General features: G+C 47.7%; 3 protein-coding genes and 4 non-coding genes across 7 annotated transcripts; 1 reads left to right on the plus strand and 6 right to left on the minus strand.

The window, feature by feature from the left end:
• Window positions 1–1814: 1814 nt before the first annotated feature.
• On the minus strand, window positions 1815–23479 carry LOC144175324 (kelch repeat and BTB domain-containing protein 8-like). Its single transcript, XM_077704404.1, has 12 exons — window positions 23378–23479; window positions 20978–21183; window positions 20400–20600; window positions 19100–19196; window positions 15529–15663; window positions 13808–14012; window positions 12397–12513; window positions 11630–11813; window positions 7692–7889; window positions 3925–4133; window positions 2797–3061; window positions 1815–2225 (listed from the first exon to the last, which is right to left on the minus strand). The coding sequence occupies exons 1-12, from the start codon at window positions 23477–23479 to the stop codon at window positions 1970–1972; spliced, it is 2175 nt and encodes a 724-aa protein (XP_077560530.1). The 3' UTR covers window positions 1815–1969.
• Window positions 23480–25781: 2302 nt separating this feature from the next.
• LOC144175325 (uncharacterized) lies at window positions 25782–28878 on the minus strand. Its single transcript, XM_077704405.1, has 5 exons — window positions 28402–28878; window positions 27679–27844; window positions 27018–27186; window positions 26123–26265; window positions 25782–25789 (listed from the first exon to the last, which is right to left on the minus strand). Exons 1-5 carry the CDS (start codon window positions 28657–28659, stop codon window positions 25782–25784), a joined length of 744 nt encoding a protein of 247 aa, XP_077560531.1. The 5' UTR covers window positions 28660–28878.
• A 7670-nt stretch (window positions 28879–36548) lies between these two features.
• On the minus strand, window positions 36549–36620 carry Trnaq-cug (transfer RNA glutamine (anticodon CUG)). Its single transcript has one exon. It is a non-coding gene; the product is annotated as a tRNA-Gln (tRNA).
• A 7-nt stretch (window positions 36621–36627) lies between these two features.
• Trnae-uuc (transfer RNA glutamic acid (anticodon UUC)) lies at window positions 36628–36699 on the minus strand. The gene has a single exon. It is a non-coding gene; the product is annotated as a tRNA-Glu (tRNA).
• Window positions 36700–57296: 20597 nt separating this feature from the next.
• LOC144175326 (uncharacterized) lies at window positions 57297–91772 on the plus strand. Its single transcript, XM_077704406.1, has 4 exons — window positions 57297–57324; window positions 57748–57936; window positions 88758–88968; window positions 91642–91772. The coding sequence occupies exons 1-4, from the start codon at window positions 57297–57299 to the stop codon at window positions 91685–91687; spliced, it is 474 nt and encodes a 157-aa protein (XP_077560532.1). The 3' UTR covers window positions 91688–91772.
• Window positions 78651–78722, minus strand: Trnaq-cug (transfer RNA glutamine (anticodon CUG)). Its single transcript has one exon. It is a non-coding gene; the product is annotated as a tRNA-Gln (tRNA).
• On the minus strand, window positions 78730–78801 carry Trnae-uuc (transfer RNA glutamic acid (anticodon UUC)). The gene has a single exon. It is a non-coding gene; the product is annotated as a tRNA-Glu (tRNA).
• Window positions 91773–143712: the final 51940 nt, after the last annotated feature.

Genomic DNA, 143712 nt, shown 5'->3' on the forward strand with positions numbered 1-143712 from the left:
CTGAGGACGCCTCCTTCAAGCTTCAACACAATCCCCCCTGTTGATTTAAATAAACGTTTATTCTCTCCCTCTCTTTGGTGAGCGCGGTTAACGAGAAGTAGGCAGCCACTACCAGCAAGCCGTGGCCCAACTTTGCGGCACACGGCTCGCCAACTTAATCAGACGTATCAAAGATTTCGATTAGCATTGCTGACAAGCGCATACGCAAGTAGATATCCCCTCCCGCCGCTCTGTTGCGGTCTCTACAAGGCGCATATGCTGCTTCAGCGGCGCGCACCTCTGGATTCTGCCATCGGCGGTGCTGAGCTTCTGCTCGGGCTAGAGTTCCTGTATATCGCGTAGCTCCTGTAGGGGAGTTATAAACATGAACTCTAGCTCGGGCGGCTCGTTTAGCTGCAGCGGCAGACGCAGCATTTCCTTAGTCTCAGGAAGCGATCGCATCATCGTCGCACGCACAACGGCAGGCACTGTTCTGGCGTTACCTCGCAGCGCGTCGCCACCGCCGAGCATGTCTCGCGCGGCCTCGGCACCCTCCCCCTCACACTTTTGCCGTACTTTTAGATGCAAAGCATCTCTTGCTCTCAGCTCCGTCGTCCGTCGTTCGTCGTCCATCCATCCGCCGGCCCAGGAAGACACCGGCAACACTGCCGCTTCAGGAGCCCTTTAAGGGGAAGCGTGCTCGTCTCGTGCCGGCCCAGGAAGACACCGGCAACACTGTCGCTCCAGCATCTCATGGTCGGGGCTATGTCTCTCCCTTGTTGTGGCACCGTCCACACCCCCACTGCACATGCTCGGCTCATCTCGGGCCGGCCCAGGAAGACACCGGTAATACTGTCGCTCCAGGAGCCATTAAAGGGTAACACACCACCAGGCGTTCAGCAAGCCGAGCATGCGCAGTACGACGAACTGAAAACTAACGGGCACTTGAATCAACCCCATGGCTGCTTTGCATACTACTCAGGGTTCCCCTACGGGAAGATGGTGTAATTTTCTTTCCTCCGTTTTTGTGCTCGCTCTATTTCGCCTGTCTTCGGTAGCCTCTTCGCTCGCTCGGTAACTACGGGGCCGACGGCGAAGCCAAACCGCAGGAGCGGGCGCCTAAGTGCGGCGCTTCAAAGTCAACCCAGTTTCCCATGCTTTACTTGAGTTTCTAGACTTCTGGTTTTAGAGAGAGAGAGAGAGAGAGAGAGAGAGAGAGAGAGAGAGAGAGAGAGAGAGAGAGAGAGAGAGAGAGAGAGAGAGAGAGAGAGAGAGAGAGAGAGAGAGAAAAAAACTAGCAGTCAAGAATGACAAAAAAGACACCGCGAAAGTTATTTTTTCGCGTTGAAATAAATTTATTTTCCGCAATGTTTGAAACTGGGGAGAACACGCTCCGTGGGCGGGACCCGAACGCACGACATTCCGAATACGGGTCCGATGCCGTACCAACTAGGCTACGAAGGAGGGTGTGCTCCCTTCACTTTCTCAGCTATTTATGTGAATGTAATTGTATCCTACGTTTGGGTGTGGTAGCCAGCGCCGCTCTGACAACTAGGGTTGAAGAAGACAGCAGGGAAAGTGAAAATTAAGAACGCCATGGAGGGCATAAATAAGGTAGTAACCTTTTTTTTGTGGGAAAATATAAGTTAGTGGAATTTTCGCAAAACGGTGGGAACAACCACGCGCCGAAGGTGAGGACTGAACTCACAACCTTACACTTCCGGCCTGGACTGCCGACGCTGGACACCGCATTTTCGCGTAATGGAGCATTTAACGCCGTCGCATAATACTGTCTCATTACAAAGAAGTAGCGAGCGCGTGTGGCAGTACTTTCATTTTATTCACTTAAAACCTCACGGGCATGCGTTGCGACAGAGACGCTCACTACAAGTCATGCAGCAGTTCTTCCATGTTCTTCGTTGTTTGGAAGATATGGCAAACCAGGCGCCAGGACGACTTCGCGCAGAGGAGTTACACGGCATCTCTGAGCCTATTTCCCGTCAAGCTGCAACGGAGACCTCTTGAAGGCCGGACGGGGCCCCGGATGCTCCTGCCGCTCCGCACCCCTCTGAGACAGCGTGGAGGGCCGGCTGAGAAGCGACGGCGGGTGCTCGCTGCTGAGACGGCGCACAGCGAGCCAGGGTCCCCCATGGCCGGGGGGCAGCGGAGGGGGCGGAGGGGGCAGGGAACTGGCCGATGAGCCACGCCCAGAGTCCGTGGCCGCCGGTGGCCTCCTTTGGCTGCTGCTGCGAGGAATATGGGAGCCAAACAACTTGGGAGAATACAAATGCGAAAACATTAGATGACCCATTGAACGAACAAGATGGCGTCCGGGGTAAAGCAGCGAAACGGGTCCTACGCCTCCAATTGGCTCTGCCAGGGGCTGCACGTGCCCGCAAAGGTGTATTTGCATGCCAAAGTCCCATAACTCCCATAGTGTTCCATACTGTGCTCGCTCCTGATACGCGTGTGGTGGATTCGCTGTCGTATGTTTGTTCCGGGAGCACTACACAGTCTTCCTTGTTGCCGGGCACGATGACGCTGTCGCGTCCCACGCCAAAAGGCGAGCTCTGCGTCATACAATTTTTTATACAATTTTCTATACAATTTTTTATACATATACAATTTTTTTATACAATAAAACATTCCACGCTTCAAAATCTTTTGGTTTTTGAAAAAATTTTCATCTTCGAATTCTTGCTTCAAATAACAAAATCGAGATATATACCCAATGCAAGCGCCAGTTTGAAGTACGAAGACATAGCTATAGTGGTCCCTAAGTACGTAAACTAGTTGGTCTCCGCTGGTGATGATTACCTCGGAACCAGATTTCTGGTGCAGGTGGGCTCGGTCTCGACGTCAGAGCCTCCTTCACGGGACGCCGGCCACTTCCCGTCCCCTCCGTTGGCCCCCTCCTTAGCGCACAGCGGCGGAAGAACCACGACCGCCGCTCCGCACAGAGCCTTGGGCAGCGGTGCCAGGTTGGGCTGAAAGGTGTTGGTGCTGGTGCGGTAGCAGGAAACAGCGCGGATTCCAGCCTTGGTGTCCGAGGACAGGCCGCCTATCATGTACACGTTCTCGCCTGCGTCCGCCCAAGTCGTGCTTTTATTTCGGGAAAAAATAGTTGGCTCACTTCGACTGAATTTTACGCCTTCGATCCGCGGACACAGAGCGACAGAAGAGCAGAGAATGGCACGGCGCGTGCGGAGAGAGGCGGCGTAAAGCCGAGCCATCAGTGGCGGCGCTGCCGTCGTGCAGCTTCCGGCCTGCTGCGCAGGGAACGACGGCTCTGACAAGTCTTTGCCGCCAGTGTGAAGCGAGCGTGAAGTGGAGTGTGAACCGAGTGCAGGGCCGAATAGGCACAGGAAAGGAGGGAATGGTGGTAACAGCGACAAAGTGCGACACTAGTAAACAACGAACGTGTGATATGCAGCCACTGCAGCTGCTTAATTTAAGCCAGCAAGCGGGACCACTAAGACGGTCACAATGCAAAGCACGATTGATATGGTGTGCGGGGTGCGTGCTAGAAACATCGTGTTGTGGGCTTATGAAGCTGGATCAAGGCGTGCACATTGGTCCGAGCCTCACGTTCGTGAGTGAGATGGAGTGAATGGTCACTCAGTCTTGGATGTTCCACTAATTTTTTTTAGATTAGAGGTTACAGTTGTATGCGTTGTAAGCCTGGCGGAGACAGACAAACATCTGCAAGATCCTTCCTATAACGCGAGGAACGAAAGCTACGGGGATCGGGATCAGGCTCCTGTTGCACACCCTGCGTACGAGCGCCAGTGGAGAGGTTGTTGACGCTTCGCCTTCAAAAATCCCCAAGATGGGGTTCCAAGCCTACGTGTTGTGGACTGGATTAAAAGGTCGACGCGTGTACGCGCACTAACGGGCCGCGCGACGCGAACGCTGGGCGTGCGGTGGTCGACAGCCTCCCCTCACCGTAGGCCACCGTGCTGACGTCGTGGTATCCCTGGTCGAAGGTGCCCTTCCTCTCCCAGCAGTAGTCCTGGCAGGCCCACACGTCGCCCAGGCTGCCCAGCCCGTTCTCCTGCACCGAGCAGCCGCCCAGGGCGAACAGCTTGTCGCCCACCGACACGAGCGAGAAGAAGCACCGGGGCGTCGGCAGGAAGCTCACGTGGAAGTTGAACCTGCACGTTGCGCGTGCGCGACGGACACTTCCGCTACAATCAGGTAGCTTACGCTGCAGTTGCAGCAAGAAGTTTAGTGCAATAAAAGTAAGCGCCTTATCAATTCAGATCACGTCTGTCGGTTTGTCGTGGTACGCGACGCCTGTCATGCCAGGTCACACAGGGCAAGAATGCAGCGCGATCGAGAAAGAGCGTTGTTAGGCGACGCCCAGGGGCGTCGGGCATGGTATACGCGCAGAGACAGCTGTGTGCGCCAATGGCGAGCCCGGTAGCTTGACGGGATACACAGAGGGTGACAGTGTGAAGACAAGGTTAGCGTATATATACAGCCATGTTTTAAAAAATCAAATTCAAGTTTAGGGGGTTTAACGCGACGACGCTGCACCTGGGCTAGGAGGTGCGCCGTGGTGGAGGGCTCCGGACTAATTTTTACCACCCTAGGATCCTCAGCGGGCGCTGAAGACTCGACACACGGGGGCGTTGTCGTTCATATACTCCGTCTGAAAAGCGGCAACCGGCCGGGATCACACCGGCGTCCTTGAGCTGGCGATGTTTCGGGTTACGTGGGCTGATCGCCTCGTGTTTTTCGCAGCGTATCGCCTTGATCACTTTTAACGTCGCTTAATAGTTTTAGAGAATGGACGGTGCAAGTACTTGGACCGGTATCGATGCTCAGCATCGCGCTCGTCGAGCTGAACAACGCCATAAACGATGCCAAGCTCGACCTAATTAGAATACCTTTTTGAGAAGTCAGAGACTACCCAGCGGGAACTGTCCTCCTTTCCAGTCGCTCTTTTGAGGGAAGCGTTCTTTCCAATCGCTCCGCTATTGATACGGAGCCCATTTGAAGTCAGCTTCACTACTGTTCGCAAAGGCATTCGGGAAGACTTTTTTTAGGGGAAATACAAACATTATAAAATCAACGTATGAAGGCTCTCGGCCTTTTTAATAAAGGGGCCCTGCAAATTTTCGATAAACGCTTTCGCTCTTTCCTTCACGTCTGGAAGCACTACGAAAGCTACAGTTATCGCCAGCACGCCGCGGCACTGCGTGATTTGCTCGTCGTACGAGATATGCCTTCCCTTTCTGCTTTGTTTTGTGGCTTTATTTTTAAAGTTGCTGTCGGAAAGCGTTCATTGCTGCAACTGAAGGAAAACCGGCCAACAGCCACTACATGGCCTCAGTGACGTAATTCGGGCCATCGAAGAACATCAAGACTGGGAAAGAGAAAAATTTTTTGAGCGAGTTTCCAAGTTATCTGATGAGCATAGAGCAGCAATTTTTGGCTGAGGTACTCTGCGACCCCATAATCTAAGTATTGAGTGTGTTTGGTGACTACGTTCTGCAAACATTTAAGATTTCAAAAAAAGTTGAAAAAAGTGTTGCAGGGTCCCTTTAAATGCCCTCACAAGAACCCGTCTCCATATATCCTACCCTATAAATTAAGCCCCTTAAAGTAGGCCTCACTAGTGTACACAAATGTACTGCTGGAAAGACACCGTTAGGGTAACTAAATCGGTTAAAGGGACACTGAAGTGATTTGTAAACAATGCGGGATTACGAGCGCAAATTGTAGTCCGGAGCCCCTAGGCAACGTTTCGACCACTCTGAGCGCGTTTACGCAAATTTGTTTGGTAGAAAAATCAATTAGAAAATGCTGTCCTCCTCTCTGCACTCTCGCCCATTTTCTGTGGCGTTTTTGTGTGACGTCAGCAGGAGAGGAGCTGACAATTGGCTGCGCTACTGCACGGCTCGCCGACCTTCCGCGACCGAGTCAGTCGGCCCAGCGTTTAGTCCGCCGGCCACCGACGGGTCGTCGCAATTCGCTCGATCAGTTGAAACTAAGCCACAACACGTTTGGGAAGGGAATAATGTGCCTTTCTTTACTCCGTTAGTTCGTGCACTGTATCTAGTTCCAGGTCAAGGTCGCTTCACACAAGCGCTGCACAAGCGCACATGCGACGCTTCGCTGACTGGTACGCCAGTAGGAAAATATAAGGCCTCTTGAAGGGGGAGAAGAGTCAGCGAAGTCAATATAGGTACTAAGGAAATAAAATCAACTGATATTTTTTACCGCACAGCGTAAACCTAGAGTGCGGGAAGCACTTTTTTGCGCTGGGCGAACAAGCAGAGCGGTCAGCAGCACGACTACGCATCTGCGAACGCTTTTCCGTCTACGAAATGCAATTGCTAGACGTGAGCTATTGTGGAAACTCGGGGGACGCTTACTGCACGAGCGCAATACAACAAATAGTCACCTAAGCTGCTAAAACTAAATAAAAGTGTAAACTGGTTATACAATATATACCTTATATTTTACGTTGTCAACACCGCCCGCCCGTAGCCTAGTGTCTGGAGCGCTAGGTATGCCTTTGGAAGTCTTGTGCCAGTCACAAGTTCGAATCCCCGCGGGTGCGTTGTTTTTTTTTTTTTTATAAGCTAACTTTTTCGTTTTTCGCCGATGTTTTCTATACTGAGTTCACCTTTTTTTGGGCCGCAACGTTCATTGCTCCACGAACTAGTTCACAGAACTCGCGCAGGCTGGCACTGGCGCGCTAGCGAGTTCTCGTTGGCGTGCTGTTGCCATAAGCACCGACTGCTTGGGGGCAGTGGGCACAGGCCAGAATCAACAGTCCCTTGGCCTAGTGCGAACACGCTTTTTACGATACAGGCATGAGTAAGGCAAGCTCCAAATATGGGGGAAAAGCGCATGCATTTGAACGTCTGCGGGGACGCGGAGGGCGTTCATGCACTGCGTAGGCCTCAGCTAGTGAATGCTACGATTCCAAGCCGTCCTGCTAGGCTTATCTTATGCATTTTACAGCCGACAACATGGCAGAAGCGCGGTACTACGATTACTGTGATATTGAGAATGCCCATGCAACGACGCCATCGGATGTCAAGCATGTTGTTTTACAGAACCGAAACCGAAACCGAAACTTGTTTGATTGCTAACCTTGGGTATCGTCCAATCACGGTGCCCCATCCTCCCAACGTCACAGCCTTAGTTGGTGCGGCCGCCGCAAACCGCGCATTGTAGTTTTTTTTCTTTCGCGCTTTGTAAAATAATTACCGATTTGCCAACCGAATAAACGATGAAAAGTGTTCTAATTTGAGCCAGTCTACGCAGTGCAAGCAAAAACGGGAGCTTGACAAATTCACTTCAGTGTCCCTTTAACTATGAAGGCCATGGGGCATAATGACCGTGAATAATGACCGTGAGACTTGTGTGACAGGCGTATTTTCATGTGGTGTTGCCAGACAATGCTTACGCATTAAAAAGAAAACACAACATAACCAAACATAATCAAGCGGTGCTCCCTGCGCTGGAGTGCCTCTACTCACATTCGCCGTAGTGAAACGACTTTCAATTTCTTTGTCTATAGTACGTCCAAGATGCTGAACAGGGATCATGTAGAAGAGGCGAAACGGCTCGTGCGCAAGTAGATACATTATTAACCCTACGATGGCGTATGTGCACATGTGTTATGGAGAGCCAGAGAAAACGCGCGAACACACGCACACACACCCAGACGCACACACACATGTCGCGCTTACTCGTAAGTCCGTGGGTCAAAGCAGTCGACGTCCGATATGACCACAAGTCCTGCTCGCGAGTCAGTGAGGCCTCCGGCTATCCAGAGACGTCCACCCATCACAGCGCTCCCAGCCGCCATGCGTGGTCGGCATAGCCGGCAGGGAAGTTCCTGCCAACGGCGCTCTTCCAGGCACATCGCTTCCACTGACGCCAGGATCCTGGAAGGGGTTTGTTCAGCCAGCGATACTGGTAGGCTAGTTTTGGGACAGCGAAGCCTAGACGCGCGATTTCGGTGCTCTACAAAGGAATGTCCGTTCAGCTTCTTTACACAACACGTAGATTCCTTAGTATATCGCTGACTTGGTATGTAATATGTATGCAGTTCCTTTAAGGGAGTGAATAGTGCGGCGTATGACGACGGACAGGAAGACGCACGCATGTAGTACGTAGCGCGTATGTAGCGCAAGTAGCGTCCTTTTTAACAGCGGAGCTGTCGTTACTGACCATAAGATCGCCGTTGCAGGAAAAAATACCAAGAAAACGCCGAGTGCTCGGGAGCGCGTGCCTCGCGGTGACCGCTGAGTCTTCGGCATGGCTTTAACAAACAAACAAACAAACAAACAAACAAACAAACAAACAAACAAACAAACAAACAAACAAACAAACAAACAAACAAACAAACAAACAAACAAACAAACAAACAAACAAACAAACAAAAAACAAACAAACAAACACAAACAAGCTCCAGCGCTGTCGTCAAGCGCTACCGCGCATGCAAAAAAAAAAAAAGAGCAAAAACTCCACCGCTAATGCTAAAGCTAAAAAGACACCCTGCTTGGGAGAGGTCACCGCGGCCGCTGCATTTTCTAGTAGCATAATAGATACAGTCAAACCCGGCTATAACAAACCCGGATAGAGCGAATTATGCTATATATCGAACAAAAATATTTCAGTTACGGAAATACATGGTAAACATATTCCTTATAACGAAGTTCACATCCGATATATCGAACTCTGGGCGCCTAGAATGGCCGCCGAAATGCATGATCTCGGAGCGGCGATTGAGATGTGGATTGGCCGCGACCACGGAGCAAAGGCCACTGAGAAATTGCGCCTCGCACGGAGCGACGTGACGCCCAATACTTTCCGGAACTGTGACTCGCGACGGAACCCGCCCAGTCAGTGAGTGCGGACCAAGACAGCAGCATCGGTGAACTGTGGGAAGAGCTCGCCAACGTTGCCGATGATGTCGCCAGTGAAATGTGTCCGACGCTTATAATGAAGCGCTTTCGGCAGTCGATGTGCTCCGCCAATGCTTCTTAGATTTTTGAGGACACGGACTCGAACTGGTGCAAAGAATGTTTCGTGTAGAGAATGCTATGCTAGTTGAAGCCGCCAAAACGAAAGTGAAAACAAAAATCACCGTTTTTTTTGCAACGTGGGCAGTTAAGGCGGAAAGTAGCAGTGATACTTGCAATTAATGGATTATTTTGGTCTGGTAATGACTACTGTACTGTGTTCGTTTCTGCATACTCGGATGGCGGAGTTGGGGAGGGGGCGGTGGGCTCCCGCGGATTACGAACTCGTAACAATAAGCTCTTATAGGCGGGTTCAGCTATATCGAACTATTGGATATATAGAACTAATCGCGGTGCATATTGCAGTTCGCTATAAACGGGTTTGACTGTAATTGGAGACATGGCTACGAGTGTGCCACTCCTTCCCGAGACGACCTGCAGATGCCGCCACCACTGCCTCGAGTCGACGACGAAGAGCTGGTGGCAGTCTACAATGCTGAGGATGACTTTGCATCCACCACTCGCCGCGAAGAAGACGACGATTTCTTCGATGCATATGACGATGATTACCAGCGCCGCAAATATGCAAATAGACAATGATACTGAAACTTTACTATATATGTGTCCGGCAATGCTCACCTACAGCGGCTCCACCACTCAAGTCTTGCGCGTGAGTGCAAGCTTTCCTGAATTTTTTTACTTGCACTGGATGCACTTGTGCAAGCCTTAGTGCAGCATATGTTTATTTTTTACTATAGCTGATAGCACTGGTCTGCACGACACTGCTCTAATCTGCACCAGTTCAGGTAAAAAAAGATACCTCAAACACACCACCGTACAGGGCTGCTTACTGGCACAAATCGAAATTTGCCTTGCTCTTTTTGATATCCTGCACCTTAGTCGTACGAATAGCGTCAAAGCCTTCAAGCAACGCCATTTGCGTTATGTGTAATGCTTCAGTAGTTTACAGGAGCTTGAGGTGTCATACAGAGTGGTGGAAAGCGTGTATGACGATGTGTAATAGGTACGGGAATGGAAAGAGGCAGCGAAAGTGGTAAAACATGGTGTGCAGCAAACGCCCGTTCTAAGCCATTAATATCCTTTGAATGCTTTACCTATACCTGCATATTTTAGCTTTTTTGTAGACAGTAGTCAACCACCGTCGCTCTCACGGACCGCAGCTAACGAACATAATACGGTTTTCTCCTCGGAGCTTTTGCATTTTTCCGCGAAGGTAATCAGTCTACTCACTAGCATCGTCTTGCTAGAAATGGCGCCTTTTCCGGCTCCTTTTCAAACATTAACTTTAAGGTTGCGACTTTTTTGGCTACTTTCGGCAATTTCCTGGCGACCTTTCTTTCCGAGGACCTGGCAACAATGCTGGGGGCATAGAAGATCACGCCGAGTGCGATATTCACCCGGGCGGAAGCATGCGTTGCCATTGCGTAGTTGCCCGTTGAGCTCCAGGTAAGAAATACTGGTGTATTTCTTGGCTCGATCTTCATCGGGAGTGCTGACGGCGATGAAGGTTGCTCTCGGGTGGATGCGTACTTGATCCTTATTGTTGGGGTTCAGGGTCGCAAACTTCATAACCAGGTCTAACGTTGATGCTTCTAACGGTGCCATACCGACGTAATATAAATAGCGATGTTCAAGTTCATATGGATGCGCAATAAAAGCTCCTGTGAAGGCACATTTCACTTTCGTGTTTTACCGATCATGGAACAGGCATCAACCACATTTTTTTCAAGGAATTGATGGAACAACGATGGCTTCGTGATGGAGTCGTGCAGATCGGCGCATTCAATCGCTGTTGCTTGCATGACTGCGCATTCCGGGCTTAAATTATATGGTTTCAGGGCCCACGCACAGTGAAACTGTGGCATGCAGTGTGCAGGAACCGGGTGCAATTGTAGTTACTTCACTACCACTTTCACAGCTTAACAACCTACCCTTTAAAAAAATAAGAAGAGCCGCAACGCCAGTTGAGCGCAATATGCAATGCAAATGGTTGGGCATTTAAATGACACTATGAGTCATGGATCAGGTAGGCATCCGAAGGGAACCATGAGCCCGTTGCAGACGCTAGCAAGGAGATGTCGAATGGAAGTGCCTCTCAAAGTGGCGGTCCGGCACAGTGTATAAGCATACAGGCGCTCGGGGTGTGGCCACTCAGTCCTATCGACGCTGCTCAAGAACGGCATCCTGTTCTTGAAGCATTCGGGCAAATTTTAATCGGGCCGCTATGTGTATATATATATATATATATATATATATATATATATATATATATATATATATATATATATATATATATATATACAGGCGAGCCCGCTTATAACGAACACAACGGGAAACCGAAATAACTTCGTTATATCCGCTTTTCGCTATATCTGGACAGAAAATCTATGTATACCAATGGTAACGGGAAACGAAGATTTGTTCGTTATAGCCGCTATATCGTTAAAACCGGGTTCGCTATAAGTGGGCTATACTGTATATATATATATATATATATATATATATATATATATATATATATATATATATATATATATATATGCTTTTCGCTAGCGTTTTATTTCTGCCTAGCGCGTGTGAGAAGAGCACGATACAGTGTACAGTGGACAAAAGAACGGACGGACGCGGCGGTCACTCACTCTCCGTTGGTGCTGCGGCCGCCAATGACGATAAGCGTGCCATCGATGCAGGCCGCGGCGTGGTAGGCGCGGCTGCGAGTCATGTTGGGCAGTGGCTGCCACAGCCTCTTGGCCAGGTCGTACGAGAAGCACATGCTGGTCGGCTCGAGCGTCGAGCGTGCCGACTGGTAGTTGTCGTAGCCGCCTGCGAAAAATGGCCGCGCCAGCAGCAGTGGCACACGCACCGTTGGATTTTTTCCGCTTGAAATGTGAAGATATGACACTTTGATCAGTTTTACAGCACTAGCTGTACCCCAGGTTTAAGAGCCACCAAGAGAGCAGCTGCATACAGTTTGTTACATAGAAATAGAGGTCAGAAAGCTGATTTGAGCATGATTACGAGTTTCAGCGATCGCATTCAGTATCTTTATACCGACTGAGATTTGCACTTCAAAAGGCCCGTCAGCATAAGTTTGTAGTTTGTAGTAAGCTGGGTTAGCAGTCAACAGTGAAAGTCGGATTCCACGTCATGTTAAAGCAAAGATTTCTTTGATGATTACTGGGACTGACGCCGCTTTGACGCTAATTTTGACTTCGCCCCGAAATTTGGTGTCAGTCAGCGCTTGATGCAATTGGTTTTGTTGTGTTTCTATATATACACCTAGCTTCTCCGCTCTCCATGCTATCAATGCCCTTTCGCTTTCTTTGCCAGGCGGGTAATTTTCAGATTTTATGCAGTCGACGGCGTTTTTTTAAAACAAAATAATGCTGTCATTTTTTGAGGTTACCTGTGATGTAAAGTTTGTCTCCGTGTAGGACGGCGCAGTGGTGGTGCCGAGGCATCGGGAAGGTGTCGAACTTCTCCCACGTGTTTTTCTCAATGTGGTACCGGAGAATCTTGGTGCCTGGAAGGGAATAGTTGGGCAAGTAGGCGCTGCGATACGGAAAACAGGCATGCGCTAAAAATGTAACGTGAAGGAAAAGTGTCACATAAATGGTAGTTATTTGGCGCTGAACTTTCCCGTTTCCTAGTGTTGAAAGGAAAGCGCAATTGTAGGCATTGACCATTTTCACGTATTCCCTCTTATGCCGGTGTGCCTGTATACTAATTTACTGCACATGATTCGCCGCAGACGGTGTTCTTGTAATTCGAGTAAAATTGGCAAACAGATGTTAAATTTATTAAACGCGTGTTAAAAAGCGTCAGTATCAAAGCAACCCTCGCAGTGTTGGGATTCGTAGTGACAAAGGCAATAACCTTCAACGCGAGAAAATAAAATTCAGTAACACTGACCTCGGACCAAATATCTGGCCAGAGGAGCGGTTAAAATAGCAATAAAAATGGTTGAGAAACGAGTGAGAAATGCACTGTGAATTGCAAGTTACACGATTGCTATACTTCCGAATTACACTTCGTTTACGGGTGTTTTGACTGGGGCGAAGTACAAACGAGTGCGTGAAAGAAAACACGGCTGCTTCTAATTTGCGGATTGGTATATTTCTCAGTCAATTAGCTTATCGAAGGCTGAAAAAAAAACAAAAAAACTACAGTTTTATTCCAGCAGAAGAACACGGGGCTGTTCGTTCCACGGCGGCTTTGTGCATGGCGCTGCACTATTCACTCGGGAGCGTCGGCTTAATTTGTGTTTAATTAATACTGCGACTGATCCATTATATATGCTGACATAAAACTTCCCACTGTTATGTAGTCGTGGGAGCAGTCACATGCCACATAATTTGTTTCTATTTAGTTCCGGTAGAACACGAGCTCCAGACGTTTTCTGTAACCATACGCCCACCATGCAAGCGCACGATTGACAGCAGAGGGGAATTTCGAATTGCTTACACCTTTACGGCGAGCTGACTAATTATGATAAGTAAACGAAACTCGGTACAATGACGTAGTCGTTTCAGAGGTAATTGACACCATGAAATTTTTCCAAAATATCTTTACCAGGTTAAAAAATATAGAGCTTTGGCGAGAAATTCGGCTTTGCCGCAAAGCGTATTGCTGAGGGTAACAACACTTACGACACTAGAAGTTTGCACCTAGGTAACACGGCGAAAGAAAGCGCGGAGCATGCCAAGGAAGCATCGTTTTTCACTGTACAGTTAAGCATGCGTCGTTATTTAAATGCCTAGAATGAACACTTGATTTCATGTTTGGGAAGCGGTATGGTAAACAATAAGAAGGCACACCGACGGCCGTCTCGCCGGGTGCGTCCGGGTTGAATCCGCCGACGGCGAGCAGCACGGGCGAGCGCACGTCTCGGGCGTGGCCGGCCGCCAAGGAGCCGAGGCTCTCGTACGGCTCCTCGCTCCACACCGACAGCGGGATCTCGGCGCGGTTGCGCAGCAGATAGTCCGCCAGCGGGTCGCCGTGCAGCATCGGCGGCCGCTGGGCCTGGAACTGAAGTTGCAGTAGTGCCCGTCAAGCGTGTAGCTTTGTTCTTTCAATCAAGAATTAACCTTTTTGGTTTGAGTTAAAGTTTTTTTAGAAAATACTTAAAAGACGTGACAGCGCATCACACTCCCGCTGTATATGGACGCACTACCAGCGATAAGAGCCTGTGGGACGCGGTTTTTATGTGGTTACTGCAAGGTCAAGCATTTGGAAGGCGCCTAGACGGGGCCCTTTAAGGGTGGCGGGTCATGGATCACGAACAAGTTATTGTGACACGAAGGAGCGAAAATCGCGGAAGCTAGAGGTAAGGTCCACGAGCGGTGTGGTGAAGACAAGAGCAACACCTATTGACTGTAGGAGTTTGGAGGCGGGTTATATTAGGGGGAGTTTAATTAAGGAGGTGCGTATAGGTCTGCCAGAAGTTGGTGCGCAAAAGTTGCATAACCCCGCGAAGTAAACAAGATTGAACAAAAAAAAATTAATAGACTTATGGGAATTTTTGTTACAGAATGTGATGCAAGCCTGGCTACACCGCGAATGTGTTCGCACGGAAGTCTAACTTCTTTTCAACTGTATGCTGGTGCCTGTATGCAACAAAACCTGTATGCAGTGTGCCTTTAACGGTATAAATTGCCGGTTATTAAATCTGAAAAGCTTCGAAGCTGAGAAATGATGGTTTTTTCCGCTTCAAACAAGGTTACGGCGTGCTGTGGAGGCTCCAATTCTGACAAATTTCGCTTATCCGCATCGCGACTTCGGAATACAACGATTCTTCTGGCAACTATACCCCACCATCTGCTTCGGGAAATTTTATATTTTACGCTGTGAGTAGGATTGTGGGTTTGGGGGTGATGTAAGAACGGATTTTAGAAGGGACTTTAAAATACAAGGGTATAAAAAGGGCCGTTAAGAACTTTTACAAAAGTTTTAACGCAACCTCACGCGCACGCACACACGCACACACGCAAGCGAAAAGTAATCACGCTCGAAGAATCCTGCTTCTAAATTTGTCCAGTTAGGAGCAGTGGTATCTAAACTGGGTAATAATGAGATTGCGCAAATATTTAGCTTCGGAGACTAATTGGAATCTCGTTCCCTTTGTGTGTGGCTGTCACCAGGAGCAACGGAACCGCACGGACAAGTCCGACTGAGCTGTAGACCCGTCTCTTGTAATTACCTGGAGCTCAAAGGTACACTTGGAACGCCTCGGCGCCGTCAAATTAAAATGAGAAATACGAGTGCTTTTAGAGCACGAAGCGAATGAAAAGAAAATCGGACGGCCCCGCACCGTCAACGTGACACGCCCATGGAATTGAGCCCTGTACGGTTGGGTGCGGCCCTCTATTTATACAGCTTCATTACAGTGTCCGCGAAAGTAGTAAGAAAAATGAAAATGAAAGGAAGGGGGGGGGGGGGGGGGGGGGGGGGGGGAAGGGTTCGAGACAGCCCGTTTATCAGCTTTCAGGAGTCGAGAGACGTGACAGAGGTTTGCGACCGTGTTAGCCCACCAGGGTGCGCTTGCCTGTTTCGGGAGCGTCGGGGCTTTGCGAAGTATGTTGGAACTGACGTCGTTCATGTACTTGAGGTGGTGGTTGCTGGACGGTGGCAGTGCCCCGCTCGGCGTCCTAGTACCACTGAACATGCTCATGTCCTGCGGTGCGAAAACAAAACAAAACAAAACGAAACAAAACAAAACGAAACAAAACAAAACGAAACAAAACAAAACAAAAACTGATGAGAACTTGCTCTCAGCTGGAAATCTTTTCGGCAGCCCGATGGGACAATGAAGCAAAATTTTCGGTACCCTAATTACGGTCGCAGCACGCAGTTAAGCTTATGCAGCGTTTTGTTTGGAGGACATGTAAAGACTTTGCTAGTTTGTAAAACTCAAATAAAGATAACACCGAGCGCCCTCTCTGGACGCTTCGGGAACTACCCCGATAACGTCACAATGGTTTGGGCCAAGTCTTGTCCGCCATTTGATAATTACTGTTAGCAGTTTCTCAGTTCAGTAACTGCTACATTAGAAAAAAAAAAACGTGCTTGAAATGCATTGTACGTCAGCCGTTTGACAACCGATCGTGCTGCAACAACCGACGCTGCTAAATCAGCGACGAGGGTGGCTTCTCTCGTGAAAAATGGCAGAAATTTGCCGAACAAACTCACAACTTGGACCACGCGCATGAAACACGAACCGGAAAAAAATGATTAGATAGGGCTTCGAAGTATTTTGGATCTTGTCACTTCTACAAAGTTCACCTGAGTCGTGTACAAATTGTTTGTTCAGTAACAATTAATATTAAGAGGCATATAACTACGACTATATTAAGGAATGTTTTATTTGTACTGCCACCCAAGATTTTAATGATATGCCCCGAAACGCCAGATGTCAGGGCCATTGCCATTCGGTGGCCGGCAAAACGTCTAAATGGAGGTTACGTCTTAGCATAGGGTTGTATAATAAAATATTTCTGACTGCTATAATGGCGTCTATGGTGGAACCGATCTTGCTCCTGAACTTCCGGCTTTTTATCCTTTTGTACGCTCTTGTTGACAAAACACAGACTGAATTTGAAACAGAGAAGGCAAGAACAACAAGTGGTTATGACGGTGGGCCCAGGTTTACGCTCGGTTTCGTTCGATGCCTTGATTTACAAAGAGCCAAAGACGTGCCGATTATGTGCACTGGCTGGAAATTCACAAATTCGTGACATAAGGATTTGCACGGCTTAAAATTTTATTATTTATGCTTGCCTGGGATTTAAAGGCTCAACCTTACAGAAAGGTACATTTAGAAAAAAAATTCGCGCCGTCTTTTTTAACGCTGGGATCGTGGTTTGGAAGCAAAGCAAGAAAGATATCCCTTCTCAGTAAAGGAATACATCGTTGCAAAGGCCACCATTACTAAGCAGAAAAGAATAAATATGAGTCCTTAACTGACAAGACACGAAAGGAAAGAGAACAAGAGTAAATCACTTTCTCGCCCCACGCCCCCGTCTTGCAACCTCAGACTAGTTCTCAGCCACGGTAGGTCCTGCCTTGCAATTTCCGTTGCATTGCCTTACGAGCTGTTGCATCATGTCCCATTGCCGTCGAGCACGCGCGCCACGTCGCACAGGCGCTCGCACAGCTACAGCCCCAAAAATGTCGCGGCTCTGCTTCGCCGCAGTGCACCTTAATCGGTCACTTGTGAGATGTGTTTCGGCGCGGCTGCATTCGTTACAAGCAAGCCGTTTTTCATACGTCCAAACGGGTATCCTGTTTTGCAATTAAACTATATTTTGGACAACGTGAACGGCTTACCTCGCACTTTTTATCGCAACTATTGGTCACTGAGGCGCGTTGCGGTGAAGCAGCCCACGAGATGCAGAGTACACTGAATTTGCGCTTCGGGCCTCTCTCACAATTTTAAGTGCAGAGCACTTTAAGGGTCCGCCTTGTCGTAGTTCGTTCGCTGTCACAATTTCTAGCCACTGCCGGAATCAGGCGGTGCAGTGAGATAACGGACCCAAGTAGAACCCCGCGGCGTTACGGCGTTACAGTCCCAAACAGAGGCTTCGAAGAACAACCGGTTTATATAGTCATAACCGTTTGAAACTCCTGAACCGCTGGCGCTTGTCATACTCCTCCACGTTTTCTAGAGAAAAAAAAAACTGTAGACACATTTGAGGCAAAATTTGTGTATATGACCGGTCTAGCCCCCGCGTCCACTTAGTTAGGAATGCCCGTTGGGATGGCTTTTACGATAGTAAGCGAAAAAAGTGGCTGCCAAAAACGACGCGTTCCAAACTCCGCAGTAAGGAGCCGGCACGTGCGGGATGAAAAGCAAGCACAAAAAGAACAGAACTCCCGCAAGACAAACTGGCGCTCCCGTTGCTCCATGCGGGGGGTGCGCGAACACTGCGAAGGCGGGAAATTTGAATTGCATTGGACAAACTTCCGTTCAGTTCATCAAGAGAGGAGTGAGACAAAATGGCGAAGAGCGTGATGGGTGATAGCAGTGAGCGGATAGCGGCGCCACAGCCCATTGTGGAGGATCACTGCTCTGCACTTCCGACAGCTTTCCTGTCTGTCTGTCTGTCTGTTAGTTTTCAGATTGCTCGAAGAAAAAAAATGATTTCCGTACGTTCGTTGACTACGGGAAAATAAAATGTCTGTTCGTCGCCGAAAGAAAGAAATTAGATGTTTGTGTTGAAGTTTATCCCGACGTAATAATAAAAAAAACTTCTCAAAGTGATGACTGCCAAGCAGGTCGGAGGTGTGCTTTAGCCACGCATTATTTTCGCTCATATCTTAAGAATAAAAATCGAGCTGAGTGCCGAAGCTGGCGAAGTCGCGTTTATGAGTTTTGAAAGATTAGTAGAAGCAGGAAGCAAGCATTCGCAAGAACAAGCCGCAGAAGGTAGGACGTGCGGAGTGAACGGAACTGTGCCCACTTCGTCCATGCAACTGCTTCTTCTGTCTTAGCTTAGCGTTTTAGGGGCACTTGGTGCACGTCAGAACATTGCGCAGCACCACCAAGTTGTCCTTTGTCCCGGTCGCGCACATTATGGATCAGAAACATATTTTGTCGGACATGTCATCACTTAATTATCTGCCTTGAGGATCCCAGATTTATGCCAGGAGCAAGGCCATGGGTGGTTTGCACGTTAAGACATCGCGGATTCAAAGCTAAAAGGAAGGCAAGGAGGAGTCGGCGAGGCCAGTGCCCTACCCATGCCCTGCCAACCAACAGCTCTCACACAAAACCCTTCCTCATTCCCTGGTCATACACTCCCGATCCCCCTACATTGTATCTGCTTTTCGTGAGACTAGCCTTGCATGTGGCCTCAATATCATCGCTGATGAAGAGCCGGTCTATACCGTGCACCAATCTGGCGCATACGTTTGCGAATATTTAACATCAAAACTTGAGCGAAACTCTAGAGACATTTTAGAAGTGCTGCGCGGCGAAACGGGGACGATGTCGAGTAGAACACAAACAAATAACGTGCTATTTGTTGCGTGCAACCTTTCCCAAAGCGGTCCTCGTCTGTGCATGCTGTACACGTTTCTCGTTTCCACCTTGTCAACAAGAGGCCGCTTACCCACAGGGTGACTGGTCCGTCGAGCTTGAAGTAGCGGGGCTTGACTTGAGGCATCGGGAACAAGTGTTGCTGGTTGTACATGGCCGCGACTTTGTAGCTGGACGTTAATGCAAGCCGCCACTTAGGTCTGAGAAAGCTGGCCATTAGTAACTGCGCAGGTGCTTGCGGGCTATAAAATTTTGTGCACAAACGTAGCAGATGTTGGCATGCCTGTAACACGTCTTTAGAAGGATGTGGTGGTATGAAATGCATTACCGGTGGAGTACTCCACTGTTTTTGGATCACATATTAGAAAAAGTTAATCGCTTCATAGAGAACGTAATATTTGTATTCATTGTTGTGTCTGTAAACATGTTTATGTAACCAATAATAACATATTTACTTGGAAGTGATGCTCAGAAATTAAAAAAATATATAAAAATTACGTCCTGACCAAAAAAGCGGACGTTTGGATGTGTTTTTTCTTGTTACCAAGATAAGACCTAAGCGACTACCCAGCTCAAGTAAATTGTTCCTGTTTAACCACAGTATTATTAATTAAATATTCAAACATTAATTTCTGTCTTATAAAACTTGCTATAGGCCTTCTAATCTCCCGATGAAAGTATCGACCAACTTTAATTAAGACCGCCTTTTCTGATTAGGCGGCACCTTAATATGGATCCCTACAACGCAGCCACAATAAAACAACCAATCGCACATTTTTCTTTATATTTTGATAGCCCACGCTGTTCTCGCGCCCACACACCAAATTACATTTATCCGCGTTTTTTTACTCAGTCATTGATTAAACGTTCCTAGCAAATCTGCTGCGTTTACTAAACTGAGTCTAGCCGGCAACTAAATACTGTGAGTGCTAAGCGCGTGCGGTTTGGTTTTCACCTGTTAGCGAAAGCGAAGATACATGCTGTGTTGACAGGCAAGCCTAGCCTTGCAACGCCGATGGCTTGTGTATATACTGGCGCTTCACAAGTTGCATCGCTTTTCGATCAAGTCTTGAAGCTTATGTGGCTGCGCATCGAGCGGGGAACCCAGAAAGGAAAGTCACGGGTAAATGACGGGTGCCTTTAGGCTCTATTTTTATAAGTACGGCAAACCCGCCACTGTAAGGAAATCGCTTTATTCGAAGCGCTTCGGGGTACATACTGCAGCGCATCGGGGGCAAACTATCTCCGCTTACATCGAAGTACCGCTTAGAACGAAGTCAGATTTCCGTACTGGGGACTTCGATATAACGGGGGTTTACTGTACACGCATTAATAACGACGTCCTACTCAGTCCCCCATTGCTCTCTACTCACCAGAGCGCGGAGAGGACGTGGGAGCGCACCTCGTGCACCTCCATGATTCCGGGCAGCAGCGGCGGGTGCAGGCAGCAGAGCAGCTCCTCGATGCCCATGGTGGAGAAGCGCACGCACTGCAGCACCTTCAGCACGTACGGCTCGTTCTCCAGGTAGTTGTGGTTCAGCCAGTGCAGCGCCGCAAGGAAGATCACCATCTCGCTGAAGGAAGCAGATGATGCGTCAACGTTAGTTGAGGTGTCCGGTCAGACAACATTGTGCTTGGATCGAAATATCTTGCTTGCTTTTTTCCGCAACAGAAGTGGTAATACAAATTGACTCTTGGTTCCAAGGAAAGCTTCTTTTACTATATATAGTCGCCGCTCTAATTGATCTTGCACACTCAGCGTGAAAATACATTTTTCAATGAAAATTCAGTAGTCTACGCGATAAAAAGGCCCTTCAATAAAACGGTGCTCGCAAACTTCACTCAGATGGGCCTCAACGTACTCTCGCCTGCCGCGCATTCCCATGAGGTTCATAACATAATCAGAGGAAACTTCAGCGCCAGCTAGACTTCCGCAGTGGACCAGACTCACCTTCTGGCGCCGACGGAGTTTCCCGAGAGCACCTCGCAGACCTGGTTGACGTCCAGGTCCAGGAACGGCTTGCAGGTGACGGTCTCTTCGAGCCGGTGGTGGAGCAGCTTCAGCGCCCTCTTGCAGACCGAAATGAGGCCGTACTTGCGCGCTGTCACGTACACGTACACGGCGTGCTTGGGGTCGTACGGCGACTTCGTCAGCACCTGCGTGGGAAAGGCGAAGGCTATAGGCAAGCAAGGGGACGACAATCACGCGGTTGGCGTGCTCCATGTAACACGGAGACGCGGCAACTTGGAGCAATATGTTGCAATATGGCTGCAACACGGAGACGCCGTTGGTTTCTTTTGTCTAAAAAAAAATGAGCTTGGGAAATATTCGTTAGGTGTGAACTTAGAGTTTGATGAGCAAATTTAGCAAATGAAAGCACGACAAATGCTGTAATGGCAATTACCTTTGCGGAGTGCACGTCAAGTCTATTTAACGAGTCAGCGCCAAACGGCTTGACCCTAAACCAACCAGGTTGGCAGAGCCCGATATTCAAGCTCCCTTCAATGTAAGAATAGAATGAGAAATCAATGTTGACTGTTGTTGACATTTGTATCCAAGGCACCCTGGTCTACAGAGCTTCCTTTGCGTTTTAATCTACGTTAGTTTTTCGCCACAATACACCAGAGGATTGCGTTGGCTTTCTTAAATGCAAATTCGCGCAAATATTGCAGATTACATATTCAACGCTACCTTTTTTGCGCTAATGCATTAAATATTCAGGCCATGATAAAAATGATTTCTCGAACTAAAAAAATTGTTGCTTACATTTTGCGTTCGGCTTGTGTATGTTGTTTTGCTTCCAACATTTCTGTCAAGCAAAGTACTCTTTGTGCAACGCATGCCTTACCGTAAGAATCGGTTGATAAGCGCTTGTTCGCGGTCACTAGACAACATATTCTTTAAGCTGATGATAATGACTGCTGCCCAGACACAACTAATACTGGATAAATTCTAATAGGGTATAAAAATAAGTGGATTGTGAAGACGTGGTTGGGGAAATGTGGCCACTCGACTACACGCACGCTGCGTGCAGGTGCAGTGGCGTGCAATTGAGTGACCAGTTCGCTGCCTTCGTAGGTGAAAAAAGACGCAAAAGTGCGACATGCACTATCGCTTGCTCGGGATTGCAAGAGTAAGCGTCTCGCAGGTTTGAAAAAGTCCTGTATATGGTGCAAATTTGGTATAGATTCGGCGCACAAACCGTGTACTAAAATATAGACTAACGGTTACAGCGGCTATGCTATTTAAAACGTGTACACTTTTCGCCGAGGCCTTGGAACACGTAAAACAAAAACAAGAGCAAGCATACTAGCAGTTCTCGCATTGTAACGACGGGTTCAGACTGTTGCCGCAACTGTCGTAATATATTTAAATAATGACGTCATTTGTCGTCTCAGCCAACCGAGCTGTGTGAGACGCAGCTCGGTCCATACGCACGATATGGCCATACGTCCATAGCGCACGATATGGCTGTTACGTCGGTAGTCTGAACATAACATTAGCATAATTTTACGCTTTATAGATGAGATCATTCGACAGCATCTCACGTCAGAATATAAACACGCTAATTTTAACTCAAACTTCAATCAATTAAGCTAATAAGGAAAACAGACAAAAGAGCGGCGAGTCACTAGACACTTTGCCGCACTACCCCTATGACGTCACAGGCACTATGATTTGTGTTATATTTTGCGTGATTGGAGTGCGCTGACAAAAGCTACAGCCACTAAACATGATTGCGCGGTTGTAGCGGTACCTCTGGTTCTGTTTGGTCATGCTGCTTTCACGGAGTTCACGCACTGGTTATGATTTTCGTTACTCTCTCATAATTTCCCTTCTGACTCTGTGTAGTGAGAAATCGGAATCTGTCAATAGTAGTGACCCTCTTTAGGTGAAAACTCTCCCTTCGAGACGTGAACGCGGTTTAGCGAGTCACAGACGGCTACTTCTTTCAAATGGAACATGTACAGTAAACTGTTGTACAGTAAACAAAATCGCCTTATTCGAGCGCTCGGTTTAATCGAAACTTTTCACGCTCACAACTGCAGTGCAAAGAAAGCAAATCGTCTCAGCCTTTAACGAATTACCGCCTATAACCAAGTCAGCTTCACGTGCCGAGGACATCGTTATTACGAGGGTTTGCTGTATGTATGCTGTCTTTATAATTTATTCGCGGTCGATTTTAGGCTCCACTTTTTTTTTGTTGTTGTTCTGCGAAGATCGAAGCAAAGCACAGCGCGAAGAGATAGATGTGAGAGATTTGATAAGAAAGCTACCAGAAACAAAAAGATCATGCCGTGTTATAAATCAGGAGGGTGAGCCGAAGTTATATCTTGCCACCGAGCTTACCTTAGCGCATTTCTTCTTGATCCTGGCTATCTTGAGAATGCTGGCTGTAACGTAGAGCTTCCCAATATTCTGGCACGTCAGGTGGAGTTTTCCGGAGTACATGTAGTCGAGCAGGGTGTGGAACGCGTCGCCTGAAACCCCTTGTAGCTCGAGCTGCAATGTAACGTCGTCGTCATAAGATAGCAGCGTGATGACTTGCAAGACTCCGGGAATTACTTTATTTTGACGTGGACAATATGTGCTAACGAACCATACTTAAAAGGGGATTGACTCTGTAAAACAGTCGGTGTGAAAATATTATTGATTTAAAGTTCGTACATTCATGTCCGAACAAAATATGTGAATAATCTATACACAAATACAAATTCACGTGCTTTTAAAAAGCTTTGTTCGTAATACGGAAACGAGACAGCGCCTGCGTGACTCTAAATAATGAAAATATGCAACATATATTAGCAAGTTTAGGTTATAGAGAGCACACCTACGCGAGCGAAAGTAAATTATTAAGGAAATAGAAAACTATTTGACATTATTGCATGCAACGAGCAGTGGTGCAGATTCACCGTACAGCAAGTCTTTTTAGCCGTACAGCAAGCCATTTACAGCAATTTCTTTAGAAAGGTCGATTACAACAATTGTCAAAGCTGTTTTCCGCGATCACAAGCTTCCAATATAAGTTGATGGGTTAGGAATGGCATTCATGAATTTAGTCCCTAAAATGGGATAGGCTAATTACCTGTCAAACAAAGCGCAATGCCACTTTGCGGGCCAGAATATTAGGCATAATTGACTCATACTCGGATGAATTGCCACAAAAACGCTTAAGAACGCTGCGACGAAAGTAGAGAGTGGGGCTGTTTTCAATTCTTCGCTCAAGAACCGGTTTCATGGACATCCCCCGGTGGGACCGAGCGAGATCGGCAAAATATGCGTTTACATAAACGACAATATAAACGAGTTGTTAAGCGCAGCGGTTAGAGATTCGGAGCTTGCACATTCATATGCAACAGAGCAGAAAAAGAACAACTGCACTCAGATTCAATTTTCCATTCGTGACTTCCCAATGACCCTTCAATCTCTTCGGTCCCCTCTTTGAAAAGGGGCTTTGTAAGTGACAGAAAATTTCGCGTCGTCCTGCACACCACTATCCCTCCAGAAACAAAGCATTCCCTTCAAGAGCTTTGCAAGCCGATTTCGATTTGTACAGTGCGTCACCCACCCTCTGATCCTGGTTTTCCGTTCTCTTCCGTTTGTACCGCCAATACACTCCCCTCTAACTTGTCTGAGAGGAGGGAGGATGCGCTCTCGCGTGTCGCAACGAAAGGAAAATGCAGATTAGGGATTAAGCCAAAGTGGCTTAAATCCTGTCTAGTCCGCGCCCTTATTCTCTTGATACTTCGCAAAGAGAGTGCGAGGAGGACAGGACATTACGGGAAACCAAAGACAGAATCAACAACCCTTTTCTCCCGAGAACGGGATAAGGAGGGGCGCATTGTTCGAGACGCTCGGAGACGCACAGCGGTCCTCGTTGCAGCAGCAGCCGAGCCCCCGGGCAGCAGCGTCTCGCCTTCGTCACTCGCCGTTCCTCCTCTATCGACCGGAAATCGGTAATTTGATAGCGGCCGGCTGAGAGGAAAACCGGCCGGGCTCGTTGATGGTATCGCGGTCGGATCCTTCCCTTTTCGCGCCGCTCCAGGAGGAAGGGGATATTTGCCTCCCCGCGAAAGTATTTTACGCGTCGACAACAGGACATGCTCGTATGCACTATACGCTGGCTTTTAGGAATGACACTGGCGCGCCCGCTAATAAGGTTGGCTCCAGTGGCCGCGTTGTCCGCGCTGTCCCCCCGGGAGAGCGCGTGTGTGCACACCCCAGCGCCAGCGTCTTCCTCCATCTCTGCTATATTAGAGGCCTGAAAGAGGCTGTTGTTGCTCCCTCGCCCCCTCTTTTCTCTGCCCATAGATTACGCCCGTTGCCTCAGAGGATCTTTAGGAATTCCCTCCCCTCTCGGGCTGTCGCTAGAACCAGAGGCTCGATACGCCGAGGGTATACAGAGAGATTAGGTTACGGGGAACAGGAGAAACGAGAAAGTTGTTTTCCTCTGGAGTTCTTAAACTTGGGAGTAAATAACGCGCGGGGAAACAGCCGCGGTTCTTTGTCCGGCGCTCTAAAAGGCCGGCTCTCTCTGCAGGAAAAGCGCCTCGCGATGCTGGCAACCAGATTCTTCTCCCAGCGGGAAGTCCTGTGCGGCGCGTGCAGGGTTTACTGTGGTATCAGTTCCTGGCGGCGCCGACTCTGAGTGAGTGAAGAGATTTTTTTATAATTTAGACAGGGAACAAAATGTGGTTCCACAAAAGGAGAAGGGTGTGGGGAGAAGGGCCAGCTTTGATACGGAACGCTTGTTTCAGTGTACTGCGAGAAAGCGAAAAATTACGAGGGTGGGCAGAAGAGTGGGAGACAGTACACACAGCGTTCGCGTGTCTTTGTCGTAATTTTACTCTTTCTTGTAAAAGTATGCGGTACCAACTTGCCAAAGCTACCACCCTTGCCTGTTCTAGTGATGCGCTTTTCGAATATACACAAACGCTGGCTGTGGCACTTAAGGATTCAGGACACTGACGACGGTTACAAAAACGAGGGCTGTTTCTACGCTCACATCCGCGCCTGCTGTTTCTTCTCCGGGCTTTGCATGCAACTCCCGAGACAAAGTACACAGACAAGGGGATCTATGGCGAGAAAAGGAACTTTCCTTCTGGATGTGGGGATTAGCAGCGAGGATTTCGTGGAAGTACTGCGAATGCACCGAAAGCAGGGCTCGGTGGCACGGGAACCTCGTTCCACCCAGGAGCACCACGATGTCGGGATTCTCGTTGCGCCGACACTGGAGCCTGCGCAGACGCCGAGCCGCTGTTAATTCGGGGCTTTCTTTGCAAGTCCCTGCCGGGAAGACTCGATGCGAAGAAGCCTGGAGCGCCTAATCTCATCGCAGCTACACGCCGCCTACGGAGCTGAGCATGTAGTATCAGGTGGAACGGCGCAACCTCTTCGCACACGGATCCGGTTTACTGGCGTCTTGTTCGGATCGACCGAATCTTGTTCTCCACGCGTTCGTCTTACTTAAGCTACGAATTAAGTGCGGCCTTTGAGGTATTCGTTGCCTGGCGACACTTTGCGAGAAAAGCAAGGCGTAGGTGCTGGCGTTCTCTTGAAAGGTTACGTTTACGTGGTATAAACTGGTAGGCGGTTTTTACTTCAGTTCTATAAGGTCGCCAACTCCGCAGCGAACAGAACCTAAACAAACTTTCTTGCTATTCACAACGGGAGAACTCTTGTGTTGCGGTACACACAGCACACACAAGAAATGGGAAAAAGAGTAAACAAAGCTACACACATGCCAACTTTTGTATTTAAAACATATTCCTCTGTTCTTCAGCAATGACAGTGTTCCTCTTTTCGCAATGTATTAGTGCCAGAACGACTATACGAGAAGTCACGCCAGGGGCAAGTTCTGAAGTAAAGTAGCCGGGCTTTTGGATGTTTAAAGGTAAGGTAAACGATTTAACTGAGGCCACAAAGCAAATACAGGACATCTCTGAGTTTCTCCGGAACGCGCGTGCGTGCAAAGCAAAGCGTCGCTCACCCAGCCGCTCTGTCCATGCGGCGTTGGCTGTGCCGGGTCTTCTTGTCCTGCTGCGACGCAGTGCCCCTGAAACTATCCTCGTCAGCGGACAGCGACAGAGTCGAGCTGGAGCCCGTGAACGAAGATGGGAACAGGCTGCTGCGGCTTTCATCGGCACACGAGGCCTGATCTGGGACGGTTCAGTCGATAATCGGTTAGCAATGTCATCCGCGCACCACACGTATCTGCACTCATGAAATTTACCTTTGCTCAAAATTCCGCTGAATACAACTTTTATTGACATATAAACAGCGGATGGCTCAAGCGTGACAGCCTGGCCTATTCTTTTGCTGCGGCCATAGGTGAGAGTGGTGAACGCGTCGGGGTGAAAGAGCAAATGGCAGAACTAGCGAGTAGGGTAGGTTAGGTTAGGTTAGGCGAGAACGATCCGCACGATTGTTGTTGAATGGCTGGGGGTTATAAGGGTCAATTAAAATAGCGTTATATAGCCGTTTTGATTAGCGATATGACAGGGGGTGCTGTAGGATGTTTTTTAAATGCCGTTGCCTTTCGTTTTGTCAAACGCGTCTGTTCATCTTTGTCCCCATTCCCTCCCTCCCTGTTTCCACGCCTGCCGGGTCACATGGCCGCAGGCCAGCATGCAGAGCGGGGATGAACCCACCGGTGAAGGCGGCGAATGTGGAACTGGTGAGGTAGGACGAGTTCCGCGCGCTCGGGTACACGATGTCCTCGATGCAGCAGGCCTTGACAGACCAGTCCTCGAGCGATATCTTCTCGGGAATGTCCGGGAGCACCATAGGGCACACAGTCTTGCGACGATTGGCGACCTGCCGCACCTTCCCCGCTGCGAGACAGGCCCGGAAGAAAATTTTACGTATTGCCAATTAACGACGGATGCAAGGTAAAGTTCTTCGTTACCTTGAGCCCGCCAGCGTGGACTACGGCAACAGACAACAGCTCAGACTGTCTCCGTCTTTGTCTTCTTTGCGTCTTTTGCCCGAAGACTAAAACTCAATTTGGCAGTGTTAACACCTCTCAACAAAGAAGAAATATCTTCATCAATGACATTCCCGCTGAAGCAAACGTGTCTTTGCTCTGGTAGTGCTCCAGAGATACATTGTGCCCTGTTATGCAACTGTACGAACGACCACAGCTCTGTGAGACCCAAAAGTACCGCCGCGCTGCTGTCTACTCTGTCTTGTCTACACGCTTCTGTGTAAATCGGCAATGGGGTAACAATACGATGAAATTTTACACGTTTTCGCGTCCTAAGGGGAAGCTTTAGTGAACTGCCTTAGTAACCAAAAACTGCCCCAGACGTGACGTGAGTTGCTTTGCGTTTGCAGATAGATTCCAACAGAAAATGCGTTCCGGCTCTCGTAACAAGCGTCGGCTGCCTTGTCTTACCAGGGCCACTGATGGACGAGAAGGTCTGCAGGAGGGAAGCGATATGGCTGAAGTCTTCGCTGCCGTCCTCGATGGACTGGTCTTCGAACTCCTGCAGCGTCGTCGACTGGCTGAGCTGAGCTGAGTCGGTGGCATCCGGCGCCTTCAGCTGGCGAGGCGAGTCCTGTGCTCGCGGACCCTCCTCGCTGCCACGGGCCTTGGACGTGACGCGGTGCAAGGACAGCTTGCGCAGCATTGCGGCCACCCCGACAGCGTGGGCTGCTGTCGCCGAGTGCGGAGAGGTCGACCGATCTGTGCCTGCGCCGGAATAATTTAGGGCTAAGAAGTAGGCTTGCGACAGTTACCTTTTGTTGTAAAAATCCGAAGTGCGCTTCATATCACGCGCGCATCATTAAGAAATACGTTTATGATGGGGGTATGCGTCGATGATAACTGTAAGGCCCTATCTCGATACCTCGCCTACACGGGCTAGAAGTAAATAATTCATAGATCTCTTTATCTGAGCAGCTTAGACTTCAGATGCCAAAGGTTGCAGATGATGTCTCCATCAGAATCCTAACCGCGAAAACAAAAACGCTTTTCCATTTCAATTTATTTCACGCTATTAAAATCCTGCGCACAACGGTTTTTCAATTAAGGCATATGTTGACAATTTAAACGTGCGCGTAAGCACAACGAAGCAGCTTTTCTAGCCGTACGTCCCGATCGAGCGAACCACTTTCAGGCCCATTTCAGCAATCGTTCGGGGTTACTCGAAATGTTGTAAGAACAACACTAACGCTTCCGGAATAAAACAGGATGCTTACCGTCTGCCTCTAACCTGTCACCAATGGCGGACAGGCTCCATTAAGCAGCGACACGCTCAGATGGTGCGGGCTGTCATCACTTCACTGGCATCGGTACAGTGAGGCCTTAGAATTATTAGCGATCGGGGTGCCCACTCGAAAAAAAAAGAAGTCTGTGGGGGAGGTTAAAAAAATTGGAGAAACGTTTGGTAGTTTCTTATTTGCACTGCTTCAATTTTTCCAATTTTTGTAATTCCCTCTAAGCTTTCCCTCCAGTTGCGTACATTTCTCCTTTGTTTCTTTTCAAGCGTTATTATACATCAGAATTTACTGGCTGCCCAACTCCTTGGTCAATCCACCGCAGCATATGCGCTATTTTGAGAAGCAACTATCCTCGCCATCGTCCCAAGCAATACTGCCGCCGGCACCACGACCACCCCATCACCACCATGATCGTCTCGTCTTCGCCATCACTGTATAAAGCTTTTGTAGAGCTTTTTCCCTCTAGTGAGCCGCATCTATGGTTCGGCAAGCACAAACCTAGTGTCTTCACACCCCATCCTGAACAACACCCTTACTGCGAGCGCCATCCACCAGACCTGCCTCCCCATCTAAACTTTCGCATCGCTTCCTAAAGGAGGGGCTGAACCCTGTCATGGCGTTGACATCAGGTCGACGTAAGAACTTCTGGCGGCCCACTGCCTTCATGTTAGTGAGGGACTCTTGAAGAGATACAGGCCGGCCGTCTTCCAACGGAGAGGTTGCGTCGCAATGGCCCGAACTAGGGCTGTCTAAATGATAAATTTCCCTCCTTTTCTTCCTCCCTCCCTACCTCCCTTCCTCCACCCCTTTCGTCCCGATACACAGCAGTGACCAATCGCTGCGTTCAAAGTAAGAAACTATTACGAAGAACGTGACCCGACACGTGATTTAAACCAAAATTTTGTTCTGCGATGTACCGTAATTCCATTACGTAACGCCAGACGGGATGTATGCCATAGCCCAGGATGCAGTTTCCGTGCTGGGCCTTATCATTACTTTTATTCCCATTTTGATCACAATGATTGATACCATTGTGATCAAAGTTGGGGCAGCGCGCGTCTTGTGCCTTCTTACCTTCGTCCTTCATCTGTTTGCACAAGATGAACACCTACCGACTCGCCCAACTCTCCACATCGTTGCAATACAGATGCACTGCGGGAAGGCAGTCGGCAGTCCATGCCGTTCTTAAGAGTAGATGCGCCGTTGTTGTAGCGCAAGGATCCTCAAAAAACAAAATTCACTCGTCAAATAAGTTTCGCCAGCTAATTGTTTTAGTTAGCAAGAGAAAACAATTGGATGGAGAGGGGAAATATAGGTTAATGTGTCAGTGGATGCCACCAGGAAAGGGTCGAGCGTACAGCCCACAGGAGGGCCGCGTTGCCACCCTTCGCCACCGCTAATTTGCTCTTCTGGCCGAGAAGGACGGAACTACGCTGCAGGCCGAAAACCGCGCGTTCTCGGATGGCTGTTAAGAGAGGAGGAGTGCAGTGGGTTAAACTCGTCTCCTTAAACGTGGTAGCGGAAACAAACGGCGTTGTCGCTGAAAGCCGTTACCGAAACGGCCAACGCGCCACCAGAGAAGTGAGACAGAGTGCTTGGATGCGCGTTAAGGAAGTGCGGAAGGGGAACTGCAACCGACCAGCGTGGTCCTCGGGGCATCGGCCAGTAGGTCGTATAATAGTGCTCAGCAGGGAACTCTAGCGGCCTTGTGGGGAGGTCTTGAAAACGAATGGCTGCCCGGTAACGAATGGTAATCGCAGGCTCTCGGCGCCCCTCTCGACAAGCGGCAGTTCTTCTGACTTGCCGGCCTTCTTCCTGAAGATGCCCATACGTAGGCTTCGCTGGCTCCCGGCGGGCTCTAGCCCTCTGTTTTGTTTACCATGAACCCTCTTTTTTCACCTCTCTCAAGCACGTTTTCCTTACCGCCTAACTGTTCACTTATTTTTTCTCTTCTTCGACTCGACCCCTCGATACGCCAGCGACGTGTATTAGGGGGCCTTTATGTCGATGGATGCAGTCTTGACTTGGTAATTCGAGCGTTCCTTCACCCTCAATCGCTCCTACGAGCCATCGGTCAGCTGCGGATCGATGTCGATGTTAAGAATTTATAACAGCATGCCCAATTCATCTTCGAACTTGCGTGCGTGAGTGTGTTTGTGAACCTTTTTATCGGAGTTGAGAAAATCGAAGACACTTGTAGGACTGCTTACGCGTGGGAGTGCGAAAGCATGCCATTTTATTTCAAGCTATGCGATCCTCCTCGTCCAAGGGTAATAACGTCTTCAGTTGCAACAACGTCTTCGTCTTGAGAGGGATATATGTCTAGCGTGTAACCTTCCCGCCCTATAACGGTTGCGGTGTGTGTCGGCTGGTGGTGGTTTTAGCTGCAGCGAGCACCTGCCTTGTTCTTCACCGTACGGCATAATAATGTCCCCTTGTACACCTTCCTCTGAAGCTTACTTCCGTGACCGGCCACGTTTTACAGCTGCCACCGAGAGAGAGAGAGAGAGAGAGAGAGAGAGAGAGAGAGAGAGAGAGAGAGAGATAGATAGATAGATAGATAGAGAGAGAGAGAGAGAGAGAGAGAGAGAGAGAGAGAGAGAGAGAGAGAGAGAGAGAGAGAGAGAGAGAGAGAGAGAGAGAGAGAGAGAGAGAGAGAGAGAGAGAGAGAGACCTACATTTGTGGTCAGTGTCTTCAGTCCTAGACTCCGCTTGGACGGCCGACCCCTTTTGCGCCAACAAAAGCTTCGTTTCAGGACGGGAGCTGGCCACCGCACCCTCCCACTGCTGGTCGGGGTTGAGGCAAAGGTACGGGGTTGGTTGGCATTCCCAGACAATATGGTATAGTGTGCCTGGGGCTTCGCAGTGAATACATGAGGGATCATAAATAGTAGGATTGATGGCGTGTAGTCGTGTTGGGTGTGGGTAGGTAGATTGTAGTTGTCTCAGGACGACTTCCTGTTCTATCGTGGCCTGATCGGTGAATGGTCGATACAGCTGCCTCGCTAGTCAATAATTTTGAGTTCTGTCGGAGTAGGTGCTGTGAGGAGTGGTTGCCAGGTCCGCTCCGACTCTTCTCGTGGTGCCCGGTGGGCGAGTTCTCGGGCCAGGACGTGTTCCGTCTCGTTGCCGCGAAGAGCAGAGTGGGCCGGAGTACATATGATTTTGACTTGCTTCTGTGGGGGTCGCTGGAGGAGAACCCGAAGCGCTTGTTTTGAAATCCTGCCTGCTTGGTATGCTCTGCAGGCGGCTTGACTTTCCGCAATAATTACTTTGGCCTTTGTCTGGGAGAGGGCAAGGGTGGTAGCCGTCTCTTCAGCCTGCTGGGTGTTAAACGACCGAAGCGTCATACTTAAGATAGGTCGGTTCCGGAGGCAACGACCACCGATCTTTCCCCGTACCTTGCGTATTCCGCAGCGTCTGTATAGACGACGTGGTCTAGGCCTCCATACTGTTTTTCTAATTCAGTAGCTCTTGCGATGCGTCCTCCCTCACAATGTTGAGGGGACATATTTCGAGTATTGGCCCGGGCAACAATTCTGGTCCTTATGGCGGGAGCGATATTGTCCACTGCGAGGTAGACGCTTCAGAGACCAATGCTGTTAGCAGAAACGTCTCCAGTGGGCCGACTGTGTCCTATCATTACCACCGTCATTATGGTTGGTTGGTTGGTACCGAAAATCAAAGGCGCGTACCCACTCTGGGGGACTGGCCAAGTCAGACTGGGTAAACTGGTTAAGAATTCAAACTATGGATAAAATAGTGCTGCGGAGAATGTGAGAGAAGTGATGTTAACAATTTTGAGAACCCAAGAAAAAAAAAACTATAACATACTGAAGTAAAAACCGATACTACACGTACCAGAAAAACAAAGTACGAGATGTGTTTTAATAGGGTAGGCGACCTGATTGTGAAATAAAAGCGTGAAGGGCGCGACAAACATCCCCGTGGCAGAAACCTAAACCCGATGCTCCAAATGACAGTAAATTCGACACAGACAAGGAAAGACCCAGGCGCCGAGGGGAACCTCCAGGAATCGATCTCGGAGAGAGGAGAACCACCGGCAAGACAGCAGGAAATGTTCAACTGTCTCCTCCTCTTGACAAAACTCGCATTGGGCCGAAGGCGCCATCTTTTTCCAATTGCGTTGTTTTCTTCATCTCTCTGGTAGTGAAATCGAGCGTTGGACGGAAACCCGTCTCTGGTAGTATGACTGAAAGGCTTTGTCAATCGCCTTTATTAGCCCCATATATACGCTACTGGAGTACACGTGATTTCTTGCTTCTGTAATCAGCATGCTCAAATAAATTCGTGCGCGAAACAAAACGTTAGGCCTGAGTTCTGGTGCTCTGACGCGCACCTTACAATTGCGTTTGCTATTCTAGCAAGTGATACACATCTAGAGAGTGGCGCGTACCCGAAGGGGAATATTGGACGACGGTTTAGCTGTTTAGTTCAGCGTGCGTTGCTGCAGACGCTGCTGGGGAATGCACCATGCAATAAAGAGTGGATCAATCATCTACATGCAAAAAACATGTGTCCGACCCCCTATGCGTACTTCGAAACCCAGTAAAGTGCTACATACACACAGAATTGCACATACCCACCATGGAGTATTGTTCTCAGCGCCTTATGAGTGATGCTTTCGTACGATATTGCGTGGTTAGCGCATCGAAACCATTAGCAATATATTTTTTTTTCGTTTGTGGACAATTACGTTGCTGATGTTCTGCAGCCCAATTGCATGTCTCCCACATGATTTCATAAACGTGGTGCACCGTGTACCATGTATCTATTCTCGTGTTTGTTGAGAACTTTTGCTTAGTTGAAAAGGTGCGTTTTTTCTGTCTTCTTTACTGTTCGTCGGAGTACTGTTTTCGCACTGTTGAACCAAATGAACGCCAATCAACTCGCCCAGAGGTTTCGGAAGTGTTTTCAAAACCGGAAGGGGGGGGGGGGGGACTCAGGCCATTCGATGATGATTATGATTATGATGATGATCATGGTGGTGGTGGTGGTGATTATTATTTTGTGGTTCTGGAAACTAGAGCGCGCTTTTTACCGTATTCTGAAATGTAGATTTCTTTCCAGAGGGGTCTGCCCTGGCTTTTGTAACTGAACCTTGAACCAAACACCAATTATTTTAAGCAATAGCCCTTTACAGTTCGAACGTCCTAAGTATTGTAATAATGAAAGTTATTTGTTTGGTTAGGGATGAGCAATCGTACCCTCTGCGGAGCACTCGAACCTCGCAGACAAATTAAAAGAGGCCCTTTTCTACACCCCGTCCGTATGCATTTACTCTTTCCTACACAGTACTCTGATAAGTGTAATATCTGCCAGGAACCAGGAACTCTGACGCGTATTATCCGACTGCACAGCAAACTCGGACCTCCCGCATCTGAACCCTTCCCCTGAGCAGGGGGAGATACTTCTGTCCAGTTGTCGACCTGAGGACAAACTCCTCAAATAAAGTTGTCTCTCCCTCTCTCTCACTGCACGCCTTGAAGCGTGATATAATCAACATAGACGCAGTGAATCAAATTACGGGAAGGAAATCATTTACTCGTCCTTGCAAAGCAGCAAAACTATAGTGATGGTAATGTGTCAGTAACTAGTTACAAGAATAAAACAAAAAAAGGCGAATAGGAAATTAAGTAACTATTAATCTTGGCGCACGGGTCAGACGTTCTGGCTAAATGGCTTAGCCAAAGTTGCGTTGGACCACGCCAGCCAGTTTTTTTCTGTCTAATTGTGCCAGTACCAGGAGGGAGGATGAGTTTTTTTGTATTGGAACGGGGGGGGGGTCTCGAGCCTCCCCTCCTCCTCCCTTTTCCGGAGCCCCTCAGCTCGCCCAACTATCCACTCAGTATACTACAGTCAAACCCGTTTATATCGAAATGCAATATGCACCGCTATTAGTTCGATATATCCAATAGTTCGATATAGCTGAACCCGCCTATAACGAACTTATCGTTACAAGTTCGCAATCCGCGGGAGCCCCCCCTCCCCCTCCTCAACTCCACCATCCCCACATGCAAAAACGAACACAGTAAAGTAGCCGTTACCATACCCAAAATATTCCATTTATTGCAAGTATTAAAGCTACTTTCCGACTGAACTGCCTACTTTGCAAAGAAAAAAGCGGTGATTTTTGTTTTCACTTTCGTTTTTGCGGCTTCAACTAGCATAGCATTCTCTACACGAAACATTATTTGCACCAGTTCGAGTCCGCGTCCTCCAAAATCTAAGAAGCATTGGCGGAGCACATTGACTGCCGAAAGCGCTTCATTATAAGCGTCGGACGGCTTTCACTCGCGACATCATCGGGAATGTGGGGGAGCTCTTCCCACAGTTCACCGATGCTGCTGTCTTGGTCCGGACTCGCTGACTGCGCGGGTTCCGTCGTGAGTCCCGCGCGTCGGAAACAGTTACGGAAAGTGTCGGGCGTCATGTCGCTCCGTGCGAGGCGCAACGTCTAAGTCGCAACTCTTGCTCCGTAGTCGCGGCCAATCCACATCTCAATCGCCGATCCGAGACCATGCATTTCGGCAGCCATTCTAGGCGCGCAGAGTTCGATATATCGGATGTGAACTTCGTTATAAGAAATATGTTTCCTATGTATTTCCGTAACTGAATTATTTTTGTTCGATATATGACATAATTCGCTCTATCTGGGTTCGTTATAGCCGGGTTTGACTGTATTAGTGAACGAATGGCGGTGAGGCTTCGTAGCACTTTGGAGAGTACACAACTTCTGGAGTGATCTTGCTCTTGGGTACGCCGTCAAAGCGAGGCTAGCAATGGCTATCAAGTCTTGGGGGCAGAAAGTTGTCCAGATGGGCGCGCTGGCAGGAGGTGAGGGACGGCAGTCCAGCCATCGGCGACGAAATGGAGTCTGCAGCAGCTCTGAGATGGTGTGACGAAGTACATCGTTCTATCTCTTCCTAAGGAAGATTTATTGGTCAAGTGAAGTGGGAAGGGATGATAAGATTCACAGTATAGCCAGAGTCCGTCAATGCTTCAATACAATTAAGGACTATGGTATAGCTTACAGCTTAGCTAGCAGTGCGAGTCTAAAAGGCGCGTACAGTGTGCGAAGCGGAACCCTGAGCGCGCTCCACTTGTAGCCGTTAGGTGCCACAAGAGTATACCTGAATTATTGAAATCACTTTCATTTGAGACAGAAAACATACTCTCGCTTGTGAAAAGTAGCTGTTCTCCGCTGTTAGGGGGCAAACAGACGCGTTTATGAAAAGCGGTAATGTTTCGCGTAGAAACAAACAAATAAAAACGCAGGTCTCACCGAGATTTGAACTCGGATCGCTGGATTCAGAGTCCAAAGTGCTAACCGTTACACCATGAGACCGCACCTTTTCCGTCGCCGGGAATCGAACCCGGGTTTCCTGGGTGAAGGCCAGATATCCTACCCACTAGACCACGCCGGATTTGTTGTGACGGCAACGATAACTTTATTTAAACATAAATACACAAAGTATGTAGAAGACTTCAAATTTCACCTTGAACGAAAAAAAAAAAAACCACAAGATTCTAGAAGAAAACAACGCTGCATTGTGCCCGGTAAGCATTGTGTCTGTGTTTTCTTCGAACCTCCTGTGTTTTTTTTTTTGTTCAACCCGAAGTTTCAAGTCGACAAGAACCAACCGGCCCAATGCCAAGCAATTCTACTGTATGTAGAAGGTAAGCATTATTCATTAGTAGCTAGGATAGCAGACGTGATCGGTTACAGTTTTTTTAGTAATAAGGTGGCAATGAACATGGTACGAAGGAAGTGAACAGAAATCAAGGAAGCATAGACATTTTTCTGTGGTACTCAAAGTGATTCGCTGGGTCTTTTGAAAAACACAAGACAATAAAAGGAGAACATCGACAACAACAACAAAGGCTATGACATGGCGAAAAGAAATCTCAGGGATTCATAAGCCGGCGTCAATCTCTCTTATATATACATGGAACCGAAAAGATTGATCCAGCAAGGTCAAGGTGCACTGACCCGTTAAGCTCTGGGCATTTTGTATGGGCCTATAGATGTTTACACGTCTGCGCCTCTCCTCGTTTGTCTTGCACTTGCTAAGAGCGTAGCTGCCTCGGGCAAGCGTTCTTCTAAGTTCCGTGTCAGAGCCATGGTGTTGCGAGTGCGGTAATCATCCATTGTATACTTTCCGCAGAAAACTTCGGGCTGTTGGTGGAGGGCACGTATACTGCACCTACCCTAGCTTTCCAGAAAGAGTGGAGGCCTATAGCGAGGGTACAGCCACGAGGATGGTCCGCCGCCACGAATAGAAACTTGAGACCCGACCAGGTGACGCGCCTTGAGGTTCGAAAGGACGATTGGGTTTCATTCCAGAAATACATTTCCGTGTTGCAGTCGAGGAAAACGTGTTCGGCAATCTCCCGAATTCCACACAGTCTGCGCCCCAGTGAAGGAAGAAGCCCGCTCCTACGGACGGGCCTTAGTTGGCATAACTGCTGCGTCAAAGCTGGAAAAGAAGTCTTTAGTGCCGACTCAGATGGGCTATTGCCTAACTTGCTTGAACACTTCGTCTCCACCCTGAAGGGCGAAATGGTAAAGAGGTGGTGGTTGTGTGTGTGCTACCTAGTCCAATATGATTACGAGCCAGCACATCCAACGAGCCAGTACATCCAATGTACCATTACATCCAATGTTGATTGATTGATTGTGGGGTTTAACGCGCCGACGCAACGCAGGCGATGAGGCGCGCCGTAGTGGAGGACTCCGGATTAATTTTGACCACCTGAGGATATTTAACGTGCGCTGAAATCTCGTACACACGGGCGTTTTTGCTTTTCGCCTCCATCAGAAAAGCGGCCGCCGCGGCCGGGAATCGAACCCGCGACCTCGTGCGACATCCAATGTTGGATGTGTTGGCTAGTTGGATGTAACGGCACGATGGATGTGCTGATATACGTTTGGATGTAAAGTTGCTCGCTGGATGTGATCGTACATTGAATGTAATGGCTCTTTGGATGTAGTTGCTCACCCCTCTGAAGAGGGAGGGAGGGTCTCTAGTAAGTCGCCTGAGCCTCCTCAAGAGTGACAGTGGTCGATATATAGTTGCACAAAGTCCTCAAGCCAGAGTATTTAATTTTTCCGGTCTAGCCATCTCGTTCGCCAAGCAACCGATGTGTGCTCATCGTAATGAAGGTCAACTTCATTTAACGAGTAAGGCGTGTCTCGATACACTTCTGTTGCATTGGTAGCGAAGTGGCGATTAACTTTTCGGTCCTCGTCGTCTAGCAATCCCCACCACTACTCGGTAGAGTGCGAATGAAAACACTTCACAGAAGAAGAAAAGTTTACAAAGTTGTGTTCGACATTCCTTCAAGCAACCAACCGTACCCCCCGGCTCTCCGTCTCCGTTCTTTCGAGGGAGAGAGGGGGCTACGTTTCCCGGTGAAACCCGAGCCCTGCACTTGCTGCATGTGGTGCCCACTCCCGCTCCCCGGTACTGCCATGAACCGTACGTCAGTTCCTGCTGCAGGTCTGCTCCATTTTCTGGCTTCTGGGAGTGTTCTCCTTCACCTTCCACGAATTTTGAGTCAACGCACTCCCCACCCCCCGTCGATTGGGCTCAATCACAAATTTGAATATGCGTTTATTTTCCCGTGCAGTACATGAGCGGAAACGTGAAAAAAAGCTGAATTAGAGCAGTTTGACTGACTTATCGGCCCGTTGATCAGTGGCAGCAAATGGCAACTTCCGCGATTTGTACAGGCAGTCTCGAAAAAAGAGAAAAATATATACAAATGATATCCTCATTATCAGCATGTACAGCCGGTAAAAGGCTTGTCTATAACACAGCGTTCGTACTCTCAGCCCTGTCCTGCCCCGCCGGAGTGGGATTTGAATAAAACTACTGCGGAATTCTGAAGTCTTAGCCCTTCGCTTTTTCCTCCGACATGTTTGGAACGAGTATGTTTCGGCAGTTTTCGGATGTAGCTGGTTGAAGTTGAAATCGCTGTTATAGACAAGCGTTTTACCGACTGTACGTATACATTCTCGTGAGCGGAGAAGCAAAAAAGAGAACAAGGTAGAAATGCAGGGGCTACTATTGTCTTGTTGCTTACTACAAGAAAAAGGGGGGAAGGGGTGGTCGGCGGAAGGATTGGTCGACAGGCGCAAAATAAGGATTTATACAAAATGTAGTCTCAATATTCCCCGTATGGCACAAACTGCACCCCTCAGAGCTCTCAGCAAGTTAGGATTCACGTCAGCGGAGAAGCAGAAAAAAATCAAGGTAGAAGTGCAAAGCTTACTATAAGGTAAAAAGATGGCCAGGAGATGGCGGGGTAGGGGGGTTGCTGGTCGAATTGATCGTTAAAAGTATGTTTGGTCTACTTAAAAGAGATAGAGACATCAATAAAAGTAGACCGTACTAGCAGGCACTTCAACAACCGAAATGGGTGATACGCAAATCACTTTGCGCAAAAACAAATAAGAAATAACACCGAGGCAACCAACAGTCACTGTTTTTTCAGCGGGGTTCGTTGAACGTCCCAATTCTGTGGATGTAGTTTGCGGACAGAAGGGACCGTGCCAAACCTCCGGCGTTCTATACTGGTGCGCATGCGCATTGCGATGAAGCACATCAAGATTTTCTAGGTTGTTATACCGCTTCTGCCTTTCTGTTTTGTAGCCTTCAATTATCTTTACGTCCAAAAGTTTAAAAATTCGTATTATACTGTTCGCGCGGAACAAACGTAAAGTAGGCGCTAAAAATTTGAGGTTGTATATGGACCGTAGAGCCTTTTTGTAGAACATAAATTGAGTTTTTGCTTACGGTTAGGCTAATCGCCCAAACAATTTGGGCGATTAGCCTAACAAGTTGCTGGGAAGGTTGGGAAAGGTAACGAAAACTGCACCTTCCTTCAGTGCCAAATAGGCCCAGCCGATCTGGACGTTTTTATGTTAATGATCGTAATAACCTCTTAGCGAAAATGAAGTCAACATACCTTGCGGGTTCTGCTTTTCTGTTTGTCGGCGCGGAGAATCGCTCTTTTCTATTAGGTGAGAAGCTATGGATCCGATGACGGTGCTAAAAACTGATACTTCTGATTGATTGTAATGTTTAAGGGGCTGATGCAACGCAGGCGATGAGGCTCGCCGCAGTGGAGAGCTCCGGACTAATTTTGACAACCTGGAGATCTTTCACGTGCGCCGAAATCTCGTACACACGGGCGTTTTTGCTTTTCGCCTAAGTGACACTTCTTAGTGTTACTTCTGTATCTGCTCGTACAGCCAGGTGGCGGAGCACGTTGAAATACCGGTAAGACAGGCTCATCAAAGAAAACACATCGTATTGACGGAGTCACAAAATCCTCGATGAAATCGGCAGTGTTCAATAGCGTCACAAACTGAACGCAATGAAAGGGCAAGGTTCGTGCACAGGGGTAAAAAAAACGCAGGCGAAAGAGAAAAATAAATATTGGCACGAAATATAACACAACCCTAAAAAAAACTAACATAATCATTTAACCTTCGTAGGCATAAAGTTACGGCGTCGGCTACCAATTATAGAGTTTACATGGTCATCCAACTGCACTCAAATTTCACCTCAACCAAATTTATTTTTAATGTGTAGTAAGTACCACCAAATCAGCTGGGACACGAGTTTTAGCTTCGTGAAACACCTCGTTAATCAGTCAGAAGCGCTTAAAAAAGCTCCGCCGCAGACGACGCTTCACCTGCTGGCGGATCGCGTAAACAGCCATGACTAGCCTGTGACGCTCCAGCTGGCGCAGCCTTCTTCCTCTGGCCAGCCACGCAGCTGGAAAACAGTTCGAGGTCTGCTGCGAGCGGTTTGCCCATTTGCTGCCCCGTGCGCGCCTAGAGCTTGCGCACAGGCTTGCTCCCAAACTGCTGACCGTCCGGCCGCTCGCTGGACGGCTGCAACGTCACTTCAATGGCCGCGCTCTCCTCGATTTCGGTTTGAAAATCGACGATTTTTGCTCATTGCTTGCGGCGTCCACGCGCGTAATTCAGCTGTTGTATTTTTAATCTTGCTTTCTTTTTTAGCAGACTATACGGAAATAGTGTTTTCAAGAGGTCTAACTTTTGAGTGCAGTTGGCCTTTAACTGCACTTTTTGAGCAGACTATACGGAAATAGTGTTTTCAAGAGGTCGAAATTTTGAGTGCAGTTGGCTCTTAACTGCACTGCACGCCTGTTCAACTTGTATAACCTGTGCGCCAACAAACAGAACATAGTGGGTATAAATCACGCTACTCTATCGTTAGCAAATATACTGTGACCCAACTTCGCATGCGTGAGCTCGTTCCGTACTTAAACCGGCGCTTTGCTAGCGTGCTGCTAGTGTACAACTGTGGCGGTGCCATGGTCACCCGGTGGGCCTGTCTGCACCACTTGCCGTTTCCACGGCGGCACTCGATTTGGACTGATGAAGTGTTGTGTGTGTAATGATTCCTCGTACCAAACAACACTTTCGCGTCCAAAGGAAGACATGGCGCAGCGCACACTGCCCGCTACTCTAACAAACCTTATTCGCTGAGTTGAGTCAGGCTGCGTTGAATTAAGCCTAGAAATGTAGTTATGTTAGTCGTAAGGCAACATGGCATTACGCTTTGGAAGAAATGGCACGGTAGATGAGGTGAAACTGTATATGTACTGGCTAAAATTGGATGCAACGACACAGCTTTGGACGAAGTTGCTCGATGGATGTAATGGCACGTTGGATGTAATGGCGCATTGGATGTAATGGCACGTTGGATTCACTGGCCAAAATTGGATGAATTTTCTTGATGGATGTACTGTCAGGATGGATGTGCTGGCACGATTGATGTAATGTCACAAAATTGGATGTTTCTTCTCGTGGAATGTAATAGCATGATGGATGTGTTGGCCCCGAGCGTGGTGAGGGCGTGTAGCGGGAAAATCTGTCCGACTAGGATTCATCAGTCGCTTGTGGGGAACTCTCACTGGACATGAATTGACCCGACGAGAGCTGGGTTATTTTCCACTAGACAACGCCAGAGGCGGGGCCGGACCGCTTACAAGCAGTGCAGATGAGCGAAGCGGTGAGGAAAATGGCACGTACACAGTAGCTAAGGGCTGCTATAGTTCTAAAGGTGTGTATTGAATGCAATAGGGGCCTGTGATGTTGTCCTTACCACAGTCCCATTCTATCCGCTAGGAACAACCAGTACCTTTGAATTATTATACTCAATTTCATTCATGAGAGAACACTTGCCCTAGATAAAACATTACGGTTGGTTTCACGACTACAATTATGGAATGTATTGCGAAAACAACATACGCCGGTGCAAGTATGCTACTCTGGGCGTATTTAGCAAGTAACTAGGGCTCAAAGCCTTCACACGCTCTTTTACAAAGAATAAAAATGTGGACATAGGATATCTTCACTCAAAATATTTTAATTTCTCAAGAAACCTGCAGAAATTCAGGGAATTGCCACTAATACGTAGCATTCTTATTCCGCTTGTCTAGGGTGGCGCTGCGGTCGCCCAAGGGAGCGGACGTGCCTCGTTGCAGCTCCTGCAATTCTGGCAATTTATGCAGCGTAATCAACAGTTACCGAATTCTAATTGGTACCAGGGTGTGCGCAACGGTGCGGGTCATCGACCGATACCGGTATCGACCAAGAGGTACGAGAATTCGACTTTTTTTTGAGCTTTGAAGTTCTGCGCCGAACACGTTTTGCTAGGCCTTAGGCTTAGCTGCGAGTTCGGCCCCCGGGGCGCCCGGCCCCGGCGTTAAGCCTAAGGCTGCCTAACCGGCGAGAAGGAACAAGATGGCGTCGCCACCGGCGATGGAGGTGTGCGATGCCGAGGAACCCAGCACGAGACCGACGACGACCGTCGGCAGCATCGAAGGTAGGACATTCGTTCAAGTGGAAGGCCGCGATGTGACGCCCGGCGAGTCGTGCGGCTGGATCGCGGCGAGCAGAAAACTACGAAAGACCAGGGAGCAGCAAGGTGAGCGACCTCTCGCCGCGGAAAGGCAATCTAGACCGAAGGAAAAGGCTAACTTCGTCAAAAGAGTTACCGCAAATATCAAGAGAGAAGCCCGCATGCCGGCAACGATACCTAGAGAAGACTTCAAAATCGTGATGAGGCCTAGGGGAGGCCTAAACGTGGCTAGAATAGAGGCCTCAGTCATCACGGACGCCGTCATGGCGGCCGCAGGAACGGCGAGGGAGTCCGAGAGAGAGGACATGGTTTGCGTCAACGCGGCGCAAAACATTCTAGTAGTCAGCACGCCGAGCGAGCAGAGGGCAGACGTATACGCCAGAGTCAAGTCTCTAACTCTCGGGGGCATGGCGTACGAAGTTTACGCGTACCGCACCGTGCCCGAGGGAACAGTGAAGGGAGTAATCAGAGGAATTTCAATCGAGGAAACCCCAGCAGACATCAACGACGCGATCGTGACGAAGTACAACCCGTTGGCGCTCGAGGCACACAGGATCGGCAACACCACGGCGGTCATCGTCCTCTTCGAGGGACCGAAAGTGCCGAGGTACGTGAAGTACAGAGCTGCGCTACTAAAGTGTGGACTGTACAAGAAACACCACGAAGTGTGCAAGTGATGTGGTAAAGTAGGACATAGAATCGACGTGTGCCCGAACCCTGAGGCCAAGGTGTGCTTTGCGTGCGGGGGAGCTAATCCTAACACGGAGCACGAAGCCACGTGCAAACCTCGCTGTAAGCTGTGCGGCTGGGCGCACCCGACCGGTGAACGCACGTGCAAGAACATGTTCAAGGTGCCTTTCGTTGTCACGAAAAGGCAGTGGGAGCGCAAGGCAGAAGAGCAGCAACAGCAGCAGAAGGAAAGGCTTCCCAATGCGTCGGACGTCCCGCCGTGGCACGCGAGAAGGGAGTCGCGACGGAGAAGCGAGAGCAGGCAACGTAGCGCCAGTCGCGGACGGAACGCCAGCCGACGCAGAACCCCGTCGCAGCGTGGTGAAAAGATCACGTGGACAGAAGTAGCCAAGGGCGCAAGTAGCGGGAAGACGCCGAGCGTCACGCAACGACAGGGTAACGAAGAGCTCGTGACGAGGAGCGAAGCCATCGAAATCATCAAGGCCAACAACGAAAAGATCCATGCCAAGCTGAAGGAGCACGACGAGATGATCAAGAGAATCAACGAAAAGCTTGCCATACTACTAGAAGCACTAGTGGCAAGCAAGCCGCCAGAGTCCCAAGCACCGAGAAGGGAGCCGACGCCCCCGAACAAACCAAGAGAAGAGAAGAGGGAGGTCGTCACCGAGGAGGAGGCTGCCAGAAGCAGCACCGACGGCGACAACGGCCGCCCGACGGAGCCCAGCCATAAGAAGAGAGTCGTCGAGAACACCAAGGAGAGAAGGCTGCAGGCGAGACTCGACCGCATGGACGAGGAGCGCGAGCAGCTGGCGCGCACAATGAACGAAAAATTCAACAAGCTAGACGAAAGACTCACCTCGGTGGAACAGTCGATGCAAGGAATACAGAACGGCATGGTGCAGCTGCAGGCCCAGATACAATCAGTTATGCAGAACGTGGAAGTCCAGATAATCGCCAAACTACAACAACTATGGACCCAACACCAAGCAACAAGCCAACCCCAGCCGCAATGAAGCGCCAGAAGCCAGAGAAGGATCTCCTGATCTGGCACTAGAACTGCAACGGCTTCGCGGGAAAGAAGGAAACGATCATCCAGCACCTAAAACACGTAGAAAGGAAACCAGACGTCATCATGCTACAAGAGACTCTCAGTGCAGAAACGCCAAAGCTCCCGGGCTACCGAACGCACGCCACGGCAGCAAAGGTCCCGAGCGGTAACAGTGAGCGCAAGAAGGGCGGCCGTAGACCGGTCGGCGGGGTGTGCACCTTCGTTTGCAAGGGGCTTGCCTTTGTCGAGCACGAGTTGGCCACCGGTGAGTGGACTGACAACTGCGCGGTGGAGGTGATCACCGGCAAGAAGGCGAGGGAGAACACGCTCGTCGTAAACGTGTACAGCAGCCCGATGCACAGAAAGCAAAGCTTCCGCACGCTCATACAGAAAGCAGTGAGTGTCGCGGGCAACGGGACAATAGTGCTGTGCGGGGACTTTAATGCCCCGAACTATGAATGGGGCTATGACAAGACGTCCGAGAAGGATACGGAACTGCTGCAAGATGCTACGGACGCGGGATTGACCCTGATCACAGACCCGGCATTTCCCACGAGAACGGGGACGTCGGTGGCCAGGGACACAACCCCGGACCTCGCGTTTGTAAAGATCAGCGACGAAAGGGACGCAATGTGGAAGAACACCGGGACCGACCTATAGGAAGCGACCACATGATCGTGGAGGTGCGGATTCCGCTCGGCCACAGCGCGGACCGAGGCAAAAGAAAGCACAAATACACAGATTGGGAGGAGTTTCGAAGGAAACTACCTGCCCAACAGACAGCCATAGAAGACATCGAATCGTGGTCCGAGGCGATCGCGAGGGCGACCGACGGGGCGACGACGGAGATCGAGACGGACGAGAACGTGCACAAGATGGACAGCCGACTGGCCCACCTCATTGAGGCCAAGAAGGCCCTGAAAATGAGATGGAGCCGTCAACGCACGAACAGAAGGCTCAGAAAGAAGATCGCCGAAATCAACAGGAACATCGAGGACCATTGCAGAGAACTCGGCAGGCAGCAATGGGAGCAAGCGTGCTGGGAGGCGGACGGGCAGCTCCACGTCGGCAAAACGTGGCGGCTGCTGAGACACCTCCTGGACGAGACCCAGACCAAGGGTGCGCAACAGCACAGACTGAGCAAGATCATCCACAGAGCAACGACGGAGCACGGGGAGGCCGAGGTGAAGGCAAGACTCGACGCCAAGTACTTGCCGGTCTCCGCGAGAGAAGAACACCCGGACTACCAGGGGGCGGAGAACGCGGAGCTGGACCGAGACATCGAGGAGTGGGAGGTCAGGAACGCCATGCAAGACCTAAACAGAAGATCTGCCGCGGGCCCGGACCACATCGGCAACAAGGCGCTAAGGAACCTGAACGACGCGGCGACGGCGGCCCTCACGGACTACTTTAACAAGTGCTGGAGGGCCGGACGTCTCCCACGGCAGTGGAAGGAAGCTTAGACCATCCTGATCCCGAAGCCCGGCAAGCCGCCCGGAATCGAGAACCTCAGACCGATTTCCCTGACGTCGTGCGTGGGCAAGCTCCTGGAGCACGTGCTGATAAACAGATGACAGCGGTACCTAGAGGAAGCAGAGCTGTGCCCAGACTCGCTCGTCGGGTTTAGGGGCAAGCTGGGAACCCAAGACGCCATGATCCAGTTGAAACGCGAGATCGTGGATGATGAGACGAACACCAAGGACAACAGAGCGGTGCTGGGTCTGGACCTGCAGAGTGCCTTCGATAAAGTGCGACACTCTGCGATCCTGGCCCAAGCGTCGCGCCTGAACCTAGGAAGAAGATCGTACGAGTATATTAGAGACTTTTTAACGGACCGGACGACCAGAATCTGTGCGGGGGACCTGAAGTTGCTGGAAAAGACGCTAGGCAGCGAGGGGACGCCACAAGGAGCGGTCATATCGCCGTTCCTTTTCAACATGGTGATGATCGGCGTTGCCAACGGGCTGCAGCGAATCGAAGGCGTGCGACACACAATCTACGCCGACGACGTCACGCTGTGGGTCACGGGCGGCAGCGACGGTCACATTGAAAGCAAGCTGCAGGAAGCAGTGGAGGCGATAGAAGATCAGCTAAAGGGCTCGGGCCTGGTATGCTCCCCGTCAAAATCGGAACTGCTGGTGCTTTCGCCCAAGAGAACAAGCCGCAAGAAGCAGTGCACCAGAGACTGCGAGAAGATCAAGGTGCGAACGCAAGGGGGACGAGTCATCCCCGAGGTGGACAAGGTCCGGATCCTGGGAATGCTCATTGAGCGAAACCGGGTTAACGGAGCAACGGTGGCCAAGCTCGCGGCCAAGACCGGCGCGGCAGTGAGACTCATCAGGAGGGTATCCAACAGAAGAGGCGGAATGAAGGAGGAAAGGCTCACAATGCTCGTCCAGTCTTTCGTCGTCTGCCACGTTGCCTACGTCGCGGCATTCCACAACTGGAGGCAGTGCGAATGGAGAAAGATCGACGCGATGCTTCGCAAGGCTTACAAGGCGGCACTAGGACTCTTGGGCAGCACGAGCACGGAGAAGTTGGAAGCCCTGGGAGTCCACAACAACCTGGAGGAGATTGCGGAAGCCCAGCAGACGGCGCAGTTCGAGAGGCTCTCGGAGACAAGGGCCGGTCGAGCGATACTGCGCCGCCTGGGAGTCAGCGTAAGAAGGGAAATCGAGACGGAGGAGCGAGTACCGGAGAGAGCGAGCAGACGCATCGTCGTGTGCCCGATCCCACGGAACGTGAATCCCACCTACAACCAGGACAGGAGGTTGGCGAGAGCCAAGGCGCTCATCGCAACCCACGCCAACGACGAGGGAGCCGTGTTCGTGGACGCGGCAAGTTACCGGAACATCGACGGCGCCTACAGCGTCAGCGTAATCGAGGCCAGAACTGGCGCGACCAGATCGACGGCCAGCGTGAGAGTCAAGACGCCGTGTCAGGCCGAGGAAGCGGCGGTGGCCCTAGCCATCGCGGACCCAAGATGCACGACGGTGCTGTGCGACTCCAGGACGGCAGTGCGCAACTTCGCGAGGAACAGGGTGTGCTGTGCGGCCGCGCGTATTCTGCGTAAGGCTGAAGCCGACGGTGACAATGACAGAGTCGTGATTAAGTGGTTTCCCGCACACGCGGGGGAAGGGGTAGCGAGCCCGCTGGGGCTCGCCAACCACAACAAGACGGCCAACGCCGTGGCGCGAGGACTAGCCGGCCGCGCCGCGGGAAGGGCCGCCGACGACGTGGACTGCCCCGACAAGGACACTATGACCAGCTACGGCGAGGTGCTCTCATGGTACAAACTAGGCAGGAGAACGATGGCACCGCCTCACCCAGGGCTGACCCGAGCCGAGGCGGTTGTGTTTAGGCAGCTGCAATCCAATTCAGTGATTACCCCAGTGCTCGCGAAACACCTGTGGCCGGAGGTGTACGTGACTGACGTGTGCAAACTGTGCGGGAGTGAACGGGCCACACTGGCTCACATCCTGAGAGACTGCGTGAACCAAGAATATACAAACAGAGGTGATGCTCTCCCACCGCCGTTCGAGGCGGCCAAGAGATCCAATGACTACGAAGAGCAACACAAGGCCGTCCAGCAGATCCTGGCGGCGGTCGAGAGGCAGCGACCGGATGGGCGGAGCGCTGAAGGGGCCAGTCCCCGGAAGCCGACGCCCGCAAGACGCTAGCCTCGCCGCCAGGACGACGTAAGGCCACGTCGATCCAAGCCTCCGCCTAAATAGGTTGGGGCAGGGAAACTGCAGGCGCTTCAATAAAGTTGTATTCTCTCTCTCTCTCCGCTTGTCTAGAGTCTGAGTTCTTTACAGCCAGATTTGGCTATGAGTAGCCAAGACGTTGGGTTATTTTATTGTTTACAATTTTTTTGTTTCTTCTCGCCAATGATGTAACTTTGTACCACTAGAGCGATCAAGTGCCTTCGCTTCCTTAATTATACATTTTTCTGCAGATTCAAGGCGTAGTGCAGGGTTGGTACGTCTCCGCTGTTTTTTCATTCTTATTTTTAAAGTACTCTTCCACACTTTTTTAGTTTAGTCTTCATGTGGTGGCGTCGTATGAGGCGCAGATTTTTTATTTCATCAGACCATTTTTGTAAACCTTTTTTTTCTCTATTTTTCTAATTTCTCGGTTTTGCGAAGTTATGTTTGATCAATTATGTCTATTTACGCTATTACTACAATTAAATGTGCCACTTTCGCCAATTATGCGAGGGGAGGGCATTACTCGGGGCTGGCTGCAGGGGGGTATTCGGCATGTGGAGAAAGGGACGATGAGCCGCCAAGACCCGTTCTGATGCGCGGATTAATCGAATATGATCATGATGATGATGGTGGGCACGAGGGAAGCGAGGCGTCTTCTTTTCCAACACGGCAAATAATTCTACGCATTAAATTCAATATCGCACGGCTTTGCTAATCGCAAGTAACAAGCCGTCTCATGTGACGAGCTGCTTATTAGTTTATAGAACCACAAAAGCCCATAATTTTAGATAGTTGCGAATCCCGCCTTTACCAAGAAAGAGAACCCACCAACATTACGTAATAAATAAATTGAGAAGAAAAAAAAACACTGGGGGAACACAGAAGACCTTCGAACACACGCAGTACTGATTTGAGGACCAAGCACTGCTAATTAAACCAAGCATATAACCTTACATATTACTACGTTATATAAATGACAATCAAATCCTATTTCCGTTTGTATTTTAATCGGGTTCTGCCCATCGTTACGCAGAGGGCGAAAGCAATTTCTTTCAACACGATCCCATTACGAACAATTTCTTCTAGGCTTTCAGACTCGCTATTTCTAGAGTCTTTGAAGCAAGATTTTTATCCATAAGGGAGGAAAAATATCGAGCGAAAGGTCATTGCCAACTCGCGATATCAAGTTTTCGTAATGTTTCTTGTATATTAAAATAAGTAGTGCTAACAATTTTCGTGTATTTGTTTTATACTTTTGTGTCGAATGCACTTGATCAACTTATTGCAATATGTTGTAGTGGTTTTTGTGGCTCATAATATTTACTTGTCCGTCTTTGTACTTTTGTTCTAACACATAGTTTGTTTAACGCGCTCTTTGTGCACGCCCAAGTTCACGGAAGTTCATTGTGCATATGTTTTTTAACCATTACAATTGGCATCAGTTACTCGTATTAGTGTAACATTTGTTACGGAGCCTTGACTATGGGGCTAGGAAAACCTCTGTTAGGCTTTTGAATACAAAAAAAGGACAACTGCCACTAGTCACTTCTTTCTTCTGCAATAAAGAAGAAGCAAAATGGCTGATTTGAAGAGGTGGACGGCCCTTGCAATATCGTCGATGTGACTGGTATACATTGTAAGCACGCAACCAAACGTAAATCCGTGGTTCAGCTTTCCCGCAGTGCACTCAAGTGACCAATTCATGCTGCCTACAAAGCAACTTATGCAAATTACTGCAACGAGCATACCATCTGACTCAAAAATGTGATCTGCACTGTGACCCCGCGAAATGCAGAGCTTCATGCTTGCATTCCACGCTTACACAGCGTAGAACTAAGTTTTGAGTTAAATCTTAGACCCGACATCGCCGTCCGACGGAATTTTATTGATGGCTGCATCGATTTGGTTAATAGAGTGCATCGTTGTGGTAAGGTACACTTATGCGGTCAGTGGCCAGGTGCGCAGACTGTGCGTGAGAACCCGCCACTCTGTATAGCGACGTAGCACTGCCAACACTGCGCTGCAGCCGTCGCCAATTCGTCACGGCGCGCACGGGAGACGGATTGTCTGGCCCACCGCATACCACAGGGATAATCCCCCATTGAGAAAGCAGACAGCGCCGCCGGATTCCGGGAACGTCTGCTTGACGCGCGGAGGTGGTGGGATTACCGGCGTCGGGACGAGCGCCGTGCGAGCCTCCATTGCTAACGCGCCCTGGTCAGCACGACGCACGGTCGCCGTCTATCGCTCTCACCCCGCGGGGTCGCGCGCACCTTGCTCGTCTGCGAGCCACAGGTGGCGGTGCCTCCTTGAACCAAAGGTGGCGGTGCCTCATTGAATATTCCGTTGCGTGCTGAGTGACAGCTGTCTACGTGAATTTGGGCACTCCCCTAGGCGTGTACGAATGCCACAGGGGCGTTCCCGAGAGAGTGTGATCTCGAGGTGTTATAAGGCCGAACTTGGCCGTTAGAAATCGTTCTTGTCTGAGCGCCGAGCTGGGCAGTTCCCGGCGGGACAAGGAGTCTCGACCGTTAAAGCTAGGTTAGGATTTGTGAGCCCCCTAGTCGAGGTTAAGATCGCGTCGGAGGTTTAGGGTGTAGCGCCGTACCGGGCAACTAGACGGATCTTGCGGCGAGACAGAGTCTCGGCCGTGGTTTCTCGAGCGGTTTGTGTACGCCCCGAGAATAGGAGAGTTAGACGAAGTTGAGGAGCTCGAGTGATTTGTGCGCACTCGGAGCTATATCGTCTAGCGGCAGGTTGAAGTTTTTCTTTTTGTTACTCATGTACCCAGTTATCTTACTGTAAATAGCTGTGTATAAACTTCCGTTTCACTTAATCAACCCCAACGCCTCGAGTTCGTCAATTCCACCGCCATCTCCAAGAACTTCAACACCATCGCCCTGCCAGCCTCCTGCCAAATCAACCGGAGCACGGGCGATTGGGTTCCTGATCTCAACTTTTTTTCCACCCATATACTCCCTAGAGGTTCTTTTTCGCCTGTCCTCTAGTGATCCTCCTTGTAGGAGTTTTTTTACTACATGGAACAGGGAGGTTTTATTTACCTCCTCAAAACAGGGTGTTTTTAGGTGATAGAAAGGAGGTAGTTAGGGAGTGTTAAGAAATGTTAGGGAGAATTTAAGGAGATCAAAATGGAGTATTCTTTACTTCCTCAAGGCGTTTTTAAGTGATGTTTATGGACTTTTTAGGCGGTTGAATAGGAGCCTATTATGGCTCCCTTGGGAAGTACTTATGTTATTTTAGGGGCGTTTTGAGGAGGTTCAAGGGAAGCATTTAGTTCTTTTGCATGGAGTTTTACGTTTTGTAGGCCTCGCGAGGGGAGTTTTTAGGAGGTTCAAGGGAAGCATATATTTCTTTTGAATGGAGTTTTGCGAAGTTGGGGCGGTTTTGTAGGCCTTCCGAAAGGAGTTTTTTCAAGGCCACAAGGGAGAGTTTCTAGTTCCCTGCGGGAGTACTGATTTCACACGGTTTTTCTCGGTTTCAGGTTTATTTCAAACGAACTTTCGCATACAAGTTTACATGGTACATGGTGTACACAAGGAGGCTCCGAAATAAAAACTTAGGGCGACCTCCTATAAGAAAGCAAAAATGGTAAATTGCTAAAAACACGCCAGTTAGGAATGGAAGACAGCAATAGAATGCTATTTGAACAAACCGTAGAATTAATATTACTACAAGAACTGGAAATACGCGAAAAACAAAGATAGGCGCAAACACAACCACATGGTAAGTGAAATCATTATATAATAATAGCGGATCGAGAACGCGTCAGTACTTATCAGAACGCATCAGCACTCAGTACACAAAGTGAAAAAAATGGTTGCAGTGGTTTACAACAAAAAATTTTCAGTTGGTGGTGAAATGAGCGATCTGTGTGCTAGTTGAACAAACTGTAGAAACAATATTACTACAAGAACTGGAAATACGCGAAAAACATATAGGCACAAACACAACGGCATGGTAAGTGACATCATTATATAATACTAGAGGATTGAGAACGCGTGAGTACTTATCAGTACGCATCAGTACTCAGTACACAAAGTGAAAAAAATGGTTGCAGTGGTTTAAAACAACAAAAAAATTTTTCAATTGGTGGTGAAATGAGCGAGAGCTGTGTAACGATTTGATATTGAAAGGTAACGAGCATTTTGTAGATGGTAAAGGCACAAGATATAAATGATGTAGGAGACAGACAGCAATGAGATGGCTATGGATAAATGAGTAATATAAAGAACGAGAAATATGCTGCGGAAAATACCAGTGCGTTTTGATAAAGACACAAATGCGCCAAGAAAAGTGACCCAGTCTGAGGGGTTAATTGCAAGGATATAGAACAGAATGGGTGGTATCGCGACAGCTTCTTCAGAGTGAGAAGAAAAAGCCATGTAATTCGTGTTTTTCCGATAATTTTGAGTTGATTCATTTGGCACCAGTTGCCAACATTATTTAGATAATTGTTTCCAGTTATATTATTGGTTAATATTATTGCTTCACTAAAAGATAGCTGTATTATCAGCATACAGAAGGGCCCATCAAATGTCCCCTGTTCAGTAAAAAAAAAGAAAACGTCAGAAACATAATACGAAATTCTTTAAACTACTATCCAATGATTACAGGATTGAAAACAAATAAAATATTGGTGAGGGATATTGATGCGATAAAAGTTAATTAGTTCTAAATCCTTCACACGTGGTTTGGTGCTGGCAAGGTCCAAAAAGACATGTTCCACAAACGTTAGAGTTCTGTGTGCCTTCTTGGGATATTGAATGTTGAAAACCCAGAACGATGCAAACAGACTACACAGTCCTCCCAGTAAAGATGATGCAGTCAAGACACTCTGGCCATCGATGCGGAGGCTAATTTCCCCGTTCGCGGAATGCAGGCAAGGAGTCAAAGGAACATCTACCTGAAAAAGTAAAAAAGAAAAAAAAATGCCCCACATGTAAAATTCAAAACAGACACTATGGGTAAATGAACTTAATAATTCGGTACAGTAATAAAATTGTTATGCCAGGTTCCCTGCGAAGATTCAGTACTTAAATTGGGAATGCAAAGGCTTCATAAAACCAAGTGCCAGTACATTAACCATCGTGGCTTTTGCAGCAATAAAAAAGATATTACTTCCGCACAATATACTCGAGCACAACTTTAAATGACAGTGAAGTTAAAATGCAAGTCTCTCTAGGTTGATAGATTAGCTCACGGAGAACACTATTATACCCCTCTTACACCTGGCATTTTTTTTAAATAAGGTTGAAACTAGCAAAAACACGTTTTCACCGGAAGGGCTTAAGTGGCCTGACGCGCACAACTTCTTTCTTGGCTGCCGCTGGATGGTGCTACTCGTCCATACTTGGGGTGGCAGTACCGCTTTCCAAGGGAGCATGCGAGCTACGCATGAGAAAATCGTTCGACGCCAAAACTTGCGGGGCCTCAAAAGGCCAATGTTTTTCTTCAGTGAAGCGTAAATACTGATCACAGGTCCAATGGAGAAACATTTTGCTTAGTGGTCTCGAACGGCAAATGACAGGGGAGTTTGGGGACGCATGAGCGATTTGACCGGAACTGACCAAACTGCTTGGTACGTGGTAATGTTGTAATGTTGTATTCAGTTGCTTGTATACTGCTATTAATCACCGCTGCTTCACTTGCTTCCCGTTTATCCGTGTTTGCGTCACGTTTGATGAGCAGTTAACAGCGATTTCTCAGCACTTAAGGCATCTTGGCACTAAATCAATGCTGAAATGGCTATGCGGAGGTCCGACTTCCGTTTGCAATCAACTTGCTGGTTGTCTTCAATGACCCTTTAACAACAAGTTACCCTTATGCCTCATCACTGCAACCGATTGTTCCTCCGTGTGGTGCAAAGTGTGTTACTGTGATTATTTTCAACGTGAAACGAACCGTTTCTGTGATTTGTAGGACTGATTCTGCTATTAATTACTGCAGTGACAACAAGCTATGAAAGAAAATCCCCCCATCTCCACGAAGTGAATGATGATGAGAGGGGCGAATCTAAAATGCTTATCAGCAGACAATGTGACGCATTAAGTGCAAGCTGCTTTCATAGTGTGTGCATTGACATTAGGATATGGCCCCCTGGCAGAATGATGCGCTGCGCGAGATTTTGCCGTACCTAAAAGGACAGGCAACTCATTTTTACGGAGTATAGGATCTGTAAAAGGGTTGCGAGTTGGGCGAGTTGGTAATTATGCATTGCGAAAAATAAACTGCGCGCAAATTAACGAGGACAAGAACACATGAAGACGGCACAAGCGCACACTCGCAACTAGTTTATTATTGCACAATTCAAAGCTTTATATGCCCAAGCGGCCAATTGCCGCGCCCCCAATGCGTCACAGTTCTCGGCGCACTCAGCCGAAAATACTAAAAAACCGTAACAACAAAACCACAAAACAAACTGAGGCGCACGAAAGGCGAAAAATCAGCAAAGATAACCGCATCATACATGGATTAAGACCCCCCTTCCACCCCCAACACGCATTCCCAGAAGAAGCACCGAAAAAGCGCTCAATGTGCGTCTAAATATGCGACTTCTCGATTAAGCAGGGCGATAGAGGGATGACTGATACGTTCGGAACCAGCTTTTCTGATGTGGCTGGCTTCTACAATTTCTCGCGTTTGCTGGTTCTTATGTCGCAAAAGGATGGCTGTGCGCTCAAACACAGGGACACAATCAGGTCTGCATGCGCGGCAATGAGAAGATAAGTGGCTCAGGTCACGTTGAAAAATAAAAAAAAATATACGGTACTTTTAGACGTCGTACGCCCGAGTTTGTGACAACGTACCCGTGTGCGGCTCTGTCCTGAAGTTCGGAGAAATGCAGGCGGGTTGTGTTATATTTCTCGTCTTGCATTACGCTTTCTTTTATATATTAGCGCCCTCTTTCCCGATCTCTCTACCTTCCTTCCCGCTTCCGTCTGACTGCGCTGATTTTCGCCAGCACGAAGTAACCGTCACGTTGCTTTGAAACGACGCCGCGCGCGACAAACGATTTTATCTCGAATGCCCTGTTACAAACCGGCCTACAAAAGAATGTGAACGCATACCCCTAACCCACAAACAAGTAAAATAATACGAGTGTGCGCTTTTTTCTTTGCCCGTGCGTGTACGAGCTGTGAGCGGCACGGGTACCCGGGTACTTCGCTGTTAACCCTATCCAAACGTTTGAAAAACGCATCGACTGATGAAAGACCACTTACCAGCGAGCTGTCCACACCTGTCGCCGTATCCAAATGCTGTTTGCGGCCGTTCCTCGTGTGACAGGGGCACATGAAAATCTTTCCACCAAATGGCACTACTAGTCCTTCACAAATACGAAAAAACGACGGCCCAAGGCGTGGCTTGAAGCTCCGGCCACGCCGAGTCACCGGCCGCGCTGCGTTGAAAGCACAGAGGTTGTTTACATCCGGGCAGCCAGTCGTGCCGCCAGGGCAAGTTGAGTCGCTGCAGTCGGGTGCGTTGGCGCGCTGGCACGAGAATTTAAATCGTCTATGTATGCGCAAGCAAGCGAAGCAGATGAACATTGCAATTGTTTGCAACGGCGAGAACTGCCTCTTCGTTAGCAGCAGAGTTTGACAACACCTATCGCCAAAATAAACAGATTGAGACAACGGCCGCGCTCTCTGTCTGTGATCGCGCTGGTTGAAGCATCTATACGGGTATACGTACGGTATTGGTTTTGTAGCTGCGTGCAACCGTCGCGTCCTGCTCACTCGTTCTAATTAGCATTAGGCCACGGTTGAAGTGCTGGTGCACGGAGACAACAGAAGACTAACATGGCGACCGCCCGCTTGAGATGATTACCTCAGATAGGGCGTTTATTGTGGACGTGGTAGTATACAAGGAACGGAACGCCATCTCACAAATGGTGTTAAGTAGTTCTAAATCCTCCCTTTTGCTACCCGGATGGGCAAAGGTACTACCGTGGAGGTTCGTCCACTTCTTTAGATCATGCCTAGGGAGTACATTTTTTGCTATAGGTACTTTTCAGGGCACATTACTTGATTAAAACTCCATTTCCAGCTAGTTTGCGTTTACAGTGACCGGACTTCGGGGAAACGAACTACAGGACAATCTTTACTGTTGTGAAGCGGAACCACAAGACTGCTTTAGAGTGGGCCTATACGAAGGCTAAATGCATCCATCAAGAAATCTATACCAGAATGCATCATTGCAATTTGATAATCTATTATATTATTGATTCCTCTTAAGATGAGATTTGCAGCATTGACAATAATCGAGAATTTATGCTGCAGTGGCATTTATCAATATCGTTACTCAGTGAGCGTGCTTGAAGACGTATATTTAGCAATTATCTTTTAAAATATGGGGGAACCATTTCACGAATATTTAACCTAAAAGCTGCTCCTCCTGTCACGAGTTGAGGGGAGTTTTTTGTCAAAGTCGCTACCGACAGTTCTCGGTCCCCTTAAGCAAAACGTAACAGCGAATGCCGGGGGGAGCCCAGCGGGCTGCCTGCTCCAATTAACCTACCCATCAAAAGGGCTCCTCCACCGAAGAATGCCCTTCAAAAAAGGGGGCGCCCACTTGCTGGGAAGGGAAAAACAACCAATCCTTTGTTTAGCTGTACAAGATGCTTAGGGCGCCCCAGACGTAACAAAAGGACGATGTGGATCGGCGAGCCCAGAGATAGAAGTAAGCGGGCCTATCGTTTTATTTTTCCGAAACGGTATACCTGTTGTGTCCAACAGACATGGGTGGGATCGGTGGCTCAAACAACCGCTTTTAAGACGACCAGCGGCGGCGGCAAAAAGCAAGGGCGGGGATCAGGGCTTAAGTGGAGGGGGAATGGGGATACTAGGGAACAAAGGGAGCGCACGGGAGCAACGGGCACCCGCTTTTACGGGTCCGGACACACAACGCGAGTGCTTTTCCGCTGCCTTTCGAACAGAACGTACGCAGCATATAGCGCTGCGTCATCGAGACTCCGGTGAGTGCTCCCGGTTGCGCACAAACGGAAGGCGTTCCGCCAACGTCGCCGGCACGTCAGCGAATCGGTCAGCAGCGAGTGTTCGTCGATAAGAGGGAGCCTCGCCTCGACGGGGAATCCGCTGACAGGTCGGGCGACGGCGCGGCGCCTGGCAGGGGCCAACGGCTCGGCCGCCACGCCGGCGCCCCACGTCTCCGGCGACGGGCTCGATAAATCTATGTGCGTCGAGGTCTGGGGGAAGAGGGCTGCCCGAGCTTTCCTTGGACGGTCACCCGCGCTGGTTCGTCGCGGGCAATCCGATGGAGGTGACCGCGCTGGTGAACCCCCTACCCGCCGTATCGATTAATGATGGCAGGACCTTTATGACGAGCCATCGTCGCGCCGAGCCTGGTCTCGGGGGAAAGAGGACGCGGGAGCCGGAATTCGCACTGGCTCTTCATTGTATGAGTGCCCTAAGAGTGATTTGTGAGGGAATATCACGCACGGTGGGAACGCAGCGGTTGTGAGCGAATATGATGCGGTTGCCTAACATAAGGCTACGCATTGGCTTCAGTGCGAAATTCCCGTTATCATGGAATGTTTGCCTAGCTGGAGGGAAAGGCCTTAAATAGGTTTGAGAAGTTTAACTTGAGGGTCTTAAAGTAGTAGGCATTTGAAATATACCTCACCGTTTTTAAACGTGTTACGGTTATTAATGAGTGTTAATTAAACTAGTGGCCTTCCTCCACGCCGAAGCGAAGTGACTCCAATGCGGCAGGAAAACTGCAATGTAAATAATTGTCAGTCTGATAATCACTGGAATGGAGAAATGTATTTTAGCTTTTCAATACATTTAGATGAAACACATGTAAGCAGAATTAATGTGAGCGCCTCAGAGCGTATGGTTATTGGATTATGCTCTTGAGGTTTTTGCAGTATCCGCTACCTTAATGACAAAGAGGCAACGCAAAAGCCACAAATTTTATTGTGAACAGAAGGTTCAGTAGTCTGTCAGGATATACGAAAGGAGATCATAAAATCACAGACTGCAATCGGACCTGCTATAAAAATAAATATACTTGATTTTATAAAATGCAGCATACAGTAGATTCGAGTAAAAGGGTGTATTTCGCATAAATGTCGTGACCATTGCTTGTTTATTAGCAACATTGTTGATTTTATGCGCCATAAAATGCGAGTGAACAGAAATATAAAAATAATAAAAGCACTAGGAAACAACAAGAATGAACAGCGAAACAAGTATAATTTACTACTATATAGGGAACTAGTATCTACAAAAATGAACAACAAGACGACTAGGATAATTACTACTATATTCAAAACAGAGAAGAAAAGTACAAACATTTAATTTCGAAGTAGAAATGAAGAAAAAGCAGAGTGTATGGTTTAAATTTTTTTTTTACCGTCAGTGCCATTCATATTTTGGTCAATACAGTAAAAATGACCAGAAGTTATTCATTATGTTTGATGAGATGTGATTTCAAAGCAATTTTGAGAAAATGCAGCGTTTTAAGCGCCTTAATTTCCTTTGGAAGCGCATTACAAATGCTGATTGATAGGAAATAAGCCGTTTGCTTACCGTAATTACTTCGAAATTTAGGCAGGAATAATACCCTTAGCCGAAAATCTCGTGAGGTTGTGGATGAAAGGGATGAGGCAAGAAAAATGACTCGGGGAAGTAGGTCATTAATAGCTAGATGGAGTAATATACGAAGACTATACCTGCCGATACACGCAACTGTTATAATGGAGTAATTTTCTAGTAGTGGCTTCGCCTAAGACAGGTGCAGACTCGATGTGATTGATGATCGTGAGCGCTTGATTCTGGGTTGTTTGCACTGACGTGAGACGACTTTTGTATGTGTTGCCCTGAACTGATGTAATGAGTAATATGAGTGTTTACAAAGGAATGATAAAGCTTGGTGAGTGTCTCACGACTCAAATAAGGCCGGGCTTTTATGATTACGCGTATGCCTTTATGCCATTTTCTCCTTAATGTAAGCAGCATAAATATCATACTTCAAGTTGCAGTCTAACTGAACACCTAAACGTGTTGAGCTGTTGGTTGGTGTTACAGGGCGCCGTTCAATGTCAATTGAAGGAATTGAACTGGCGTTTCGTTGATTTGATTGGAATTAAACACAGCAAATTTAGTTTTTCACGGATTATTTTGTGGCATGCTGTTATGACACAAATTAACTAAATTATTCAAGTCCGCGTTTAATTTTGTCAGTAACGTCATCATAATTTTGTCTTAAGTGAAAATTGTCGTGTCGTCAACGTACAAGAGACATTTTGAAGAAGAAAGTTAATTAGGTAAATTGTCAATGTAAATTAGAAATAATAGTTCTACTAGTATACAGCCTTGAGGCACACATCTGTTTTTAGTTGCGGGACTAGAGTAAACTCCGGAAATGGCAGTGACTTGTGTCTTATCACGCAAGTAGCTTTGTAGTAATTTCAGAGGTGGACCAGTTACGCTATTGGCTTCTAGTGTTCTGAAAAAAAAAAAGGTTGATGGCGTCCAAAGCTTTTGTTACATCAATAAAAATGAGGCCTGCGCAGCATCCTTGGTCAATGATTGTTTTAAGTTGATCAGTACACGAAACTAGTGTGAGGTCATCTGAATAGCCTTGTCCAAAGCTGAACTAGGAGGGGGGGGGGGGGGCGGGGGGAGATAATATCAAATTTATTAAGACAACTGGAAGTCGCAGAAGAATAATTTTTTGCGACTTCACTGAAGAAAGTTGAAATACATCTAGGCGTGCAGTTAGACATTAAGTTTCGGTTGACGTTTTTATAGAATGGTAATATTTCCCACTTAAATGCACCGTATTTGAAAATGAAAATAACAATTGACAAAACACGTCAGAGGTTAGTTGGAAAATCATTTTGATTTGATTGGGATGAATGCTATCAAGCCCAACGCACGTAAATTTTACATCTTGTGTGACACTTGGTATTTATGCTGGGGTTGTTGAAAAAAAGAAAGAATGAGGCAATGGATGTAATGCGGATTCATGTAGCGCAGCTTGGTTAGGCTTGCTAAGGAAAAGAAAGTGCCTAAGGCATTGACAATGTCGAAAAGAGAGAGAGAGAGAGAGAGAGAGAGAGAGAGAGAGAGAGAGAGAGAGAGAGAGAGAGAGAGAGAGAGAGAGAGAGAGAGAGAGAGAGAGAGAGAGAGAGAGAGAGAGAGATCTTTAATGAAAACTTGCGATGTCAGCCGAAATAATGGCTTGCTACGCCAGATGAATGCGATGACGGTGATGATTATAATGATGAAGGGGAATACACATGATTTTAACTAATTACAATGTCTGATCAAGACTTGCGTCTTTTAGGTATGCTAATACACGAAAGCCTTGTCGAAAGGGCTGTGCTCAATACCACTATGCGCGATTGGTGTTACAGGATCGCTACATAAGTTGTGTTTATGAATGAATCAGAAATTTATCCTTTTTTCGTGTGTTATTGCCGGCTTCATTATTTTATCCTAATAATTGCGTTTTGACAGTTGTAACTGACAAACAAGGTTGTTGGACAGTGTTTGTACCGGGAAAGAAATTGACTTCCAGGCTGCCTTTAATTATTGTTAAAGGCTGCTTTTAAATTTTTCATAAATGTTTGCATTTTTGTCATTGCTTTTAATAATTTTGATGCTAACCAAGGATTATGAGCAAAGGCTGCGTTTTTCTTACACTTCTGCTTCCGGGTATGTAACTGAATACAATGTCTCAATTCAAATATGAATGTGTCCTATTCAATTCAAAATATGTCCCAATACATAACCAAAAGAAAACGTCATGCTGTCGCGTACAAAACAATGGCAATTGAGTTTGCTTCACTCCGTGATTTCACTCTTCAAGATTTAATGCTTACAAGTGAGACCAACGACTGTAGATTGTTATCAGTGGAAAAAAATTGAAGGTCTTTTCACTAAGGTGAATGATAGGGGAGCACCGCCTGGTTATTTTTTGTATCCTTTTTTATTTTTAATAACTCTTACTGCGTCAGGTGGCGGGCATCTGGTAATATATCACTATACCTCAAAACGTAACTTTAGGCTTAACGTAAGCTTAATTCCTGATAAAACTGTTGCCCAATACACCTCTGGAGGTATGGGTTGATCTCTGGTTATGTGATACTGCGGGTATTTTTGTACACACATATCGCTTCTCGGCCTTTTGGCTAAGATCAAAGTGTTTTGTACACACACGGACGCATAAAAACCCGACATTGCAGTGTGAACTGAACATATTCTGCACTTATAGGTAGAGGTGAACAAAAAATTGGTGGGTAGGAGGTGGCAACTGGTGTGGTAAAAATTGGGAATTGACGTAGTCTCCTTTAAACGCAAGCTATCATCCTTTCCACACGTACCCTTAAACGATCATTAAGCTTAGCCATGCCGACCTGCAAACAAGCCTTATAAACAGGAATATGTAAGTTCCCTCCAGATTTTAGAACTACCGCGGCAGCAGTCATGTGGAAACTGGTTATGTAAATACTGGTTATGTAAATACTGGTTATGTAAATACTGGTTATGTAAATGTAGGAGTTCAGCTGTCGTCCTCGCCCGAAAGAAATCACAGAAAAACGTTTTTTGTGTGAAGCCTGCCTCGGGTGGGAATATGGCATCATAACCCCTGGCATTTAAATCTGCTGTTGTTTACATTACTGTTCAGATACGAATTGAGTCGTTTTGCGGGCTTTTTTTTTACCCTTGAAGCTATTCCTCGAGAACGCCGGATGCTTTTCGGTGTCAGTTATTAATATGTTGGCCTTTAGGAGTCGCTTTCGATGCAGAAGTCAGCGGACAGGTCTCAATGACGACCATATTGTAAAGAAATGGTTGTAAAACAAAGTACATCACAATAGGACACATCGCACACTAAAAATGCGCGGGACTGTGGTGATAGCCATAAATATTGTCTCGTTCTAGCGCGCTTACTGCGAAGCAAATTTCGCCACATTTGTTTGTTAAAAATAATACTATAGTTAAGTGAGAGATCGTTGAGTGCGGTACGTTTGAAGTGCCTCTGATCGAAGTTTGGGAACAACGCTCCTCTCTCGCGGGACAATTACGTCATGATGAGCATCGATGTTCTCCTCCATTTCTTCGTATGGTGAAAATCGCCGTTGCAGCGGGAGTCATTAATGGAGCCTTGAACTGAGGTCCCCACCGCGCGTTTTGATGCGCTCAATAGAGTCTTTTGAAGCGAAGCTTTCTATGCCTCTCGGAGCATTGCCTCTTGTGGCATTGCCCCCAGGAGGGGGCCCGGGCAACGCCGCGGCCCGTAATGTGCTTGAACGTACATAAAAAAAAAAAGAGGCCGTTTTTTAACCAGCATAACATTGAAGAAAAAAACAAACAAACAGAGCTTCTCCGGGAAAATTTTTCATGACGCGACCAATCTGCAGTTAGGGAAGCGATTTCTGAAATCAATGCCTTGACCCGAAATCGTGCGCCAATTTTGAGAGCGGAAGCTTTGCTGGGACTTTTGTGATGCAGCATATCACAATTATTATCTTTTCAGTGTTAACAGAATTATTCATCTTAAACGTAAGCCTCTTAGAGGATTCGTAGGTGAAAGCCAGTGAATATATAAGACTTCTTCACTGCTGCATCGCACCCGCCGCGGTGGCTTAGTGGCTAAGGCGTCGCGCTGCTGAGCACGAGGCCGCGGGTTCGATTCCCGGCCGCGGCGGCCGTTTTTCTGATGGAGGCGAAAAGCGAAAACGCCCGCGTGTTCCAGATTTCGGCGCGCGTTAACGATCCCCAGGTGGTCAAAGTCGATCCGGAGCCCTCCACTACAGCGTGCCTCATCGCGTGCGTTGCGTCGGCGCGTTAAGCCCTACAATCGAATTCAATCACTGCTGCATCGCGTTTGCGACGACATCACGTTCACATGTCATACGCCACGCATTCGTATGATTCTTGTTCCACCCTGGCACGGTACATGGTACCACGGCATAGTACACGGTACTACATTTGGATGCCGCTCCGACGACTCAGGTTCAAATCCCGTTTTAACCCATTTGAGTTTCTATATATTTTTTATTTACTTATTCCATTTTACATCGGCCGTAATTTGGTTTCGTTCGTATGGTCGCCTGAAGTTACGGTCACTTTTCGCGTTTGATGAGACATGTTAGGCTTTTACCTTAATTATAGACCTGCGCGGAATCGTATTTTTTCAATATTTTATATTTTTCGGCAATAACCCGAAAAAACTTGTTTTTTCATGAAAAGTTGCATATCTGCTCCGGGGGAATATAACGGGAAAACACACCCCAGTAACACACTCCAGTCGTTTGTAAGGCACATACGTGGGTATTGAAATTAATTTAAAATTTGGTTTACTAGCTGATTAGGCGTTGAACAAAAATACGTCAATGGAAGGAACATATAGCAATACACAAAACAGTGTAGATTTGACGCTGCTATTACACACAAAGGTCGCCGGCCTCACTCATGAGTCCACTCACTCAGCCTCGTTTGAGCCCAAACTCACGCATGAGTTTTCATTTGAGTGAGTGTGAGACTAGTGTGGCATCATCAGTATGAGCCAAAGTGAGTTGAGCCCGATTAAGTTTGAGTAGTGTGAGCCCGAGTGAGTTTGAGCCCGACTGAGTTTGAGTACGCCTGATCCCAGGTGAGTTTAAGCCCAAGCAGTTCCGACTGAGTCTCAGTACGCCTGATCACGAGCAAGTTTGAGCCCGTGTTATCCCCGGTGAGTTTGAGCCTGAGTTAGCTTGAGTCCAAGTGAGACTGCATTGGACCGCTTGAGAGCGTGTGATGCTAAGTCCGTGTGAGACTTAGTGTGAGCCGTATGAGCCGGCGTTCGTTAAGTATGGACCTCAGTGAGTTTTCTCCGGCGTGAATATAGGCCACAGTTGTGGACATATTCACATTAAAGCCGAAGTAAATCCATCAGTTAAAATGAGCTTATCAGATTATTAAATAGCACCATGGATAGCTGCTGATCTTGCTTCTTTCAAGTGAATGAGGTCCCTATTCGCCACAAATATATGACCCGGAATGCCATTGTGACTGTTACCGAAGGCATGCCTTCATTGACACCATGACCAAGTGCGGCAGTGTAATGAAATTTAGTAACGCTGACGTGGTTTATGATAGTAGTTGTTACACAGTTCTAAATTTGTATATTGCGTTAGGGGGATGCAATTTTTTAAAGGCCGTCTATTTAGGGTTTCCGGTACGATTGCGCTAAGGTTGCAGCCGGAAAAAGTTGTCATGGCCGTTCGTTTGTCATTAGTTATCTGCGTTGCGTAACTTGCGTGCTTGTTGTGTAAGTGCAACTAGGAGGCAGCCATGGAAATTGTCTGTTCATTTTCATGAGTCACTTTTGCCTTGGCACTCGGGTCACGTGCGGATGCGGCAGCATTCGTGAGGCGCATTACCTTATGGGCGGTGCGTGATATTCAAAATTTTCTTGTAGAATTTTCTTGACGATCGGCATTTGCCTTCCCTCCCCTTTTTGCGGCTGGGCGTGTGATAATAGACTGGCGAGTTCACAAAAAGATGCTTATCTTGCGTTTTCCACCTGATGGAGTCTCTAAGAAGATAGGAGAGGGTGGCGGAAAGGCACGCGGCAGCGCTCGCCTGCTGGTTGTTCGCCTGCTTCTGCTTACAGTTAATGATATGGTGGGGGTCAAAAAGGAAGAGGGGGGGAGGAGGGAGAGGAGGGCGTGGCGGGGTGAAGAGCTAGGCGTGCTGTTTATGTGCGCCCAGAGAAGTGGACCACCCTCGACTTCGGAGCAGTTTGTCCCGCAACTGTAAGACGCATTTAAAGCTCGGCCTCTGTCGGCTCTCGCGGTACAATAAATAAATAAATAAATAAATAAATAAATAAATAAATAAATAAATAAATAAATAAATAAATAAATAAATAAATAAATAAATAAATAAATAAATAAATAAATAAATAAATAAATAAATAAATAAATAAATAAATAAATAAATAAATAAATAAATAAATAAATAAATAAAACTTTATTGACACAAGGATGGTGACTCGGCCTATGTGGGGGCGGGTGGGGAGGGTGTTGTCAATTCGGGCAAACTTTACATTCTCAGATGAACGCCAGTAGCGAGAGCGAAGTCCCACAAGGAGGCAAACACCTGCTTGGCTGTGGCTGCGGGTGGGTGGAGCCAGTCCGTCAAACACGTAACGGTGCTGTGTTTGCAAGAGGTGCGCTCCGCGTGCAGTCCCGGACACGTCCAAAGGAGATGTTCAATGGTCGGTGTGGCTCCTAAAGAGCACGTCACGCACGTGGGTGGTGTCATGGCCGGCGGAGGTGAATTGCTTGCGGTAGTGCCTGGGATTACGGGTGGCCGCAATTTCTTTGGTATGTAAGAACGCCACTTGAAAAGGATGTCCTCTGTAAGCGCCGCCCGAGCACGAGCCTTGTGGATCAGAACCTGAAGGCCACGTGGCAGTCCTGTAGGTAGCGGCTAGTCATTGGCAGGGATGTGGCTGCGGAGTCGAGCTCTAGCACATCGCTGGTAGGCGGCACGGGCTTCAAAGGGGTCCAAGTTTGGGTCGTGATGAGGCAAACTGGGTGGGAGCGGGTGGAAAGAACATCGCTCGCCAGGCACGCGCGGCCTCCTTGGAGGAGTTAACGCAGTGCCCTGGCACCAAGTCCATCCGAATTTGTAGTCCTGTTGTACAATGTAGCCTCCGGGCAAGCATCTTGATGGACGCACAGATAGAATTCTGATAAGGCACCCGGCGCAATGCACGGAAAGTCTCCTGGCTGGCTGTGAAGATAGTTGCATGATGCTGGTTGGTAGGCCAGTGAGAAATTTGAAGTTGTCGGACAGCCAGTAATATTGCTTCGAGTTGGAGGTGGGTAGACGTCTAGACGATGGCGCTGTTGGATATTGTTGTTGACAGGCGGCTTGAAATGTCGAGTGAATGGCCGCTAATCCGGCAGTATTCGTGGTTGGGTCCCAAGTGGCGTCGGTATAAACAGCGCTGTGTGGAAACCGCCCGGTCATTTCAGCTGTACGTCTGTGTTTGTTGGAGTGGCGAAGCGTAGGACCGGTGACTGGGAGTGGCTTTGGGTTAACGACGATGAAGTCGTCCCATGTTGGAAGCGGAAAAGGGATGGGATGTTGTGGTGCCACGCATTGTGGCAGTAGCGTGAGTAGCGCACCGCCGGCGAGAGTGGATGCTCGTCGGAAGTCGTGGCCTTCCTGACGGGTTCGGATGATTTCTGTGAGAGGAGGGAGTTGAGCGTACTTGTAGAGCTCCTCGAGTTTGGCATGTTTGGGAAGGCCAGTGATGACTCGAAGGCTCTCACGATGTAGCACCTCCAGCTGCTGCAACTGAGCCTTAGTGAAATAAATAAATAAATAAATAAATAAATAAATAAATAAATAAATAAATAAATAAATAAATAAATAAATAAATAAATAAATAAATAAATAAATAAATAAATAAATAAATAAATAAATAAATAAATAAATAAATAAATAAATAAATAAATAAATAAATAAATAAATAAATAAATAAATAAATAAAACAGCAAACAAGAACGAATGAGTGAACGGAACGAAAGACGGACGGACGAACGAAGGAACGAACGAACGAACGTATGATGTACGTACGTTACTATGGGTGCCTTTAGCAGAGGTACTGAAGCCCCGAGTAAGGCATCCACACCACCGCGAAGACCTGGTGGATGAGACATATACGGCTTCGCTGTAAAACGTTTTCGCATTTCACCAAAATTTAGGCGAAGCACAGGGGGAGCAACGGCCACGAAAACATAGGTCACGGCGCGTTGACGACGCGTCCCAGTAGTAATCTCCACGCAGCCTGAATACAGGGCGTTTTTTGAAAATACAACACGCGACCGCGGAATTTGCAAAACACGGCCAGAAACTCAGGCAAGAGTAGAGTCAATGTTGCGTTGGGCGCATTCAACCCGGCACAGTGATGCGGAGCACACTAGCATGCAGCGATGTTGCGGCGCCTACAGCGCACTACACGCCATGCTTATCTAGGCGCCAAAACCACGCGAACGCATCAAACAAAACGTCTTTAGCAAAAATCATGATTCATTCCACTCTGTGAAAGTGGACGGTCAACAAAGCTGAGGTGACAGAAGAAGTGAGGCTGCGACAAGCCGGTTCTCGCTGTCATTAAATGTCGTAAATTGCCCTTAATGGAGATGCAGACAAATTCGTTCGTAGTGGAGAATCGGAGGACGGCCCCTTAAGCAAGGAGTCTCGATGTTCCGCATATATACTGGGATATTTTTGACGTCCTCGACGTCCTGGAGTTCGAACTATGTTCCCCTTACCCAGCTCAACGAGACTAAGCAAGTGAAATGAAAAATGCAGGACGGCGTCTTTTAAGTCAAGAGCACTTGAGGGGCTCGCCTTGTCGTTGTAGCTCGCTCGCTGGACCCAAATACAACCCCACGGCTTTCCGTCGTAGCCGCTGTCGTCGCAGCGTAACCCAGTGGCTTCCAAAGCTAAGCGGTTTATATACAGTCATACGCGTTCGAAAGCCGTGAACCGCTGGTGCTTGTCCTACAACTCCCCGTTGTTTAGCGCAAAGAAAACTGCAGGAACATTTCAGGCGAAATCTGTGTAAATAACCGGCAGCTCCCGCGTTCATTTAGTTATGAACGCTCCTTTGGTTGGTTTTCACGAGAGTAGGCGAAAAAAAAAGTGCAGTGCAACGCTGGAACGTGCGGGAGAGAGAGAGCGAGAATAACTTTATTTCTGACGAGGCTCAGTCCTAGCGAGTGTCCCTCAGGTGAGGGAGGCGCGCCAGGTAATCCTGAGCCCTAGTGGCGGTCAGGTGCTGTAGCTCGGACCAGGAGCTCCCGATCACCTCTACCCAGGTAGTGGGAGGGTAGGGTAAACGGGGGAGGGGGCAAAGAGGGGCATTCCCAAATGGCGTGTGGCGTGGTATCTAGAGCGCCACATGCCGGGCAGTTTGGGCGGGGATATAATGTGGGATAGATGTGGTGGAGGACGTGTCTGGTGGGGAGGGAATGGGTCGGTAATTGTCGCCATAATCTGTCCAAGGGTGAAGGACTTTTAGCGACATTACCACACATTACCGCCTACAGCGGCTAGAACTACCGCCCCCTCAAACGTGCGGGAGGAAAAGCAAGCACAAAAAGAACAGAACTCCCGCTGGCGCAGTTTCAGGCTGGGGGTACGCGAGCACTGCGCGGGAAATTTGAATTGCGTGAGGTGGTAGCAGTGAGCGGATAACGGTGCTACAGCCCGTTATGGCGAATTACTGCTCTGCACTTTCTACATCTTTCAGATTGAGTGGAACGGTTTTAATTTTCTAATTTCTTTTCACGTGCTCGTCCGGAAGGGTTTGAGGTTTCTGCCCCGGAGAATGCCTCATTCGGCATGAGCCGCCTGTAATCAAGCAAGCATGCAAACAAAAACAAAGACACCCTTATGAGCGCCCGGTGTTTCACAGGCACGTGGGAAGAACAGTTGGCTGTGTCATGATCCGTTTTTATAAGATGCAGAACAAGAATGGACGGGGCCCTAACAATAAACAGCTTCGATGTAAATAAACTGAGTGCGCGTCACCTTGCTCAATGTCCTTTGTTTTCTCCCCGGAGCCTAACGCACTGTCAAGCCGGAATCCTTTTCGTCATGAACACGCACCCATATCAAGGGTCTGGTTTCCAATACACACTTACATTTGCTTGTAAGCGGCGCTTGTAATTATGGCATAGCAAGTATAGCTGTATTGCATCTGCAACAAAAAATTGTTTCCGACCTCACTGTAGTTACGAGATCATGCCTTTTTTTTTAATCAAACGCAAGAATTTGAGCTCACGAGTTTGCGCTCGTACGTTTCGTGAACCCGCGTGAATTTTCAAATCTCTGAATCCATATGAGTTCTGAGTCCGTGGGTCCGCCTGCGTTCTGAGCCCATTTTGGTAATGAACTCATAGTTCTAGCGAACTTTAGCATAGGACGAAGAAAGAAAAAAACGAAACACACGCTAGTGTGTTTCGTCTTTTCTTTCTTCGTCCTCTGCTAAAGTTCGCTAGAAGTAGGAGTTCATTAGTCAGCAGCAACCAACTCGCCCAACTCTCCGCTTTAATTGCCCATTTTGAGTTTTGAGCCCAAGTGAGTTCTGAGTCTATTTGAGTACTGAGCCCAAATTGAATTCCGTATGAGTTAGTTCTGAGTCCGAGTGAGCTCTGAGTTTTGCGTTGGCTTTGAGTTTGAGTTTGAGTGAGCGTAGATGAGTTGCTCAGCGAGTCTGGGTTTAAGTGAGAGGTGATTCCAAAATAAATTTGCGACGGAGTTTGAGTAAGCCAGTCCAACTTTGCCGAGACATGATTACACCCCCTGATTTTATATATTGATTTACGATTGCAGGGACACGCGCACATATACAACTCATCCTAAGTAGGAATAATGGGTCATTGAATGAACACAGAAAGAAAAGCCATCACTCAATAACATAAAAAAACTAGGTGAACGCGGAAGTAGTTTGTTTTAATTTGTTTCTCATTCGTGTTTCAATCAAAATATTACAACGTTAGGAAATAATGAAATTGGGGTACAACATGCGCCCGGGTGAAGCCCCAACTTCATTTTCGAATACGTGTCCTAACAGCCACCAGGGTCTGAATGTACCCCCCCTCCCCCCCCTCCCCCCCTTTCCCCCCCACTTTCTCATTCTGGCGTATTTACGCGCGTACGCTTGAAGGTGGAATAGTTTACAGGCAATTTTAATATTGAATTATTTTTTGGGATATAACTTGCGCTTACTTTTATAGTCACCGAACCCCAAGTTAGTTTTAGCTGCTTGAAATCGCTGTAAGGTTATTCGGCCGCAATAACCTGCTACGCAGCAACCATAACTTAATGTCACCGTAATGCAGGACCATACAATAATCTGACTACAAGATTGTCTTTTCATTTATTCGACTTGCGCTGGCTACTGTTGCGCTTTAGTTCTCTTCTATTGCAGTCATTGAGGTAAACTGAACCTTTATAGAGCGGCACGTAGGTGTGGGTTCGTCACCTCTTAGAACCACCCAGGATTATCGTTCGTCTCTGAGAAACCAAAATGAAATGGCTATGTGGGCGGGAATGTGATAACAGGGCCGTTCAAAATGAGTTAGTATGCGTCACTACTTGCTATTGTTTTTCTCGCCTCGTCCATCATTTCCACACGTTGGAACCGATACCCTTCACGATGTTTTCGGATTGGAATTTTTTGACGGTTCCACGGAAGAGCTCATTTGTTACTAGGAAGAATGATTTTACTCTGGCGTCCGTCGACGGCGAAATATTAGCCGCCATCTTTCAAAAAAGTTCCGTTTTATATTACGTTTCCCCCGAAGCAAAACGGCGACTTGTATCACTGGCAGGCGTCATTTCGCCATTAGTAATTTTTCTCTGGCGTTATGCAACCTGAGCCGCTTACTTCGAAAAATTATGCATTTTCATGTTTCTTGCAAATGGATACCGGCTGTCCTTTATTAGAAGCCGAATATCATATCCTAATGTGATGCTTCACGCCAATTAATAATTGAGAATTTATATTGGACGTTTTTAGGGTATACCATCAAATGTCCAAATCCCTCTCCTCTAATGAGTCAGGAAAAATAAAGTCCAGCGATCCTCTGAGTGCATACAGAGTCAAGGCTATCTCTCCTTTTCAGCGCCATTGGTTTTTGGGAGCTTTGGGGAATACATTTTAATTTTTAACAGCAAAATTGTTTAGCAAATCGTTATTTTTCCCGTCCGCAGTTAAAAATACCAAGAAAAAGCTGGGCGGTCGCCGCGTGGCACGCACACACGAGCGCTTGGCGCTTTCTCAGTCTTTTCACTATATACCTGGTGGTCGCCGCGAGGCACTCGCTATCATGCACTAGGAATTTTATTGGTATTCTTAACTGAGGACAGAATAAAAACAGCCAGTTGTGCATTTCAAATCTCAACGCATTGCTAAAGAAAGCAGCAGCATCGTTCATGATTCCTTCGAATTCCGCGATTTTTAAGTGCTGGTGGAACAATTTTTTAATGTTTGTTGGTTTAGTGTTATTTTTGATCGGTTTGTTTCATTATAGGGAAGCATGGCCGCATCAGTTCTGCTGTCGCTGGTGTCTGGTGTGGCCTGGAAGCTGAGGGAGCTGAATTCTATGCAGCCTGGAAGCTGAAACCGAAGGAAAAATTCAGGGAAGCTTGGGCTCACGCGCAAGACTTTGCATGGCGAAGCTGTTGTAGGTGAGAATTGCCGGATACTTAAGTTTCAGTATCATTGTTTATTTGCATAGTTGCGGGGCTACAGTAATCGTCGTCGTATGCATCGAAGAGGTCGTCGTCTTTTTCGCGGCGAGTGGTGGATGCAATGTCATCTTCAGCATTGTAGACGTTCCCCAGCTCAATTGGCGAAGCTTGCATTCACTAAGTCGCGCAAGGCTTGAGCCACAGCGAAGCTCCAGGGTTTCTTTACACGCGAATACTAAAGGACACATTACCACGCATTTGTACACGTTTGAAATTGTTCAGTTACATCATCCCGTCGTCGCTTTGCGCTTGGCTAGAAGTAGTCATCATCTATGCATCGATATTGTCGTGTTCCTCATGCCAAGCATTACATGCGCGGTAGCGCTTGATGACAGAGCTGGAGTTTTTTTTCTTCCTAAAGCCACTGCGCGAGCCGGGGTCTCGGCGGTCGCCGCGAGGCGCACGCTCACGGGCGCTCAGAATTTTCTCGCTCCTCTTGGTTTTTGCCAGTTTTTAACACGAAAATGTTTTATTCCGGGATACACAAAGATCTCGCTTACACCATATCCGTCACGAAAGTGACGCCAGTACAACGAAGAAAGCGGCCTGTAAAGGTTGCACCCCTGCAAACACGGTCTTCTTGCGGGGAAGCAACCTTTAGTACTAAAGAGTACTAAAGAGGTAAGGGAGCAAGGTAAGGTAAGGTAGTAAAGGGGTAAGGCAGATTGAAACAAATAAACGGAGGGAAAATATGGAAGGTAAAACATCGTTAGAGATGTAAAGGGCTGAGAAATTGAACATCAGAAAGGAAAATTTCTACGATAATTCCCAGGGCAGTGCTTTGCTTTTTGAGGCTAGAGCAGGTTGCCTGCGAACCAAGAGTTTTGTGGGGAAGTATTCACAAAATTATGGGGTATGCGTGGTCTGCGGAAAAGAAACAGAAACTATGCGGCACATAGTGTTAGATTGTGAGGGTATCCATCCAAATCTACATGAAGGGAATATTGGGCTTTCAGAAGCCCTAGGATTTAAGGATATCACAGAGGAAGTTAACTTCGAGGCTGTCGAGTGGACGAAAAGAAGATTAGAATGCCGGTGGACGAAAAGCGGAGAGGGGAATATTGTCTAGGACATTTACCACCTGTAACAGGGGAAAAAAATATTACGGGCCTAATAAGCTTTAGTGCCTGCCCTAAGCAGCGCTAGTATTAAACCAATAGTGTAAATAGTGTAAAACATGATTATATTAGTCCTTTTTGGTAAGATGACATGTCATCACCCCGCTTCAAAGGGGAGACAATAGCAATCATCATCATCATCAGTACGTGAAAAGCATTGACGGACTCTGGTTATACTTAGGGTTGTTCGTTTTCGGGTTTTATATTTTACCACTAAAGAGTTTTATGCCGGGATACACCAAGATTTTACTGATCCGTCACGGAAATGACCCCAGTACACCTTTGCTGAAGCGACCCGTCAGCACGACGTTACCCTCCAAGCACACACACGAGACTGCCGCCGACCCCGAATCCTGCTCAGCTCTAGGTTTCGCTGCACATTTCACTGTCATGTTTTACCGATTCCTTTGTCAGAGGAATCAACCACAGTTTTTTTTTTTGTCAAAGCCACCCGCGAGGCACGGACTCATGCGCGCTCGGCATTGTCTTTGTATTTTTTCCTGGAACGGCGAACTTGCGGCTTGTACAACAGCTCCATTGTTAAAAACACACGTCGGGGCACCTCTGCGGTTGCAGCGATCGAGTCAGAGTTAGAAATCGGTGGCTAGCGGGGCTAGCGATTTGTTCAAGCAGATATATATATATATATATATATATATATATATATATATATATATATATATATATATATATATATATATATAACACAGAAATAAGGGTTGGCAGTCGAGAAAACCTCGGAAAGCAAAGGGGAGGATGTGGTAGATCATTGAAACAGATTAAGAATTTGGAAAGAAAGAAAGTGAAGAAAAAATGCCCGCCAGGTGGGATCCGAACCCACGAACCCACGACCGAACCCACGACCTGGAGGTCGTGGGTTCGGATCCCACCTGGCGGGCATTTTTTCTTCACTTTCTTTCTTTCCAAATTCTTAATCTGTTTCAATGATCTACCACATCCTCCCCTTTGCTTTCCGAGGTTTTCTCGACTGCCAACCCTTATTTCTGTGTTATTTTCAACGAGCCCCTCATTTCCTATTCTGATTCGCTACATATATATATATATATATATATATATATATATATATATATATATATATATATATATATATATATATATATATATATATATATATTTATATATATATTTATATATATATATATATATATATATATATATATATATATATATATATATATATATATATATATATATATATATATATATATATATATATATATATATATATATATATATATATATATATATATATAGATCATGAGGTTCGATGGGCCAGTATAAAAATAGTGAAAGAAGTCGACTGACACGTTTCCCGTTTTTGTTGCCAACAGTTTCGGAGTTAGAAACTCCTTCTTCAGGGCTGTGTTTTAATTTCTCACATTGCGTCTTTATACAAAAGAAGTTTTTGTATAAAGACGCATTGTGAGAAATTAATATACAGCCCCGAAGAAGGAGTTTCTAACTCCGAAACTGTTGGCAACAAAAACGGTAAACGTGTCAGTCGACTTCTTGCATTATATATATATATATATATATATATATATATATATATATATATATATATATATATATATATATATATATATATATATATATATATATATATATATATATATATATATATATATATATACATATATATATATATATTGATCAAAGTTGCAGTCCTTATTGCCAGTGCTGTTTGGCGTTTTAACAGTGTTTTATAGTGCCGAATGAGGTACGATTGCCTTTTTTTTATGCAGGAATAAATAATAGAAAATTCAAGTCGAGAAAAAATGCGCCGTTTTTTTCGGAAGCGGGAATCGAACCCACAACCTCCGCATAACGCGTGCGGTGCTCTACCATTGAGCTAGTTCCGCGGCGACTCCCCTCTCGACTATACCACGGGATTTTGTATTTTTGACTGCTCAGAGCCCGGTCAACTAGCGCCGCCCCTCGACCACCGCGGGAAGACGCAGAACGTCTTTTCCCAGCGGCCGCACGTAAGACGTGGTCGGAAGTCGGGGATAGCCAAAGGCATTTCAGACTGCTGAAGACAGAACCCTCGTAATGCATTTTGTAGAACAGAGACGTACGGGACGAGGGATTCCGTAAGGACACATATCAAAGTTGCAGTCCTTATTGCCAGTGCTGTTTGGCGTGACCCTATAGGGGCATATCCTGCGGTATAATAAGATGCGAGGGAACTAAACCATCAGGACAAGAATAATTGGGTACCGTGTTCTTAAAGAATTCTTTCGGATTCTTCTCGCGACGTCGATTACCAATGCAGTGTGTATGCAAGTTTAGTGGCACTGCTGGTTTTCGCTATGTTACTGTGTAAAAGTTGTTTTGAACAAAAAAAAAGCCATTTACACGCAGAAAAAAAATGGAAGTAGTTTACAAAAAACAAAAAAAAAACAAAAAAACAGGCACTGAGTTCTTTGCATTCTTTACATAGGACTCAACCTCTCCCAATCTTCACATCTGTCAACATAAGACTCGAGTGAGACCGGTAGTATGCTCCTGCTTCTTGTGTCTGGACGACCTAGGAGTTTCGCTTAAACCATTTTTGTGCTTGCTTATAGCAAGAATATGATGTACACGAATGCGCCCGATCAGGTAATTTATTTATTTCGATCTTGGAAAGGCACCAATATGAAGGGTTTTTTTTACTTTTACAATTTGTGGTCTTTTGCTAGGCTTAATGATAATAAAAGCCTCACTAAGCAATGTGCGCTTCATGCAACATAGTAACCAGAATGTATCGCGCCAGGAGATGCGGTAGCAGGCGGCAGCTCGTCTCGAGTGATTGATTGTAGGGTTTAACGCGCCGACGCAACGCGGGCGATGAGGCGCGCCGTAGTGGAGGGCTCCGGATTAATTTTGACCACCTGGGGGTCTTTAACGTGCGCCGAAATCTCGTACACACGGGCGTTTTTGCTTTTCACCTCCATAGCACAACGCCTTAACCACTGAGCCACCGGGGTGGGTACCTCGTCTCGAGTGAACTAAAGCTGAACCGCTCATGCGAAACACACTTGTATAGGGGACACCAGATAAAAGAGGCTATTAAGCTATTGCTACATAGCGTTTCGGTGATCGCCGTAGTGTAAAGCTCCGAGACAAGCTCAAAACGAGGGCCTTTCACAACGTGGAGCTGTTTTGAATGAGAGCTCTTTCAGAAATTACCCCCACTTCCAAAGGGAAAACAAAAGAAATTACGTATGTAAATATACAGCATAAAAAAAACGAAGAAGCGAAACGGCATGCTAAACGTGGCAACCTTCCCCCGTTTCAAGGTTTGGTTACGCCTGCTAGGAACAATGCCGATACGCGGGCCGCTGCGATCGGGCCGGCGAGGCGAGCAATGAAATCCCCGGCCAATTTGCATGGCCAATCTTTCTCCGGTGACTCAATCGGAGCGGTGTCATTTGAAGTGGCTGTTCACCTGCGCGTACGACGTGATTCCCGCGCACTTTATTTCTGTCCCGCGCCTTCTTTTTTCCTTCTTAGTCGAGAGCTGCCCGCCTTCCTTTTCTGCCCATTGACTTTTCCCTTTCCCCCGAGTATTGGCTGCTCCATAAACGCTTGACCGAATCTGCAAATTAAAGCTGCTGCCCTGACTGTTCCGACTCGCTGGAGAATTTGTTGTTGTCTCCCTCCTGCCTCCCTCCCTGCTTTGCGAAATATTTTCATCTTTCCGAAGCGGAATGGTGCGAGCTTCCCGGTGCCGACTTTAATTACAAAGATTCCTCCTAATTGCGAAACGTTTGAAAGCAACGCGATCTTTACTGTTGGGCGCCTTGCCTTCGTTGCTATTTTTTTCTTCCGTTCTCTCTCTCTTCGTTTCGGATTCGGTCTTCGTTTCAGATTCTCACGTGACTTCTTTCTTTTCCTGCCTCCGACGGATCTGCAGTCAGCGTGTTCCGGAAGCTAATTACACGGACAATTTTCTTGAGAAATATACTACGGGGAGAACTGCAGTACTACTAGAAGCGTCTACACTTAGTTCCTCCTCTTTCCTTGCTTTTTAATCAGCTCAGGCGGGAAAGATGGAAAGAATGTGCTGAGGAGAGTTGGAGATGGCGGTCCGATTCTCTTGTTCGTTCTGCGTGATATCCACCGGATGGTGTCAGGGCACTTATTGCCGTATTTGTGCTCTGCGAAGGGTTTGGCTGAGTCTCACAAACCATGGGAGTGCATACAGCTGACGTGGACCGTTATCAAAATGGCGCCCGGTCTGTTAAATCGTTTCCTATGGCTGGTCGAAGAAACTTCCCCGCTTTTAAATTAGTCATATTTTTACAAAGGTATACGTAAAGGTAGAGTGGACATTGCTTTTTTCCCCACCGCAGATGCTGGTGTAGATCTTCGGCCGGAGTAGCTTTACATTCGCACAACCGGCCCTGGCGTACTTACGGCCGGTAATGCCTGACATTTTTCTGCTAAAAAATTCACGCCTTTCCACGAAGTGAATCATGACGAGTAGGCGAAGCACTGCAGTTCTTACCGTAAATCAGTCGTGAGAGTGCTTACTGCTGCTAAAACGATTACCAATCCAATCCAGTCCAATCCAATCCAATCCATCTCAATTCAATTCAATCCAATCCAATGCTCCTCGCGCATGCGCAGCACGGCTCTTCAGGAGCACACACACAACACACTGTCTCTCTATCTCTCTTTTTCTCTCTAACTTTTTGTGAACCTTTTATTTTGTTCTTGTTGACCTTTTGTGAACCTTTGGTCACAGATTTTACGATTTACACGGTACTGTGCCGTGAGCACGGACGCCGGACATGCCTCGGCCTTAAGGTGCTTCGCCCCTAAAAATGTCTGTGTGCGTTATTATTGCCGCACATTGCATTGCCTTGACAGACGACGCGGCGCCGAAGTACGTACGGTAATTCTCGAGAGAGAGAGAGAGAGAGAGAGAGAGAGAGAGAGAGAGAGAGAGAGAGAGAGAGAGAGAGAGAGAGAGAGAGAGAGAGAGAGAGAGAGAGAGAGAGAGAGAGAGAGAGAGAGAGACTTTAGATCACAAGGCGGTTCAGACAACCCAGTTACAGGTCGTCTTCAGCGAATGCCGAACTCAGCTCTAGTGAGTTTTTGATGTACCGCAGTAGGGCCAACTGTTCCTCAAAAGTGGAGGCGAGAGTCAGCCAAGTTGGGTCAATGGGATATGGCAGCTGCGTCGTTGTGTGTAAGTCAGGAATGCTGGGAATAGTGTAAGGGCATTCCCATGGGACATGTTGCTGATTGGGATATCCACCACGGTGTTTGCAGGCTGGTGGTTCCTGTGCCCTTCCTTTAGAGAAAAGATATCGTCTAGCTGGGGTGCATGTCGTTTTAGTTTGTGCTTGTCTCAGTAATACTGATTGCTGCCTGTCTAGGTTAGGGTGAGGTGGAGGTAATTTTCTTGTGTTCAGTTTAAAGTCTCTTAGTGTATGATGATGCCACGACAATTGAAGCTCCCTAGGGAGATGTTCGGTGCCCGGATTCTTGTAATTCTCGACACTTTAAAAAAAATGTTCACGACCCTAAAAACGTTTTTTTTTTGTTTGGAAAGCGGGAGAAAAAAAAAGGTAGGTCTCACCGAGATTTGAACTCGGATCGCTGGATTCAGAGTCCAGAGTGCTAACCGTTACACCATGAGACCGCACAGTTTCCGACGCCGGGAATCGAACCCGGGCCTCCTGGGTGAAAGCCAGGTATCCTAGCCACTAGACCACGCCGGAGACGGGATCGAGGGGCTTGCAACCAAATTTCTTGGAGGTGAACGCAGATGAGCGGAGGGGTGGGAGGATGGCATGCACACTATAGACACAGTCCTTTAAGCTTTTACTTAGCACTAATTAGACGGCCTGAACTCAAATGGCTGTCTCAGCGCCTCTCGCCGTGTAACGCTTACCGTGGATGGCAGAACTTGCTTGGCGTGTGTGTGTGTGTGTGTGTGCGCGCGCGCTGTTTCCAAACGTAACCTGTTTTAGACTCACTTACAGCTGCTAGAGTGCGGGAAAACACACTGATTCCATTTTGTGGCGCTTGGGCGCTGCTAGGGTTGGTAGGGGGATTGGCAGGGAAGGGGAAACTGCGTAGGGATAATCATGCCTCCATATACTGTCTCAGTGGCCTCGGAAGCAACACTTAGGCCGCTCGTGTCGTGCATTTGCGCTCTGGTCCCTCTGCAGATTTTATTTCTTTACTCTACTGCCAACCTGCGTTAGAGAGTTGGCGCAAATAGGTTAAAGCAGCCTTTTATTGTCATTCCTGGAACTACTTAGACTACACTGTAAAATATTGCTGGTGGTGGGCCTCTACCACAATGTTCCAGAACAACAAATCAGCGCTATCACGTGTCCGAATTCGCGAATACCGAAGCCCTGCACGCGATTTGGGTAAAAAAAAAAAGAATCTGCGCGGGTACAACAGCGCACATGCATTGCGCTGTTGACCCTGCTCAGATTCGATTTGTTACTCTGTTTATATGCGATGCCTCAACATTTGTCCAATTCGCAAATGATGCCTCAACATTTTTCTAAAGCGTTGTGGGGAAGCTCATATATGGTGGTTTTTTAGAACGTACAAAGCCTGAGATCTTATTTTCTTGGTATATTTTGTTGTAGTGGCTGGTACATCCAATTCAATAATTTTATTTTCGCAGATAAAATGTAGGACACCCTCGCAAACCGCAACCGTATTATAATCCGTCTGATGTTTCCAACTGACATGCTGCTTATTAAATTGGAGAACCCCAACAGCTTAGAATTATAGGTAGCTGTATATCCTCCACCCCCGTAGGAAATACCAACGAGTTCTGAATGTATATTTAAAATTTCCATAGAAACGGAAAATACTTTTGAACACACGCACTACTGATTTAAGGGTGGAGAACTGAATTTAAACAAGACATTATATTCTTGCATATTGCTTCATTATATAACAACCAATGAATTCCACCTTCCTGCTGCATTTAAATCCTGTTCTGCCCATCTGTTGCGCAGGATGAAAGCAATCACTTCCAACAAGAACCCATCATGTGTGCGTTGTTATTGCCGCACATTGAATTGCCTTTACGGACGAAGTGGCCCCGCAACCAAACTGCGGTAATAATGGACCTTTTCTTAGTGTTTCCTGCAAGACATAAGGCTAATTCATACGCGTTGTACAAAAAAGGCTTATCCGCTCTCAAAGACGACTTATGGTTTACTTTTATTGGTAACACTGAGTCAAAATACACCGATACCGTTCTAAGCTCTGGTGGACCAACCTTGCAACTTTGCGTCCGAATTTCGTGTGCTTGAACGCCTCTCCGCTTATGGGGGATGTTCTTCGGTCTCCGATGGTGCCAACATCCCCCCGGAGTTCCATCAACTGAAGTGACAGCGCACGGATTTACAATTGAGTAAAGAGCATAAAGCAAGAGTTATCTGATCATTCAGGGCCACCATGAACTGAAACAGCAACAGCAACAGCAACAACAACAACAACAACAACAACAACAACAACAACAACAACAAAAACAACAAAGAAAACAAAAAGCCGTGTATGAAAACGAATTTGCAGGAGATCCTGGCAGGGTCGTGTTTTTCAGCGGCAGTTGAGAACTTTTGATGTAGTGAGAGAAATTTTAACTCTGCCGCTAAATGGCGCAACACCATCTGCGACCGTCTGTATATGCATTTATAAAACTTTTATGAGACGTTTGCAGAACATTTATGGATGACACTGTACATAGTTTTCGACACGTCTCAAAGTGGTTTATTTGTCTTTTGTGCAGAATTTTCGCAATAGCCTCATTCTGAGGAGGGTGAATAAAGCAACCCACTTGGTCAACCCACATATCTGACATTACCACTTCCGCATTACGTAAGCTATGGGTTCTAAAAAGAAAACTAGCATCCGCCCCCTCGCGCACTAAAATTCTAGCCTGTATTGCTTGTGTTCGTTCAAAGCTTGAGTATGCTACCATTATTTGGGATCCCCATACCACGCAAGATATGATGAATATGGAAGGTATTAACAGTAAAGCAGTTAGGTTTATTTTTGGCAAATATAGCAGGCTTGATTCCCTACCACCCTAATGCAATTAAACTACATTTCTACCTTAGAATCTCGGAGCAAGTTCAGTCGTCTTTCCTTTCTTTACAATTGTTTGTGTGGTAATGTAAAAATTGATCTCCCTGACAGTGTTAAACCACTATCAGCATGACGTACTCGTCATGGTCATGAGCATGCTCTAACCCCAATGTTTGTCCTATCAAATGCTTTTAAATACAGTTTTTTTCCTAGAACTCTGGGAGATTGGAATTCTTTGCCCTGTGACGTCTTTCATTCTAATATGTTTCTTGGTGACCCGGAACGTCACCTACTTTCTTAACTTTTGTTTCTTCTGTATTGTTGTCTGTTGTTTTTTACAATTATGTTTTGGTGTACCCACTCCTGGTTGGGCCAGCACATTGGCCGGCAGTATCGTGAAATGAAATAAATGACTAAACCTCCATGACATGCCTGCAGGTTGCATGTGTGTTGGTTGGATTGGTTTTTTTTTTTCGGCTAGTCGTTTTTGCCTCATCCCTTACTTCTCTGATGTGCGCCCAATCCTTGGTCGTCATATCTATTGATATTAAGCGCCGTGGAGCCTACCACTATCTCTGTCCTCGCGGGAGAAAGTTACGGGTGGGAGAGTTTTGTGAATGCTCACAACGCTGTAAAACAGAAGCGTACCATAAATTCTTCAACATGGGACTTATCGATCTGGTTTTGAAGCCTTGGATAATATCGCTATGTTGAAAAGTTTTAGGTATGTTGAAACTGAGGTAGAGTGTTTCTAAATTGACATGAGCCATTGCCGGATTCATCACACAAAGGCGCACGCTCACACACACGGAACACAGTCGTACCTCCCAGACGGCACACAAAGACCTTTTGGCACAAGATCTCAAGAAGGGCTTTCCGTCCGCCATGTCTCGGTCGAATGCACATAATGATACACAGAAATACAAGCATATACCACGCACATCACATTCCCTTACTCTGACACGCCTCCCAGATGACCAACCCACGTTTCTGCCTAATTGAGTTTCTGACTCATTATCCAAACTGACGTTTGAATGCGAAAGCCGGCTTAGTGGTACGTTCCTCCGAAATCTGCCCATCTATGACTCGTCTCATGATGTGCTCCGATGGTGTACATGGGGTCATATGGGGAGCACATGATGTGTACGTTATGAGTGAATAGGTGTGGTTATGTGTGTACTACGTAGTATAACTAATGTTCTCACTTCGTGTTTTAAAGGTCACAGGATTGTATGAACGATTGTAGGGACACCGTGTGCCATATCATACCGTATCGGTGATTGCACATCTAGTCCATTCAAAGTGTTTTCCGGTGTCCCATAAGAATCTGGTCTAGGGCCCTTGTTTTTTTTTTTAATTTTTATAAATGATATTGCCGCAGTTGTCGAAAGCTCGGTTAAGATCAAACTTTATGCAGACCATCGTTTAATTTACAGCCCAGTAAGTAATGCAAATGACCGAATCAAAATTGATCGATGTCTGCATGCCTTGCATGATTGGTGCGCACAGTGGGAAATGAAAATTAACTATTCAAGGACAACGTTCACCCATCTAACAAAAAAGGTATATATGCTTATAAATTGAAAATAACTTTATGACCAGAATGCACAGCTTTAAATACCTTGGAGTGACTATTACGTGGCATGATCATCTTGAGAAGGCGTGTTCAAAAGCCTATAGAAAGTTGTTTTACTTGCGGAACAAACTACAACATGCCCCTGAAGATGTTAGGTTACTTGCATACAAGACATTTGTACGCCCTTTTTTGGAGTATGCTTCTTCCCTGTGGAGTCCTCATCATCATCAGCAGTCACTGAGTTCAGACTAGCAGTGGGCTTCATTTTCTCATGATACCGCGGGACAGAATCCGTCACAAATATGTTAAAATCATGTAACCTAGAACTGCTGCAAGAGCGCCGCGAAAAGCAAAGGTTAAAACTACTGTCTCAAATTATATATACAACCCGCCCACAAACAAGAAGCTCGGTTGAACCTAACAAGTCCTTACCGGGCTCGTCTAAACGGATTCAAACATTATTTTTTCCCTTATACCATAGAAGTGTGGAATACACTTCCAGATTATGCTGTTGCTAGTTCGAATGTAAAATCGTTTGAGTGCTTGCTAGCATTGTACTGCCGGTAACACGAAACCTAATGTCTTTCTTGCCATTGCATGAATTGTTTCTTGTTTTATACTCCTCCCAGTTATGACTCTCAAATGAGTGTTACAGTATCAATGAATAAATAAAAAATAAAAAATAAGAATATTTTATTCGTCATTTGGCATGTTTACCGGTACTATTTTATAATTTATTATCGCCCATGGTTTTATTTTTGTAGTTACCTTTAATATTTCTTTTCTCGCTCCCCGAGCTACACTCTTTGTCTTTTATATACTGTTTCTTTCTCTTTGAACCTCTTCTTTCCCGCTTCCCATGCGTGGAGTAGCCAACCGGACTATTTCGTGGTTAACCGTCCTGCCTTTCATGGACTGTCTCATCCTTCCTTCCTGACTATGACTATGTTCATGACATACGACAAACACTACGTATGACTATGACAAGTCACTATGGCTTACTTGTATAGTACGCTCTATGACATTCGATATCGATGTGCTTTGACTGGTGTCATATAGGGCATACAAAAGACATCTATTAGCCAGCCCTGAGTTACGATTATGACTGAGCTGTAATTGATTGTGATTATGACTTTTTAAGTTCACTCAGTTCGGGAGTGGTTCACAAACACGTTGATGCGTCAAGGCGTGTGTGCTGCGAACATGAGTGGCCAGAAATAGTCCTTACAGTTTCGCAGTCAACTCTTGGGAGTATCATGTGTGGCATCAAAAGGTTTGCGTGCACTTGTGGTTAATCCCTCAAAGACCTGCTGGGCATGACGACTTCCGAAAGGCCGAGAATGCGCTTCCGTGCATTATTGTCAGAAGATAATTCTGGTTTCGGGCCGCAACAAAGCCCGGGTCACGGGTCACTTTTAAGGTATTTGAGGCCACGTGACCTCGCTGATGTACGAGTCAGTCTTCTAATTGGTCGCACGGAACGGTCAACGTGAATTTGTTAACACTGGTCAGGCGGATCCGCGGGGGTTGCCGAATCACGAGACGAAGATTGAAAACTCAGGCAAATTTGTACAGGCCGAACATTTCCGCTTCACATTGCATCCACCTCCCCACCCCTTGAACCACAATCAACCGGGGACGCTCCATGGAGTCGCTGTGGAGGTGGTGAACCTGAAACACACCGAAGGAAAGCTTAAAAGAAGTTAACCCGCACTAAGTTCCGCAATCAGGTTCAAAATGTTCATTTGGTGCAACTTCTTTCAGACTATACCCACCGAGATTCCGGAGGTATTTGTGGCATTATAGTTTCTACTCCTGGCGCAAATTTGTCTACTTCAGGGAAGCCATCTCGATTTCAGAGCAACGCCTCATATCAGCGCTGTTTATTTGAGATGGGTCCCCGAACGGCCGGCGCGCAGAAGTAATCGAAGTGTCGTGCCCTCATGAATCGCGCACTCCTCCCCCAATGTCGCTTCCTTGGCCCCAAAACAGAGCGGGCACCTCACCATCACCCTCCAACAAAGCTCGGTTCGTGCCGCTCCACTTGCCGACGCAGCGTGCTCGGTTCGTTCGCGTCCGCCGGCTCGCTGACGGGCGGTGGGCTTCCTGGCCTGCTCCTTCCGACCATTGTGTGTGTCAACAGCGCTGCGGGGCAGCAAATTTGCCGCCCGCACTAATCGCCCGCCTCGACGAGTCGGCCGCTCCTCCCCAACCAAGAAGCCAGCGCGTGCGTGCGTGCGTGTGGGCTAAGGCGCGTTTCCAAACATTCTTTTTCGCGCCCGTCCGCGCTCGTGTGTGTGTGTTCTCCCCGGCATGTGCAGGCCACGCGCTTAATTAAAAGTAGACCTCCTCACCATCGCCGCCACCTCCGTCTTGCGCTCGTCCCTGGGCCAGGCTGTTATACGACCGGACTGCTCTGTTTGCCGCTCGAAGCTCGCTCGTCACCCACTGGTGAGTTTGTATATTGCTTCCTGGATTCCGTCTCGGGAAGTTTTTCGGGCTCGTCACCAAGACTCGCTCACGCCCGCTTGCCTTTATTAGCTGACTCCAGACGCGCCGCGCTCTTTAGTAGGGGTCGCGGACCTGTTACGCGTTTGAGCGCCTCCGGCGCCCGTGTTTCTGTTACCTTTCTGTGCTTGATGGAAATTTACGAAGTCGTGGCTAGCCCCAATCTGTTTACGGGCCATGTGTGCAGAGAAATTGTTTCTGTCGTCGTCGCTGTCAACTGCGTGCTGTTGGGTGTGGAAATAACCACTGAGACGGAAAGAACCAAGCGATCGAAGGAACCACTAAGACTACGTCCTGCAACACTTTCTCCTAATGTTGGGAGCACAAAATTTGAACCAATCGAATGAAAGTTAGCGCAATAATAAAATACCAAGGCTCATTTCTGAAATAGTTCCATTCTTCGTTAAACCGGCTATAGAAAGCACTCCCAACCGTAAATTAAATAAATAAACAAACAAACAAATAAATAAATAAATAAATAAATAAATAAATAAATAAATAAATAAATAAATAAATAAATAAATAGATATGTATTGGTCACAGAAAGAAGATTCTGCATAAATTCGGAGAATTATGTACGAATGCGAAGCATTCTTATGCCGCTGGTCTTGAGCGTAAGTTTTGTCCGGCCAAATTTTTCAGTTTTTCTAAATCCTGTCCAACCAATTATCTCCATGTAGGCTAATATAACGATTACAGGTGGAACTTTCACGAAATCTGCATTATTGTGGAAATTCAGGGCGTTACACGGTCCGCCATTTTCCGAAATTTTTTTCATATTTTTTTTATTTTTAGTTTTTCTAAATCCCGTACGACCAGTCATCTCCATTTACGCCATTATGGCGATTACAGGTGGAACTTCCGCGATATCTGCATTTTTGTGGAAACGCAGGACGGTACACGGTCCTGGCTGTGGGGGTACTCGGCAAAGAATGCTACGCATTAAAATCACGATCCGACATAGAGCATGTTCAGAGGCTCTCGTGTACTCCGCTGGCGATGCTGCTGTCCGTCTCCTTTCTCCGTCGTCAGCGCCAGTGGTTCAGCTGGCACTAGCGATGAAGCTTTCGCAGTTGCTGTACATGGCACACAGCCGGTCGGCTGTGACTGCACTAACTACACCATTCGCCCTCATTCCAAACAAATAAATAAGGAAATAAATAGCGATGCCTGTGGTCCTATAGCGGTGAGGTAAGTTGCTTCTCTGTGAGCACGGTGTGCGTCGACGAAGGACCCGGCCATCCCGTTGCTCCACGCCTCGGTGAGCTCGTGTTCCGTATTCAAATGGGAACGACCTTGCGAAGGTTCATGAATGATCGATAAAAAGAATGAGGCCAGATAAGACGCAGGCCGGAGAAGCGATATGTGTCATTCGACGTTTGTGTCCTCTGCGTACTTGCCGACAAATGGAAGGATTGTGCAATGGTTCTCCGTGCGGATAATGTAGCAAGTCTCGTGACCCATGCACCCTCAATCGAATCATATGCACCGATTGCGGTGGGGCGCTGCTGTGTGGAGCTGATTTGGGCGGTACTGCAAAGAAGCGACCGCCATCGCGGAGTGGCATTTCTCGCTTTTGCGTCCGTGCCACACTGGTCGGAAGCCGGGTTCCTGTCTTATTGTGCGTTGAGCGAAAAAAAATCGCCGACCCATAGAGAAACATCACGCATAAATTTCAATCAACTGAAAGGAGTTCCGTAGCACGCCTGAAATTAAGCGCAAAGAAAGCGCGCTCGTCTATTGGCTGTGACAATGACAGTTACACGCCAGTCCACTAATCTATAAACCAATAATTCCATAATATATATTTGCACCCCATCCCCATTTCTTTTAACGGCAATTAATAACCACCGAATTTTCGTTGGTCATACGACTGTCATGCCACTTTCGTTTGCAATATGCGAGCGTCTATTTTAAGCGGTACCATTGCTAGAAGCGTTGTGTGTATTTGTGGCATCCGTTCGCACGTTCGCCAATGATGCGGCGCTCTTAGTCACTTGGCCCCACCGCCACTTCTACTTCGCACGAGGGAAATCTTTGATAATAAATTCATCACCACTAGAGCCATTACACAAGAAAATAACTCGTTCCACTCTACCCTCCCCCACCTTTCCCACACTGTTTTACTCGTACCAAAGCGAACCCGTAACATTTAGTGTGGACATTCACAGCCTTAGCTACGCATCACCATCGCACATTAGTTAATTTGCACTCAGTGCTTAAGCAAATAGACTTACAAACACTTTAACAAATATCCATTCATTCACTTTAAGGTGTCCTGACACGTGTGCTTTGAGCGATCTCCTCCCTGCCCCTTCAAAATTTCTCAAGCAGGGCAAACTCTCAAACCTCCGCATCTAGAAATGAAGGCTAGAATTCCTTCACATATGCATTTGTGTGAAGTGTCTCCTAATGAACATATGACTTCTGACACAGTGCAGCGCGGATGGCAAAACATTCACTCTACATCACCATCTCAAAAACCCCTGCCCACTCCCCTTCTGCCCTCTAACAACTGCTTGGTCCTCCTCAGCAACAAAAAGATTACCATTACAAGGGACATATTTCCCAAATAATGATGCTAACATAAGTTTACTTAAAGTTGCGGTTACTGCTTCAGTTTCCCGCTCTTCGCCGGCTCCACTCGCCAGACGCCTTGTATTGTTGCCATGCCCATTCACCAAAACAAATAGCTTCACCTGAAGGGGAAGCTATTCGTTTCTTTAAGAAGTTTTTGAGAATTGACTTGCAAACATGTTGGCATGCGAATTCTCAAAACCTTCTGCTCGTCCATCACTGCTGCAATTTTTAACCTGTTGGTAGCATTGTGTTCTTTACATGAATGAAGGAACTTTTGAGCTACGCTTCTAATTTAGGATAAACTATTCCTACATGACGCAAGAGAAACAAACCGAGGATTATGCCGCTACCATTAAAAGTACAACTCACATGCAACAGAACGAGAGATTTCAGCGAAAACCTGATCGCACCAATGTTCGAGAAGTCATCCAAGCACGCAGGTTTATCCAAGCATCTTGCCAAGCAGCTGGGTTTACTGCCAGCCGCCTGAGAACTGTGAAAAGTAGACGAGCTAGGGATTTTGAAATTTTCAGTACTGATGCACCTTCTTAAGCTGACGGGCTAGGACATAGTCCCATGCAACCCCGTAGTGACGCAGTTTGCGTCATAGATTGAGAAAAAAAGTCGGAAGTTAGTACAACAGTCGTACTTTGCTATAGCCCTACAGTTTCCTTGCTCTTTGCTGCCATCTTTGCTGCCACCCTACAGTTTCTTTGCGCATTCGCAAATTGTTCAGTGTTTGCTACACGGCGGCGGCGTGCAAACTGAGTCACGGTACCTCGCGCGCGTTGCACAGATGCCACCCGGAAATTTAAGGTCAACCCCAACAAAGAATTTCTGTTCACAACGAATGGCTAAACTTGTAAAGCTTCGCCTCGTCGAAGTTCAGTTTAGAAGGTGATGTCAGCCGAGCCAGACTTCTTCACAGCAACGACCCCTGCGTGCGTGCAGGAACGATGGCGCAGGGGAGGCGGAGTTCTTCGTCGTTTCCGGTGTTTCTGCTGTTGGTGTCGCTGACGTTGTCGCCCGGCGGAGCGGGTGCTACGCTGTTCCTCAACGGAGCGCGCCAGTGGTGCACCGTGTGCCCGCAGTCGGGACAGCCGTTCAGCAGCCGCTACGCCCTGTCCGCTTTTTGCTGCAGCCTCTTCAGCGTCTGCTGCCCGTGAGTGATGCATGCTTCGAGGGGCCCGAAACGGTTGCTGAGGCGCACGAGGGCTGCGGGCGTGTGGCGAAAGCCGTTCAGTATATGTTCCGGCTTTGGTAATGCTGCTTTCGAAATGTAACACCGCAATCTACAGCGGTAGTCCTGACGGTAGCATTTCCCGGCACGGAATCACAAGAGGACGTTCCCCAAAAGCTAAGTTTTAAGCGATGCTAATAAGGCCAGGGTTATATGTATTTTCCCCGAGGCTCCACGTGCCTTTGGAGTGCGAGGTGTTCTATAGCGCGAGGCGTCGGAAAGCGAACATCCCGGTGTGGGCGGCATTAGCACACGGTCCCTACCTAAATCGTACGCCATTCAAAACATAATTAGAACCTCAAGTTTACACGTGCCATCCTGTGGGTACGCAATTTGAGCACAGTCGTTATCAATAATCACCATTTTTGAGATCACTAGAGTAAAAATAAGTGTGTGTGTGTGTGTGTGCGTGTGTGCGCTTCCTTCCTTCCTTCCTTCCTTCCTTCCTTCCTTCCTTCCTTCCTTCCTTCCTTCCTTTCTTTCTTTCTTTGTTTCTTTTTTTCTTTCCTTCTTTCCTTCCTTCCTTCTTTCCTTCTTTCTTTCTTTCTTTTTTTCTTACGCATGACCACTGTTCAATCTCAAGAGGAATATAATTTGCTCATACCTTTCGCCCGAATTCTGTGTCACTTCTACACCATGTGTAGAGACCGGAACTTTAGGTAAAATGGCTGTTTTTGTTGAGTCCGTATCCAGCCTATCTAACATAAACATAGACTAAAGGCATGGGAAACTTTTAAACAATCATTTATTGAGTCTATAGGTGCCGATTTTGAGGTTCGTGCCTATATGGACTTTCTAGCGCCTAAAAATGCCTTTTTGGGTTATATAACCATTTTGGGGGGTTTTAGAGTCCATGTTCTGAGTAAGACTTCTCGCTTCAAAAGCCCGAAAATCGGCGTTTGTCGGGCTCCGTTCGCGAGCCGAACCCGCGCGCCGTGCCAAACACACCGAGACGCGGAAACCTGTGATTGAGCCTCCACCATCTCGACCTGGCGTTACCCCGAGCAACTAGGCCGCCAGAGGCCCGAACACAGCATACCACAGTCAATGTTGCTGCCGGGTGGGCTTGACGTCACCCTTGTCTGCACGAGTTTTTTCGGACTATGCTCTTCTGTTGTGCTGTGTCCACGGATGAATGGCGAAAACGTTTGTCGACCTTCCCCATCCATTGTTACCAGAAAAAAAAAAAAAAAAAAAAACAAGCGAAGAAGAGAATTAAAGGTCACAGCCGCCCACGTTTCGTCTGAGAGACGAAAGTTATAGAATGAGAATCTTCGCACTTTTCAAGACGTCTGGTCGCGACGACCGTCATCCGCCGCGCCGGCTGACTTTCAAGGGCGCTTGCAGCCTACCTTAAGGGGAAGTTGCAAAAACATTGCGTGCTGTCGAATGTAGTGAATCGGTACATAGTGCATCGTCACTGAATGGTGTTATTCCCAGTAGCTTCGCCGGTAATCCACTTATGCACGACAGGATGACTAAGTTTTTTGCCCCTAATGATCACACCTCACTACTATTGATGGGATTCATCGGTGTTGTAAAGAGATGCAAAGATCGTTCTGTTCTCTCAAGAAAGAAATAGCAGCAGCAAATTAAGAAAGCTCGCTTCCATGCTCGTTCGTGCGTTCAAACTGCAGATCCCTTTTGGTCCTCTTTAACCAGAATTTGTGGTTACCCCCTGCGGAACACGGCCAAGGGCGGAAGACTATTAGGACAACCACTTCCGTGCTATCAACAGCTTTGCAGCCGACAAGAGCGTCGCATTCTCGACTATTCCACACCACGATGGGATTAAACGTAGCTTGGCACATTCGTGTGGTTATTTCGCGTCCTTAGTAGAAAGAATTCAGCAACGAGAAATTTGGGCGCCACTCTGACTTGGAATGGTGAACTCATTTCAGAGGTCCAGGAGAGGTCCGCCGCTGTCCCAGAAGGATCCGTTGCTGCCGAGCCATTCCGAAGCTCGAATCTGTCTTGTACAAAAATTCCCGGTTTCAGTGCGCTAAAAAGAACTTCCAAATGTTCTGATTGGGAAACATTTTGACATTTCTGGTGGAATAAGGTCATCTAGCATTCTGAAACTACAAGCACGCTCCGCCAACTTCAATGGACATTGATCGTTCCTTTTTCGCACTCAAATATCGACTGAAAGGACGCATAGCATCAAGCTGTAAAGGATTGAGGTGGTGCCGGTTTGCAACGGCTTTGATAGCCTTTTTTTTGGTGTAGAATCGCACCACGTTTCACGTAAATGTTTTGAAATGGCGATACTCGCTGTTTTTTCAACAAGAAAACAAATTAAATTAGCTTTCCACGGTACAAGATCTGTCCGCTGTTTTTATTGAAATCGGAAATTTATTCTAGAACACGTTACTTAAGCAAATATAAATTGAGCCTATATAGACCTTAACGATACTATTTGACGCCTATATATGACTAAATGGCACTTATCAGTGCCTTTTCTAGGCACCTAAAACCCGAATTTTTTGTGACCAAAGTTCCGATCTGCAGTCATGTGCTAGAAAGCTTCGCTGGTCATTGAGATTCACAGAGTGGAATGGGGTAATAATTTTTCTTCTCTCCTTTTTTTTCCAGGCAGGGCACAGGGCTGAACCCGTACAGAGGGTGGAAGTGGACCTAAACTCTTCGGAACTTCCGTGCTACGCTTCATTCATTCACCAGTTCCTACCTGTTGCAAATTGCATCCAGGCTCTAATATATGCAGATGAAATAAAAGTTTCCTTCTGCTTGTGGTACGCGCTGCTTTCTTTACCGATAACCGACTTTAGGGAACGCACGCTCTATCGGTTTTGGTGCCATGCATCCATTTATTTGGTTGATTGTGGAGTTTCAACGCGCGGAAGCTACACGACCCTCATGAAAATGGACGTTGAGTTTTAATACCCCCTATTGAGTTCCTATAGAGTCAATAAAAAGTCAATTAAAACTCATCACCTATAGACTGTGCTCGTTAAAAGTCAACAAACTTTGTATTGCACAAACTCAACCAACATTTTATTGCGTTCAAGTCACTGCGAGGTCTGTTTTTCCCCAAGTCGCAATAGTCACCACCTAAACCGCCCTAAGTTCACTTCTTAACCGAAAAAAAAAATTCTTAAAGTCGATTTGTCATGTTCCGTTCCCACCTATAGCAGTAGCGAGAACTCCCAGTTTCGAGCCTCGTTACGCAGTCTAGTCAAAAGCACACACAAAAGAGCGAAACCAAAGATGAGCAACGCAGAAAAAAAAAAAAAAAGGGCACACAAAAGTTGCGTGCATGAGTAGCGGCAGAAGTTACCCCGGCGATGCCCGTTTCGCGTATATAAAATTATTAGCAACGCCCGACAGTGGCGAACGTGTTCAACCAGCCGCATCACACGCGATATTAAAAAGTTTGATCTCAGCCTGCAGCGTCTCGCAGACTTGTTACTCGGCGGAAGTGGGGAGGAAACAGAAAAGCCGGGATGGTGAAAAAGGAGGATGGAGAGGAAGGGCGGCGGGCGGTAGGCTTTCGAATATGAAACTTGCCAGCTGCCGGCCGGTGAGCTAGCTGGAGGCGCTAGTGTAACGCGTCGCAAAGGCAAGTCTGAAGCGCGGGTGCCGAAATAAAGGAGGGAGAAAGATAAAGCAATAAGAACGCCAATAAAACCTGAAAGGCAAGAACACCACCGCGGCAGCTCGTATAGCAAGACGGAAATATAGACGAAACGCTGCTGCTGCGTAGCCATCATTTATGCCTCGTGATGTTTTTTTTTCTTCTTTTTGTTGAGGGGCTGCAGGAACTGAGCCGAATGCAACATGGAAGCAATAAAAAAAAAGCGAACAACCCCCTTGTTTGGAGCGCGTTTTTAGTTGAGCTCGGACAAAAGTAAAAAGTTTGTCTACCAGAGAAAAAAATATTCATAAGAAATGAGTATTAGGGTACATAACATGATTTGATGTATGCAAAACCTTAATATCGGAACGCGTCCTTGTTCCCGTACTAGTCTCCTTTCTTTCTTTTTTCCCCTCCTTCTCCTCTCCCTCGATCATATTAGAAGATTCTGTAAGCCTGGGGCGGGGTTTCCTTTGGGCAACATTTTATGCCCAGCGTCGATCATTGAGCTATAAGTATTTCGCATAGGTTATAGAACGTGAGAAGGCTCTCCTCCTTCCGAACGTCTTTTCGTATGCCGGCGGCCATCTTTCAAGTTCGCGCTTTTGGGTACGAGGGGAATTTTGATTGTTTTCCGAGCTCGCGTGAACAAGCGCCCTTGAGCGAAAAGCGTGCGCAGGAAAGAATACAGAAACACGCAGGGCAAACAAACGAGCAGCAACAGGCTTAATTTTTCCCCCTGGATTGAAGTGGCTTGAGACTTGTTCCGTATACCAACAGCTGGGCTGCGGAAATTTGATGCTTAGGTGTTTGACTCGTGCACGACTCTGTGCACTCACAGACAAAAAAGCTGTTCACGTAGGGCGCTACAAGAAAAAAAAAACGTTAACGCTTTGATGCCACGAAGAAAGCACTGGACGAGAAGGGAAGCCAAATTTATGCTCCGTACTGGAACCGGGGAAGTTGGTAGAATAATTTTAGCGAGCACGAGAAGTTTCCGGGTGAGTTGACGAAACCATGAATGGGATCTCTTGTTGCGAGGGGAGGGTTTAGGCCGCCGGGAACAACATCTGCAGCTCTAGAAAACTTCCAAGAGAATGAACGAGGAGGAAAAATGGGTTGACATAACTGAAGGGAGTAATGCACTTATATATCTTGTGGACGACCGATTCCACCAGCATTGTGAGGATGCGAGAGTATTCAGATCCCCCAATGGTCGAAACTTTCTCGTGGTGTGAATACTTGTGTTCCAGAAATCTAATTGCTGGTTAACAATATACAAACAAGAAGTAGTTGTCTTTGAGAGAGGAGCATGGTTAGACAACAGACACAGTCCCGGAAGCCCTGCCAGGCGACACAACTCCCTGTCTGTCTGTCTGTCTGTCTGTCTGTCTGTCTGTCTGTCTGTCTGTCTGTCTGTCTGTCTGTCTGTCTGTCTGCCTGTCTGCCTGTCTGTCTGTCTGTCTGTTTCTACTCCCTCTCTTGCTCTCATGAACGCACACCCCCCCACACGCACACACCCACACACACAGACGCACGCACGCACACACACAGACGCATGCACGCTCACGCACACACACGCCCGCAAACACACACACGTACACACGTACACACGTACACACGCACACGCACACGCACACACACACACACACACACACACACACACACACACACACACACACACACACACACACACACACACACACACACACACACACACATGCGTTTGTCAAGATTTCGGCGCACGCTAAAGGTCACCAGGTAAAAAAAACAGTAAACTAGAAGCTTATGCTTTATTGTACACCCTGGGTATTTGAATTAAACCGTAGCCTGTGTAACCTTCAGCATGTCTCATATCTCAAGTTCAGCTGTAGCTTCAGCGCGTTGCACCCCCAAAATTTAAACCACACGTGCGTCCTCGGGCTCAGGATCACAGCTCCTTGACCACTGAGCCATTACGGCGGGTTTCATGGACGTTTGAGCAGCCGGAAGGGAATGTACACCGATTTCGGCCATAGGAATTTGGCAGCAATTTTAGACCCAAGTGATTACGTTCCACAGTAAATGAAATGCAAAGTCACTACACGACAAGCCCGCAGAAACCTCCGTTCTAATCCCACTTTGAAAGCTACCAAATAACGAGTTCAGATGGAAACATTTTCTTCTTGAAGTGTTTAGGCCTATTTTCAAAACAAGTGGGCGAGATCAACGAACCCCGTGTGCATAGCTTTCAACGAATGCAGCAAAAAGGACAGAACAACCTTTGCGAATGTGAACGTGAGACCATTTCCAAGCAGTCGCTCTGTGTAACGAGAACATGCTTGTAACTTGCGGCGGCTTACTAAGGCACCACACGGGCTAGTTGCACGAAGAAAAGAGGGATGTCCCATAAGGCACCACAACCAAATCAAGCGTCATTCTTACAAGCGATCAGTGTTTCCAATTCGGGGTTCGGTTTTAATTCAAGCTCGCCGGACATCCTAAGGGAAGTGCAGTCAACTGTGCGACACTGTTCGGCTACCCATTATTCTCCGGGCTTATATATATATAAAAAAAGCATTGCTACGCCAAATTGGGCCAAGAAGGCCCGAATAAAGGCGAAAAAAAAAAAGAGCTTGACGAAGAAAAATGCCGAGCCTGAAGGAGAAAGCGGATCAAAGAGAAGCAGAGAGAAGGTGCGGTGCAGATGTCACCGGTCGTGCTCCGAATTCTTCCCCGCAAGGTGTTCCCGGGCGATAAAGCCCCGCGCTGCGGTCTTTAGCGGCCACTGGCTGTTTCCTCGTCGGCCGTGATGACATGCCAGAAATTGACTCCTCCCACCACCTCCACGGCCTGGTCTCGCGTGCCGGCTCGGTGCCGTCGTCAGCGCGATTCCAGGCTCTCCTGCCTCGATTTCGTTCCCCTCGGGGCTGCGGCTCGCCTGTTGGACACGCCAGTCACGCTTCCGACGCACCGCTCGTCGTCGTCATGGGAGAACTCATCGCCGTTTCCTCGGCCGCGGGCGTAACGAGTCCTGCTGGGAGCAGCACGGGGTGACGTTTCCCCACAGGTGTATACGGCTATTAGGCGCCTGCGCTCCGTCAGCGAATCTGTTCTTACTGGTTACGCCGCTCAAGCGACTGTATCACCGAATTGATGGTCTGTACGACGGTTAAAGCTTCATTCGCGAAGGCCTAGTCGAACACCTCTGTCTGAGTGGAGTGCGTGGGGCGTGCTTCGGTGTCGAACTATGGTGCAAGAACTTTCCATGAGTTCATTTTATTGTTGCGAGTGGTGCCTAGTTTACGGTGCACGGCCAAGCTAAAGTGAGCAGCACTTTCATGTCAGTTTCTTTAAAAGAGCCCTACAGACATGTTTCCGTGTTCTTGCCAATTCTACGCTTGTTTTAACTGCCTCAACCAATCGCTGCGCTGCTGTCGGTGACGTTGCCCAGTGACGTCCCTCAGAGTGCACGGAGTGCCTTTCATTCGCTTTTTTTAGTGCGCAGCACTTTGGCGCTCGGTACCTGGTTTGACGGCGGCGGCGTCGATATCCGTGTAACCGAGTGAGTGGACAGGGCAGCGAAGGCAGAAAGAAAACGAAGAGGAGCCGTGCGCGGAAGTGTGAGGGGGAGGGCGGCACGCGCTGTTATGGCGTCACCTCTCTCACTGTCTCCCCCTCACACTTTCGCTAGGCGTCGTTACCGAGGAGCGCCCTCCTACTTCCACTTTCGCCGGTCGCTCCTCCGTTTGTGGCTCATCCGAACCACGTGACATTGCGCGGGAAGTTCAAACACGATTTGCAACAACATGCTAGGCGCGGCGACGCTCTGCGAGATAACGGCAGAGTAGCGCGCGCCGCTGTGCATTCGCTGATCACGCGTTCACTTTTTGAGACGTAGCAGCTATGAGCCGTGGCCGAGAAGACTGCAGTTCACGCTGCGCACAAATTTCGCATTAGAGAGTACAGTAATCGTCAGCGCTTTTTTTCTAATCGTTTCGCTTATTGAATGCAAATAGCGCTGAAAATAATACTGTTACGGTGATGATCAGGCGACTAAGGAGAGAGAGAGAGAGAGACAGAGAGAGAGAGAGATATATATATATATAGATAGAGAGAGATAGATAGAGAGAGAGAGAGAGAGAGAGAGAGAGAGATAGATAGATAGATAGATAGATAGATAGATAGATAGATAGAGAGAGAGAGAGAGAGAGAGAGAGAGAGAGAGAGAGAGAGAGAGAGAGAGAGAGAGAGAGAGAGAGAGAGAGAGAGAGAGAGAGAGAGAGTCTTTAATTAGAGTTCTGATTAACTCAGCCCGGTGGGCGAGTTCTCGGGCCAGGACGTGTGCCGCCTGGTTGCCGCGAAGAGCAGAGTGGGCTGGGGTTCTAATGATTTTGACCTGCTTCTGTGGGGGTCGTTGGAGGAAAACTCGAAGCGCTTGTCTGAAATCCTACCTTTTCGTATGCTTGGAAGGCGGCTTGGCTGTCCGTAATCATTAGTTTGGCTTTTGTCTTGGGGAGAGCAAGGGCGGTAGTCGTCTCTTCAGCGTGCTTGGTGTTAGACGACCGAAGCGTCAGACTAGAAATAAGGAATGTTGCGGAGGTAAAAAACCCTTACCTTACCCAATACCTCGCGTGTTCCGTAGCGTCTGTGTAGACGACATTGTCTTGGCCTCTATACTGTTTTTATAGCGCCGTAGCTCTTGCTATGTGCCTTCCCTCATGATGTTGAGGGGTCATATTCAGGGGTATTGGTCGGACAAAAAGAATTCTGGGGCACCGAGAGGCCCGTTTCCATATTCCACAGGTAAGCGTTAGGTTGACTTCGCTGAGGCAATCTGCAGGAGGTCGAAGCCCTTCGGACCAGTGAAGTTGGGCCACCGGAGGGACATCTGGGAACCCGAGGGTCATTGAACAACGGCGTCTACAGCGTCGTCTGACGCGCCGCAAAGAGCAGGACAACGATGTGTGGCACGCCGCCCAAGATCAGAGGAACCATCAGCCTGCCGTTGAAAGGGAGGCGCCGCGCGTTGCTTTTGTCAGCACCTCCGCTGGATGTCTCCAGTCATTAAGACGGCATTTCCGGGTGGGTGTTTGGGTAGCCGCGAAGTCGCCGAGAGGGCTTACGTCCAGCAGGCAGCATAAGTCGCCGCCGCCTCATTGTCGTTTCCCATCGATGAGGAGGAGGGACCCTGCCTGCGGCAGGCTTTGGTGGTCGATCCGAAAATATCGAAGACGGGTTTCGCAACCGTGCTGCCTTGCGAAAAGTCAAGCACCGATGTATGTTTCACGAAGCGTCATTGTGGCGCGGTAGATAGAATGCGCTACAACAATGCTGAAGGAGTCCTGTCGTGTAACAGTATATTCGTCATTACACCGTGACTTTTTCTTATAGGTTGGTTCATTCAAAAAGACCTCTTTACAGTTAAATTCCATAGCTCGGAGAATTTAATGCAACATCGTGAAACAGCGCTTGACGTCGAGGACGACGGAGGAGAACTAGTCACACGACGGCGCTGTCTCTTTAGCGACCTTGTCTTCAAGCGCTGTTTCGCAATGTACAAGAACCAGCTAGCCAAACCGGAAATTCTGCCCAATATGAAACAACAAATATAAAATGTTTTCGGAAGCTATGTGTTGTACTTATGGCGCACCTATGAAAAAAACCGACAGCGATGGTCGACCGACAGCAATGGCCGACCATCGATAGAGACCGACAGCGATCGGTCGACAGGGCGACAGCGGCTGGTCAGTCTCGGTGGGTCGACAGGGACCTACAGCGATGGTCGCGTGGTAAAGCACTCGTCTCGTAAGCGGGAGGTACCAGGTTCAAATCCCGGGCCGCTGGTTACCCACCGGTTTCTTGAAATGGTACAAGCATCCCTGGAGCCTCTGGACTCCTTGGACGTAAACGCTTGAAGCTTGGCCACAACCAGTCATGGGAGGACATTGGGGATGTCCCTCAAACCCCTTCGGGTGGGGTCTGCGACCGCTGGGCAACCACCAGTCGAAAGAGCTCAAACGCTCCCTGTCTCTGTTTCGGCGGGGGATAAAGGGCTTGGAAAGGCCTTACCACCGCGGAAGACGTGGGATGCTCTTGCTCCCCGACTTGAAGCCGCTGGTCACCCACCAGAATAAAAATCAGGACAGGCGACTACCATGCGGGGAATCCTGGAACTGTTCCACCACGTCGGACCGTATCATGGGATACAAGAGTATATGTACGGTACGGTACCGCTGGGCACCGACCAGAAACAAACTTGGTATAAACACCCCCTGCACAGAATATCTAGTGCTTGGAAAAGTTACCCGACTTTGCCGGGAAATGCCCCAGTGGAAGAGGTCGTAACGTTCATCCGTAGCGATGGCTCAGAGGTGCTGTACTCACCTTGTACGCGGGAAATAGCGGGTTTGAATCCTTGAACCACCGGGAACTCACAGGTTTCTTGAATGGGTACAGGCGTGTTTGCTTGAGGGCGAATACTTCATGACTGGAAGTATGCCTTTACCTTTGCGAGGAGCCCCTGGCCCTTGTCCATCTGGCGGAGCCACCTGGCCCTCTCCAACACCGCATAGGCGGGGTGTGAAAGAGTCTGGCGGCATGTCCTGCCAAAGGAGGTTACGTGTTGAGCGTGCATCGCGGCTGTGGAAGTCACCATGTCCATTCGTGTGTCTAGGTTGCGCCAGGCACCTACCGGTAAAATAGGTACAAGCGACTGTCCGTTCTAGCGCTCGGCCCTTGTGTGGGACTGCAAAGTTTGGGAAGTTGACCCGGCTTGAACGGGAAATCGCCCCTATGGAATGCGGCGGCTGGAAAAAATCAAACTGTTTTTTTCCGGCCATAGATATCTCCATTTGGCCGTCGCTCACAGTGATGGCAACTGAAACATCTAAAAGAAAAAACGTGTAGTCTTAATTTCCACCTGGTGAGTTTGACTTGTTCGATACAGAGGGTCATATGTGCGCGTATAAAATTCGCCATTTTAATGTTTACTTTTGTTAAATTTCCTGTATTCGCTACATAGTTCTTGTCTGTCACATCTGGCCATGCTTTACACTTGTACTTCGAAACAAAACTTCTACATACCCCGAAAACCACGAGATATTGCACTTATGCCGATATAACAATGAGGGTTTTTGTAGAGCTGCCAAGGATCGTTACGACAAACGAAGTAAGCCCTCTCAAGCAAGACATACCAGCGCGAGAAGCTGTTATAGACCTACACAGGTAAACGCGCCACACCGAGATCTTCCGAATGAACGGTGCAGTACTGTTGTTAGGAGCACTAAACGTTTATTTCTCCCAGAGAATAACACAGGAGCGGGGGAATGGTTGTCAGTCATCCCCTGTGGGTGGCGTCCGGAGTACCATGCATAGGCAGCTACGGCTGGAATTACCCTAGCCACCAGGCCGCGCTGGTTTTAAAAGACCTCGCTGATCAGCAGGACCTCCCATTCCTCCGGTGTAGATGCCAGGGCCTCTGGTAGATCGGTTACACCTTAGACTCCTCCATCATGGGGTATAAAGGGTGGTGGGCATCCTGTAGCAAAACTTGCGGCTGTAGTTTTTTCCTCCCTCGAGATGAGCACCGACTAGTGGACAGGGCACGCTGGGCTGCAGAGGACCAAGGCTTCCTGGACTAAAGAAGCCTTCCTCCAAGGGACGACTACAGTTAAACGCACGCGTGTCCCTCCTCCTCTGGCGTCGTCCAATCCTCGTTCCACAGTAGGAAGAATGTTTAGGTTTCACCCGCCCTGAATGTTTGCCTGACCCGTGTCGTAAGTTCTTATGCCGTGGTTTGAACAGACAAGCAAGTCAGTTTTGATTCACAAAATGAAGGCAGCGTGCCTTGTCAGGATGGTTTAAAAATGGAACGCCCCTTAATAGTACACTTTACGTCGTAAAAAACTGCCAACGTAAGTTTGCGCTGTAGTTTTCTTTAGCGGATCTTAATCATGAAGAATTTATGAGCAAACAGCACTGCAAAAGTTGTTATTTATATTGTCACGTAGCGAAAGACTACGCAGGTGTCTACGGAAGAAAGTTTATTGGGGCAAACTGTGCTCCACCAAAACTCAAATACAAGCGACGTAGAAGCAGTCAACGAAGTGATGGGCGCAGACTGGTGTCGGTAAAACGGAGGCCGCGGTTATTGCCTTGCGAGCATTTATCCTTCGGCGTTAATCCTTCGACAACCATCCAATCAGATCTAGAACACTGGCGATGAAAGACGAAGATTCTGTTTCTGTGACGAGAGGTGATAAACTCTTCCTATCAAATTAGATAGCCTGTGCGGCATTCAAAAGAAAGAGAGGGAAACGCGCCTTTCTCTTCTTAAATAAGACAGCTGGGCGCGGCCAGATGCTGGCAACAAAACACACAAACAATCAAACCGGAGGGTTGGTTCGCGGCAATATATCGACTAGTATGTTTACGATTTAAAACTCTTAGCACGGCTCGAAGACTTTCTTTCATATCTCGTTTAAGGCTTCTTTCAAATTCTTACTAAAACAGAGTGTTCAGTCATAGGATACCACGAGGTGTTACAGATTATCCTACATGCATGCGCTTACTTACTAGGCAAATTCAAAGGTGATGTTCCTGCTTAACGCCTTATACAAGCCGCATATTGTTGCTTTCCGAATCCGTGGCAGCAAGGATGCCGAAAGTAAGACGTGATCAAACAATTGCTCCGAAGATTACCTCTGTGAGCTGTTCCGAGGTACTGCTTGACAAGGAAATAACGGAGCGCAAACTGCTACGAAAAACGAGAATAGAGGAACACCGGGCCGGTTCTAATTATTCTCCTAATTTTTTACTTCAAGGAAGAAAAAGATAGCAACATATATACAAAATGACAAAATATGCGCAGAATACTTTTTTAAAGTTCGCGGTTTTTTATTTTTTCAATCATGTACCAACTTCGCCAAAAAGTTGGCTGAGAAGCCTCACGCCACGTTCACGTTTTTTTTTTGTTGAAACGCCTCTCGATCGTGCCAGTGGTGGGGTGTAAGTTGCGGTCGAGGTTTTCCTTTCCGCACAAGTTCGTTTCAAGCGTGGGAGAACGCTGCCTGGATCGCGCCGAAACCCTCGATCGGATGCGACTGACTGCATGCGCAGAACAACGTGCTGCGAATACGTTGCGTCTTTCGTCATGTCCTCCGCATTTAAAGTTTCCGCGCAAAGTTAACTTCGGAAGTACTTACTTCTTCGCAGTTCCCGAACAGTCCTTTTTAACGCAGCCGCCGCATACCTGCTGACTTCCCCTCCCGGCTTGAGATATATTCTTCCCATTATTGTCTTTGCTGCATTAATTTTGTTCGAATCAATGACTGATGGGTGCATGCCTGCAGCTTTCCTATTGTTTTTTTTTTTTTTTTGCGTTCTCTGGCTACTTCAACCAGTTTTCTTCCTGCTGTTTTTCTTGCAATTAGTTTAGCAGGAAAACAAAACTAAGCCTCGTGTTCTTCCTATAACGCTTTTGTTTCTGAAAATTGAAAAAAATGCAGCAAGAGCGAAAGCACGCGCACATCCTAAGAAACTTGAGCTTGCTGTTAAAGCCTGGACGTATAAGAGCGCGGAACGTTCCTACTCAAGCATACGTTCGGTCAAAGGCGCAAAAAGAATCTAGACGGATGTACTGAAAGTAAAATAGATTGCGCAAGCTTGGTTTGCTATGAAGAAGACAAGACTGCAGACTTTGTGTTCCAAGAATTGAAACTTTAACTCCCCAAAGAAAAAAAAAGGAGGGCTATAAAAGAACACGTCCTAGAAGGGGGGGTAGGCGCTCAATACACGTCGCAGATCGCGAGCGCGAAGCATGAAACGGGCGAAAATTCGCAGCGGTAGCGAAGGGCAGATCAAGAGAGAGAGAGATGGCGGAAAGGCTTGAAAGGAGGGCGCACAGGGCGTAAAGAAGGAGAATCCAACGACCCTGCTGTATAAGCAAGCCAACGAAGGATGAAGAGACCCGATGTCGTGTCAACTTCCGGCCCCCGCTGCCTCTGGCGTGCGCTCTGTTTGTACTTCGAACGTGCCCTTTGAGGACTGACCACTGGCCGGTCACCGTATACGTGCCCCCCACGAGGACGACGCTGTGGCTCTGTTTGGCCATTGGGCCAGCACGTACGCGCGCACGCTTTGCTGCCCGTGCCGCTTCTGCTGTTGCTCCTCCCGCTGGGGGGCGAGACGTGAGGGATGTGTTGAGGCCGCCGAGAGATCAGGGAAGGAAGAGCAGACGCGGCGGAAGCGAGGAAAGCTAGAGACGCGCAGGGAAGAGGCTTCTGCATGTCCCATCAGGATCCGTTTCGCAGTGTTTGCGTGTGCACGTTCATGCGTGTTCACGTTGCTGCTGGCGTGGGGTCGAGCTTCCTAACAGCATCGAATCCAGGGATGCGCTTCCGCGCTTTCATCGGGCTTGTACCCCTGCCAAGACAAGTCGTGGTAAAAAGATTAGTTTTTTTTTCTATCCTGAGTTCTTGCTTAGAAGACAGGGACTGGTTCTCTCCACGCTTTCTTCTTCACGAGTGGCGCGCCAAGACTAACAGAAACTTGTGGCGTGCATTTGAGGTGTCTGAACTTGCCAACGTCCTCTAAACAAAACCAACGACGATGGGAGCAATACAGGCAAAGAACAGGGAATACCGCAGTTTGCTGAACATTTCTAGAAGATCAGCACACCTAAGTGCGCGAGAAAGCACGTAAGAAGACTTAAGCGCACTTCGAAAGCCGTGTTCCATGCGCCGTATGTGTAGAGCAGTCGTTACGTCACTTCCGTATCTTGTGCGTTCCGAAGTTCGATTCCCGCACCCGTCATGTTTCTCTTGGTTGGAGGCTCGAAGACGTTTGAGGCTATTTGTTTCTCACAACGCCGGGTTTTTCGCCTCAAATTGCATATAATGCTTTCGCACTAAAAACAAACAAACAAACAAATACAAAGGGTAGCGGGACACGCCCTGCACACGGTTGGGACGGTAAACAACGCGCATGCTCTACAAAAATTTCCTGTCTTTCTCGGTTGTTCCGGTAAGGTTCACTTTTATGGCCTTTATTTATTCTTTGAGCTTCATTACAACTTTAAGCGTAAATATTTTAATGGTGCAGTTACGATTAAAACAGTGGTTTGTCGCGCGAGTAAATTCGTGTTGTTTAAAAATTGCCTACATAAAAATGACGCCAGAAAGACGACAGGACGGACGTATACTCAGAACTGCTTATTTCCAGTGAAATGCGTGCATGAAGCAGTTTCGGCCGGTCACAAAAATACAAAATAATAGAGTAATTATAAAAATCTTGCCCTGCTATGTTCTGTGACTCTCTGAAGACGTTATTCATATTTTGAAATGAGAACACGAAGACTTTGCTGGCACCTTCCTTTCTTTCCTTCGTGAATTTACGAGTGATAACGCCACTATTCTGGTGCAGGCTATTTTTAACAGAGGAGCTGTTTTTAGGCTTGAGCTTGGCCTGGTGGCGCTAGCAAAAGAAAATACGTACCAGGAAAAAAACTCATCCGGCGCGAGGCGTGGCTGCTTTAGCTTAGCACCATTAGTGAAAGCTGCGCGATTTCTTTTTTGCGTTTGTCCCCAAAGGACACATGCTCAGTTTTTACAATTGTGGGGAAAATGTATGCGCGGGTACCAGCACCACCCTGGCCTTTCTTGCCTATGCAGCCAACTTTTTTCCCTCCGTAACAACCACAGCACCCTCAACAGATCACCTTTGCCCCGTTCCAATTAAAGGCGTGGATGATAGCGTTCATCGGGGAGAGAACTTTGAAGTGTCAAAGCAAAGGTCATGCGGTCCGCGAGGCAAGCGATGACCATCGCGACGACGTTTCCTTAAGTAAAATGGCCTGGTTATCCCACAACGGGCACTGAATAGTATTCTTCTCGATGAAACCCGCGAATGAATCTCGCGCCGTGGGTCAGGCTAGCAAAGATTTTCGTTATTTATCGTGGTCGGCGTGTTGTGGGACACGACGAGAATTTCCGAACAAATAACATCTATTAGCGGGGATGGCTCTACGCCACGCGGTGAAGAGGTGTACAGAAGAACAAAGGCATCAGTAATGGCCTAACAGAAAACCTGAATGCGCAGCGGACATGAGTAGCCGACACTACAGCAGTGGTTTGTCCGTCCGGCACCGCCATGCAGGGGACGACTGTGTTCGATACGCTCGATGAATCATTTTCTTGAGCGTCAGTTACGGTGAAGGAACCGTCTGAGAGGTTTGGAGGTATCGCCTGCGATTTGTGTGAAAAGGTTCTTAGCTGAATTCCGAGCTCGATTGGAGTTGCTTTGTTTTTTTTTCCTTCCAGGCCTTCTTTTCTTATATTTCTGACTTTTGGTGGTTTCACGTGCCGAAGCAATACCTGGGCTATGAGGTGCGCCGTAATTTAGACGAACTGAAAATCTTTAGTGTGCGCAGAAAAATCAATACACGAACGTTTTGGCATTCTTCGACTCCATGAGCAAAATGGCCAGCACGGCCGATATCGAGCCCGCATAGTCGCGCTTAACACTGCAGCCTGTTCTAAGGAAATCAACAAATTATATTTTCCGCACTACTTTTCTGAGCCGGAGTGGAGTAATATACCTTTAATGTCGTTTACGACACGGGGAACGCAATGGACTGCTCTAGACTTCGGGAAGCTCCCTCTTCGGAGCCAACCGCTCAATTTAATGTAGTTATACACAATCACCTTAAGAGGCGTGCATGCAATCTTTTAGGTCCCCGTAGACACATCCCGAATAAAAATGCGGTTCAAATTTCATGAACTCCGCTAGCCGTGCGCATAGCTTTTCTTAAAGGTACGATCGAATGACGTCGTTCACCGAAACCTCGACACACGGGCGGTTCTGTTTTTGTTTACACACGCACACACAAAAAAAAACAGGAAAAAGAAAACGGGACTGTAGCGCGGCCAGGATCGAACCAGTACACTCGCTCACAGCCGTGCAGGTGTGCTTGTAATAAATGAACAGCGTACGTGCGAGGTACATTGAAAAAAAAATGGTCAGGAGCCTTGAATTGCAATAACCGGCGCATTGAAACAAGTTGGAATAAGCAGGATTAACTCAATAAATACGTGTTTAACCACTGGGCGGGCAACGAGCTTGGTGCAACCCTTGAGTGTGGAAATCGGGTGCGGCAATAATACACTTGCGCTACGCACACCAAGGGCTACATAGGTTCGATGCCAAAGTACTACACGTCCAACCAGTGGTCGAAATATGTTCGACGTGGCTAGTCGAAATGAGTCGTGACAGCTGAGCGGTCAAGCGTGTCTGCTAAGAAGTGACACCGCCGCTGTCGCAGCCTCTTCAAGCGGTCAACCCGGTCTGCCGCCGTCTGGCGTACGTAGCAGCGAAACGGCTCGTTAAATAGGCAGTTGCGCACACAATAAAATTTAAGTAATTGAGTTCAAAAGAAAATTAGAAAAACTTAGGCCTGTATGGGTATCGAACACAGGGCTTCCGGAAAGCGAGTCGAGCATGGATCCCCCACATCATTAGGACACCGCGACTTTATTTGACTAATTGAAGACCTATTGAATACGTTGTAACCCTCGGCTTGAGGACTGGGGTTGGGGGTATTTGATAACCGGTACACGCAGCTGGGCGTATACGTTCAATTTGGCGTTGCTTGGCGCATCGTTAGTTTCAACGTTGAGGTCATGTCTGAGGACAGCCCTAAGATAACGCCGACTAGGGTGGATTAGCCAGTGACTGTCATAAAAGGCTCACAGCCGATTCACCCATTTATAATCGGCTGCGACGTCAACGCATGCCCAGCTGAAAGGAGCGCTGAAAGGCGTTCAGTTGTGAAATAATGGTTTTGCATTCACGACTTGTAAGTGCTTGCGTGTCCTCGAATTTTTCGCAGCTGCAGTTTTTTTTTTTGGGGGGGGGGGGGTTGTTGCTGTTTCGCTGAGCATTTCAAGCTACTCAGAATTGGAAGTGAGGGCTCGGTGAATTAACACAAAAAGGAAAGCCAGCAGTTAAGAACGCCAGCGAGGGCAAAGGGACGTAGTTCGCCATTTTTTCACTGTCGAAATAGATTTATTTCTTGGAAAACTGTTTGAAAAGAAGTAGACAAAACAAGATGGCCGGGAGGGATCCGAACCCAGGAACTTCGGGACACACTCGTCCGATGCCATACCAACCAGGCGACCGTGGAGGCTGTACTCGCCCCCTCTTTTCCGTGTATTTATGTCAAATTTGCCAATTTTGTTCCCGCTAAATCCACGATCGCTTATTCAGGTGCATTGTGGCAAAGCAGATCCCCGGATAATTTGCCTGACCTCGTATCAAATACTGTGCGGTATCAACCACAAGTTGGGTATCATATTAGAAGCCACCATGCACATAGACTTGACTCAATATACTTTGACAATGGGGCTCTTCGATTTACAGTCTCGGACTCACCACGGACTCCTCGAGAAGCAGTCCAACATTCGATATTCCCATGTATCCCTATGGCTTCGGGGAATCCTCGGGCTACCCGCGGACTACCTGCGGTGAGTCCGAGAGTGCAAATCGAAGAGCCCCAATATAAGAAAATGCCTGAACCCTTTTTCTATGGCCAATACGTTTTTGAAGGTTCGGCATAATCGTTTGGCGCCGGGTTTTAGCGGGAGAAACGAATCACGTGGGTTCAACTCGGGAAACGCGGGATTGGCCCCCTCCACGTGTATGTATCTAATATATCCGTTTCCGTTCGCCATTCTGAGTGTGCGAGTCGATTGCTTCGAGGCGACACGAAGAGGCGGCGTTATTTGGGACGCAGATGCGCATAAAACGCCCGCGTCGTCGCCGCTTGCGCGTCCCAGCTGCCTGCCGACTTGTCTCTCACCGTGGCCGCCTAGGAGGTAGAAAGGCCTCGCCACTGCGTACCCACCTAGCCGAAACTGCACTATCGCGTGTGTGCGATTGTTCAACCATCGAAAACGTCAGCGCGGGAATTCCGAAATATCCGTTTGACTTGGCTATATGGGGTACGAGGGCGTGGGAGACCCGTAGGCTTTATCTCTGGCGGGTGAAGGTTTCGGTGGCGGGTTTATGAAGCCGGCAGGCGATGAAGACCCGGGTTGCTTCCGCCTACGAGACGTCAGCTTCAGCTGTCGGGCTCGCAGGACCAAGATTGGTGGCGCGCACCCTCCCGGCTGCGGGGAGCGAACGCGGTAGACGAAAATGGAAGAATTTAAACTCTGTCGGTTGATCCGCAGCAACCGGCGGAATAACCTGGGAAAGAGCGAAACATATAACAGAAACTGCCGGTTATATGTTTCAGGTAACTATGCTCTGGGAGAGACGGCGGATGCAAATTAAAAAAAAAAATAGAGAAAAAGCGACAAAAAAGGACGTCAATGATTTCGTAACTTCAACGTATCTCATGCTCATCGAGCTGTCATCTCGTGCCTCTGTGCCGGACGTCCTTGGAAGTGAACATCAATTATCCACTGCGGTTTTAGTGCTTCGGCGTCCTCCCGGGGGGGGGGGGGGGGGGCTTGAACTAGCACGGGAAAACCGGAAAATGGGTGCGTGACACTGCGACGAAACGTCTTCATGAGGACAAGATGGATTGTGATTGTCTATACGTACGTGCCACAACTTTTGAAACTGCCGCACTTGATAACCAGTGTTCAAACAAGCGAAATTACTTCCAGCAATACCGGGAGGGGGACACTGGGTCCCCATTGTTGCTGCTTTTCTATATATTTTTTCGCTCGCAACAACTTTGCTTGTTCAGGTGCACGCCCACTTAGGATAATAAAGCACGTCTTCACTTTGGGTTCACCACTTAGTAGTATTAGCTACCGCAAAGCATACGGAGCATGTCAAAAGCCTTAGAGGAAGCCAACTTCGGTTTTAGAAGATTAAAGATGAGCTATTCCCGCCCTTCGTATGCGAAGAATATCTTGCTCTACCGCGGCAGGTTTTTTTTTTTTTTTTTCAGCTTCGTTTTCTTGTTGTCGCAATTTTGAAGTCGATTTCAGGTCACGGATGCTGTACCACTGAAAAAAAAAAAAAAAAAAAAAACACCTCCGCCATAATAGTGTGTACGCAGGCAAATATATAAGGCAAAATAAGTAAGTATAGGCAGACACGCGGTTGGTACGCTTCATAGGTACAGACATTGGTTAGCGCAAAAATAACCTTGGTCATGCTAAGCACAGAACCGAATGCAGGTACCGTGTTTTAAACAGAGAAGGTTAGAATGTTCGGAAGGTTGGAAATGCGGTTCCCTAACACATAGGTGGCACACAAAGGAACCGACGGCTCGAAGAACTTGTTATAACGAAGCTGAAGCGGGGGTCATAATTACTTCGTTACAGCCGATGTCCATTTCTACCGACATTTTACATGCAAGAGACGATGCACTCACCACCGACACTCGCAGTGTCCCGCGAAAACAAGAAAAACAAGTGAAAAAAAAAAACCACCAGAGAATCGTTACTTTATTCACGCCAGACGGCTCATCCATGATCATTCCACAGCACACGAGCTGGCGGCTCACTTCGCAGAGAAAAAGTCCTTGACTGATTTTTGCCGCGTCTTCTTCTGGCGAATGGTGCTTTCTCAGCCGCAGCCGCGATTTCGAGTCCGTCTTCGCCGTCATCGTGAGTGCCAAAGAAGCGTCGCAGCAGGTCGGCCGCATTCCGGTTGACTGGCTGCAGGAGGAGGAGGAGGAGGAGGAGGAGGAGGAATGCCTCTAATGATGAGAAGAAGTCAGCCTGGCAACGAGCTCGGCTTGCTACTCCACATGAACATGAGAGGTGCGAAAGGAATATGCGGGCACCCTACCTGAAGGCCGGGAAACGCGCACCCTTGCGTGTGTTGCCAGGCGCTTGCAGCCATTTTAGCGCACTTTAGTTGGCGACCCCTAGCTAGCGCGAGTTTCGAGTTACTGCCTCCTAGATGCAACGTAATCCGTCGCGCTCTGTAAGACATGAACTGACGGGTACCAAACGGTCCACAAATGCTCGTTTTGAAAAAAAAAAAAAAAAAAAAAGGCAAAAGGAGGTATCAGAGCACCCCCAAAACTTATGCATGTAGAAAAATGACATACATTGCTTGGGCGTATGGCGCAGTCTCTTTTAGGGGCGAAGCCCCTTCGGGGCTGGGGCTGCTGGCGTCTCCTGCCGTCGTCGCCGTCGTCGTAATCATCGTTCGTCTCATGTAGTCCCGGTACTAAAACATTGGGAAACCCGTTTACGCCTCACGCTACAGAGCTTCGTGCTTCAAAGAGAAGAGACCTTTACAGCAAAGCTGTAAAGAGACCTTTACAGATGGCCCGGGATTTTCGACAACGGAAGTCCTTTTTTTTTTTTTTTTTTGTATAACACATTCCGAAATATATTTCTGGCTACGTACGTCAGTGCACTGCATGTAGAGTTCATTTCACATGCCGCATGCAGCACAGTGGATGCTATATTGTTGGGGTCTTACGGTTCACCTGCCATGCCGGGGGACGGAACAGTCCTTCGAAGGCCCCACTAATTATTGTCGCGTCTCTTCAACAGACCACCATAGAACGTCACGGTGAGTTAGGATAGGTAGACGCGCTGGTGCGGGTGCATTGTTAATAACAACGCAGCCTCAGCTCGTCAGCTTGCAGCCTGTCGAATGAACTATAGTCTCCTTCGTCTTTTTCCGTTTTATTGTTGAAGCTCTCCTTTAGCTTGCTGGAATGGAGGATGCAAATGGTGAAGACAAAGCTACGTGAATTGATGCATGCCCGTCGATGAGCACGTTCGAATTTCGCGCCACACGGAACCTTATTGCATTACGCATCAACGTTAGAAGTCTATAAGTGAGTTGAGGATGCATTTTCGCGCATAAAAAGCTAATATTTACAGAGCATGTAATCAAACATACGTTGCTTCTACAAAAAAAAAAAAAAAAAAGATCTTGCTCCACACCCTATACACCTTACTTATGAATGAGGCCACTGTATGTTTTCGTGAAACTTAACCAGTAACTCAAGCAATCAGAGCCGTCCTTAAACTTCGCATAATAAAATGCCGGACCGAAAAAAAAAAAAAACGAGGAGAAGTTATTGGCGGTAAAGCGTCTATCATCTTTCCGCTGGAATTTTTTTACGGCTGGTTATGGGCTGATACGATGCATGCGACGGCCATCAGCAGTAAAACTCTCTAAAATTTTATTACCCTCTCATTCTTTAACCTCCCGTTATTATTACTTGCCAGAAATTGAGGCCCTGACGTGACGCTAGGATGGAGTTTCAAAAGGAAATGAAGCACGCCTTTTAGAGATCAGTGAGACTCTTTGAAGTGTGGCGCCTCCCTGGGCGCCATTAACGCTGAAACATTCTCCCGGCGCGCGCATTACACGGATCAAGCCGAATGCGTCGCGTCCGAAACGGAGGGAAAAGATAGCGAAAAAAAAAAAAAAGAAACACTCAAGGAACGAGATTTAACGAGCGGATGCGTGGAGGAACGCGTTTCATCTGAGGTTATGGCTTAACCTTTTCCCACGGGTCCAATGTATGAACCTATTAAACTGCACGGGCCTGCGCGTTCACAATGCCCTAATGCTTCTCTCTCTCTCTCTTCCCCAGTTGCTTGCTCTGCCTTCGCTTTCCGTCCCGCTCGGCGTCTGCTAACTCCGGAACGCGTTATTAATTTCAAGGCGCGCATTCAAGCTCCTCCTCCATTAGGGCCTCTCCCCCGAACCCGCTTTCCCCTCGTTCCTTAGCGGTGCTGACGCTGTCGACATACTACGTAATGATGTGTAGCGAGATTCCCTGCCTCGATGCTCTTTACGGGGATGCTCGTAACGAGGCGCGCTAAGTCTAAAATTGGGGCCTTATCCTCCTATGCAGGGTAATCTCGGTTTGTGAGAATTTAGCAAGCCGTAATAGCCGGTGAGCGGCTGAATTTAGATCTTTAGAGAACGCTGCGCTTGTACATTTATCTTTCTGAGCAGTCACGCCTTTGGTGCAAAAAGAAGCATACTTGACGGGGTTGGCCAGAAGTAAACGCCTTTATGATGGGGAACAAGATAAACTGAAAAAAAGTGGGGAAGTTTTTTGGTTTGACATCGCCCTATTTCGTGGAAAGTAGTTTTATCTTTGAGTCTGTACGCATTAAACGGACGTGGCAAATTTCGTCAATCTGTTTCCTGATACTTGCTTGTTACGGTAGCGCTTTTCACGCGCTTTCTGGCAAGGTCAGGGCGTCTATTAAATAACGACACATACCCAGCAGAATATGATACGACGTCTGAACGCTAAACTACCACTGTAACGTGACCAGTGTCACGTATTTTTGGATAAAAGTTAGTACACAGGGGAGTTGCGAAACCATTAGGATACGCTACTGTGCCCCGATTTACCGAATTACATGGATTCTGCGGGAGGGGCATAGTCGCGTACAATGGTTTTCCCTCGCATTTTAGTTAGCACAATTTGAAACGAAATTCGCAGCGTTTTCCTCTATGAAGCCTCTATATAAGCACCAATTAATAGGATTAGCTTATAATGGATGGGAATAATAAAATGGTTGATATCGCATTGTTTATTCCGCGGCTGCAGGAGTTGGGAAGAATGGCCCTAAAACAGGCTTTAACCAATAAAACTAATTAGCAGCCAAATAGGTTGCCAGTTAGACTTTAATTTTTATTTGTTTATTTATTTTATTTTACCGTACTGCAGCACCTTCTGTGGCTAAAGGAGGAGTGGGGCACATGGCACAAAATACAATGATGCACTGTACAAGCAGAATCCAGTTGGTAAAAAAAAAAAAAAAACATAGTAATGACGATACAACATGGTACTCGAGCAGCTGAAAGGAAGTACACAATTTTAACGCCAAATAAAACAATTGCAATAACGGTATTCATCATCATCATCGTCCTCGTCGCCATTATCATCATCGTCTTCGTCATCACTATCACCAACACCATCACATCATCATCCTCATCATCATACTGCCTACGACCACTGCAGGGTAAAGGCCTCTTCCATAGATCTCCAATCATCCCGGTCCTGTGCTAACTGCAACCAATTTATCCACGCAAAGTTCTTGATCTCATCTGCCCCCTTAAATTTCTGCCGCCCCCTGACACGCTTGCCTTCTCTAGGGACCCACTCTGTTACCCTTAATGACCAACGGTTATCTTGCCTTCGCATTACATGCCCTGCCCACGCCCATTTGTTCTTCTTAATTCCTACTACTATGTCCTTAACACGCGTTTGTCCCCTGACCCACTCTGCTCTTTTCTTGTCTTTTAACATTACACCTATCATCTTCAAGAATGCTTGGGGTGTGGTCTCATCCAGGCGACCATTGCCGGTAACGCACCCCCTCAGCGGAGCAGAATTTGCCACCCTGGTGTAATAATGGCCACAACCTTTCTTGAATGCGCCAATTAACTTTATTTAGTATGCGTATCAAAATACAAGTACACACAGGCAAACTACTCTCGTATAAAGAAAGAACAAAAGGAAGCGATGTGTTACATTTACATGGTTACAGCGCTTGAACTTCAGTAAAAAATGCATCCGTGTCAAAGGAATACACGTGGGCAAGCAACACATTCCAATGCTCTATTGTTCTCAGAAATAAATCGCATTTAATTGTGTTCGTGCTGTGATGATAAGGGAAACGTTAAGTACATGATTGCCGGTAGCCAGTGTGGGGTTGGCATAGTCATATATTTGTTACAAGACATTCGATATTTATTTATTTAGTTATTACAATACTCTCCAGGCCTCGGAGGGCGTTACGGAGAGGAGTGGGTAAGGTTTATACAAAGTTTATAATGGCCATCTTGAACGATGATGGGTCAAAGTTGCTGGCGATGGAGGCGGGAAGGTGGTTCCAGTCAGTGGCTGTCCTTGGTAAGAATGAATTGAAGTGCACGTTTGTTCGAGAGGTCGGCACGCTAACTTTAAATCTGTGATCAATACATTCGGAAATATAAGCAGGTGGTGAGAGAAGGTCGTGTTTAATATCAGGATTGGTGAAGTAGATTTTGTGGAAGAGGCAGATGCGAGATACTTTTCTTCTGATAGATAGGTCAGGAAGCCCAAGGTTAGATTTAATAATGGATAATTGGGGGAGAATCGTACATTTCTTATTAGAACCATTAAACGAGGATGGGCCAAAGTCATGTCATAAACTGAAATGATCAGGTCACAAGGCACTGGTCCTACACAAGTCAAAGCCAGATGGTCAGGTGGTTGGTTTTCTACCGTGACGTCAAGGATATCTTTCCAGACTGGGACCTCCCAGTAAGACTCACATAAGATTCATCTGTTGGGCCGACGAAGCCGCTGACCGAAGGATAAAACTAAAACTAACATTGAAAAGTCGGCAAACACGATAAGGGATCAGCATCCATGGAGTAGAAAAACGTTACGTGGGCTATCAAACCAATGGCCAACAACGGTTCTAAAATTACGGTACGGAGAATTGACGCAACGAATTTTTTCGCTGGCAGTCTCAACTTAATCACGTGCCGAAGAGGCGGCTTTCGGTAGCAAAAATCACATTGCCAAGTAGGTTTGAAGTATTTTCCCAGCGTGTAAATGCAGAGCAGTGTGTATACACAGCCAGTTTTGTAAAATTGGCTTTGTATAACAGCACTATCGATACCCGAGTAATATAGTTCGATCCCTCGCTGTAAATACAACTTAACAGCTAAGAAAATTATATGATTTCACGCCAACGCCATAAAGGCAAAATATAAAGCCTTGATATAAGCTATATACAGTCACATTTCAAAGCAATGTTGAATCTAAGCCTCTTCGTATTGCTAACATTATATCGTATAGCTTGTATTCACTGGCGAGGCACGCATGCAGGCAACCATGTGAGTGCGCCTTCACTGGTTACGTCGTGGTCCGCGGGATAGCGGTACTTGTCCGTGCTAAGCACATGATTTGTGTTGTACGTTACAAACTCTACCCCACCGAACGCAAAGTAACGCCTCGAGTCCAATGTGAGTGTGATTAATAACATGTTGACACCACCGTTGAGAATCGCGTTGAAACGGAGCAGACAGCGCACACCGGTGTTTTTTTTTGTCTGCGGCGTGCGGGCGCAGTGGCACAAGCCGCGACATGTCCGTGGCACTTCGGCAATGTCCGTGGCCGTTTCCAGTGTTACCAAGCGAAGAAATTGACAGCTAAACTTTTCAGTGAATACCATCTATATCTCTGTTCGCGTGCTGGCGAGCTACTCTAAGATGAAGGCGTAAACAACTAATTTTCGGCAGAACCGTCGATATACAGTAATACCTCGTTAACTCGAGGTATTGCAAACCGGGAAATATTTCGAGATAAGCGGATTTTTGAGATCAGCAAAGTTACGCGAATTTCCAAAAAATATCGAGTTCTTTGCAAAAAAAAAAAAAAAAAGGCGCCAATAATTACCAGCTCTTCAACAGTAGCTTCCAATCTTGCTTTTCATAAAGGTTTGAAAGAAAAAAAAAGCATACAAGAGACGTTCACCGGCTGGGTTTTGTGGCACTGCAATTTTACTTAGCAGTAAAGAACTGCGTGATGCTAGTCTGCTGTGCGGTAGCACTCGGGCCTAGTAAGGAGTCCTCTAGCTGCTTGCCGCATTGCATGAGTTGATCTTCCCCGCCGCTGCATTCAATCTTATTTCACCGCAAGCGCAGCATATTCCTCGTTTGGGCAGATGTCGGCACCTCTCGCGGAGGTTCGTCGTCGGCAGACCCCTGACTTTGCTCCAATACCGTCTGCAACCTACGAATAGTGGGAAGATCGACTGAAGATCCCGGACCTTGCAATCCAGCGTAGATTGTTTACGGGGGTTCAGGCTCCCAGCCGAACCCAGGACATCCCGGACTATGAATGCCCCAAACCAGGCCCTGACATCTGCACCTAAATTTGATGAATAAAGATTTATAACCATCATGATCATCATCATGATAGTTATATTCGTTGTTGTCAACTTCATCGTCATTATCAACCAGGTCGGCTGCCGCACTGGATTGCGGCATTCTGGCCGAAGAGCACGACCATGTTTTTCTTTAAAAAAAAAAAAAAACGTTTTTTTCAATCGATCAAGAAGACCTTTATAGTTTGCAGACGCCTCTCAGCACTCTACATGCCGTTATACGTGAGGCCGGAGTACCGAAAGAGGTGCCCAGGGCGACCCATTCGTACGAGATAGCGAAAAAATGTCTAGCGAGCGGTGAAGGTCGCGTCCCTGGGTTCACGTGCCGTGCCGCACGGGAGCGCCGTGGCACAAGGGTTCCCTGCTCTCCCGGGAGCAGTGGCGTAGCTCTCTTCCGCCTTGCGGCCGGATTCGGCACAGCAGAAGCGCTGCTGCGCGCGATTGGATTATCGTATTTGCAAGCTTAAGCAAACAGCGGGCTTCCCCCGCCATTTTTGGTCCCACAACCCATCTGTTGTTCTTGCATCAGGCTCCTCCTTCGCTGCGGCACCATCGCTTTCTCGACCCGAAGAAAAGGGAAAAGGAAAGGAAGGCATCGTTCGGAAGACGTCTTTCAATTCATCCCAGCGAAGAAGCTTCCCTTAGTTCCTTGGCTCGTGTTTTCATATACATGCTATTATTGTTCGCTGGTCAGGCCCATTCAGAGGCGGCCCCTGCGTGCCCTCTGAGCAAGGTTTGGCTACCAAGTTAGGCTACTAGACAGCCATGCGCAACTGGGGCAACATCGCACAATGAAACAAGGCAAAGGGGAAGGAACGCAGTACGGTCCTGTCTTGCCAATCCTTCATGCCTTTTGTTTCCTCTATTTTTCATTTCCTGCTATATCTTTCGCTGAATTTGCTTACGAGGTCACTTGTTAGGTGACCCGACGGGCATGAATAGCGACATTGTGTAGTAATTGGGTTTTCTTTATAACGCGAACGTGTTTTATTCACGGATGCACAAACATTCCACCAACGTCATATCCGTCCCGGGAATGACGCCAGTACAACGGAGTAAGCGGCCTGTAAAGGGTGCACCCCTGCACACATAGCTTCCTTGCGGGGAAGCAGCCTTTAGTACTAAAGAGTACGTTATACCAGAGTCCTTCAATGCTTTACTGGTCTCGAAACTTCGGCGCTCGCTTCATATAGGGACCGCGCGCGCCACTACAGGCGCCACCGCCGCACGAAGGTCATCCAGCCGCCGCGCGTGCGGCGTATTGGCCAGCTCTTGGCGTGCAAACGCTCGCTGCTTTTGGTCTCTGCGCGCTGATTAAGTGTGTTTTTTTTTCGTAGTAGTTAGCGATGAATAGTCCAGTTATTGTGTTTATCACCTGCCTTCAATGGGCTTTTATTTTTCGAAGTTACCGTAGACTTCGGCCGCGAACGGCAACGGCTTCTGTGTGCTCTGGCACAAGCGCTGCCCCGTCGTGTTTACGAATTTTTAAATCTCTATTGCTTGTTTTCTTAAAGCAAAGTTGTAAATACCACACATACGGTAGCTGTGTAGTCACGGACTGCTGCGGGCCTATCGATAACACAATAAAAAAAATGAAAGAAACCAAGTACGCGTCGTTCAGACTATATAGCACTCTTAACAAAAAAGCTCGTAAAATGGTAGTAACGGCTGTATTTACTAACTCCTTGCGGAGTTTACTAACCCCCAGAACGTTATAGGTAGGTCCTACCACTAAGTGTGGAACCGTTACTAGTCTAGACCGTGCACTTAGTAACTGCTGCTGGTTTGATACTAACATTCACTGGAGTAACAAATTCTATGAATTATTGAACATAATAACTACAGCTCTTTTTCCTCACCATATCACGATTAAAAAGTTTTTTAAAATCCACATGCTTTCTTGTTATGCTCACATTAAAATGCATAATTGTAAAATTATCGCTACAATATTTGATTTTTACGACAAGCCCACCGACTCTTTCAGGGGACTTTCCGCTGCTAGCTATAAAAGCAGGAAGAGCAAATGCATTTCTAAGGTAACTAAGTAATACTCGCTCTCCTCGCGCATCCCGTTGGTTTTCTTGCTCAATTCAGTTGTTGATTGTCCACGTGTGATATGTGCGTGATGAATGTGTCTACGTCACGCTGCGCACTCAGCAGATCCACATTACGCGTAGCTTTTTACTAGGTCATGGATGACCAGTTAGTAAAAGCAACTAAGTACCTAGTCAATACTGGGACAAGTAACTGGTTAGTGTTCTGTTAGTAAGTGCGCCGACCTTTTTTTTAATAGTGTACTCCTAATAAATCCGTTGATTGCTCTGGAATGCACAGAACGCTAAAAGAGATAGCTCAATAGTATTGTCGTTTCGATGAGTGGGTACATACTTCAGAACATATAAAAACGCTGCAGAAACGCGAAGGATCAAAACGAAGAGATATACATGTTGCACCGTGTGTCTTTCTGCTTCCACGCTTTGCAATCCTTGCAAAACAAGGAAGCGAAAAAAGAACAATGAAACTAATTTTATCACACGCAACAAAAAATTCCAATGTCACGAAGGGAGACAAAAGAGCGTGGTAAAGCGTACAAAAATTTATTTTTTCGCGCTGCGATGTGCAGCACACGGAGGAAATAGAATATTGCCACGTAGCCAAGAACGACGCAAAGCTTTTCTGAACGCAGTGAGCTAACGATCTTCTGCACTACAAAAGACTGGAATGAAACACAAACGTCGAAGAAGCAGTCCGCAGTGTGATGTGAACAGATGAACGTCGATAAAGTGAGTTGCGCGGCGTTTGCTATGCATGCGTTACTCTTGGAACGTTATTAATTTCAGATCCATGGAAATAGGATCGAGAACATTGTCGAAGAAACAAAAAATCAAGTTAGCGACAAGGTGGCACCCTTTCCATAGCAAACAATATTTCCCGACGGGACGTATGACAAAAGGGCGCTCCGGTTGAAACACCAGATAAGAAACCGGAATCGGCCACGCGCGGTTACAAAACAAACAAAACGAACCCTAAGGGATATTTCGCGGAAATATGAAAAGTAAAAATACAAGGACGTCCTAAAGCTTTTTTTACACGTGAGCCTGAGCGCAAGGTAATACAAGTTTGCAAACAGGTAATGAAGCACCGCTACAACCTGACTGATATGACAAAAATCCGGCTTTAAGTTCACCTTGTATAAATCTTAGTCCACGATGCTCTCAAAAGGGTACATTGCTTTTTCCATTCTCGCACACAGTGGATTTCCACACACTGTCGCACACTTATAATCGAAGCTGAAATCTCCCGTTGCTTGCAGAACAAGGAAACAGAACAAGGAAACATTTTCTGTGGTATCGTTGTACACGGAACGACATCCCGGGACGCAACACATGTTCGGCATCGTCATTGCACTACTTAAGTCGCATCACAAGTGCGCGATATGCACGTTACATTTTTTTCCCGCACAAAACAAACACAACTCGCCGCGGCTCCGCCGTTCGAGCCAGCGCAACGCCGCCCGAGGAGTGACCTCAGTGAGAGGGTGGCGCCACCGCGCGGCGGCCAAACGCAGCATATGAAGCTCTCCCATTGAGTTACGGAGCAGTTTCGTGACCAGTAAAGCATTGAATGATTTTGGTTATACTTAGGGTTGCTCGTTTTCGGGTTTTATATTTTAACACGGAAGTGTTTTATGCTGGTATACACCAAGAATTCGCTGACGTCATATCCGTCACGGAAACGACGCCAGTACACCTTTGGCGTAGGAACCCACCAGCGGGACACCGCTTGCCAAGCACACCCAGAAAACAGCCACCGACCCGCAAATAATGCTCAGCTTCAGATTTCGCTGCACATTTCACTTTCGTGTTTTACCGATTCCTACGACAGAGAAATCAACCAAGGTTTTTTTTTTTTTTTTCTGTACGCGCTTAGTAACCTCATCTGGCCAAACGAAGTCACAGTACGTTTTAAGAACATTACTAATAGTCCTTGCTCTTTATCGTGGAGACGACAGTGGTAACAAAAAACGTGCTACCGTGGCGTCGTGCCACGTGCGTAAACATTATCTCTATGACGGGCTTCTTTTCGATAACACCGATTAGCTATCAAATCTACGTTGCTTGACCGATGCTTTGCACGAACACATCCCACAAAAAAGCTTCTCACGGATGTCACCCCTTTGTGCCGCGGACATGAACACGATCAGCCAACGCCATCTCGATTGGCAGACCTGCGCGCAAGATGATAGACGTCACAATAGCAGACACATTGCGCGTTTTTGTTGTTTGGTACGTAAAATAACAGCGGCGATCAGAGGCAGGAGGCCGACGGAAAGTGCGGAATATGAGGTTCTTTGAGCGGACCTGTTATTGGGAACGGCCTTGCATTAGCATCGGTTGCTTCGGGTTTCCACAGAGGAGCGTATTCCTTTGAAACGCGTTCCGTAACCTCTATAGTTGTCAGCCATGTAAGAGATTATGGGTTAAAAAAACTGGACCCGAACCCTGACAATTCGCAAGTGTTGATTAATTCACCAAGGCCTTCTTTGCGGTAAAGTTGAACAACTGCATTGTCTCAGAGCACCGATTGGCACAGGTGGTGAACGATTTTACATGACTCTTTCGTTCCACAAATACATTGCGCGTAAGCTATGCAGTGAATGCATATAGACCAACCTGCGGAGACAGATCTGATGGACGAAATCATATTTGAAATAACCTAATTATACCCGTCCATTCACCGGTGCCTTCGGCCATCCACAGCTTGGCAACTGGAGTTTTGGAAGGGCTTGACGTAACTGGCAAGCTATAGCTAGCTGCCACGCACATACCCGTTCCCATACCTCGGCTTCCCGATCCCAATCTCTGAGAAACGCTTGCTTTCACGAATTTACAATCCCTTTGTGACCTTACCCGCACGCAACTGTTTCCGCAACCAGTGCTTCTGAACGGGAGGGGCACAAGGGATGATCAACAACTTGGAACGAGCTTTTCGCCGACTTTCACGTATATGATGTTGTGAAGTCCAATCAAAAGCAGACATAACTACGATCTGGCATTACCGGTACACAGATGCAAACTATCCTGGAAGATAGAAACAATGCGAAAACCATCCGTACACTTATTAAGGACGTCTCTGACTAGACGCCGGTGTGGGCGACACGGCCCTTGCCCACGTGTGTGTGCGGCCGTATACGATATCGACGAACTCCAAGCTATAGCTTCTGCAACACAAGCAAAAGGTGGTCAAGGTCGCCGCGCTGGCGAGTGCCGAGCACGGCTGGGATCGAAGAGCTCGTGGTGCGTTCGCTCCAGGAACGTGGCATGGTAATTAGGCGCCGGCCGGTAGAGCGCTCGGAAGCTTTCGGTCGTTTGCGCCCTGGAGCGGCCTCGTGCGCACGTTCGAGACGCCTGATGAGCGCGGCGGCGAGCATCGCTTCTCGCATTCTTGCCTGATGCGGGTTGCCGTGCGGTGTTCCCGGTGCGGCACGCCGACAGGCCGCAACAAAAGCCGCAGCGCGTTGAGCACGTGTAATTAGCGCTGACATAGAATGATGTGACATGACGGCTGGCCGCATTTGCTGGATGCCGCTTTGGAAGCGACTTAGGCGTCTTCACAGACAGATGTAGTGGAGAAGTTGGCGTTCCAGCCGCAAGTACAACCTTGGACTTTCGAGCGGGTGAAGCTCATAGCATGACTGCCGCGCCGTGTCGGGCTCCCAGGCCACCCGTGTACTTAAGAAGTCTATGAGTGGATGCATCTGCAGTGAGTAAGAAGGAAAAAAAGAAAACAGCGCGGAAAGGCATGAGAATCTCCTTTTCCATAAACATGGGAAATAAGTGAGGTGGATTAAAGGAGAAACATTGGCTGCGTATCTGCTCCTTTCGTTGCAAATGTCGTCAAAAGACGATAGTCTTTGTAGACATTTGCCAAGGAAATGCCCCCCCCCCCCCCGTCCCTTTGCTTTCCCGCTCACCTTTCATGCTGTTCCTGTACCGTCGCGCTCATCCCAAGGTGAACACACTAAAGGGGTGCGCAAGGCGATTTGAATTTACCGCGTTCCACTGGTACAGGCCGCGTTCCTCGATGCCAGCGCTGTAGTACGGCGGAGAAGCGCGTGAATGGAGGCGGGCGACTACAAGGTTTATAGAACCACGTGGCCGTGCTCCACGTGCGTTCCAAGCAGAACGTGGAACCTAGCTAGTGGAACCTTTCGTTGCTGTTACCGCGTGATTTTTCATATGCCGCCAGGAGGCGGCGGTTTTCTTCAGTAGATGTAGAATATCATTTTTTATCGAAAAACGAAGCATCCATGAATTTTTTAAATAAAGGAACACTGTAAATATCCTTTGTGTACTAATTTCCTGTCTTATATTTGCGTAATGTCTCGTTCTTGTTCAACAAAGTTGACAAGTATAAACATATAAACCAGACTTTGACGTTTACATTTGGCTGTGACTATATAAGACTATTGCACAGTAAGCAGTTTACTTTGGCCGGGTGGCTGAATCAAGTTACAGACAGACAGACGGACAGACAGACAGACAGACAGACAGACAGACCAAAACCTTCTGGGTTTAAGTAGTCCAAGAAAGACTATCGTGTTTAAAAAAAAAGGTCAGAAAATATTTTCAGAAACTCGCAAGTGGTAGTGGTTGGGTAATTCGCAACTATTTATTTATGTGCTTTAAACAGAGTCCCTTTTACGTCGCATTCACTATATACGTGACTGCTAGGTAGGCAATTGTTTCATAATTTGGTGGAGGGGACTGGGGATATATGAAGTCTGATATCAAAGTATGAACCCACTAGTTTAAACAGATATCTAATTAAGACCTCGTGCACTCATATTAAACAATATGCCCCCCCACCCTCTCCCGGAATCTTTAAAGTCGGCTTCAATATTATACACAGATGCATTGCTAGGATGACATTTCGACAGGGGACGGTCTTAAGTAAGAAATGCAAGCTCTAGCGTTCTTTATAATAGCATTTCCTTATGCGGCGAAAGTGGGGAACATCAAACGTTACAGACAGGCAGATGAATTTCCACGCCGAGGCTTACTTCTGTACATACCAATGCTTAAGCTTTCGCAAGCGAAGGGCAAGTATAAAAACAGAGCCAGTTTAAAAAAAAAAACGATACAAAGGAGGTGAACCTTCCCAGCGGGGAACGGAGCTGCATGCTGCCAATGTTCCAAAACCATTAAAACAAATATTTGGTCTCCAAAAAGCGAAGAAGCTGATGTTTACCTATTTTTTTACTTGGGACTGCGATGGGAAACCCTTTTGGTTATCGAGTGGTTCAGGGTGGTTATCGAGTTTTCCGTGGCTAAATGGTGCTGCTTCTGCGTTGTGAACCGAGCAAAGTGGCACAAGATGTGCTCAATTGTATCTCAGTGGAACACCGATCACAGATGTGGTTGTTTGCTTTGGCTGTTGTTAAAACGGAGGCAACTCCTAGCCACACTCGACCAATCAGGGTGTCGTCCGATGGCGGGATGCAAGTAAGCAGGCGTCTCTACGGATCGGGGTCAAACGAGTTCTAGAACTCTAGCACATTTTACACAGCGAGTGGGATTTTGCAGGCAACGGAACGGAGTGACCTTGCAGCGTCAGGAAACAAAAACGGTACGCAGGCCACTCGGCATTTTCACGGGCATAATGAGCAGCTTTCTTCTAATAACAATTTCCAGCAATGTCGAAGTGGCTTGGAAGCCAGTGGAAGATAAAAGATTATATCCTGTCAATGCTTGACTACGAGGTGCTAAACATAACGATTTTCAGAAACAAGTTGCTCATGGTTCCACGGTGAAGAGCATCCTGAAGGCACTGAAGAGTGGAGAGTCAGAGTGAAGCCAATTTTCAAGGATGTTCCATGCTTTAGAACTAGGAGAACTTTACTAGCAGTTGTCAGCTCAGGCGCGGTTGACGTTGTCAAGTTGGGAATTTCAAAGTGGACCTCGAAATACCTTGCTGGCCTGATTACAGCACCTGTAGAACTGGAGACGGTTACCGTGATATCCATGATGTTAGTCAAGAGATGGCTAAGAAATGACATTGTACTGTGGCAGAGGGTTCGGAGGAAAACCTGAAGCGACTGGTTAACCGACTGTTTAACCTGCCTTGAGAATGTTTGGTTAACAGGCATGGAACCATAGAAGCAAGGTTGGACCACAGCGCTCAAGGCGGGCTGGCATAAGTATTGAACAGTTGTCCACATTGACTTCCCCGGAACGTGAAGCCTTAGCAAGACGTTTACGTACTGGTCATGTCCACGTTCTACTGCAGCGAGCTCGATGACCGCGCAGAGGGAACTGGTGGAGTGGATAGACATTGTTGCCCCGGTTGCTCGATGGTTGCAAGAGTTTCTGTGCTTATCGTCTAATTTACAGGCTCATGTGCATTTACGCCCAAAAAACATCCCCTCTTAAAAGGCGTGAATGGTAAGTAAGAAATACAATTCATGAATTGCCTGAACAATTCGCACCATAAGTGACTGAGGTAAACAATAAACAGAGTCAGCAGTGGTCTGTAGTTGAAAGAGGGGTCGAGGGAGTTGCCGACGCTACTTCGCTTTAGTTTATACTGAAGATTCTGTTCTTGACCCGATATAATCAATTCCATCATCGCCACTGGAAAAAATAGCCGAAGGCGGCGCCCTCTTGTCTTTTGTGAGCGCATGCGGGCAACGCGGCTTCAGTGGTGGATGGACACATTCCGGCGGTATCACCCGGCGCAGATTGGGTTTAGGCCCCATCTGGGTACCGAGGATAGAGCCATATTGGAATATCTCGAAGGCCTTCTTCTCCCGGACAAGGTTTACTCTTTCCTCCGGAACTTCCTCACAAAAAGATCCTTTTCGGTTCGCATTGGTGGGACAAATTTCGTTCCCATTTACGCCTGTCCACTCAGTGCCTCAGTGATCGTTAATCTCGCCCTTCCTTTTCAATATTACTATGTTATCGCTTGCCTGGCATCTCAGCTCTATGCCTGACATGCACTTTCTGATGTACGCGGACGAGATCACAATGTGGACTGTACACTCAGACCTGAGTCGGCAAGCCGCGTGCCTCCAACAAGACTTGTCTGACACGCAGAAATGGTGTGAATATGCTGGATTAACACTTTCCGTCGAAACGACAGCTATTCTGCCTGTGGCCAGGGTTTGGGGCCGTCGCCGACTGGAGGTGACTAATCGCATTAGAACTTTGCGGCCGACCTGTACGCGCTGCCACCTCACTTCGCGTGCTGGGCTTAGACATTTATGCGTCTGGGTCAGCGTCTATGTGGCTACGTTCCGTTCACCAAAAAGAGGGACAGATGCTCTACCTCGACCGATGCATCTAACATAAGTCTGGTGGCTCCTGTCCCAAAACGGCCTGTCTTCTGGTGTGGTCTGTACTCCAGCCTCGGCTTGTTTACCAGGCCCAGTTCCAACACCTGTACCAGGCGTAGTGGGCTCGACTTGAGCCAATTAATCGAGCCGCTGTGCGTGCCATTACCTGCCTCCCTAAGTTAACACCGATCCTTGCTATTCAGGCAGAAGCTCCAGTTAACACCTTGGATGAGCTTGTCCTTAAGCGTCGGTCTGCCCGCATGCATACACTTACCTTTGTTGCTGAGGCAGCGGCGTTAGGTAACTACATGGGTCGTTCACTACCCCATCACCAGCCTGCGTCGTTGCCAGGCCAACTTGGATATACCACCAGGTGACCGAAAACAGGCCACTAACGCGACTGCACAATCGATACGACGGTTATTCTGACACGCTTTTCGCTATCGCTCAAGAACTGGCGGCTGAGTCTCAACCCCAGGTGGTGCAGGCATTTGTGGACGCTGGGATCAATCACAACGTGCTGACCACAACACTACAGTGTCCCCCCACCCAGAAGCCTCTCAAACCTGCTTCTACGAAACACGCCGCACAATTGCCGCCTATGCTGGACGAGATTACAGCCATCCGGGACGGCTTACAAGCAATAAGTCCTGCTCTTCATCAAGCCCCTGGAGGTTCTACCTTTACAAATTTACACAGACTCCACGGAGGCCATACGTGATTTACGTTTATTGTTTATTTATTACTTATTGTTTGCTTATGTACAAAACAATGTTCAATAGTGGTCTGTCGAGTAAAAAACAATTCAGCTATCTCGAGGGACATTCATGATATACTGGATACGTACCCCTGTCCTCTTCGGCTCTCGTGGGTCCGGCGAAATACGCTCCCCGCTCACATTGCGGCGGATGGGGCCTGTCACCCTGCATTCGTTTGACGACCATTGCCTTTATGCCCCAGGACAGTTTCTCCAACAGAAACAAGATCTTCGTCGCTCCACAAGGGCTACAATTCTACCGTGTGGAACGGACCCCCCCTAGTAGACTCGCTCGCTGGGAGGAGGTCTTGCTGCGAAGACTTCGTGTTGGTGTAGCCCTCTCTCCCGCTGTTACCCGGGAGTAGCCACCACGCTACTCATGTCCTGCTCACACAGAACTGCCCCTTCAGCACGGCTTCTGCAGAAGATGCGGACACAGAACACCTGCCGTGGACATGCCCTTCATTGGAAGCGGCCAAAACGCGACACCTTCGAGGCACAAGCCTCCACCGTGGCAGACCACCTGGCCTCCATCGGTGGATATCGGGACCCCACCACCGCTCCCTCCTTGCGTTTGTTTCCGAAACTGGAGTTAACATATACTTCTGACGTAGTCTTTACGCCAACAGGTATACTATCGCAATAATAAAAAACTCGATATCATTCGTTGGCTCGTAGGTCAAGAACCCGGAGTCGTATGGGAGAGGCGACAAAGCAAAAGGACGCCAGCGCAGAGAGAATAAAAGTAATGTAGTTTAGTTGAAAAAACAAATGGCGCAGCTAGCACTACTGGTGCAAGGCTAGAGAAACAGCAGAGTTGGCGGAACTTCTCCTTTCGTCGGAGACCCGGCTGTTGCACCTCAAATGGATTTCCGTACTTTCCACTTAAAGTTCTTTATGTCTGCTGGCCGGATCGTTTTGTCCGCAGCCTTTCACATGTATCCCAAAGTGGACGTCGTTAGCACGCGCTAGAACCCGAAGCAACCGGCTTCGCGCACTCGGCGTCTGTAGTGCGAACTGTCCTGTGCTCCCCATTTGAGGCGCGGACGCAAGTGAACTGTTTTCTTTGTGTTTTTGTGAGCCCTTCACGTGACGCAAGTCCACGCGCAAGCCTGGACGACGCCACGTCACCGGAAAAGGCTCAGGCTTAAACATCACTGAGCCGCCCTGAGCCGCTCGTTCAGAGCGGCTCAGTTGCGACAGTCAAGCCTATGCGAGCGAGCGAACGAGTAAACAAACGAACCAGCGAGCGAACGAATGCTCACGTGAAGTCCAAAGCCAACCGTACGAATAACCCCAAGGAAATAATGCTGAGCTTTCGGAATGCGATGTTAGCTCATAATAAAGAAATAAAATGCGATGTGAGCTCAATCACATAGGCGCCGATTTCAAAACGCGAGGGACCCAGGTTCGATTCTCACCAAGGGGCGCGGTTTTTTAACACGAAAGTGTTTTAACCCGGGATCCACCAAGATCTGACTGACGTCATATCCGTCACGGAAATGTCATCGCCAAGAAAACGTGGCTGCGCCAGGAATCGAGCCGGGGGCTGCGTAGCCGCAACGGGAGGTGCCAGGCATAGAGTTTCATACTAATATATACTAGAGAGAAATCTGTTGCTGCAGTCGCGGGCCACCGTGGGCGGTGCCATTGCCGCTAGCGACGTTCCTCGCCTACTTGGCTTAGCCAGCCATAAGGCTTCTTTTTTGTCTCGAAGCCAAATCGCCGAAAAATGGTAACATTTTTTCTTCTTCATCGTACATGAAGCTTCTAAACAACTACTGGCAAATTAATCTTTTTGGGGGTTAAATTTTATAATAACAAAAGAAATTTCATGAACCATCTACGGTAATATTGTTGCTTTTTTGCTGCCAGAGCCAACTTCTCAGCATGTTCAAGAGCCATGTCAGGGACAAGTGGAACGCGCCTGCCGCGTACATGACGGAACGCTCGGTGAAGCGCGACTCCCACACACAGTGGCGCCAGATTTCCCTCTAGTATATGCTAGTGTGAAACTCTATGGTGCCAGGTGCTTTACCGACTTCGCTACTAGCTGTAGGGCAGACAACCGTATGAACGCGCCATATATCTTTTCTATCACCTCCTCTATTTCGATGGTGCGAAGTCAAGCGAAGAGGTCAAGCGAAGTAGTGCATCGCGATGCTAATGAGCGCCGGCAGTTGGTGCCAGCTGAGATCGTCGCCACGCAACCGTCTGCCGTACACTCCACGGAGCAGGGACGCAGTGGTCGCACATTTGCGAACGCGACACACCAGTAGGTTGTCGCTCGAGAAGCACACCCACAAGACAACCCGGAAATCGTGCTCTTTCGCTGCAGCGGACCGTGAGTTCACCAAAAGATTCGCTGGCAACCCGTTCGGTTTCCTTCGCATGGTTTGCGAGTGGATGTGGCTTCATTCGGGTTTACGCAGTGCTTCGGCGAGTCCAAGCCAGTGTCTAATGTTGATAAGTCTGATGGTGCCATACCGACGAAATATAAATAGCGATGTGCAATTTCATATCGATGCAGACAAAGCATTCAACTCTTCCTGTGAAGGCACATTTCACTTTCGTCTTTTACCGATTCCTATGAAAGAGGGATCAATCACATTTTTTTCTTTCCAATTGGAGCTTTTTTGTTCGTGTTGGACAACTTACGGCCGGGTTAAGCAGCTCGGCTGTTAAAACGAATAAATGTGGGTCTGCGTCGGAATAGAATCCGGGTCGAAACAAGTGCGCACTCCAAACGCCACTACAAGTCGGTAGTCCTAGCTGACTAAAGTGAATGCGTTGTGGCCTTCGAATTAAAAAGGTTAATAAGAGAAAGAGTACTAAGCCATTTGCTCAATGTGCGTGCCCGTGTCTGTTTAAAACTCGACATCACTTCAGATCCGGAAGGATCATTTGCAGCATGGCTGACCTGGCGTATGATCACAGTCTTAGTTCCCAGAAAAGTTTATTAGAAAACTAAACTTCCCTGAGAACAACTTTCACCATTGCTACAGAAATATTAAAGTGAAGCTTTAGTGTCCTCACTGGAGCCGTTGTACGCCAATACGCCCTGCAGAAAAGCCAACTTTCTCTGACGACGATGATGAAGGATCGCGGGTTAAGTGAAAGAAAAAAGAAACGCTTCCCGTTTCCGGAACCGAGCCTGGGTACCTTGCGTTATGAAGCCGGCGTCTATCCGATTTCTTCATTTCCACATGGTACAAGCAAACGTTAAGCAGCGAGTACCGATTTGCGCCGTGCAGCCCAAACCCACACATTGGACCTACGGAGCGCATACCCGAGAGTTACGGCGGGTATTCTAGAAAAGTGGTGCGCACTTCCAGAGTAGTACATACTCGCAGTGTGGGATGGGCCAACCAAAGAAGTCCTCACGAAAAAGCTTCGCGTTCAACCATCGTCGTCGTTAGACGGAGGGGCGCGTGATTTTTATTTCTTTGCTTAATTTAAAGCTATAAAATTTAGGGTTCTCAGCCTTTTTGTGTGCTTAGATTAAAACGGGAGTTTTAAATAGCCGGTGTTCACCAAGCGCATGAACATCGTAAATCCCGTCAAATCTGGACAGAAAGCGGATAGCGCGCTCAGTGCACTCTCCGTCTACTCTCCCACCACGAAGAAGGCGAGGTTAAACCCATTAAATATCCACTTTGAGGTTCATTCACTGGTTTCACATGCCGCAGTCTAAGTAAGAAGCAGCGCGCTCGGTGGCCCGGCGGGCGCTGCTGTACTACGGTATTTTCCGTTCTATAAGTGGCCCTTTTGTATAAATCGCACCCCCTTCAAAACGGCAGTTTTTCCGAAAAAAAAACGTATAGTATAAGTCGCACACTTGTATAAGAGTACAAAGCGCACTTGTTAATCAAGTAAACCTGTTGAGGATCAGTTCATTAGAAAGTACAGGGAAAGTACATGGTTGCGGCGGCCGCCGCCTCTGAACGCATCCCCCGATTAGCAGACATGCACATATACCGTCTAAATTCTTGACAGAACTAACTTCTCAAAAATGGTTTATTGATACACACAGATGGCATGTACGTACAGACGGCGTTTAGGCAAAACCATCGTAGCCTCCTTCCTCCGACTTGCTAACAGATAATTCATTCATTTAGACCATAGAGCTGTGTCTCTTAACGTGCGCTGACATCACGCAGCGCACAGGCACATTTTCGAGCGCGGACCACGTGCACCTGCCGCGTACAAAATTAATTCCATACATAAGTCGCACCTGTAGATAAGACGCACCAACCAAAATTTCAGAAAAACTGTGAGTTATACACCGAAAAATACGGTACATTTTCCTAGAGGTGGAAGCCCGAAGAGAAAAACCGGCGTTGCTGCATTATTAGTAGTCGTTATTGTCCGTACAAAGGTTGAAGGTTGGGCGAGTGGGTAAGGGTGTAATGAGCTTGTGCTGTCTTAACGTGTTCCTGTTCCACATTAATTTGCGCGCAGATTGTTTTTTTACATGTTATTGCCCGGTACAGAAAATGGCCGCCACTGTAAAGAGTAAATAGAACAATTTAAGTTGGCATGGGAAATGGACCTGGGTCTCGAAAGTAGGAGCTAGATGCATTAGCATTGCAATGCGCCAGAACGTTGCCAGCGGCGTAAAAAAAACTTAGTCACGTGGGGCCCGCGTGCCAGGTGAACGTGATGGCACGTGAGTAAAGTAGGCGTACCCCAGCCGCGCAGACCTTTGATTCTGGGGAAGCTGTGGCGTCAAGCGTCGCCTGTCGGCCTTTCAGAGTACATCACGATAAGATACGAAAAAAACGAAAGCGAAAATAAGGACCCAAGCCCGATATAGCAGTAAAAACTCAAAACCCTTTCGTCAAACGACAAAGATGGTTGTAAATCGAAGCTCTCTTCCACCGCAGACCGAGTCACATCAAAATGCAATCTCGTGAGAGTTTCGTTCATTGTCGTCTGGGTTTGGACTTTGATGATGATGATGCCCTTGAAATGTTTTGCGCGTACTCACTCGGGGGGATTGGCTAGTGATAAAGTGTTGACTGTGCCCCTGCACTTTATGTGACTTTGTGGAAACCCTTTGTATCTTGGCTTTCTTGCTGTGCGTTTTTGGTGCAACGATCTGTATTTGGAACTTTGAAGGCATTGGCTTTCGATCAGAGAAGGCTTCGCGTTTCAACCGTCTTTCACTTCACCCACGATCATCATCAGCGTCGGAGACAGTTGGCTTTCCTGCGGGGTCGCCATCACGGAAGTAAAAGAAGCTTCCTTTTAAAATACAAACCGATTCGACCGTTTCGGAACGGCGCAGTCGGATAGACCTCGGCTTCATAACGCGAGAAAACCAGGTTTGATTCCGCCCACGGAAAGCACTTTATTCTTGAGACGAAAAAACGAAAGCGAAGAAACAGACGCAAATGCGTTGGTGCACTAAAGTATTTCAGCACTGAAGTATCACTACTAAACCACTAAAGTACCGAAGCATTACAGTATTAAAGCACTTAAGTATTGAAGCACTAAAGTATCGCCAACCTTTCGCCTTCAAATCATGTAAGCAAACTTAAGTGCCCGGAGGATTTTCGTTACTTTCGGTCACGCGCTGCACTCTCGAGGCCAGGGGCGCAGTTAGCTTTTGTTTTTCCTTTTTGACCGGTAAAAAACCGACAGTTGTTTTACGCCATGATGCAATCTCGTCGACGCTTTCTCAAAAATTTGTAACACGCGTTTAAAAAAATTGACTAAGAATTGTGCCCCTGCACTCCGCACACATGCTTAACCAGTGAACCTGTAACATGCGGCCAGCGTTTGCCCGTATGTTTTGCTCCGTCCGATGCCCCGTTCAATTACCAGTGTCGGTAGACGCCAGGGTGTAACTACGTCATCTATGAACCTACCCTATCTTTCTCCCCTTACTGCTAACTTCTCTCAAACCTGTTCTGTTTTCGCGCATGCGCATGTGTTGAGTCGGAGAAATTTTCTGCGTACACGGGACCGTCGGACTTCACGACGTGTAGAGTAAACCATTTTAGCCGAGGGACGGAGAAAGAATTAGGTATCTGTTACATTTTGCACGCCGTCACCTTATACGGGGCTTAGCTGATTTTCTAAAAAAGCATGAATGTTCAGCAAGACGCCTGTGACACTTTGTTTTGGCTCGCGTTGTCGAATGGCTTTGCAATCTTGCCGTTGGAAATGCTTCTCGCCGCAATTAGCTTTAGCGCTTCCGAATGGCTTCGGTCTGTCTTCTACATGTTGCGCCGCTGCTCGTTCATGCAGCGTGTAATGGGAGAATTGACGACGATGGTGAATTTTGCTGCTCGTTCTACTTCTCTCTTCATCTGCGGTATAGTGGCAGGGACGACCACCTCTTGCGCTTTAAGCTCGCGCTGTGAAACGCCTTGTGGAATCAAACACCTCCGAGGGAAACGTTTTTATGTTCCAAACGCCGGATTCTGCCCTCTGTTTGCTGAAATGGCATTTTAAGACTTCCATTAAAACAAGAACACGGTTTCGCTGCAAAAGAGTTAAGAAAATCACGCATGACATAAAGAACAGGTGGATGAGACAGGGTGATGAAAGCTTAAGACAAAACTCAGACAAAAGCAAGGCTTGGTGCCCATCACAATAAAGGTAGTTACTTCCACCGGCAAGTTGTTCTTCGAAGTGTTTGTAATCGAAGCGACATGTGGGAAGGGAATTAACGGGTCATTTGGGACCTGCTCCGTACTCTCCGTTTGCAGGCTGCTACATTCGATACAGGAAGTGGCACCCAGCGTCATTCATTCGGAGTGGATGAACGACGGTTTCTCACAAGTTCCTCTCTCCCATTTTATTAGCAATGAAGCGGATTTTAGGGGGCGTGAAAGCTATTTCTCCACGAAGGTTTTTCTTGGCAACTGTGTCTAAAAACATTTCTTGAAAAGCTATAGCCTTTTTCTTCTGCATTGCTGTGAAGCGAAGATAAGTAACTTGACTCTTGTTTCAGTGAGTGCGTTTTTCTAAACTCGCGGGAGCCTAAGGTCCCTAAAATTACTAAGGTAGCGCCAACTGCTCCCTCCTTCTCCGCTGCCCACCTCTTTTTTCTCTCCCCTCACCCGCGGCGCCGCGGTCCCTTTAACTCCGCGGCGGGGCCGCCATGTTTGTTGGCTTCCTCAGAGCAGACGCCCTCGCAACGCTTCGGGCCGCTCGCTGCAGTTTTTCGTGCAGTTTGCTCTTGTTTTCACGCCGCAATCGCTCTTTGGTAGCATTAATAGTATTTCTAGAGCCCCGTTTTACCAACACGCATTAAGTGAGGCTGTTGTGTTGTATATTTTTGTCTAGAAGGGGATATTTGTGGGGTGGATGCCGCGGGCGCATCCGGACAGCGCGGTGTTTGTTTACGTGTGCGGCATGCTCAGGATAGTTCGTGAACGCGAAAGGATCGAACGTGGACGTTTCAAATTGCTGTTACAGTAATTCCGTTCTTGCATTTGCGTGATTAAGTTGTGGTCGTGCAAGCGCTGCACAGAGAGCTTGCGCATGGTTCGTGGTGACCTTGGTTGGCGGCAGTTCGAGCGCTGCGCTGGCTTTTTTGCGTTCGCGTTTTTTGCGTTAGTTGTAGATCATTAGGCAGCGCTCAGTATGCGTCCCGCATTAGCTACTGACATTCATGCCACCTTTATTCCGTGCACTTTCCGGTGCTTTGACGCTGTTGCAAAATATTTGTCACCTTCACGTCGTTATAGGCTGCTGTCAAGGTCAAAGTTCTCGCGTCTCCTCGTTGGCCTCGCCCATGACGGCTGTACTTTTGGCAGTGCGTCTGTGGCATAGCAATGTTCGTGCGATTGGCGTTCACAATTACGTCGAGTAAGGCGCTGTCGGGCATATCTGGGAAAGGCTGGCACAAAGAACGCGCAGTTAAAGAATGCGCTCAGCTTACAATTAGCTGTAGTGCCCAGTTCTATAATAACTACCGTATTCCAAAGCCAGAAGCGCGCTAACAAGCGGAATTGTGAATCCTTTTTATGCTGTACAGCTAACATTGATTCATGTGTGGGCTTTGATAAATTACAGCTTGCTACAGCTGAGTTGGCCGTGACTGCACTGACCTTATTCGAGCAGCCGAAGGCACAACAACTCGGCATCGCGAAGCTGCATAAAGTGACGCCGACGCAACACTTGTTTGAAACGGGCAGCTGACTCTTCGGTTGTTATCGGTTGTTATGCGCTGGCGGCTTCGATAAGGCCTGCTCCGAGGCAGCTGAGCCTAAAATGGCGAATTTAAATGGACAGTGGCGGCGAAGAGAAGAAAAAACAAACAACGCGGGGACGAGGTACTGCGTCACTGGCCGTTGGCCAATGGCGCGCGGCGTTCGCCGGCGACAAAGAAAATGGCAAAAAACGAAGGAGGAAAGGAGTGCGGGCGAGGGCGAAAGGCGGCTAGATCTAGAGATGGCGCTACCTTAGTAATTTCAGGAACCTTACGGGAGCCTTCTTACCAGCGCCATCTATCTTGCAAGAGGACACCCTTATAAAAAAAGTAAAGAAATTACGACTGGCTGCATTGAAGGCCAATGTATCGCAATGAAAGCAATATAATCGTGCATGCTGGATTCCATTGGCTCTGCAATTCCAAGACGGTTACATTGAATTGCTTGCAATTAGCAACTCTTATTTCGTTTATTTCTGTAACGCCAAAACGGTTATATTGAGCTACTCTCCATTATAAACTCGAAGAACGCAGAAAAGTGAAGATCGAACGACGCAGCTCCAGTTCGCCGTGGAGCACATCGCAACGAGCAGTGTTTTTACTCGTCTGCGTTCTGGTTAATCTTCGTGATTTGCGTTTCCGACACGGCGAAGTTTTGGGATAACAACACGCCTTGATGGCCGCGTCCCATTTTGCTGCGATGTTTCGATGTGCGGCCGGCCGCATGTATTGGCGCCGGCCGCTGCCTTTCGACCGGTCAGGTCTTCGGCCCCTCCAGCAGCCGCTGCCTTCGGTAACGCAATTTGTAAATGAGCAACCGATTAGCATACCTGACGATGGACCGGCGTGTTCAATTAGCGGCTCGCGCCCGCGGACAAAGCCGCGTCGATTCGAGGTGGCCGCGTGAAAATGCTCGTCGCTAACGAGACGCTCGGACGGGGCGCTGTTTTCCTCACTCTTTAGAGCCCTGCTTCTTTGTTCCTTCATTTTTTTTTTAAATTTATGCATGCGTCGCTGCGGGTACAGTTTTAGACCCCTCGGGAGGGGACAGCCCACGCGCTGTGATTACGAATGTCGGAACATGCGCTTCCATCCTGCGTGTTGCATTCTTGGATTTAGGAAGATGCTGAAGGGAGAGTTCTTTAACCCAAACCCGTTGCAAAACTCCACCTAGGAGTGGGACCTCCTTGTCAACCCTCCCCCAGCCCCGGCGCACCCTCTATTATTTTTTGACAGTGACTATCAAATGCGTCTAGGCGAGACGTCTAATAGTGAAAAAATACTGCGACAGATGACGATAACTATAACCGTATTTTATAGAGCAAAAAAATTTCCAGACATTTCAAACGTCATAAATCATCGTTTAACGATGACATTAAGGACATTTGTGTTATTTGGCCCGTTTTATGCCAGGAAATTAGCGAAGTAAACATCACGCTGCATTGTCTGCTTTGTGCTATATACAGGGTGTTTGAAGGAAGACTCTGAGTAATTTTAAAGAATTCGCTTTCGGAGGTAAAATTGTTTTTCTTGCGCGAAGTGATCAGGGGCCGTAGCGGACGCCATAAAACGAGTTCCAGTTGCTATTTACGGGAACAAAATTAGCACTTGTAATTAACTTTTTAATGATTGCAAATAGATGGGTGATTGTAATGTGAAAATTGTAGAGCATCATCAGTCATAACGATATCCAACGTTAGATTTGCGAAAATGTAATTGCCCGCACAACTATGGGCTGAGTACTTCAGTCCTCCGAAAGCGTGCTTCTGGAAATCGGCGGCTGCAAAGCGCCGCAAAGCCATGCTGTCACACGTCAAACGTACGCCGTGCTTTATCGCGGCTGGGCGCGCGTTCCGACGACTGGAGTACTCAGCCAATAGTTCTGTAGGCAGTTATGTTTTCGCAAATATAATGCTGGACATCGTTTTGACTGATGACCTTCTACAATTTTCACATTCCAATCAGACGCCGATCTGCAATAATTAAAAAGTTAATTAACAAGTACTAATAAATTGTTCCGGTAAATAGCAATTGGAACTCGTTCTATTGCTTCCCCCATGGGCCGTGATGACTTCGGGTGAAAAAACAAATTTACCTCCAAAATCCGGTATTTTTGAAATTATTTAAAGGATTCCCTGTAACGCCCTGTATAATTGAACGTCCTATAGACGGATGGCAGCACAATTCGCAATTATATCAGCATCACCGAAACTGGCGACAAATCACGGTTTACTTTTCGGCACAAAGGCCTTATCGGAGATTTCGTCTCTCTGTATATTTGAAAAGCTCTATCTTACAGCATTTGCTGCATTTAATTTCTTTTTCGCCCTTATAGTACGTCTCAAGGTCATCAGGAAGTAATACGACGAAGGCGAAAAAAGCAGTGGAACGGTACAAAATTAGACTGGCCGCATGTAGCCCTTCACTGTTCACGTCGTACTTTGGAGTGTATATTTTTTCCCTCCGGGTATGGAATACTATAACTAGACCTTCCTTCGATACTCCAAAGGTTGGAGTGGCGAGCTCCTCCTTTAATTGGGGCCAACGACCCCAATAAATCAATATTAGTCCCTCTTTTTCACGTTTCCCGCCGAGGATAAAGTTCTCAGTACCGGCGACCTGGTACGGCAGAATCGCAGACGAAAACATTTCACGTAAATATTCGCTCTCGCACACACAACCATGCAGAGAGAGAGAGAGAGAGAGAGAGAGAGAGAGAGAGAGAGAGAGAGAGAGAGAGAGAGAGAGAGAGAGAGAGAGAGAGAGAGAGAGAGAGAGAGAGAGAATAGCGCAGACCGAAGTTACTTCAACTTTGCTATTTCTAAAACGTGTTGAACATTTCCTACCGATACAAACAAACCACTTGTTTAGTGTACCTGCTTTAGGTTACGGAGCCGGTTCAAACCTTCATTCCCAATCTCGTGGGTGGTAGCACCGCCAGTTTCTTCCTCAGTAATTTTGTATAAGGAACCACACGGGTGACCGAGCGCGCCAGTACGTCGGGGTACTGCATTCACTGATTGCCTTCGCACTCATTCGAGGGACCGCTCTATTCATAACTCAGGTTAACTGCCTGGCAGGCTGCGTGTTTAGGATCACTTGAGTTCTGTCTCTATCGTGTACTTTTTACCCTGCAGTGTCTGGCCCTGCCTCGTGTCATTCGGGACAACGCACGGGTCGTCGCGTTCTCCGATCAGTTCAATTGCAAAACATGAGTTTAAAGCACACCAGGGGCGAGGTTCAGCCTTGAGTTGAAAAAAGAAAAGAAAACCGGGTTTCGGTAACAAGAAAGCCGCCTACTTTTATTCAGAATACATGCTTTCGACAACAACAAGACCCACGTCTAGTGCCCAGTGCACGGATGATTATTGGGCGAATTGGTATTGAAACTTCAAGAAGAAGAAGAAGAAACTCGCGGTAGATCTAGTAGAGGACGAGGACTATAGGATGGGTATCGGACAACTCAGCCATGTTGCCCTGTCCTTTGGAAGGAGAAGAGTGGCTGCCGGGTAGCTTTTACTGTCTCCTGCCGGTGGGGAGTGGATGTTGCACTTGTAGCGCGCGAAAACCACGGAAAAGACCGCGAAAGCAGGTCAACAGGTGTTTCCCCTCCTCCTCTTCTCTTTCCACGTCAGTCTGCTTGCTGCCTTCTTCATGCATCAAACGCTCCGATCAATAAATAAATAAATAAATAAATAAATAAATAAATAAATAAATAAATAAATAAATAAATAAATAAATAAATAAATAAATAAATAAATAAATAAATAAATAAATAAATAAATAAATAAATAAATAAATAAATAAATAAAAGCTTATTTACTGCACGGATACTGTAGTTTACGGAAAAAGAATGGGGTGCCAAGGGGCTGCCTATCAAAGGTTCACAAAAGAAGCGTAACGAAGGGAGAAAAGGACTGAAGCGTTACTATGGCGAATAAGATGGGAAAAACAAATGTGGTGTTTCAAAATTGGCTTTAAAATTTACCTGGGTTATGGTAGCGTCATTTTATCATGTTGAGGATGTGAGCCGCTGTGAGAGCGCACTAGCGCTCCCAAGAAAAAGGTATTAAAGAAAAAAGAGAAAGGAGGAAGGTATGCCGGAACAAGCCGAGTGGAAAAGAAGACTTCGGTCGGCCGATGGACAAAGGCCTATAGGCGCGGCACGATGCACCACGTCGAGCAAAGGTTGCACAAACCGTGCTTTGGTCCCCCACTCGACCTGCTCGCGAGCCAGCGCCTAATGATGTCGCCGCTTTTCGCTGTCGGGTCGATGGCACTCGTCTCGTCTCGTCTCGGCTAGCGCTTCGGCTTCGTCTTAATTATCCCGCATTAGCCCCGCTCTGACAGCGCGCTGTGAGTGGAGTACCGGGTGCATGCTTTTGCGCTATTACACAATAACACAAAAAGCTTGCCACGAATGCTCGCAAACAGCCAGCTGGTGCCAGGCACAATGGCAGGGGGCAGCCCTGAGCAAATAATTTGATAGTAGAGCGATGAGTGGGTGTCGCTGCATGCTCAGTTCTGGTGCAGGCGCGCTTACAGCTATACAATCAAATACCGTAATGAATTCAGAGAGAACAGAGTTTCATTTGTGTTCTTCGCTGAGTTCTTGTTGCCTTTATTTATTGGAGGGGCTCCCTCAATCTTGAACCAGTCGGCGCTGAAGCCTGGAACACGTATCTTCAGTATTTTTCAGCAATTGGATAATGCAGCAACCACAGACATTTTAATCTTACTCTGTTGCATTCGAAAGAACAATTCTTTTATTATTGCGTTATTCAACAGTATTCCCCGTCAGTCGGCTTCGCCGCAATGCACTGCAATGCCAAGTTATTGCGACAGACGGAGCGAATTCGGTGAATGGCGAGACCTAGCATCGGATTTGACTCGAAAACAACGTCTGCTTTACGACATTGTGCAACGCGAACTCCACGCTTTGCATTGCGCAATGTTCCATCCGGGAGCCATCGTTTAGTCAAATTTTCTACTGGGCTTCGTCATAGAGCTGGTTTGCTCGCTTGAACGGAGGGAATATATTGACGTCTGTGTGTGGTAGCGAAGCACAGAGAAATGAATTTCTAGCAGTGTGTTTCTCAAACTTTACGTTTCTTAGCTTTCCTTTAGTTATTTTTATGGATTTCATATCGTAAACCAGAACTGTAACTCTAGTTTTAATCCAGCTATTTGGTGGGTGAGTGAGTGAGTGAGTGAGTGAGTGAGTGAGTGAGTGAGTGAGTGAGTGAGTGAGTGAGTGAGTGAGTGAGTGAGTGAGTGAGTGAGTGAGTGAGTGAGTGAGTGAGTGAGTGAGTGAGTGAGTGAGTGAGTGAGTGAGTGAGTGAGTGAGTGAGTGTCCTAAATCGCATCTTTCTCCTAGCGTTAGTCTTCTCCTCAATGTTACCCTTAGTGCGGCAAAGCACGCTTTACATAACAAAAATCGGTAATATTCGATCGATTGTAGGGTTTAACGCGCCGACGCAACGCAGGCGATGAGGCGCGCCGTAGTGGAGGGCTCCGGATTAATTTTGACCACCAGGGGATCTTTAACGTGCGCCGAAATCTCGTACACACGGGCGTTTTTGCTTTTCGCCTCCATCAGAAAAGCAGCCGCCGCGGCCGGGAATCGAACCCGCGACCTCGTGCTCAGCAGCGCAACGCCTTAGCCACGGAGCCACCGCGGCGGGTAATCGTTAATATTCGGGTGCAATTTAAGAGCGGCAATATCTCATGTAGTGTGTCCCCCCGCCTAAGCGACGGACCCGGATATCAAAGCGCGCACGCGTTTTCAGACGATATTGTGCTTAATGCGTAACATCGTCTACTTTTACACAGCCAGATTTTTTTCAGCCGCTGCAGGAATTTAAAAGAATTTAAGTGCGAGAAATAACGAAAACGCCTCATGTCACGTTCAAAATACTCGCAGTAAGGAAAATTTTTGTGTCGTGCGGTGTAACAGCCCGCTGCGTTCATGAGGCGTAGTGGCCAACTTCCGCTGTCATTCTTAAGCTGTCCGCGAACATAGCTTGGCTGTGACAAAATTTTCAATACCGTGCCAGTGCTCACTGATTGGTATCCCTGATCCTTACAATGATCTAAGCCCGCGGAATAAGCCAGTAAAATCTCTAATGCAAAAAAAAAGAGCAATGGGCGTTCACTCCAAGGAAATACGACGTACGGCATTAGCTGTTGACGAGCAGCTAAGCAAATTCAATGGTTCTTCGAGGATATTGCATTCAGTGTGCCCTAAAGGGCTTTAAAGTGCTTTAAAACGAAACAAAAATACTGAGCACGTACAAATGCCTTCTGTTATTTTGTTACCCGACAACACTACAGAAACAACAGGTGGAGTCTGAAATGACTCTTCTGCACCTACAAGCAATATAGAAGTGGCACAGCGTGTGACTCCAGTGGCTTCCTGAACACTGCCGACTCACCGACATGCAGCAGCTGAGAAAGCGGCCTCATCGACCCATAACATTTCTTATCCGCCAGTGCCAGTTTCATTCGCGAGAAAGTAGCGAGAACCTTTTCATTGTAGACTGTCTGGAAAACGCAGGTTCTATTTGGGCTGACGCAGTTCAGAGCCCTGCAGGCGCAGAGGTGCAGCAGTGTGCACATTGGATCCTGAAGACCACAAATTACAAGCACATCTTCAGGATGCTGCCAGGGATGGCAAGCGCAAGGAAACCACCTTGCACTAAATGCGGTTCAATGTGGCCTCTACAAGGCATTTCGTCTTCAAAACATTGCCGGCCCCTTCATGATTGCTTTAGCAGTATGATGTGATATTGAATCGGCGTTAAGCAACCTAAGCCACCTCGATAAAAATTCTTACTTCAGTAAAACTGTGGATTTTGAACCTAATGTGGTTGATTCGATGGAACAACCTGTCGTTTGGTTCACTCCTCCTGGGTTCTTGTGCGGGTGCATGTGAATTTCGATGTAAGCTGTGTGTACGTTCGTCTTCTTGCCCTCACTTTTGTGAAATGTCCTCATAACGTTTTTTTCTGTTTCTGCATGCTGAACCCATACATTAAAAGAGTCCCCCAGGTTTTAAATTTTAATAAACATTAAAGCACGTCTTGTGGCAGAACTGACAAGTGACAGATCAGCCTCTGTTCGATCTCCGAAGATTGTGAATTCGCGCAATGATCTTTATTTGTAGAGCTGTTCTCAGCTACGCATGGGCGGTAATACCAGTGGCAAACTAAAGGCCGCGATTGCGCGTGATGGCAGAAACACACGTTGAAAAAAAAACCTCCGTCGCATGCCCCCGCGCGAGGGACACGAGTAAATGCAGAGCATTGGGGTGGTCACGTGGCGTAGGTTGTGGTAGTTGGCGGTGGTAGTTGTAGTTGTTGTTGTCGTAGGAGTTGGGTAGTTGGGCTGCGAGACGAGAGAAAGAGAGACGAGAGAGAGAGAGAGAGAGAGAGACGAGAGACGTAAGTACGTAACGTGTTATTTATTGCCATCGTTTGCACCCCAACCGCTCTGCGGGGCAATCAGTTGGATCTTTGTTATTATTCTTTTGTTTCTTTTCTTTTCTTTCTTATTATCCCTCTCGGGAGGGCAGTGCGCCATCGTCGAAGTTCATAAGCGATGGAAGCAACACCTTCAACCAGTACCGCGACGCGAGCCAACGTCAGCGTTGCAGTACTAGTTCAAGACATCGTGCCATCCTCTTCATCGACGGCGGCAGAAGACAAGGCGGCGACACGGCGCGCTGCCGACGCCGAACGCAAGCGTCTGAAGCGAGCTGCCGATGCCGAACTTCGTGCACGAGAAGCCGCGGCCAAACGTCAACGTCGGGCCGCGGATCCTTCGCTCGGGCAACGAGTATATTCGTAGCGCGCGCAGTAGAGGGAGAGGAGGTAGCACCTGCTGCTGCAACGCCTCTTTCAGCGCCGGAGCACGCGCATGCGCGCCCGCACCTGTTGTTGAGAGCGAGGAGGAGCGGGGGAGGGGCGCACGGGCTGGCTGGCTGCGAACGCCGAGTTACGGACGCATAACATCGTGAGTTAAAGAAATGCTCTGCATTTAAAAATGAAAAACGGCCGCTATCTTGCCGTGCGAGAGTAAATGACCAGCGAAGCAGCTTTCGTAAACCCCTACACATGCTGATGGGGGAGAGTATAAAATGTTCCTCGTCGTCTCGGCGGCCGTGTCACTTGCGCTCGGCTGCTCTGGTGGCAGAGCCTGACGCATGCGCTCGCCCTCGAATGACGTCAACCTTCTTTTCGCGAGCAGCTGCAAGCCCAGTCGTTACCTGGAACACATAGGGGGGTCCATTGTTCACAGGGGCCTTATCATCGATCGTGAGGTTTCCATGCTTTTTTTTTTTTAACGAATACTGAACTCTATACTGTATGCCGGATCGCAAATAAAGATTGCGCTGGGTTTCTCTGGCGGCAAATGCTGGGTCCTGCCTAAATTGACGCATGCGCTCGTCGTCTTGGGCGAGAATTGCTGAATCCTGCCTGGGTTTTCTGCTTACGACACGAAGTTTTCCGGCCGACGAGAGGCTAACAGCTTCGCTGTAATAACCATATAAATGCACATCTGTAAATCTTAGCAGCTGTTGTTTTGCCAACGCTTCAGGAGCGAGTATTCCTTGGCAGAATTTTCAGCTCGCCACCCTAGAGGCCTACAACTGCGACAAACGAATAGAAATATGCAGGGCCATTCGTAATTGTAAACTGCCTAGAAAAATTGATTGATTGATTGTAGGGTTTAACGCGCCGACGCAACGCAGGCGACGAGGCGCGCCGTAGTGGAGGGCTACGGATTAATTTGGACCACCTGGGGATCTTTAACGTGCGCCGAAATCTCGAACACACCGGCGTTTTCACTTTTCGCCTCCATCAGAAAAGCGGCCGCCGCGGCCGGGAATCGAACCCGCGACCTCGTGCTCAGCAGCGCAACGCCTTAGCCACTGAGAAAAATGATTCGTCAAAAATGTTTCGCGTTGGTCTATTGAAAGAGAATCTTGAACGAAACTTTTCATGTGAGCGGCGGCCGCCTCCACTTGGAAGTTTGTTGTGATTGGAAGGATTATATGCTTTATTAAAGCGCAGCTTTTTTCTCACTTATGGCGGTGTAGTAATGGACATTCGCTGCAGTAAAGAAAACTTTACACAATAGAAGAAAACATGATGATTATGATCATTATGATGGTGGTGATGAGGGTTCGTTGTGCAGACGTTAATTTCGGACTTCGGCTGAGTTGAAGTTGACAATGGGTTGTAGATGTCGGTGGTCTACCGGCGACGAGGGGGGGTTGGGGGAAGCTCAGCTGTTTGCGGTCGTCTGAATTTGGACTTTCACTCGCAGGCAGTCTGCACTTTGATCACTAACGCTTTGATTGCAGCGTCTTTGACTTTGGCGCTTCGTCATTTGATTTTCGCACGCACGTTAGTTTCGCGTTTTAACCATCGTCGTCGTTAGACGGAAAGGATCCTTGTTTTTATATATTTTGCTCTTTTACATCTTTTAGTACGTGTACGCCTCGGTTCAGATCTGAATTTCGGGTTACGTCATGTTTCACGCACTGATGTTTTGGTTGGCTTCGTTATCGTATTAATTTGTCACCGTCTTTATCGCAATGCCTATAGGGTTTTTTAATATTATTCATACTCATCCCATTTTTATTTCTCATTTTGTTCACCCCACCTGAAGTAGAAGCACTCTCGTTAGTCGGGCTGGCCACTTCGCTCCAATGAAGTTTTAAAAGCAAAGCTTTACTTCTTTCGCCCAGCGATTTCACGGCGGATGCGCAAAGTGACCTTTTGACCGGAAACACACCCCCGGCGACACACCCCTCGAAGCGCATCGCGTGATTCGCCGGGACCGCATGTCGGCGCTGATGCGGGCGCCGACAGCGGTCGCCACCGCCGCTGCGGCCGAGGCAGCCAACCACCCCCGCAGCCTCCCATGCAA

The sequence above is a fragment of the Haemaphysalis longicornis genome, unplaced genomic scaffold, assembly GCF_048455015.1.
Source record: "Haemaphysalis longicornis isolate Haplotype H1 unplaced genomic scaffold, Haemaphysalis longicornis Haplotype H1 scaffold_3, whole genome shotgun sequence".
Lineage (NCBI taxonomy): Eukaryota > Metazoa > Arthropoda > Arachnida > Ixodida > Ixodidae > Haemaphysalis > Haemaphysalis longicornis.

What these genes read in the sequence shown, in the direction of transcription:
- LOC144175326 (XM_077704406.1), top strand. Translation starts at nt 57,297, where the DNA reads ATGTGGATCGGCGAGCCCAGAGATAGAA. An exon ending in CGATGGAGGTGACCGCGCTG is followed by an intron (nt 57,937 to 88,757) that starts GTGAACCCCCTA and finishes GCGTGCGTGCAG; the next exon opens with GAACGATGGCGCAGGGGAGG. An exon ending in CTCTTCAGCGTCTGCTGCCC is followed by an intron (nt 88,969 to 91,641) that starts GTGAGTGATGCA and finishes TTTTTTTTCCAG; the next exon opens with GCAGGGCACAGGGCTGAACC.
- LOC144175324 (XM_077704404.1), bottom strand. Translation starts at nt 23,479, where the DNA reads ATGTACTCCGGAAAACTCCACCTGACGTGCCAGAATATTGGGAAGCTC. An exon ending in CACGTCCTCTCCGCGCTCTG is followed by an intron (nt 19,197 to 20,399) that starts GTGAGTAGAGAG and finishes ATTAACGTCCAG; the next exon opens with CTACAAAGTCGCGGCCATGT. An exon ending in ACCAGAAATCTGGTTCCGAG is followed by an intron (nt 2,226 to 2,796) that starts GTAATCATCACC and finishes TATTCCTCGCAG; the next exon opens with CAGCAGCCAAAGGAGGCCAC.
- LOC144175325 (XM_077704405.1), bottom strand. Translation starts at nt 28,659, where the DNA reads ATGCTGCGCAAGCTGTCCTTGCACCGCGTCACGTCCAAGGCCCGTGGC. An exon ending in AGACAAGGCAGCCGACGCTT is followed by an intron (nt 27,845 to 28,401) that starts GTTACGAGAGCC and finishes AAGGTGCGGCAG; the next exon opens with GTCGCCAATCGTCGCAAGAC. An exon ending in CACATTCGCCGCCTTCACCG is followed by an intron (nt 27,187 to 27,678) that starts GTGGGTTCATCC and finishes GAACCGTCCCAG; the next exon opens with ATCAGGCCTCGTGTGCCGAT.